The sequence below is a fragment of the Pongo pygmaeus genome, chromosome 16, assembly GCF_028885625.2.
Source record: "Pongo pygmaeus isolate AG05252 chromosome 16, NHGRI_mPonPyg2-v2.0_pri, whole genome shotgun sequence".
Taxonomy (NCBI): Eukaryota; Metazoa; Chordata; class Mammalia; order Primates; family Hominidae; genus Pongo; species Pongo pygmaeus.
This window is the reverse complement of record NC_072389.2, coordinates 94,244,164-94,387,461: the sequence shown is the minus strand read 5'-3', so window position 1 is coordinate 94,387,461 and position 143,298 is coordinate 94,244,164. Positions and strand designations below refer to the sequence as shown.

Here is a 143,298-nt window from a genome sequence, read left to right as displayed (position 1 = left end):
CTTTTGCCTCTTGCCTTCCTCCTTTTCCAAAGATAAACCCTGATACAGAACACACCAAAAACAAAGTCAAAGACAATTGGCACACTGCCGGGAAACGTTTGCAATCTGTATCACAGACAAAGGGTTCACATATAAAGAGCTCTTGGAAACAGAGAAGAAAAAGAGAGCAAAAACCTAAGAAAAAAATGAGTAAAAGACATGAGCAGACATTTCATAGCAAAAAGAAAGGCACGTGGCTCTTCAACACTCAAAACTCTGTTCAGTCCCACAATTAGAGAAATGCATATTAAAACGTCATTGAACTACCATTTCTCATGCACCAAATTGGTAAGAATCCAAAAGCCTGACATTCACTCTGTGTATCTGCTGTCACACACATTACTGGTTTGAATGCAAAATGGAGAATTTGGCAATGTCTAACCAAAAGGCATATACAATTACCCTTGACCCAACTATCTCATTCCAGGAATCTACCCTGAAGATATAACTCCACCAATAAGTGCATGGTTATTCATCGTGGCATTATTTGTAAAAGCAAAAGATGGCAAGCAACTCAAATGCCCCTCAATGGGGGACTGGTTGAATATATTGTGGTTCATTTGCATACTGAGTAGTAGGCAGGCTGATAAAAGAATGAGGAAAGTCTCTATGAACACGTACTTGTACAGTGATCTCTGGGATGCACTGTTAAATGAAAAAGCAAGACGCAAAGCAGGGTGTATATGGTTATCTTTCGTGTAAGAAACAAATACAAATAATAATATTCATATATTTGCTTAGTTTGCAAAATAGAAACTAAGGAAAATAATTGCATATTCAGTGGGGATGGGATTCTGATGAGTAGAGTGGAGAAGATAAAGATGAAGGAAAACTTTTCTGAGTGCACGTTTCATATAATTCTACCTTTTTTTCTTTTTGAGACAGAGTCTTGCTCTATAGCCCATGTTGGAGTGCAGTGGCCCTATCTCAGTTCACTGCAACGTCTCCCTCCTGGGTTTAAGTGATTCCCAGCCTCCAGAATAGCTAGGATTACAGGCGTGGGCCACCATTTCTGGCTAATTTTTCTATTTTTAGTAGAGATGGGGTTTCACCGTGTTGGCCAGGTTGGTCTCAAACTCCTGACCTCAAGTGATCTACCCATCTCCGCCTCCCAAAGTGCTAGGATTATAGGCTAATTCTAACTTCTGAGCTATGTAAATGTTTTAAATATTTGAAAATAAAATTAATATAAGAGGTAAAAAAGCAAACCCTTAAGATGAATACAAACAGAAATAAATGAACTTAACTCTATGTTAAACCAGAAATATTACCCCATGAAGGAAATAATTATTTCAAACAACTTTTTTCTTTTCTTTTCTTTCTATTTTTTTTTTTTTTTTGAGATGGAGTCTTGCTCTGTCGCCTAGGCTGGAGTGCAGTGGCGTGATCTCAGCTCACTGCAACCCCTGCCTCCTGGTTTCAAGCAATTGTCCTGCCTCAGCCTCCTGAGTAGCTGGGACTACAGGCACGCACAACCATGCCTGGCTAATTTTTATATTTTTAGTACAGACGGGGTTTCACCACATTGGCCAGGCTGGTCTTGAACTCCTGACCTCAAGTGATCTGCCCACCTCGGCCTCCCGAAGTGCTAGGATTACAGGCGTGAGCCACTGCGCCCGGCCCCAAACAATTTTAAACATAGTATTCTGACTAAAGAGGAATGTGTTCTAAGGAGAGAAACAACTGCAAAGAAATTTTAAATTCATTTAGTAGGTTTATTGTCAGAAGTAATCTTAGTATTGTAATTTTGAAACTACTTTATTTTTGTAGAATAAAGCAAATAAGTAAACGTATTAATTATATTAGGAACTAAGATTTTCAGTGTAAAAGAAAAGAGATATAAAACTTGAAAACAAAACATGATACTAAATTTGAACTTAAAATTTAATATAAACACATATTTTTTTAAAGTTTATTTCCCATCCATGTCCTCTGAAAAGCATTAGAGGCAGTGACACCTCAGCAGCAATTAGCACATCTAGAGCCCAAATGGTGGTTTCTAAACACTAAGGTCTTTGGAGCAATGGCTGATGCCAGATCTGGAGCAGGAAAAGCACAAGATGAGCCTAAACACCTTTTGTGTCAAGAAACAAGGAGGTGCTCAAAGATGAATGGAAGCCATGTCAAAAGAAGACAGGAGCCAGCTTGAAGGGGCTTCCTCTAAACAAATGTAGTCTAATTGGAGACAAATCACAATGAACAATGATGATATTTAATTGTAATGAGATTAATAAAAGAAGAATCCCTAGACATATCCCCCAAAATAAACAGAGAGAGTGATGGAGAAAGAGAAAAAGACAGAGTGAGACAGAGAAAGAAGGGGGTAAAGGAAAGTTTTTTTCATTGAGAAAGGTCAACTTATATATGTAAAGGGAATAATAGCATGAGAAAAATATTTCACAACCTCCAGTGTAATAATTAATTTAGGAAAAGATCATCGACAGATGCTAAAATCATTAGGTGAAAGATTCCTGGGGAACTGTACCAAGTAACACTCCACAAAATTACTTACTAATTATACCTTTGCCATAGAGAAGCTTGCAGGTCATCACCTTAACCAGAAGATCAAATAGCATCACTCAGAGTGAGGCAACCTAATAGCAGACACCTCCTGGTGTGATGCAATGTGAAAGATGCAAACTCATGTATGAAATATTGTTACCAAAATTGGTTTGCCCTGAATCTACTCAAGCATCTCTACTAGTCTGTTCTCAGGCTGCTATAAGGACATACCCGAGACTGGGTAATTTATAAAGGAAAGAGGTTTAATGGAATCACAGTTCCACATGGCTGGGGAGACCTCACAATCATGGTGGAAGGTGAAGGAGGAGCAAAGGTATGTCTTACATGGTGGCAGGCAAGATGGTGTGTGCCAGGGAACTGCCCTTTATAAAACCATCAGATCTCGTGAGACTTACTCACTAACATGAGAACAGCATGGTGGTAACCACCCCCATGATTCAATTACCTCCCACTGGGTCCCTCCCATGACACATGGGGATTATGGGGACTATAATTCAAGATGAGATTTGGGTGGGGACACAGCCAAAACATATCAGCATCTAAATCTAACTTCTCATTTATAAGACAAATAGGGATTGAGCAACAAGTGACTAAACACAATGTGGAAACAATCAGACAAATTCAGAATGTAGGACATTCCACACTGCCTACACTCTTCTAAGAGCCAATATCACAGCCAGGGCTGGCCACAGATTTTTTTGCAGCCTAGTGAAAAGGAAAAAAGTGAGGTCCCTTGTTCAAAAAGCAAGAAAAAAGTGCTGTTAAAGATACTAAAAGACAAACCTTTCTTCCATGATTATTCTCTCTTGTTTGATCCTGGTGTTTCTTATTTGCTATTTGATGTTATTTGCTATTTGATGTCATTTTAGGTAAAAACAAATTAAAATTTTAAGTTATTAGCATAAAATTTACAGTTATCTTTATATTATACAACACCACTTTTAAACGCAAATGTAAGAGCATTTAACTCATGGTGGAATTGCCAAAATTACAGTTTGTTATTTCATAGTTCATACATGCACACATGTTTTGTTCTTATCAGAGCAGTGAAAATGCTGCACAAAATTAACACAGCTGTTTTTATTTCACTTCTGGGTTTTTTTTTTTTTTTTTTTTTTTTTGAGACGGAGTCGTGCTCTGTCGCCCAGGCTGGAGTGCAATGGCGCGCTCTCGGCTCACTGCAAGCTTCGCCTCCTGGGTTCACACCATTCTCCTGCCTCAGCCTCCCAAGTAGCTGGCACTACAGGCACCCGCCACCACGCCTGGCTAATTTTTTGTATTTTTATTAGAGACGGGGTTTCACCGTGTTAGCCAGGATGTTTTCGATCACCTGACCTCGTGATCCACCCTCCTCGGCCTCCCAAAGTGCTGGGATTACAGGTGTGAACCACCTTGTCCAGCCTATTTCACTTCTATTAATACATGTGTGTGTGTATATATATACACACACACACAAACAAGAGACATAACATGCATTATGGGTTCACTATATATATATTTTTTGAGACAGGGTCTCACTATGTAGTCCAGGCTGGAATGCAGTGGCATAAATATGGCTCACTGCAGCCTTGAGCTCCTAGGCTCAAGTGATCTTCCAACCTCAGCTTCCTGAGTAGCTGGGATCGCAGATGCACACCACCATGCCCAGATAATTTCTTTATTTTTTGTAGAGACAGGATCACACTATGTTGTTTAGGCTGATCATGAACTGGGCTCAAGCAATTCTTCCGCCTTGGCCTCCCAAAGTATTGGGATTACAGATGTAAGCCACTGGGCCTGGCCTATTTCTCTTCTTGATACACATTCTACCTACTCTCTACCTTCACATACTTATAAATAAAGAAGTACTGAAAAGAAAAAAAAATTTTCTATCATTTGCTTTCCTTATATGTCATCATTTTCAGTGTAAGTTAACAGGGAAGCATGTTACAGAGAACATATCACTCACTTTACAGAGAATTAAGAGGTGAGTAAGGAAGGATATGATGGCCAAGTGTGGTGGCTCATGCCTGTAATCCCAGCACTTTGGGAGGCTGAGGTGGGCAGATCATGAGGTCAAGAGTTTGAGACCAGCCTGACCAACATGGTGAAACCCCATCTCTACTAAAAATACAAAAATTAGCCAGGCATAGTGGTGCGCACCTGTAATCCCAGCTACTTAGGAGGCTGAAGAAGGAGAATCACTTGAACCTGGGAGGCGGAGGTTGCAGTGAGCCTAGATGGCACCACTGCACTCCAGCCTGGATGACAGAGCGAGACTCCAACTCAAAAAAAAAAAAAAAAGGATATGATAGGGTTCATTGGTCATTTGTGTTTCTTAGACCACCATTGCCTTCTGTCTGCATTTGAAGCCAGTTCTGGTTTGACAGAAAGCTTCTGGTTTGAATAAAAGTGTCCCACTTACCCAGTCACAGATGTAACATGCATTATGGGTTCACTAGAATTCCATGCTTATGGAATATCAGGAACGCTATCCACAGATGGCGTGGCAAGGAATGGCTGTGGACACAGATATTGGGTGTATCTCCTCTGATCAGGCACACAATCCATTGTCCCATCAGACTTCATTTACAAAACCCAAGTTCAAAGATAAAATTATGAAGAATTTCAGGAGAGTGATGGCAGAACATCAAACCAAGCACTGGGTCCCTCAGAGCACACAGGGCCTTTGCACAGGTCATATGTCCATGAAGCTGGCACTGGTCCTATTGCATGGGGTATGTGCAGAGAGTGTACTAGATCAGAGGTGGGCAAATATGACCCATGGGATGGATCCAGCTCACCCACCACTTTTTTTTTTTTTGTACAGTTGCCAGCTAAGAATGGTTTTTATGTTTTTAAATGATTGTTAATGTAAGTACCTAACTTATTTTGCTTCTTGGCCAGTAAAATCTAAAATATTTACTGTGTATTAGCTGACCCTTTATGGAATAAGTTTGTTGATCCCTGTTCTAGATTAAAAGAGACTAAAGAAGAAAAAAAAAGGGAGAAATTGAGAGACTAAAGAGCAAAACAATGAAATGCAATGAGAGAACTTTGATTGGATTCTTTGAATCTTTGTTTGGGAGAGAAATCCACTATAAAACCATGCTTGGGGCAATTGGGGGAAATATGAATATGTAATTGGTGAAGATACACATGTTCATTGCACTATTCTTCCAACTTTTCTGCACATTTGAATTTTTTCATAATAAAAAATTTGGGAAAATAATTGCAAAACTCAGGCCTAATGAATTTTACAATTATTGTCATACAGGTTAGACTTTTTCTTTTTTGAGACTGAGTCTCACTCTATTGCCCAGGCTGGAGGGCAGTAACGTGATCTCGGCTTACTGCAACATCTGCCTCCTAGGTTCAAGCGATTCTGGTGCCTCAGCCTCCCAAGTAGCTAGGATTACAGGTGTGTGCCCACCACCCCCGGCTACTTTTTGTATTTTGAGTAGAGATAGAGTTTCATCATGTTGGCCAGACTGGTCTTGAACTCCTAACCTCAAGTGATCCACCTGCCTTGGCCTCCCAAAGTGCTGGGATTACAGGTGTGAGCCACTGCGCTTGGCCAGGTTAGATTTTAATTATACCATAAATGATGTTAGTATGCAAGGAGATGCTTTGTGCCTGAGCCCAGCATCAGGACTGTCCGTACTTCTCATGGTGGGGCTCCCGGGGTACCCAGTGTGTTGCTACATGTTTAACAGCTGGATCTCCAGAAATAGCAAAGCCAATGTGTAGCATTTGCCAATCTCCATGGTGTAAATACTCCCATCATGGCTGATTTCAGACTATCTCCGTGATGTCACTCTAGTCGAAGCTGGGCAGACATTTACACAATTGGCTGTCACAGGCTCACTAGAGTTGGCCACAGCAAATGACTGTGATCCAGTGTGACAAAGGGTTAGATCAGACCAAATGAATCCTGATTCCTTAGGAGCCACTGAATTGGGGTTAGGGTGGTGTTTGGAACCTGGACCCCAGGAAACGAGGGGCAAATAAGCTCAGACTTAGGGTTAAGGGAGACTCTTAACATGAGCCCCCCACCTTCACTGCAGAAACCTGGCTCTTATTAGTGCACTCCCAGGGGACTCCACAGTCAGTCTCTGAGCTGAACGCCCCCCACCTCCCAGCAGGCTGCTCACCACTTCCAGACTGCTCACAATACCACTTCCCTAACAGCCCATTCTGGCTTGAGGCTCTAAAGGGTGTCTTCATTTCTCCATTGTACCTGGAATCTGAACTTATCTGCTTGGACTTACTCTTCTTCCTCCTCATTTCCCACGCCAGTCCATGTTCATCCTCCCCTCCAGCCAGGTTGCTCTCCTCACTGCCCACAAATACAGCCAACTTATTCTGCCCCCCAAATTCTCATTATCATTTCCCTAGCTGCAAAGACCTGCTCTTAATCCCCTCTACCTAAACTCTATGAGTTTATCAATTCTGGTTCAAAGCTCAAACATTCCAGAAATCACTCCCTGCCTGCTCTAGCTCACAATTGACTTCTTTTTCTTTACTCACTGCCTCCACTGCAACCACTGCCTTTTTTATCATCACCTTCACCACTACCTCCAGTGCCATCATCTCCTTTATCACCTCCACCATCACTGTTCTTTTTTTGTTTTGGTTTGGTTTTGGTTTTTTGTTTGTTTGTTTGTTTGAGATGGAGTCTTGCTCTGTTGCCCAGGCTACAGTGCAATGGCGTGATTTCAGCTCACTGCAACCTCTGCCTCCCACGTTCAAGTGATTCTCCCACCTCAGCCTCCCAAGTAGCTGGGATTACAGACACCCGCCACCATGCCTGTCTAATTTTTGTATTTTTAGTAGAGATAGGGTTTCACCATGTTGGCCAGGCGGGTCTTGAACTCCTGACCTCAGGTGATCTGCCCACCTTGGCCTCCCAAGGTGCTGGAATGACAGGCATGAGGCACCATGCCCGGCCCCATCACTGTTTCTTTACCTTCATTACGGCCATCACTCCCGCCACCACCACAGTCAGCCCCTCCAGCTTTCCTCCATTCGTTTCATCTCCTACATCACCTCCACCATGACTGGTCCACTACTTCCACCACCACTTGCATCGTTACTTCTTCTTCTTTTTTGTTTTTGAGACAGGATCTCACTCTGTTGCCAAGGCTGGAGTGTGGTGGCCTGATCATAGCTCACTGCAGCCTCCACCTTCTGGGCTCAAGCCATCCTCCTACTTCAGCCTCCCATGTAGCTGGGACTACAGGTGTGTGCCACTATGCCTGGCTAATTTTTATATTTTATGTAGAGATGGGGTTTTGCCATGTTGCCCAGGCTGGTCTCAAACTCCTGAGTTCAAGCTATCTGCCTGTCTTGGCCTTCCAAAGTGCTGGGGTTACAAGCGTGAGCTACCATGCCCAACCGGCCTCGTCACTTCTACCATCACTGCTCCATGACCTTCCTTGTTACTTTCTTAATCACCATCTCCATCACTTCCAATGTTACCTCCACTGATGAGCCCACTCTGTCTCCTTCATCACCTCCACCACTCCACCATGATGTTCCCCACCACATACACCATCACCACCTTCATCCTTGTCACCCTACCCCATCTTTGCTGCCTTTATTTCCCTGGCTTAATCTCAGCTATCAACTCCACCATCATTACCACCACTACTTGTGCCATTATCACTATTGCTCTTTATTTGTCCTCTATCCTTAGCCTCCTCTTTCCCCTCATTATTATCAGATTTTCCTGTCTCCATGTCCCTGACACTGAGCATAGTAACTTTATGTCTAGTCCTTGCCTATAGGTGACATCCATGTAAAAATGAGATAAAGTACCTGAATGAAGAAAGTAACTTCAGATATTGCACAGAGCCCATAGATGAGAGCATTTGCAACCTTTCTCAGGCACCGAAGTGATTGGTACACCTGAGCATGGTGGGTGAAGAGAAGATAGGGCCTGGCTATACGGTGGCTCTACAGGCTGGACAGCTCCCAGCTCTGAGTCCTGCTTCCTCATCATTATCACAACTGGGCTCACCTGGGCTTGAGGCCAGTGCCACAGGAAGCTCTAGTGGTGCCCAGCTGGGCTGGACGAGTGGTCATTCCAGCCCAGCCCTTGGTCTGCCCTGTCTGCGAGCCTTGGTGGGAAAGCACGCTGCTCTACAAGACTCCAACCTCAAATGGTCGGGCACCCGTCCCAAACAGCCCCAGCTTCCCTTAATCATCACTGTGACTCTCCCACCCCCAAAATTATCAAAACGCTCCTTGAGCCTATTTTTGTTTGCCTCCCTGCCATCTCTAGGATGGATTAATTCCAGATGTTTGCAGCTTCCTGGGTAAAGCATTGCTTCCCATTATTTCTCCAAAGGCATCCTTGTTTTTTTTTTTTTGAGATGGAGTCTTGCTCTGTCGCCCAGGCTGGAGTACAGTGGCGAGATCTTGCAAGCTCTGCCTCCCGAGTTCACGCCATTCTCCTGCCTCAGCCTTCTAAGTAGCTGGGACTACAGATGCCTGCCACCACGCCCAGCTAATTTTTTGTATTTTTAGTAGAGACGGGGTTTCACCGTGTTAGCCAGGATGGTCTCGATCTCCTGACCTTGCGATCCGCCCGCCTCGGCCTCCCAAAGTGCTGGGATTACAGGTGTGAGCCACCACGCCTGGCCCCAAAGCACCCTTTTCTAAACTTCTTGGGGGTACTTTGTTTCCACCAAAAGGTTCAACTGCTGAACGTTCTCCATACTCTTCATGCCATCACACTCGGCGCACCTTCTCTCTTCTTTCCCTCTAGAAAATGAATAAGACAAACATTTAAATCTATCATCAGTGTAAATCCCTCTATGCTTTGCTAGGTGTAATTGCTCTTTCCCAAACCTCCCTTTGTGTAGCAATGCCTTTCTCATGGTGAATGGGACATAAGTCATGACAACATGAAAACCATGCCATCAGTTATGCCTTCAGAGTAGAATTCAAAGAAGAGCATGGCATGAAAGTCTCCTTTAGATCTGTCATCTGCCTTCTGCTCTGGCCTCTCTCTTGGCACCCTGCTTCCCTCCTGCATGCCGCCTGCCATCTGCTAAGCCCTCAACTAAGTTTTCAAGGCACCGTTCTCTGTACCTTTGGACACGGGGCTTCCACCACCTGGAATGTCCTTCCTTTTCATCTGGTTCTAGACCCAGCTGAGGTCCCTAGAAACCTTCCCTGATGCTCCCAATGGCCCTGTATCCCCTTAATCAGAGCATTTCACCCACTTGCCTGTCACTGTCCGTTTAGGATTCCTCATCAGGCTATATCATTTCCCTGCTGCCCTCACCCTCCTCTGTGAGCTTCACAATGGAGGGACTGTGGCATCATTGCTGACTTGAAATAGCTTGTATTATTGGTTTGGGATGTCTCGTGTAAAAAGTTCCTGGAATCATGTTTTTTTTACCTATAAATCATATCAAGAAGGGCCATTAAAGAAAAGGCATAACAGTGGGAGAATTCAGTGCTTCTACGAGAGGAACTTCTGTTTCAGAATACACACAGAAGGAAAATGTTGGGAACTTGGATGACCAGGTGGTGGTGGAGGTACACGGGGGTGGCCCTGCCCAGCGATGCTTACAGCAGGGCCAGGCTTAACTCCCTGGCTGGGCTGGAGGCTACCGGATACCTCTCGGCTGGGGCCCCTTGGTTCCTGTGCTTGCTTGGACCCACTTCCCAATTTTGAAAAGATACCTTTTCTTTTACGATGACTTGTAGTTTCATCAGCTGAGCCACACAGGTTCATTTTTTAGCAGTCAATTCTTTGGAGCCATAGCTCACATCTTTCCTGGACTTTCAATATGGGATTTTAAAATAGTCTTGTGGCTTCCTGTGAACTGTTTACTTGTGAAACAGGAACAAATTATATTAATTTCTATTTTTTCCGAACAGTATTTTTCTATAGTTCCTCTTACTAAAAATGACAGATTTTTTTTTTTTTTTTGGTTCTTCCCCTATCACCAGGAGGTAAAGTTTAATGAAGCTGTTGTGTGTTGAGGTGGGAGGTTTGTCCAAATATCTCCTGTGGAAGACCCAGGTCACTACACAGGACCAAGTTTCGTGTGTGTCCCTTCCCGGTGGGTTCTAAACCACAGTGCCTGCACTGGGCCTTGCTTGTTTATCTTCTTGTCAAACAGCCCTTCCATTCTGTGTTTGAATGTGGTTCTTGCTGCTTTCATATTGGGCATGCAGTGTCATGCACGACCAACGTGGGTAGACATGGAGCTGCCTGTCCAGAATCCCATCAGCACAGTCCTTCCCTGGCAGTATTTGTGGGAGGAGAAGAGCTGCAGCATGGTTGAGCAGTGGGCAGCTAAAGATCCAGTTCTCTGGAAGCAGAATTGGCTCCACTGTGGTTCCGGACCAGCGAGCTACAGCCAGTGTGCAAGGGTCTCACTGAATAGTAGGTGCCCACTTGGGACCCTAAAGAGGAAGATGTTCCCCTCAAAGACCTTGCTCTCCCTAGCTTCTCTGGCAGATCCCTTGTCCTTTCCAACAGGGCACATCCACTCTATTTACACATGCAAGAGGTAATTGCAGAGCACCGTTAGTGGACCATTGCTCTCACACTCAAATGTAACTTGAGAAGACTTACTTAGGTAGCTCGGACCAGGACCTCCCTCCTTCACCTCCAGGTTAATCAGATAAGCAGTGCCCTTCCAGGGACCACCTGCTTTTGTTTCACTTTTATCTGTCTCCCTCCTGAACTGAGGCGGGTAGCCCTCTGCGTGGCCCTTTCGGTGCCCTTCTCCTTTCAAATCTATGGCTGAACTCTTCTTAGAAGATTACAGGCTGGGTGCAGTGGCTCACATCTGCAATCACAGCACTTTGGGAGGCCAAGGTGGCGGATCACTTGAGGTCAAGAGTTAGAGACCAGCCTTCCCAGCATGGTGAAACCCTGTCTCTACTAAAAATACAAAAATTAGCTGGGCATGGTGGTGGGTGCCTGTGGTCCCAGCTACTTTGGAAGCTGAGGCGGGAGAATCCTTGAACCCAGGAGGTGGTGGTTGCAGTGAGCCAAGATTGCACCACTGGACTCCAGCCTGGGTGACAGAGACTCTGTCTCAAAAAAAAAAAAAAAAAAAAAAGAAGGTTACATTATTATTTTATCTGGACTAAAGTATGCTGGGTATTATGAATAAAGCTGCTATAGACATATTTGTGCATGTCTCTTTGGTGAATATTTGGACTCCTTTCTGTTGGCTGTGTACCCAGAGGTGGAGTTTCTGGGTCATACAGTGCTGTTTACCTTTAGTAGACCTGATCAAACATTTTTCCAAAGTGCTTGAACCAATTTACTCTCCCACCAACCATAGATGAGAGTTCCAGTTGCTCTGAGCCCTTGTCAGTCTTTGATTTCACTTTTTCTGGTGGGTTTATAGTAATGTCTCATTATGGCTTCAGTTTGTGCTTCACTGATGAATAATGATATATATATGTATTTTTTTCTGAGACAGAGTCTTGCTCTGTCCCCCAGGCTGGAGTGCAGTGGTGCAATCTCTGCTCACTGCAAGCTCTGCCTCCTGGGTTCACGCCATTCTCCTGCCTCAGCCTTACGAGTAGTTGGGACTACAGGCGCCTGCCACCATGCCCGACTAATTTTTGTATTTTTAGTAGAGACAGGGTTTCACCCTGTTAGCCAAGATGGTCTCGATCTCCTGACCTCGTGATCCGCCCACCTCAGCCTCCCAAACTGCTGGGATTACAGGTATGAGCCACCGCGCCTGGCCCGATACTGGATATTTTTTTTTTTTACAAGTTTAATAGACATTTGGATAGCCTTTGTTAAGTTAATATTCAAATCTTTTGCCTGTTTTTTAATTGTTATTTCTTTTTATTGACTTGTGGAGTTTCAAAAATAAATATTTTTAACAGGACTACTTTGTCAGGTATAGATATTACAAACATCTCCCAGTCTTTGGCTTATCCATTTTCTTAGTGATGTCTTTGGATAAAGGACATTAATAAAGTTCTTTTTGTTTTCTTTAGTGATTAATGCGTTTATGTCCTGTTTATAAATTCTTGCTCTCCCCAAGGTCATGAAAATTTTTTTTATGTTTCCTTATGGAAGACTGATTGTTTTACCCTCCCAATTTAGGCCTATAATCCATTTTGAATTAATTTTTGCATGAAGTATAAGTTAGGGGTAAAAGTTAATTTTTTCCAAATAGATATCCAATTGCTCTAATATCATTTATTACAAGACAATTTTTCCTCATGAATAGCAATGGAACGTTTGTTGAAAAACATGGCAGCTTTATTCATAGTAGCCCCAAACTGAAAACAACCCAATGTCCCTGAATGGATAAACAAATTGTGGCACATCCACATAATGGAATACTTCTCAGCAATCAGAAGAATGAATTATTCTTGAATGAAGAATGAATAGGTTATTGATGCACAATACAAAAGAATCTCAAAAACATTATGTTGAGGAAAGGTTGACAGAGATAAAAGAATGCATACTGGTTGGTCCATTTATATGAGGAAAAACTAGTGTGTGGTGATAAAAGTCAGAACAGGCCAGGCAGGTGGTTCATGCCTGTAATCCCATCACTTTGGGAGGCTGAGGAGGGCAGATCACAAAGTCAGGGGTTCGAGACCAGCCTGGCCAATATGGTGAAACCCTGTCTCTACTAAAAATACAAAAAAATTAGCCAGGCACGGTGACACGCACCTGTAATCCCAGCTACTTGGGAGGCTGAGGCAGGAGAATTTCTTGAAACTGGGAGGCAGAGGTTGCAATGAGCCGAGATTTTGCCACTGCACTCCAGTCTAGCGACAGAGAGATTCCGTCTCAAAAAAAAAAAAAAAAAGTCAGAACAGTGGGTCACCACGGGGAGGGGCAGGGAGGATGTTGACTAGATAGGGCATTTTCAAGGCACTGTTCCTGTGCCAGGCGCTATCACCTGGCTGTGAAGGTCAAGAGAGAAGGTGGCATCAGTTTGGAGGCTGTTAAGAATGAAGAGTAATGCTGCCTGTTTACATCTCTGCTGGGTTATTACCATTTCTGCTCTAAGCAGCCTTGGGGGCAATTGGACCTTTCCAGGACTGTGTCACAGCGTTAGTTCCTTTCTGTAGAATGCCAGAATGTGCAAACTTCTAGAGTCCTAATCATTAGCTCTAAAAGCCGTCTTAAGACTTATTGGGCTGAGCCTTCTCATTTTTGTAGATAAGACACCTGGAGCTGACAAGAAAGGGAACATTTCTAGGAGCTAAAAGAATTCCATCATCATCATGATCTTTGTCCTCATGGCTACTAAGATTTTGAAGACTTACAATGACTTACTACATGCCAAGCACTGTGCTAAGGCTTCTGATTAATTCTCCCAACAAGCCTGTGAGGAGTATCAGCGTTAGCTCTCAGTATAGAGGAAGAGTTTGGAGCTTGAAGAGGCCCAGTTCCTAGCTCCCATGGCCATGCCTGCTAGCCTCAGACTGCGTTGAGTCTATGTCACCTGCCTCTCTGGGCCCCTCCAGGGCTTCCATTTCTCAAGCACGTGGTTTCTATAGACTCAATGATTACATGGTTTTGAGTGGTCCTGGCCCTCTGTTTTGGCATGGTCTAGAGCCACTCATGGCACCCTCATGGGTCCTCCCCTGTCCGCTGTAGCCCTGAGGCTGCATTCATAGAGGAGTTTCCTCTGCAAGTGCAGGCATGGTGGGCCTCACTCAGAGCTGGTTCCATTGAGGCGACCTGCATCTTCTCTCTCTTCTTGGCTTTGTCTGCATGGTGTTGGGCCAGTCCCATTTGGGCTCCCCTTATGAACCCAGCCTTGAGGGGTAGTGTGAGGCACCTTTTTGTATGGGCTTGTAGAAGACTCATGAGCAAGTGTGAATGATGGATGATTCTTCTTCACACAAACCCACAGTTCCACTCAACCCCGGAGTCCCAGATTTTCTCAATCTTTCCCTGTTGGGTGGGGACTTTACAGATAGAAGTGACACACAGAGAAGAAACCCTAAACCAACTTGAGATTTCTTTCCCACCTTGTAAACCATAAGGTCATGTATGTACGTGCATGTATGCACGCACACACACCTTCACGGGGGTCAGAGCCATGGGCTTCCAGATTGGGGCTGTCTTTAACTGGAGAGGCAGATCTGTGCAGCAGGATTTAAGGGTGGGTGCTGGACATTTACTTTCTTCTTGACTCATCTGGCCACTACCTAGTGTCCCCTTCCTTTTGTGTAGGTGATGGGACCCTGCTGGGATTCCCTGTCCTCCACTAGATCTGAATCCAGCTGTCTGCAGCTGCACTGAGACCAGGAGAAATAACCCCGGGGGGTGGTCTCAGCCAAGTGCAGTGGGATGTTGTGTCCACTGGGACCTCTGCCATGGGCATGGGAGAACTGGAATGGGCAACTCAGAGATCAGGGACCTTTGCCTCTCTGCTGTCAGGAACCAGAGACAACCCTCAGCAGCCTCCTGGCTACCCCATTTTCCCTGGGGAGAGGAAGGGAAAGTGAGGGACAGAAAAGAGAGGAATAAGAAGGAAAAAAAGGAGGAGGAGCCCCTTTCGCTGTCTCAACCGTGCGCCCATCATGCCCTTTTGGATCCCTTCCCTGAGGAAGATGTCAGGGTGGGGGACCAGCAGGTGTTCGTTCCTAAAGAAGTGACTGTGATTTAGGGGTTGTTTCCAGGCAGGGCCCCAGAGGTGTCTGTTTTTAAATATAATCACAGAGTTGTCTTCAAATGTTTTCAGGCCAGGCATGGTGGCTCACGCCTGTAATCCCAGTACTTTGGGAGGCTGAGGTGGGTGGATCACCTGAGGTCAGGAGTTCGAGACCAGCCTGGCCAACATGGTGAAACCCTGTCTCTACTAAAAATACAAAAAATTAGTCAGGCGTGGTGGTGGGTGCCTGTAGTCCCAGCTACTTTGGAGGCTGAGGCAAGAGAATCGCCTGAACCCGGGAGGCAGATGTTGCGGTGAGCCGAGGTTGTGCCGTTGCACTCCAGTCTGGGCAACAAGAGTGAAACTCCATCCAAAAAAAAAAAAAGAAAGTTTTCAGAGTATACTGGGGCCAAAAGTTGGGTCCTGTACAATCATAAATATGGGACACTGATCTGTGCACTTACTGTTCCAGCCAACAAATCTACAGAGTCCCTACTGTGCTATGTGCTGATACAGTGATGAGAGCACAGTCATGATTCCTGCTCTTTGCTCTTTCATTTGCGGGGGATGGTTTCCAGTGGATCTAGATGAGAACTGAGGATACTCAGGGAGAGGAGAGAGATTAGCCCAGGGAGAAAGAGCCATGGTAGGGAGACAGGCAGAGTTAAGCAATTGTGGCAGACACTGTGTAGCCGCAAAACCTAACCTATTTACTATTTGGCCCTAAAGTGTGCAGACCCTGATCTAGGCTACAGGCTACTTGAGGACAGGATCCCCATCCAATGCATTTTTTGGAGCCCACAAAGTCCATAGCACAGAGCCTGGCATGCGCTGACTACTTGGTAAGTGTTTGCTGTGTGAGCAAATGTGAGGATGAGCTGGACTAACGATGGGGTATGGTGGAGAGGAGCCAGAAGGAAAAAAAGAAGGAAGGGAGAAGATGAGGGACTTAGGGTCAATTCTTCTTTGTGAATTTGCCTCCTTGCTGGGATTTGTTTGTAATCTCCAAATCAACACTTGTGGCCCTGTTACAGTCATTCACAGGTAAGTGCAGAGCAGTGAAAAAGTTGAGTCACCAAATGCACATGCTCCCACTGAGGCTGAACAAGGGTACATTCTGCCTTCTTTCAGTGCTTGTCTATAAACAAGTGTCCTTTTCACGCTCTGTTTAGTGCCGCACTATTTTGCATTTTTGTGCTTTACGGTGGTGGTTTTGCTGTTTAACATGGCCTCCAGGTGTCGTGCTGAAATGCAGCCTGTTGTTCCTGCGTTCAAGGCTGTGATGTGCCTTATGGAGAAAATATGTGTGTTAGATAGGCTTTGTTCAGGCGTGAGTTATAGCGCTGTTGGCTGTGAGTTCAATGTTAATGAGTCAATGACATGTATTAAGTATACTGTCTTTAAACAGAAACATACATAATACAAGGTTATGTATTGGTTGGTTGAGGAAGATGATGTGACCAGCAGCTTTCATGCAACTAACCCTCTATTTCCTCTAGAAACAGGGTTCTGGATTTACTAATTCAGTGTTCAAGGCAACTTTGTAGAACATAACTACTATGAATAAGGATAATTTTTTTTTTCGAGGCAGGATCTGGCTCCGTCACCTGGGCTAGAGTGCAGTGGCACAATCATGGCTCACTGCAGCTTCAATCTCTCGGGCTCAAGAGATCCTCCTACCTCAGCCTCCCCAGTAGCTGGGGCTAAGGTGCATGCCACAATGCCCAGATAATTTTTTAGAAAAATTTTTACAGAGAAGCCATTTCACCATATTGCCCAGGGTGGTCTCCAACTCCTGGGTTCAAGTGATCCTCCTGCTTTGGCCTCCCAAATCTCTGGGATTATAGGTATAAGCCACCTCACCCACCCCAAAGAAAGACAATTGACTGTAGATCAAGTAAGTGGTGTGGAACAGACCAGGTCTGTTAGAATTAACTGAGAAAGGAGTGGGGTAGCATGAAATGATGTGGCTGCTGGAGGGTATGTGGGAAGTGGCCAGGTGCTGGGATTTCTTTGGGCCATGTCAGGGCCAGCAGCTGTGAGTAGGACAGCTGGGATGTCAGTGCTTTCACGCAGAGGCCACAGCACGGAGCAGGGAACCTCACAGCAAAGGACCTGAGCCCCCCGGGCACCCAAGGGGAGGTGAGAAAAGGTGACCCAGCTGGCATGCAGGACAGGTTGGAGGGCTGAGCACACCTGCAAGGGAAGCTCTGTGACCAGAAGAGCATTCCCGGGTACAGTGGGCAACAGAGCCTTGAGGATAGGGGCTGTCTCTTTCCTCCATAGTATGGGAGACAGAGTGGACACGACTTCTCAGCCTGCACTGGGCTTCCTGAGCCTCAGGTTTGGACGCTTGTGAGGGCACAAGCCATCAGTGTGCCCTGAATTGCCCCCAGAGCAGAGAAGCGCTGAGCTGGGCACCAGGCTTGGCTCTCAGGCCAGCTGGCCATGGGTGAGGTCAGGGGCAGGGGGTGCCTTATAGAGCAGGGCATTCATTGGGGATATTTGCCCCATCCCTTATGTTCCTGAGAGGCGCAGTGGACGTGGAACCATAGAGACCCCTCCCCAGGAAAGCACCTCCTCCCTGCCCCTGCCCAAGTAAGACTGGCTGATTTAGAACTGCGTTAATCCTTGCCACCAGTCTGAAAGTCACCAGGGAGGAAACTGCTGCCCACCCCATCCCACCCCAGGCACACCTTGTTATGCCAATGTTATGTTTTCACACAAATAACCTTTTATTGGTGTTGTTTAAGAAAACTATTAAGTCATCGATTTTCAAAGTGGAAAGTACCTAAAGATGTCTAGTTTCTTAGCTAGAAGCAAGTAAAATATTATCATCCCCTTGCTGCAGATGAGGAACAGGGCCCAGGGCCTCCAAGCCGATGCAGCAGAAGGGGAAGATGGGGGCTTGGACGCAGGTCTGTCCTCCCGATAAAGGTTTCCCCTACACTGGTTCTCTTTTCTTCTCCCACCTGGTTTTGGACCTGAATTTCCCTCCTTTGGCCCCTGTTTCCCTCCAGGAAGCCCCAGTGTAAGGATGCCACATGTCAGCTGTGAATCAGTCCATCTCTTCCTGCTCCTGCTTGCTTTGGTCACCCCGTGTCCCTTGTGCCCTCTGTCCCAGACCCTCTCTGTTTGTAACCCTCTGTCCACAGCTGTTCTCTGTGGCTCCAGGAGGGAACCAGCATCCGGGGCGCAGGCAGGGGTGGGCTGCTGGCTGGAGTAGGGTCCTGTGACTCGTCCTAAACAAGCCCTGCTCTGTGTGCTGTGCTGCTGAGGCCAGCTGCCGGGAGAAAGCAAAGGAAAGAAAATCTGTTTTAAAAAAGCCCAGATGAAGGCAGCCAAGACAAATATACCCAGCCAAGGGAGCAGGAAGGCTGGAAGATTCCAGATGCAGAGGCCTCCCTCCATTGCCATTGTCTGATCAAGGGGCTAGGCAGGGCGAGGCAGGGGAGGGAAAGTGCTCAGGGCAGGGGGCTCTTTATGTGCTGCCTTCTGAGCCCAGGCAAGAGATGTTTTCCTGAGGACAGGCCATGCTTGAGGTGGGGGGAGGGGGAGCGGTGGCATGAGGAGGAGATAACACAACTCAAGCTTGGCTGGAAACCCAAGGGCCCACCATGCTCAGCTGGGGCAGGGGCATGTGGACACCACCAGGCTTTGTCCCAGTTGAAGACCAGCTAAGGGACTCTGCCCTCCTGCTCTCTGTCCCACTCCCAGGCCCCCGCCTCACTCACTCTTCTGCCATGCTGCCCTCTGTCAACACTAGCCTGAGTGAGGGGGGCTGGGGGAATGTGTGGTTTCATCCTTTATTGCTGTTCTGGGAATCAAACCTGGGCCTCATGGAAATGTACCCTCCAAAAGGACAGCCATGGTCTCCCAGCACGGGACGTTTACCCAGGGCGGGCCCCAGTGAGTCAGGGGGGCACTTGTCCTGGGAGAGAGTGCCTGCCGGCGGGTCGCAAGCATAAACAGTAAGGGCATTTTGCTGCTGCCTTACTCTTCACCAGCACAGAGAGAGAGAGAGAGAGAGCAGAACTTGCTGCAAAGTTGGCGCGAGAGGGAGGACCACATGGGGCTAGAGCCAGTCCTCGGACCTGGTTGGGCAAATGCCCATGGAGCTGGGTCACTAGGCAGAGGCTTTGGGGTCTGCAAACTGAAACTCCCCTAGAGTGCTGGAATCAGACACATGTTGGCCTAATGCCAGGGTAGACACACAGGGCAGGCCCAGAGCGGGCAGAACAGTGGGACAGGAGCCTCCATGGGCGACGCGCCGTGTATCTGAGGCCTCCTGGCCAAGACCCCGAGTATCTTTCCAAATTTGTGGAAGGCCACCCTCTGAAGAGAGGAATGATGTGGTATATGGCCCCAGCAGGGAGCTGGAACAATGGATCACAGAACCTGGAGACAGAATTAGACTCTAATAAGGGAGAACTTGTTAGGAATTGGGAAGTCTCTCTGAGGACAGATGATGTGTTTTAGAAGCTAATGAGTTAAAATGAGTTATCTGCCATTAAAAGCATTCAAAAAAAAGATATGGTAGCCACTTAGGAGGGGAGTCACAAATCAAATGGATGGCTGCGACACATCCTTAAAGGGCCCGTCCTATCCCGAGAGTCTTTAAGTTCTAGAAATTGTGTAACATGCATGGTGGCAAATGCCCTAATCTCATTGAATATCAGTTTCCCCATCTGAAAAATGGAAATGTTGCTGCTTACCCTTTTCTAGGTCACATCACAGTGAAGCCCACATGAGCTTTGAAACCCTCAAAACTATAGTGACATGTGACGTGTGGCCAGCAGAAGTTCTCAGTAAATATGTGTGGCCATTAAATCATCAAGATCAGTAATTGAAGGTGCCAAAGTCAAGACCCCACTATCTCCTGAAGGCCTACAAGTCTCCACCTCAAGCCATGCCTCATTATTTCCTCTATCAACAGACTCCACACACACACACACATACACACACACACACACACACTTTCTCCCTTCCCTAGTCTTTTCGTTTAGTTGGGCAGCAGGTCTGCCTCCTCCATCTGTAACTTGCACTTTTTCTTTTTAAAGACTGAATTCAAAGATCATCTTTTCTAAGTTCTTTATCCTCTACTCGCTCTATTTGGGCTAGACCAGGTGCCCCTTCTTGCCTGAGCCAGTATTTACCATAGCACTTCCATTACTGCTTGTTTTCTTGCTTATCTTTTCCACCAGGCTGGGGTCCTTGAGGCAGGGATGGCATTTAACGCATTACCATGGCAGGATAGCTTAGCTGTAAAGGGCATGTGCTTTGGAATTGAGCACCCCTGTGTTAGACTCCCAGTCGGCTCTTGGCGAAGTGTAGGAACTTGGTCTCCCAGAGTCTCAGCTTTATCATCTATTTAATGGGAGATCCTAAAGTGGGGCTAAGAACACTCAGAGTTGTTGTGAGGATTAAAGAAATAAACACTGTATGTGGAGTGCTTAGCATGGGGTCAGGGACACAGTAAATGTCCAGTAGATTTAGCCATTGTGACTATGACAGAGCTAGGGCCTAACACACAGCAGGAGCTTAAAGTCTGGGTGACTGGCAGATGGAGAAAAGACTGAACAAATAGATGTTTGCCAGTCCCTGGCTGGCAAAGCTGGACTCATAATGACTTTTTGTGGGCCCCAAGACTGGTCTCCATGTGCTGAAAATGGCACTGCCAGGAGTCAAGAAGAAAGGTGTGGCCCTCAACGTCAGAGAACTGAGAGAAACCAAGGAGCCAGAGCTGTTCTAGGATCCTTCAGCAGAGGCCCAGGAGGGTGGTCACTGGCTCCCCCTTGTTGGGAAGTGTCCCTGGTGCCAAAGGCTGGGCCCCATTCACTCTTACAGCAGCCTCGCTCCAGGCTGACCACTGCTCCTGGAGTTTGTTGAAGGAAAGTGGCGGGAGGTGCACGTGCACTGGAGCTACTCGTTGTCCAGCTAGGGCTGTGCAAGCAGACACACAACAAAGCAGCCCATTGAAGGCTGGTAAACAGCCTGCAAAAGAGACACCGTGTTCCACATTGACAGACACGCACCAGGCTCTATTTAAAGACCCACACGCTGGGATTAGCACAGGTACATTTATTTCTAATTGTCCACGTGGCCCTCTGTGATTCTCTCGGAAGAGTGATCTCACTTCCTTGTTGACCCAAAATAACCTCTCCCCACCATCCCAAGACATTTTTGTCATTCTGGGTCTTGCCATTCAAACAAACAAACAACCTAGTCTATTAGGTCTCTTATTTTTCTCCTTTTCTGAAACGTGGTTCACCCAGGTCCCTCTTAGAGGGCTGAGAGTTGGCCAAACATGGATGTTTGAAATGTAATTATTTTGATGTGACCAAGTAGCAAAGAAACCAGGGTTTTGGCGGGGTGAGAAGCACCAGGTGAAATATGGGGCACCTGCAAACTTGGAGCTCACAACTGTTGCTCTCTGGCTGGCTGAAAATAATTTTTGAGACTGCAAAGAGAGAAAAATGACTCCTGGGTCAAAACTACCCCCTTCCTCTCCAGCCACTCATGGGGAAGGAACCGGCAATGTCAGGGGCAGGTGGTGGGGAGGGTGGGCTTCTTACCTGCCTGTGCCTCAGTTTCCCACCTGCAAAAACCAACTCATAAGGTTGTGGCAAGGATTAAATGAGGTGACACTTGCAAATCAGTCAGAGCAGTGCCTGAGTCACGGTAGATCATCACTTATTATTGTTCCCACTTTAGAGATGAGGAACTGAGGCCTAGAGACTTGCCCAAGGTCACACAGCAAGTCAATGGTGGAAACGGGATTCAGGTCTGGGTCAGCCTCATCCAGAGCTGGTGAGCTCTGGAGCTGAAGGGGCTGAGGGGCACCTTGCCTCCCTTTCCCTCACTTACACAGTGAGGGGGCCCAGAGAAATAATGTGAGTCCTAGAATTCTGGGAGCCCGAGTATGTGGATGGGATTATCACAATAGCTGGCATTTAGTCACACTTCTTCCTGCTAATATTCAATGCTTATACAGCTTTCAGTATGTGCCAGCACTGCTCCAAGAACCTTATGTGCATTCACTCATTTAATTCCTGTAATAATCCCCTGTGAGTTGGCTACCATTGTTATAATCCCCTTTTTACAGAAGAGGAAACTGAGGCACAGAGAGGTTAAATAACTTGCCCAAAGCCACATGGCTAGTGCAGGCTGGGATTCGAACACATGTCTGGCTCTGACATCCATGCTATTTCCATCATATGCACACACACTTCACACTGCAACTTGTGCCTCAGCACCCTTCATTCTTCATTCCCTTCATTCTTCATCACTTTTTCTTTTGTCTACAGAATTTGTCACTCTCCAATTTGCCATATTCATTACTTATTGTGTCTCTTATTGACTCTCTTCTCCTGCCCTTAATGAATGTAAGCACCAGGAGAAATCAGCTTCTTTGGTGCACTGATATGCCCCAGGCACCTAGAATTACATCTGCACACAGTAGGCACTCAATACATGCTGAATGAATGACTCACTAGATGAAGAGGCAGAGCGTTCATAGGGGTTGAGTTGTATTAAGTTTGTTCATTAATTTGTTCAAATGTTCATTTGGTTGAGTGATAGGTCAGGGACTCTAGCTCAAATTTGACTCCAAATGCTCCACTTAATCATGCTTTGCTGAAGCTGAACTTTCCAGGTGCCCTTTTGAGAAACCAAAAAGCAGCAGCAAATGTTTCATAAGAAGGGCTGAGTGGAAATTTTGAAAGTTGCTATGGACCTAAAAGAATATGCCCCCATATGGAAATCAATATGAAAGCCACACTAAACCAGTAAAAGCATAAGGGCGTCCAATAAAATTCTGATTTTTCCCATGATGGGGACTTTGATGCTTTCCTTAGAAATAATCAAAATTCCAACATTTTGGCCAGGTGCAGTGACTTGTGCCTGTAATGCCAACCCTTTAGGAGGCTGAGGCCAAAGGATTGCTTGAGCCCAGGAGTTCCAGACAAGTCTGGGCAACATAGCAAGACCCTATCTCTACAAAAAGTAAAATAAAAATTAACCAGGTTTGGCAGCGCGTGTCTGTAGTTCCAGCTACTTGAGAGGCTGAGGTGGGAGGATTGCTTGAGAACAGGAGGTTCAGGCTGCAGTGAGCCATGATGATGCCAATGCACTTCAATCTGAGCAACAGAGTAAGATGCTGTCTGTATGTAAAACAAAACAAAATAAAATAAAATAACATGTTTTAAAAGACATTTGTGTGTATGGGTCTCTGCTGTACTGATGTGCCAAGCACAAGCTCAGCTGCCTATTGGGTGATCCAGGTTTGTGCACAAGAGGTGAATGTGATTCAAGACTGTTGGAGGGGTCGCTGTGTGTCACAGGCTGAGCTGGGCTCAGAGAAGGCACAGTCCCTGTCCTCCAGGAGCACAGTCCAATAGAAAACACCAGAACTTAGCACCCACCAGACTGGTGAGTGATAGAAAACACCAGAACTCAGCACCCACCAGACTGGTAAGCTCAAGGACAAGGCATGTGGGGAACACAAGGGTTTGGAGTCCACACAATGCTTCAGTGAAGTCACCCAGAAGAGGGAGGGGACATTTGAACAAGGTCCTCCCACTATTCATGGTCCCTGAGGTTTGTCCATTTGGCAACCAGCTTTCAGCAGTCCTGGCAAGGACTGAGGGTTGACGAGGTCTCCTCCTGAGGAAGGCTGTGTCTGGATGAGGGTGGGGATGCTACGAGGGGGCACAGGGCTACTCACCTCTGATGGAGATCCGTAGGATCACATGGTGTGGGATGATGTTGACTGCATGAGAGCCTTCTGGGAAACTGGCGCCACCTCCAGCCAGCCTTCCCTGAATTCCACCACCTTTTCTGCCTTAATGCAGCTGTCCTTCCACTAGGCTCAGTCTCAGTCTCCAGGCCCTACTGGACTGTGCACCCCTTGGGGTAGGCCCTATATTACCCACCCCTGTAGTGCCCCACCTCATCCCAGCACTGTGCTCCACGCACTGCCTTCAGATGAGGATGCTCCCAAGATTTCAGCCGGATAGGCTGAATCCCAGAAGGATTGGTGAATTTCCTAACAGCTAACATTCACTGAGCACTGGACCCATGCCCAAGCTGTGCTAAGCACTTTGCTGCTCTATCTCAATCCTCACATCTCCCTGCGCATGCAGGTGCTGGCATTATTTCCATTTTACAGATGAAGTTGCAGAGGCAGAGAAATTAGCAACTTGCCTGAGTCACACAGATTGCAAGGGACACTAGAACTTGATGGCAGACAGTTGACTCTGGATCAGCCAGGATGGCTACACTCTCTCATATGAGCCCAAGAGGGCCCTGGGGGTGTGAGGATGGGACTTGGGAGGGCCAGACATGAGGACATCCTAGCCATATCTCCACTACTTCAACTTATGTTCACTCTGGAACCAGTGTGTGGGCATGTGCCTGTGGGGTCTTTCTGCTCCCATCCTTGGGTAGGGGTACAGGCAGGCCCCTCGCACCAACCCTGCCCCCTCGCTCCCAGCTCTCCTGGGTCCCTCCATCAAACTGATCTCCATCAGGTTTATCCTTCTAGCCATCTGGCCCATGCTCCAGACCTTTCTTGAACCATCCTCCACCTCTTCCAAACTGCCAGGAATTCTCCGGTTTCCCAAGGTCCTCACACCACAGTAATGCATTCAAGACATCTGTTCTTCTTCTTTAGGTTGGGGCTTACGAAAATGTTGCATTAAGACAGAGATGAGGGCCGGACACGGTGGCTCACGCCTGTAATCCCAACACTCTGGGAAGCTGAGGCGGGCAGATCATTTGAGGTCAGGAGTTTCAGACCAGTCTGGCCAATATGGCAAAAGCCTACCTCTACTAAAAGTGCAAAAATTAGATGAGCATGGTGGCGGGCACCTGTAATAGCTACTTGGGAGGCTGAGGCAGGAGAATTGCTTGAACCCAGGAGGTGGAGGTTGCAGTGAACTGAGATCGTGCCACTGCACTCCAGCATGGGTGATGGAGTGAGACTCCGACTCAAAAAAAAAAAAAAAAAAAAAAGACAGAGATGAGGTTGGGCATGGTGGCTCACACCTGTAATCCCAGCACTTTCAAAGACCAAGGTGGTGGGATGACTGCTTGAGCCCAGGAGTTTGAAACCAGCCTAAGCAACATAGTGAGAACATAGTGAGACCCTGTCATTAAAAAAAAAAAAACACACACAGAGATGAGAATGTTAATGATGAAATTTTTTGGTGGAAGTAAAATTTTAGTGGGGTCTTTTTCCCACCCCACCCTCCTCCCCAAGCCAGCTTAGAGCACCTAAATAGAGCTGTGTCCTCCAGGGCTCTTGATGTTTCTGTGCTGGTCTCCTGGTTCTCTCACCATTTTCCTCCTGGAGCGGCATTGGCTCGGGCTGATGTGGCAGCCACGTTCCAAGGGCTCAGCACCCCCTTCCATGCCTGGCCCTAGGGGAGCTGCCTGATTTAGGAAGATTTCAACGTGGGACCAGCTCCTGTTGCCTCAGAAGCCCCAGGCCTCTAGGGACCCACGGGACCGAGCTTAAGCTCTTTCTTCTCCAAAACTCGAAGATTCTGGCAATCTCAGGAAAGGATTTTATATTTTGTCTCCTGCTTTTCTTAATAGCAAATGATGGAAAATGCTGAAAACCCTGTGCTCAGCAAAACCTCCCTCTGTAGGAAATAGCAGAAAACCACTTTCTGGGATGAACACCAGGCCAGCTTAGGTGTTTCTTGGAGCCTCTGCTTGGTTACATAATGCCTGATGGCCCAGCCCAGGCGAGCTGACACCCTGGAGCTCACAAGCCCCCTTTACTGTACAAGCCCCCTGCTCTAAGCTGGTCAGGCCCCTGGCAAGGCACTGGCTTTCGCTGTGTTTAACATTCATCTAGTTAATACTTACTTCTCCCTGTGCCCCTTCCCCCCTGCCCCTGGGTCCTTTATTCATGGAAAAACAACAATTTCCATGATGAGCTCAGTAGTGAGGCAGAAACGGAACCTGTCTGGGCCTTCGATTCCCCATTGGATGGGTGTGGATTAAGTGACCTGTGGTTTTCACTTGGAGCCAACATTCCGTGATTCTATGGTTGGAGGAGAGCTTCTCCTTGTTGTTGAGGCTGCAGACCATGGCTGAGGGGAAACGTTTCCGGGCAGAGCCATCAGGACCCCTCCTAGTTGGCTGTGACTGACTAATCCTGTCCTCTCCCCAACCCAGCAATGACACACACATACACACGGTATCAAACAAGCATCTGGGTTTCCCTCTTTCTTTCATTCATCTGCCCATCCATTCATCCACCTGTCTATTCATTCACTTATATACTCATTTTTTCCACGAACATTCATTGAGCACCCACTAGGTCCTGTAGACACGGAAGTGGCGGGATCCCCTCCATGCCCTTGAACTCACGGACTAGAATGGGAGCGCAGCCTGTAGATTAAACAGGAGACTGTTGAGTGCTAAGGTCTAGGGCAGCGGTACAGCAGGAGGCCATAAGGACAAGAAGTTTCCACAACATCTGATGCTCCTCAACTGACGCTCACTCACTGTGGACCCAGAGTATAGGCATATCTCTGGGAGGTGCCTTAAGCACTTTAGAGATGATCTGTTCAATCCTGTGCTAAGATAAGTCGGCCAAGATTATGAAGAGCAAGCAAGCGGGGAAACCGGAACCAAACCCAGGGACCTTAAGTGTTACCTAGCTGGTGATTCTTACCTTGACAACAGCACACAAAGTTAGTGAGGCTCAGGACTCTAAAATAAGATGGGGTGAGAAAAGCACTTGGGCCTTATTGTAGAATTCTAGTGCCAACATCATTGTCTATTTCAACCTCCTCTTGGCAGGCAAGGAAACCAAGGCATAGCTTGTTCAAGTCAGTTGCCCAGGGTTCCTCAGCAAGGAAGAGGCTAAGCTAAGAGAGTGCCCAGGTCTCCTGACTCCAGTCTAGTAACTGGGAGGCTCTGGTTCAGGCACAATGGTGTTACTGCATACATCTCCACTTCCTAGAACTTTCCCTGGGAGGTCTTCAGTCAGACTGCCTGGCTGCAGCAAATGCTGCTGTGCTAGCAGACAGGGGTGAGCTCATCCCCTGAGGCGGCGTGGCAGGAACGTGGTGGCAGCCAGGGCTTCAGCTCCTGTCTGAAATCATGGATGAAAATAGCTTGCCTGCGGTCTATTGATACCCAGTACTCTATCATCAGATTGAGGAAGTCAATTAAGTATCTGGTTTTCCCCCAGGGGCCTGAGAATTGCACAAAGGCCAGAGAACAGTGGACAACAGAAACAGGGCTTTGGTTTCCCATTCATAACACCCCCAAAGTCAGAGGCTGCCAGCTGCACTTTCTGGTCTGCAGGCAGCATTAGGTGGCTCCCTGGGACTGGTGACAAGAAGCCAGCTCTCCAGTGTGAAGAACGGGCTCAGACTCAGATTGCAGAAACATCTGGCTCTCCTGGAGAAAGCACAGGAAACAGCTCAGGATGGGAGGGTCCTGGGATTGCCCTGGAACTTCCTGTGGGCAAAGGGGCAGAGGCCAGAGGATCAGGCTGGTATGAGTCGGGAGTGACTGTGGCTGATTCCAAATGAGACCTCAGGGACATTGGTTAATGTTCAGACCAGGGCAGAGGTAGAAGTGCCCAGGGGAATGCAGACTCCGCTCCTGCCACATGTGAAAGGCAAGAATGTGGACCATCTCCTCCCCAGCTCCATGCTGACCCAGGTCAACCAGCAAGAGACAGAACGCCTGGTGCTCCAAGCCTCAAGCCCTACCCTGCCTGCAGTCAAACTGTGCCCCTGTCCATGGAGAGCCTGGCCCTCTGTGGGCTTATGTCTCATGCAGGCCACCTCATTACTCAGCCAGCTCTCCTTCCACCTTTGCCCCCATTGTCCTTTGGGGATCAAATTTTCTGGGCTGGGTGGTGATAACTGTGACAGCTCAGGGATAATATGCTGGGCCAGAAGTTTTCTATCTTGAGAATCCAACAATGGAATCACCCGGGTGGCTTTTAAAATGGCCAACTAACATGAAAAAATGCTCAACATCATGAATCATCAGGGAAATGCAAATTAAAACCACAATGAGATATCATCTTATCCCAGCCAGAATGGTCCATATTAAAAAGTCAGAAGACAATAGATGTTGGCAGGGATGTGGTGAAAAGCGAACATCTATACATTGCAGGTGCGAATTAAATTAGTACAAACCCTTTGAAAAATAGTATGGAGGATTCTTAAAGAAATAAAAGTGGACCTACCATTTGATCCAGCAATCCCACCACTGGGTACCTACCCAAAGGAAAAGAAGTCATATCAAAAAGACACCTGCACACATATGTTTATTGCAGCACAATTCACAATTGCAAATACGTGGAACCAACCTAAGTGCCCATCAACCAATAAGTGGGTAGAGAAAATGGTATTCCGTGGTGTATATACACCACGGAATACCATTCAGCCACAAAAAGGAATGAAATAATGTCTTTTGCAGCAACTCAGATGGAGCTGGAGGCCATTATTCTAAGTGAGATAATTCAGGAACGGAAACTGAACACCATGTGTTTTCACAGGTGGGAGCTAAGCTATGGGTATGCAAAGGCGTACACAATGGTATAATGGACTTTAGAGATTCAGAAGAGGGAGGGTGGTAGGGAACGTGAGATTAAAAAACTACATACTGTCTATTTTGGGTGTGTTGTACAAAATAATTTTTTAAAAAACTACATATTGGGTACAACGTATTTGGGTGAGGGGTGCACTAAAATCTCAGACTTCACCACTGTGAAGTCCATCCATGTAACAAAAACCACATGGACCCCAAATGCTATTGAAATTTTTTTAAATTAAAAAATAAAAATAGGCTGGGTACAGTGGCTCACACCTGTAATCCTAGTGCTTTGGGAGGCTGAGGCGGGCAAATCATCTGAGGTCAGGAGTTTGAGACCAGCCTGGCCAACATGGTGAAACCCTGTCTCTACTAAAAAAAAACAAAATTAGCTGGGCATGGTGGTGCATGCCTGTAATCCCAGCTACTCAGGAGGCTGAGGCAGGAGAATGGTTTGAACCCAAGAGGCGGAGGCTGCAGTGAGCCGAGATCACACCACTGCACTCCAGCCTGGGTGACAAGAGCAAAACTCCATCTAAAAAATAAATAAATATAAGTAAGTAAGTAAGTAAGTAAATAAATAAATAAATAAAAGGGCTCCACCCCCATAGTTTCTGACTTGGTAAGTCTGGCCTGGGGCCTGAGAATCTGAATTTCTACTAAATCCCCGGGAGATGCAGATGCTGCTGGTTCAAGTAACTGCACTCTGAGACCCATGTGTAGGTATGACTGGATGAGGCAGGGACAGCCGCAGCTAACAAAGCCAGAAACGGCCTCCCTGAGGAGGAAACATTCAGCTCGGACCTGAACGACAAGAAGGAGCCAGCCGTGCAAACGTCTAGGAGTTCCTAAACTCTTCTGGGCCTGGGGTGCCAGGGCAGTCTGGTGAAGCCTATGTATCCCTTCCTAGAAGGATGTTTGTAATTGCATTAAATTAATATACATGGGGATACACAGGAAAATCATTATCTTGAAACCCAGCTCAACCCATGGAACACTTGGTTAAAAAAAAAAAAAAAACAAACTGAAAAAAAAACCCCCTGGGAAAAGAGTATTTGAGGAAGACGGAATAGTAAGTGCAAAGTCCCTGGGTTGGGTGAATTCGGCAGGTTGGGGGAAAAGATGCCAGGGACTGAGTTCAATGCGTGGAGGGAGTGAAGCAGAGGCTAGGTCCTGTGGTGCCTGTGCTTTGGGGATGGCTCTAGTCTATATTCCCAGTGTGCTGAACACCAACAGGGCTTTCAAATCTGCTTACAAATCTGCTTACCACGCCATCGGGGCAGGGTGGTGAGCAGATTCCTATTCTAAACCATCACCGTGGCTGCTGGTTGGCGAATGGGATGTTAGGGGGACAAGAAGGGAGGCAGGAGACCCTTGGGAGCTACTGCAGGCCTCCAGGGCATACACATAGGATGCGATCTTCGACACAGGGCAGGGAGAGGAGCCTTCGGGGTCAAGAGGGACCTTGGAGGTATAAACTGAGCGAAGAACCTATGTATTGGACACAGGCAACGGAGGACGGGTATTTGGGGTTAGTGTCTACTGCTGACCCTTACTAATTCACCACGGGTCCTAGGCTCAATCGCTCCCCGTCTCCGGTTCTCAGGCTCTAGTGGGTAAAAGGAAGGCTTGGATTAAGCTCCTACAGTGAGAGTCGAGAGGGTTCAGTGCAGGCCCCGCGAATCCTCTGGCTGGAAGTGCCGTTTGCCCGGGAAGGGTGATGATGCCCACCGCCGCGGGCGCCCGAGTGGCTGCCCAGTCGGGTCTGCAGGCCTCATCGCCAGCGGAGGGGGCGGCGTGGGGACCAGGCGGCCGCATCGAGGCGGCAAGGCGCCTGGGTCCCGCTGCCAGCGGCCGGGGTAAATGAGAGCCCGAGGGAGCCTGGGCGGCGCGCGGCGGGCGGGATTGGCGCCCGATCCGGTCCCTCCCCTCCCCTCTCCTCTCCTCCCCTCCCCTCCCCTCCCCTCCCCTCCCCACCCTTTGCCTCCTCTTCCCTTCCCACCCCTCCCTTCCCTTTGCGTCTCCTCCTCTCCTCTCCTCTCCCTTTTCCTCCCCTCCCCCTTCCTCGTCTCCTGCCTCGCACCCCGCTCCTCTTGGCAGAACTGCTGGAAAAAAGGGCCGGGCAGAAGGGCAGACGGCGGCGGGCCGGCTCCGCGCCGCCAGCCCGGGCAGCGAACACTCAGGAGGAAAAGCTGCGCCCCCGTCGGCCTCCCCGCCCCTGCTCGAGGGGTCCAGGGCCCCGACGCCCGGTGGAGGGGGCTCCCCACACCCACTGGACACCTGTTGGCCCCCTGCAGGGAAAATGCTTTTTCCCTCTTCACTCCCACCGACCCTCAATCCATGCTGACCTCCCTGAAATGGCAGACTAGCGAGGGCCTCTGAGAGGTTTCGTTATTTAATCAAGAAACTTTACTGAAAAACTGCTCCTCTCTGGCCCTATACTGGGTGGGCCCTGGGGACGACACAAATTCGGACCCTGTTCTTGTCCTGGAAGAGCACCCAGTCTAGTGGTGGAGATAAAAATATATAGGGGCATGAAATAAGCACCCACTGTTTGCCAGATCTTTGAAACACATTATCTATAATCCTTATGCTAAAGCCTCAAGTAGTAGTATCTCCACTTCACAGGTGAGGAGACAAAGACTATTCGCCATAGACTAAGATAATAGATGGATGAAATTTATATTCACAATATGTAAAACCCACAAGAGGTGACTATCTTAAAATACACAAGGATTCCTATAAACCCACCAAATGGCTACAGTTTAAAAGACTGAAAATATCAAATATTAATGAGGATGAGGAGCAACTGGAATTTTCATATGCTGCTAGTAGGAGTGTAAATTGCTAAAACCACTTTAGAAAAACGTTCAGTAGTGGAGATTAAAGGCAAACATTCAAAATTCCCGTGATGAACCAATTCCACTACCAACAGAATTGAGTGCTTATAGCCACCAAAAGACATGTTCAAACATGTTCATAGAAACTTTATTCATAATAACGCCAAAGTGGAAACAACCCAAATGTCCATCAACAAGAAAAAGGGTAAATAAATTCCACATAGGCATACAATGGAATATTACACAGCAGTGGAAAAGAATGACCTAGCACACAACCACCTAGATAAATCTGAAAGATGCCAGATATGAAAGAGAACTTACTGCATGATTCTGTTTATATACAGATTTTTAAAAGCGAAACCAGTCTAAGGTGTAGAGGTCAAAATAGTAGTTGCCTTGAAAGGTAAATGGAGGGGACACAAGAGCCTTTGAGGGGCTGAAAAGCTCTAAATCTTAACTTGGGTGGAGGTTACACAGGTGTGTCCATGTGTAGAAATGAATCAAGCTCCACACTTAATATCTTGTGCATCATGTGTAGACTATACCTTAATTCAAACAAAGCAAAACCAAGAGCTTCTTCCAATCAGCAAGGACATGATAGGAAATACAAATGTTTAATGGGCAAAGGACACGCGTTGGCAATTTATAGAAAGAAAAGTCCTATTAGGTAGCAGGTATTTGAAAAGATGCTCAATCTCATTAGTAACTAAGCAAATATATATTGAAACAAGATACTACTTGACACCCATCAGGTTAGTAAAGCAGATGGTGCCATGTGTTGGCCAGGGGATGTGGGAGATGGGGACTGGAGCACAGATGGGTGCTGGAAGCAGTTGGGCTAGCAGCCCTTGGTGATAAAGTGAGTGCACACCTTGGGACTCAGTTCGAACTCTCCGTGTTTTTGCTGGTGAGCAAGGGGACCGGTACAAGGACATGTTCACATGGTATTATTTATGGGAGTGCTGAGTTGAAGACAACCTTGATGTTAATCCGGGGAGGATTCAGTAAAATGTGGTAGGGTCACACTATGGGATACTGCGCAGCAGTCAGAAGCAACAAATTTCTAAAGACATATGCGCATAGATGGATCTCTAAAACAGAGACATGGCTGGACTCAGTGGCTCATGCCTATAATCCCAGCACTCTAGGAGGCCAAGGCAGGAGGATTGCTTGAGCCCAGGAATTGGCGACCAGCCTGGGAAATATGGAGAGACCTCCACCTCTACAAAAAAAAAATGTTTTTTAAAATTAGGTGGGCATGGTGATGTGCCTGTAGTCCCAGCTACTCGGAAGGCTGAGGCAAGAGAATCACTTGAACCTGGGAGGTCAAGGCTGCAGTGAGCTGTGATTGCATCACTGCACTACAGCCTGCGTGACAGCATGAGACACTGTTACACACACACACACCATCACCACCACCACCACCAACATAGAAACGTGGAACAAGTAAGTAACAGAACTAAATTGACAGCATAGTACCATGTATGTAAGTTACGCCCATCACATACACACACCAGCTCTGTACATTTTTTAATGATATGTGTATATGCAAAGGCATACATTAAATATCTGAGTGTGTGCTTAAGAGAGAGAGATAGGAGATGAAGGAGAAAAAGTAAAACAAAATATGATCCCATCATTCTACTTCAAGAGAGACATGAAAATATATATCTATACCTAGATTTGTATTTGGATGTTCAAAGCAGTTTTATTTTTAATGGCTAAAAACTGGAAACTACTCAAACGTCCCTCAACAGATAAATGGATGAACGAATTATAGTAAAACCATACCACAGAGTGCCACTCAGTAATGAAAAGGAAAAACTACTGATACATGCAACAATATAGATAACTTTCCAAGTGATTACTGTTGAATGAAGAATCTAGACTGTATGATTTCATTTATAGAAACCTGCAGGAAATGCAAACTAATCTGTAATGACGGAAAGCAGATGAGTAGTTACCTCTGGAGTAGGGAGGGGCAGAAGGGAGGAATTATCAAGGAACAGGAGGAAACCTTTATATGAATGACACATTCATCATCTTGAGTATGGTGATGGTTTCTCAGGTGTAAAACTCATCAAACTGCAGACTTTAAATATGTGCAGTTTATTTATTTTATGTTAGGTAAAGCCATCAAAAAAGAAAATAAGAGGAGGGCTTTGCATTAACTAATGATTATAACATACCTGAACTGAAGGGTATAATGAACCCTTTCTAAGGATAGGATATAATTATATCAAAAGGATATAATTAACTTTCTGTACCTGAAAATTAATAACTAACCAAAAACAAAACAAAACAAAAGCCCAAGCAAATAAAGCAAAAAACAAGGCTTAGATGGTAAAGTGACTTGCCCAGGCTTCACAGCTGAGATACTGGCTTCTAGAGTGTGGCTCTAGGAGCCTCTGCAAGACTCAGGGCTTGCATTAGTTTAAGGTGCCCTACAGGCAACAACATGAGAGAAATTACCTGTACTTAGTGGGGGCAGAGATGACCACATTCACCCAATCCTTAGGGGCTGTCTCTGGAAAAGGCACCAGCGACTCAGAGACCGAGGGGGAGGGGGCAATGTCTCTCTAGGCCCTCTGCATTCAGTCTTGAAGAGAGACACCTGGACAGATAGTCACAAGGCTGGGTGAAATCAGGGAAGGCTTCCTGTAAGAAGTGATGCACGACTTCACACAAGTGTTTGGCCCAGAGCAAGCCCTCCCTAAATTTTATCTATTTATTATAACTGTGCCCCCACAATATTAGAGAGGGAAGAGTGGAAAGGAACCAGGTGTTCCCGCCAGAGGGAGCTGTACCATCAAAGGCAAGGGGCCATGGTGGAGAGCCACAGATGCCTTTGGCTTGGCTGTGATGGGAGTGGGGCAAAGTACAGGGTAAGTCCTGTCAGGGATGGTTGACATTCTCCTGAAACTTCCCAGATGACACGCGGGCATAGGACATTTTAGGACAGGGGTGATAGAGGAGTCAGAGAGCACTGAGAAGCTTCCCCAACTATGCAGTTGACCTAGAGTCTTAGCCTTGCCAAGTCTAATCTGCAGATGGCTTTAATCCATTAAGGTTTGTCCTCAATGGTCTCTTGGCTTGCCTGACACATAGTAGGAGGCTGATATTAGATTTATCTCTTGCCTCCACCTTTCCCAGGACACTTACAGGCTATGCCCAATACCCACCCACAGGGCCACTGTCCATACCGAGCCATGACCAGAAACTGGGTAGGCAGGGCTGGACTGGGTCAAGTGGACCCTGAGTCCCAGGAAGGAGCCAGCCAGGGAAAGGCACCCCTGGGCCAGGTGGAGGGAGGGGGCTGCTCCTGATGCCCACTCATGAAAAAGCCACATTGTAGGGTCTTTGGGGGAGAATATATTTATTTTGTTTCCTGAGCTGTGTGAACAGTGTGTGGTGCCGCTTGGATTCAGTGGGCTCCACGTGGCTGGGGAGGGATTACATCCCCTCCCAGGTGGTGTGATATAAAAAGGCCCCATTCAGCACTGGCCTGGAAGCCCACAGGCAGCCCTAGGCTCCTGTACCATCCCTGAGAGCAGCCTGGCTCCCCCCATCTCCCTGAGGCACAGGGCCTGGGGCTGTGTGTGGGGGACTATACCTATACTTGCCTATAGCTCGTGGGGTCGGGGGTGCAGGGACAGCTGTTTGAGACCTATTCTCTGAGGGTCCCTGCTCACCTTCAGGTAGGATCCCTCAGGCTGCACACTCAGGAGAGGAACCAGCCAAGGGGGTGGGCATGGGACACAAGAGAGCCACTTTGTCCCAGCCTCTCATTCTCAAAGGGCCTCACATTTAAACTGTGATGTTACCTCTGAGGGAGGTTTCACATCCAGCCACAGAGACTGGCTGAAGGAAACCTTCATCAGACAACTTTAAATTCATGTTCATTGCTAGGCCACATTGCCTACGGGACCTCTGAATTAATATTTATACAATCCCTATAATTATTTTGTGAATAGCACAGTTATGTTTCCTTAGGTTTTGTGTGAGTGAGTGTGAGCGTGTGCATTTGTGTGTGTGCAGAGTATTAAAATATTTCATGGGAAGTATTTTAAAGGCACCCTGATTTTTGTAACCCTGTCTTGACTTTTCTTTATTTGTCAGTGCTCTGGGATTTTCTGGACCTCCAAGGGCCCTTGGCAAAGGATGCCTACATCCTGAGCATCTCTGGGCCCAAGAGGTGTAGGCAAGCAGGCAGGGTGGCTGTGCCCCTGGTAGCCACGGGCAGGGGAGGGCTGCATCCTGGCCAGGCATCCGTGGAGTCGGCAGAGAGGCTGGGAAGGGGTCCTTCTTCGAAACTGGCTGGCTTCCCAGATGATCAGGTCCCTGGTAGGGAACATGAAGTTCAAGTTCTTGCTGGGCTATTCCTTGCCTCTCCTGTGTGTCAGGCCCCCGGGGCCAAGCATGGGCTGCCCCTCACTGGATTTGCCGCACTCCCTCAGCCCTTCCTTCCTCACCTCCAGAGCAGAGCTTCCCTGACCCCAATTTGGAGGGGCTGGGAAGCCCCAGAAAACCTGGCTGCCATGGGGTCTTGATCTCAGTGGGAGTGAGCTCACTGCAGCTATCCCAGCCCTCGGCTGGCCCTCTGCCTTCTGGTTCAGCTCTGCCTCTGCCTCCCTGAGTCACCTTGAGAAATCACTGAACCTCGGCTCTCCCATCTGCACAACGGTGGATTACATTGGTTGGTTTTTGAGGGTCTTCTCAGTTCAGACTTTCTGGAAAATCCAGGAACCTGGATGCAGATATTCATATAACTGGGTTCAGACTGACAAACTTGACACAGGCACCTGATTATGCTGGGATGCTGGTCGCTCCATGTGCCCCCATGCTGTCTAAAAAGAGTTTTCTCCTGAGCATTTGCATCCATCCTCCTGGGGAGGTGAACGATGTTGGGCTGATCTATAGCCCCCTCATCCCTTCCCCTCTTTGAAAACAACCATAGAGGAGGTCTTGGTGCCGACATTTGGGGTAGAGGTGGAGGGTGGGGAGGTGAGGCTAAGGAGGAAGGGGTTGGGAATGGACTGCATGGGCAGGGGCTGGAGGGTGCTCAGCTCTGGAGAACGCTGAGTTCCCAGCAGTCCATTGTAAAACTGGATCTGATTTCATCTTATGGCTCAATGTGTCACAGGAGAGAGAGGACCCATCTGGAGGAGAAAGAGTGCCATTGGTTCCCCAGCAAGGGGAGAGCTCTTTGTGTGCCAGCATGGCCCAGCACTTGCTGTTGGTCATGATCTCGTACTCACTGGTGAAAGAAGGGTGGGCAAGGGGTGGGGGATGGTCTGTGAGAGGCCGGGAACACCCAGGCTGGGCACAGCTGCCTGTGCCAGCAAGCTTAGCTGAGATAAGATCTTGTTCTGGGCCTAAGAACAGGGCTCTGGCTTCCCTGGAACATGACCTACTCATCCCAGAGTAAAGTGGAGTGTTCTGGAAAGGATGGAAGGATGGATGGAGGGATAAAATTAAACTGATCTGAGGGAAGAATCCCTAGTGACATTTTCTAGATGACTAACTTTTATATAAACAAGAGAGAAAAACTAAGTTTTATGTCCATGTTTTGAGCCTGATGAACTAAGAGAACGAGCCTGAAAGGGATGGCTGCCGGCTGCGGGTTGGGGAAGGAGATGGAGGGGAGTGCAGATCAGGCAACGATGACTTGGTTTGAGACCTGTTGAGTTTGAAGCCAGGGAAGGAGAGCTGGGGGAAACATCTGGCTTGCCACTAGAGCTTGGGAGAGGGACCCTTGTCTAGATGTGCATATAGATTTGGAAATTTCAATACATGGAGATGATAGTGAAGGTTCTATGAATGTGTCAGTCCTCAAAGGAGAGATATTAAAGCAAAAGAAGGGGAATGAGGGCAGGTAGATCCTTGTGGGTGTCACGGTTTAGGAGCTGATAAGGGACATGAGGGCAGTGGCAAGGGAAGCATGAAGCCTCCGGAGAACCCGTGGAGAAGGGCATTACCCTCAAATCTTGTGGCACTCAAAGGGAAGGAAAATGGAAAAAAACAAACTGGATTTGCTGTTTGGTGAATCCCAGGAGAGAATTTTGGTAAACTGTTGACAAGGGGAAGTCATGATTGAAGGTACTAAGGAAGGATTGTCTATGTTCCCTCTAGATTGTTGAGGCATCTTGCTTTGCACAGGTGAAACACTGATTCTATCCAGCCATCACATTTGCCACTTACAGTCATATAGCCTGAAATGTCTAAATAGGATTCCCTCAGGACAGGGTCCCCGGAAATAGAGCACGGGCTCTGTCATGCACCATGTATCACTTGCTAGTGATAGTAAGAAAGAATTCTGTGCTATATGTTAGAAGATCTAGTTTCTGGTTCTTGCTCTGGTGCTAACCAGCCAGATCACTCAACCAGAGCTCTTTATCCAACATTAGTGAGTTACTTACCACTCCTTATCTTGTACTGCTGTTTCCACTAGACTCTCCCTAACTCAACATTATCTTATACATAGTAGCTGCTCAATAAATACATTTGCTGAGAGGATGGACAGATGAATGGCTAAGCGGATGAATGACAGGTTCTGGAGTTCAGTTGCCCATCTATAAACCAAGGGATATGTAGTCAAGCTTCCATACGTTTCCTCGCACCTCAAATCATCTGTGGCTATGCTGTTTTGATCTAAGCAGAGTTCTTCCAAAGTTGCTTAGAACCTGCACACCTGGGCCAATCAGGCTTTTGTAGATTATTCAATGTAATATCCTTCTGAGCCATTGTCACGTCTCCACGGCCTTTCCTTTATGATCAGTGAGAGGATCTTAGAAGATTAATACTAAGTATTTGTTGAATGAAAAAGAAATCATTTCCAATTATAAACTGACACATTTAAGGATCTATGGCATGTGGGTCTCATGGTAGACAACACGCCACAGTGTTTGCCAGCTGTTTGAAGATTATCCTCCACAACGGGGCAGGATGTACTCCCATAGCCAGTTTCTGGTGTGACATCTGAATGTGGCTTTGCAGCTTTGGGCTTGGGCGTGTCCTTACATCCATGAGGCCATCAACACAGCACTCGGAAGCATCATGTCTGGGCCCCTGCCACAGTGTAAGAGAGAAGCTGACAATTTGGAACATGCCCAGAGGCAAGTGGCCAGGATGGTGAAGGGTCTGGAAATGTCACAGGGGAGGAATGGGAAAAGAACCGAGGGAATTCGCCAGAAGAGAGAGACACATGATAGCTGCCTGCAAAGACTTGAAGGGTTGTAACAAAGGGTGTGTCCAAGCTAACCTGGACTAGGGTTTGGCTTTTTCCCTGCATGGGCCTCCTGAGAACAGACCTGCCAGTGGCGGATATAAGTTACAGAGAGGCCAATTTCAGCTCAGTCTAAGAACTTAAGAAGATTTTTTTCAACTGAGTTATAACAACATAGAATTGAAGGAGAGAATGGATGAGCATTGCCAGGACTGAAGGAAAGGAGATCTCATCAAATGGGTAGTTGGTCTAGGTGAATTTTCAGAGCTCTTGCAATGTGGAGCCTCCAGAATTCTAAATCATTTAGCACATTAGTATAAAGAGAAAGCTCCTTGCTTTGTCAATTTAGAAATCGTCTGCTGGTCTTCACTGCAGTTCATCTAATTCCTGGCTGGTCTCCTCTAAACACATTCCTCTCTTCAGTGGTTTTGGCCTCCCAGTTGAAATGACTATAAGCCTCTCTCCTCTATGTGTTTAACAAAAAATATATTTTTAATTCTTTTTTTCCAAATAAAGAGCTTAGGAGGTCTCAGGAAGACTGTCCCCAAATGGAGAAATTCCATAAGAAACAAACAAACAAACAAGCCTCCAAGCCAAAATTATACGGCCGTAAAAGTCAAACCCTCAAGATTCAGTTTGCCTGGCTGTCCAGAAAATAGAGCTTTGTCTGCCTCCAAGATCTCTTCAGGGATGATGCATTTGCCTCACCCATGACTGGAGCCATTAAATTTAAATCTGGGGGCAGGGTAGGTGGGAAGCCCCCTGAAGCTCACACCTCCTGAAGGTGGATGGAGAGGGAGAAACATCATCTCCACAGCAACCAGGGTCCCCCACCATGACAACCTCCCTTATACCTGGAGCCAAGTCTTCTCATAGCGACTGGGCCTGAGGGTTGCATGGCTGTGGCCTCCTATCTGGTGGTTGGTGATGTCAGTGGAGCCTCTGATGCAGTGATTTTCTTGGAATTATGCAGAAAGTATGGCCCATAAAATAGAAATTAATCTATCAGCTGCAAGGCTTAAAATAAAAACTGATTCACAACCGCTTTATTTGTGACCACACCACTGCCAACCAGAAGTAGCCCTCGACTCCCACACCCGGGGCTCTGTCGGTTTTTCTTTTCACAGTGGCATAAACCGTCAGAGCCAGAATGGCTCTCTGGGATCGTCCAACCCCCTCATTTTACAGATGAGGTTTCGTTTGAAGCTCAGTTCCAAGCAGGCTTGGCGTCCAACAGGAAAGCGTTAACATTTTCCAGAAGCAGGCCTCGCCTCTCAGCTGAAGGCTGCTTTAACATGAAAGTCCACGTCTTGTTTGAATTAGCGCGGGTGCTCTGGGCATGATTACTGGAAAGGGGGTGAGCCAGGGGCGGTGGGGGTGGGGAGTGATGTCACTGGAGACCCCAGGTAAAAGCTGTGGGACATGACGACAGTCACTGGCAGAGCCCTCTCTTGCTTAGCCAGATGTTGGAGGGAGTACTGGGGCAGCTTCTTCTGGAGCCGCTGGTTCTAGGTGGCAGCCACAGCCATCAGGGGCTACTCCAAAGAGGCACTTTGGTGATGGGGCTCAGGTAGACATAGGAGCGTGTCTCCACCATGTTGGGTGACAGACATGTTGGCCCTGGAGGCCAAGGGTGCTCTCTGGATCCAATGTGGGCAAAGAACTATGTCTAGCAGAATTTGGGGAGCCACTTTTCCAGGGGCTTGAGCCCTTTGAAGAGGAACCTCTTCTCCAGCCACATCCCCAACTCCAACAACACTGGCTCCACCACCGGCTGCATCTTGTAGGGAAACTGGAACCTACCACACGGAATAGGTGTCAAGAGGAAGGGCTCAAATTCCCTGGGATCCTGGGCTCTCTATAAACCCACAGAAGACCTTACCTGCTCAGGTTTCTTTTCCACGTGTGTGTGTGTGTGTGTGTGTGTGTGTGCGCGTGCGCGTGCGCGCACGTGGTGTTAGAGGAATGGTGGGGGTGGGGAATGAAGGAAATTGTGCTGACAATTGCAAGTCTGTTCTGGAGCCCAGAGGAAAAAGTTAGTACAGACCTAAGTAAGAGAAAGAAAATTTCAGGGTTTCCAAGAATACTTAAATAATTGCTGCTACTCTGGCCCTCAGATTGGCGGTTTGTTTGAGTAATAGCTCTGGCATGAACCCTTTATACCACACTTCGTCCTGGAGGCCAGGCTGGCTCTGTCATGTCTGCAAGGAATACCCCAGGGTGCACCATATTCTGGGGGCATCTACAGTGGGGCAAAGGAACAAAACATTGGGCCATAAGGCAAGGCGGTGAAGAGGGCATGTCACTGTCAAGGGACAGGCTCACGGACTTACAGAGATATAGAGGCTTTCCATGGGGTCTCCTCTGAGGCGTGGATTCTCTACCATACAAATGCCTGACCTATCTTATTACCCCATCAGATCTCAGTGCATAGAAAGAGGCTACATATGTCATTATTTGGGAGCACTCTCACCTTGCATTAAATTTCCCAGGGCTGAGCTGGATGCTGGTTGCTTACAGGATCCCTGCGTATTTATTCTGCCCATTGTATCTTGACTGTACACTGTCAACTGTGATTTGCTCAGGCACCTCTCCCCTACCCTAGCAGAGGGAAAGATCTTTTCCAGAGTTGTCAGAGGTGCAAAAGTAGGAGAAGTTGGCTGGGTTCTGGAGGTCAGGTTCTGGTCCGGGCTTTGCTTGGCTGTATGCTCTTGAGCAAGTCACCTAATCCCGCCATTGAGTTTTAGAGTAATTTGTTACACTGCAATAGATATCTCATCCACTGCCCGTAACATCCACCCTGGTGCCGCCATTTTGAGAAACACAGACTATATTGACCCCCTCTCCTTCTTCACATGCCGTCTTGGAATGTTTTCTTTTTCAGTTTCTCATGTGTCCCTCAAGGATACTGGATGGTTTCTAGGATCTCCACCTTCTCTGGAAAATGTGAGCGTGTTAACATTCTTCTTAGTGGGGCACCAGACCGGTACGAGTAGTGGCGGCACTGTCACCCCACTCTGGCTTCACTATTCCTGTTTGAAGATTCCTCCTTCACTCACCAGCTATGTGACTTTTTGTAAGTTATTAAACTTATCTGGGCTTCCATTTCCGCATCTGTAAAATGAGGATAAGATAGTCCCTCTCTCACAGGGCTATTGTGAGTGAGGATTAAAGAGATAATGTATGCTGAGTGCTTAAAACAGTGCCCAGCATGTAGTGGGTGCTTAATAAATGTAGCTGTCACATCGTTGGTTAGCATTTAGCCCATCTGTTCTGTCCAAACTACTACAACAAATGTGCAAAGACAGTTGGGGTCACAGAAGACGAAAACGGCACTCCCTGTTTGCTGGTCCTTGTTCTGCAGAAAACTCCACGTTTCTCACCCATCTATAGGGGCCATTTCTCCACCTCACACAAGGATTGTGGCCCCTCATCTCTTCTGCCTCACGGTCATTGTGAAGTTAAAATGGGCAACTCATTTCTTAGATTGGACCTACTGACAACAGACATATGACCTGGTTACAGTAGAAGTGTGTTTGCTACCACAGTGAGTGACTAGAGATAAAAAATTATAAAAAGAAAAAAAAAAGAGTATTGGAGCTCAAGGTCCCCCTCTCACTTTCTGGAACACTCCTGATTGGAATCTGCCACTTTCCAATACTGGGAGAAACTCTTGTTACTTTCCTGATTACAACTCAACAATGGCTTCCCACTAAGTCCCAGAAGCTTACTGCAGTGTGCCGGGCCGGGATGCCCTGTGCCTGCCAGATTCTGTGCCTTGATAGCTCCTGCTCTCTGTCTACACAGACAAGACTCACTTCTCCCTGCCCCTTGCTGCTTGTTGTGGCAAGTTACCCCCCACCATCCAGCAGGCCCTGGGTCAGGAAGGAACCTCTCACTTCTTCAGGGTGCACACCCCAGACCACTGTCAACTCTCTGGAAAGGGTTTTAATCTGCATATTGGAGAATAAAATAGCAATCCACCTTCCCAAAGGTTTCAATAGTCACTTTCCATGTGCGTCATACAATGGGGTTCCCAAACTACTTGAGTCATATAAACAAAAGGGGACCATGATGATGAATGTTGGGTGTCATGTTAGGACTCAGATGCATCAGCCATGCCCCAGGGGGATCCTCTTGCCTATTTGGAAGCCTCTGGCACTGGGGCAGTACTGCAAATGTGAGCCCTGAGAGTGAGATAAGTTTACTCACCTGTTTACCTACACCTAAGATATATGTTTTGCAGATAATTTTCTCCAGTCTCTGGCTTGCTTATTCATCTTCTTAGAAGTGTCTTTTGCCTGGGTGCTGTGGCTCATGCCTATAATCCCAGCACTTTGGGAGGCCGAGGCGGGCGGATCACTTGAGGTCAGGAGTTCAAGACCAGCCTGACCAGCATGGCAAAACCCTGTCTCTACTAAAAATACAAAAATTATCTGGGCGTGGTGGCATGCACCTGTAATCCCAGCTACTCAAGAGGCTGAGGTAGGAGGATCGCTTGAGCCAGGAGGCGGAGGTTGCAGTGATCTTAGATCACACCACTGTACTCTAGCCTGGGCAATAGAGTGAGACTCTGTTTTAATTTTAAAAAAGTGTCTTTTTATGAGCAGAAGCTTTTAATTTTAATGAAATATAATGTATCTTTTTTTCTGTTAGGGTTATTGCTCTCTGTGTCCTCTGCCTACTCTCAAATAATGAATATATTCTTGTGTATTTCTTCTGGAAATTTTATAATTTTAACATTTACATTTAGGACTGTAATCCATCTTGAACTAATTTGTGTGCATGGTATGTGGTATGGGTCAAGGTTTATTTTTTCGCCTTATGGATATTCAGTTCTACTAACATTTATTGAAAAGACTCGTCTTTCCTCACTGGATTGCATGGACAACTTTGTTGAAAATCAATTGACCACATAAGTGTGAGTCCTATCCAATACTGTTTCATTGTGATTGCAGAATGACAGAAAGATATGACTTTAATAGCAATTATCTTTTTTTTTATTACTATACTTTAAGTTTTAGGGTACATGTGCACAATGTGCAGGTTAGTTACGTATGTATACATGTGCCATGCTGGTGTGCTGCACCCATTAACTCATCATTTAGCATTAGGTATATCTCCTAATGCCATCCCTCCCCCCTCCCCCCACCCCACAACAGTCCCCAGAGTGTGATGTTCCCCTTCCTGTGTCCATGTGTTCTCATTGTTCAATTCCCACCTATGAGTGAGAATATGCGGTGTTTGGTTTTTTGTTCTTGCGATAGTTTACTGAGAATGATGATTTCCAATTTCATCCATGTCCCTACAAAGGATATGAACTCATCATTTTTTATGGCTGCATAGTATTCCATGGTATATATGTGCCATATTTTCTTAATCCAGTCTATCATTGTTGGACATTTGGGTTGGTTCCAAGTCTTTGCTATTGTGAATAGAGCTGCAATAAACATACGTGTTCATGTGTCTTTATAGCAGCATGATTTATAGTCCTTTGGATATATACCCAGTAATGGGATGGCTGGGTCAAATGGTATTTCTAGTTCTAGATCCCTGAGGAATCGCCACACTGACTTCCACAATGGTTGAACTAGTTTACAGTCCCACCAGCAGTGTAAAAGTGTTCCTATTTCTCCACATCCTCTCCAGTACCTGTTATTTCCTGACTTTTTAATGATTGCCATTCTAACTGGTGTGAGATGGTATCTCATTGTGGTTTTGATTTGCATTCCTCTGATGGCCAGTGATGGTGAGCATTTTTTCATGTGTCTTTGGCTGCATAAATGTCTTCTTTTGAGAAGTGTCTGTTCATGTCCTTCGCCCACTTTTTGATGGGGTTGTTTGTTTTTTTCTTGTAAATTTGTTTGAGTTCATTGTAGATTCTGGATATTAGCCCTTTGTCAGATGAGTAGGTTGTGAAAATTTCCTCCCATTTTGTAGGTTGCCTGTTCACTCTGATGGTAGTTTCTTTTGCTGTGCAGAAGCTCTTGAGTTTAATTAGATCCCATTTGTCAATTTTGGCTTTTGTTGCCATTGCTTTTGGTGTTTTAGACATGAAGTCCTTGCCCATGCCTATGTCCTGAATGGTAATGCCTAGGTTTTCTTCTAGGGTTTTTATGGTTTTAGGTCTAATGTTTAAGTCTTTAATCCATCTTGAATTAATTTTTGTATAAGGTATAAGGAAGGGATCCAGTTTCAGCTTTCTACATATGGCTAGCCAGTTTTCCCAGCACCATTTATTAAATAGGGAATCCTTTCCCCATTGCTTATTTTTCTCAGGTTTGTCAAAGATCAGATAGTTGTAGATATGTGGCGTTATTTCTGAAGGCTCTGTTCTGTTCCATTGATCTATGTCTCTGTTTTGGTACCAGTACCATGCTGTTCTGGTTACTGTAGCCTTGTAGTATAGTTTGAAGTCAGGTAGTGTGATGCCTCCAGCTTTGTTCTTTTGGCTTGGGATTGACTTGGCGATGCGGGCTCTTTTTTGGTTCCATATGAACTTTAAAGTAGTTTTTTCCAATTCTGTGAATAAAGTAATTGGTAGCTTGATGGGGATGGCATTGAATCTATAAATTACCTTGGGCAGTATGGCCATTTTCATGATATTGATTCTTCCTACCCATGAGCATGGAATGTTCTTCCATTTGTTTGTATCCTCTTTTATTTCCTTGAGCAGTGGTTTGTAGTTCTCCTTGAAGAGGTCCTTCACGTCCCTTGTAAGTTGGATTCCTAGGTATTTTATTCTCTTTCAAGCAATTGTGAATGGGAGTTCACTCATGATTTGGCTCTCTGTTTGTCTGTTATTGGTGTATAAGAATGCTTGTGATTTTTGTACATTGATTTTTTATCCTGAGACTTTGCTGAAGTTGCTTATCAGCTTGAGGAGATTTTGGGCTGAGAAAATGGGGTTTTCTAGATATACAATGATGTCATCTGCAAACAGGGACAATTTGACTTCCTCTTTTCCTAATTGAATACCATTTATTTCCTTCTCCTGCCTAATTGCCCTGGCCAGAACTTCCAACACTATGTTGAATAGGAGTGGTGAGAGAGGGCATCCCTGTCTTGTGCCAGTTTTCAAAGGGAATGCTTCCAGTTTTTGCCCATTCAGTATGATATTGGCTGTGGGTTTGTCATAGATAGCTCTTATTATTTTGAGATACATCCCATCAATACCTAATTTATTGAGAGTTTTTAGCATGAAGCATTGTTGAATTTTGTCAAAGGCCTTTTCTGCATCTATTGAGATCATCATGTGATTTTTGTTTTTGGTTCTGTTTATATGCTGGATTACATTTATTGATTTGTGCATATTGAACCAGCTGTCTAAACACACACTTTCAATGGACAACATGTACAGTTTTGTAATTATTTCCTTTGTTCGTGTTATTTTTGTTCTGGTTTTATTTATTGAAATGTAATTTTTTTTGAGACAGATTCTTACTCTGTCACCCAGCTGGAGTGCAGTGGCATGATCATAGCTCACTGTAGCCTCAACCTCCCAGGCTCAGGGATCCTCCCACTTCACCCTCCCTAGTAGCTGGGACTACAGGTGGGTGCCACCACACCTGGCTAATTTTTGTACTTTTTGTAGAAACAGGGTTTCACCATGTGGCCCAGGCTGGTCTCAAATTCCTGGGCCCAAGGAATCTGCCCTCCTCAGCCTCCCAAAGTGTTGGGATATCAGGCGTGAGCCACCGTACCCAGCCAGAAATGTATTTCTTATGTTCATTACATCTAATAAAAATCTGGATTAGTATTTCATGTCTTTATTTTTTCTAGTAATTCATTTTTGTGTTATTTTAAGAAAGTATAGGTTTATGACAGATGAAAAACAAGCAAAACCCTAATCCTTCACCACAGACAGTTTGAGAAGCTCTGCTCTGTATCCTACAAGGCCTGCAGGATATTTAGATATTAATAAGCATTAGGTATAAAGGAATTCCAGAGAAAAATACTTCTGAGAAACATTGGGCTAAAAAGTTAAGCAGGTTTTTATATTACAGGACTCCCTGGGATCTCAAATGCATTATCAAATTACCGAAAGGAGAATATAGCAGGATGTGTTTCTCAAACTTATATGATCAGGGAACTCTTTCTTCATGGAGCCTCTTGAGAGACCAGTGTTCCATGCAACAACCTTTGAGAACCATCAGTCCACAACATCCCTCATGGGTAGTCACCAGCATTGGCTTGGAAGCCTCCAACAACATTACCTTGCATGGCAGCCCATCTCGTTTTCAGGCAACTTTTATCCCTGGGGGTGCTCCTCCTCTCTGGAGTGGCACAAAAGCAAACCCAATCTGTTTTATACTGGAGAGTCTTCTGCAGAGCTTGGGTCTCCTCCTATCACATTCTCTAGACTAAGTGTCTCTGCATTAAGCTAGGTGCTCCCTTTAAGAGCAGGAGCTGGGCTTGGCTTGTTGAGTCTCTAATGCTTGGCACACAGTAAGCACTTGGTAAATGGTTGTTTAATCAATGAATAAATAAAGCCTCCCTCGGTTCATACCTCAAATTTGCCTCCATCTCCAGACCTTTCGCTGTCTTGGTTGCCTATCACTGGGGAGCCATGGAGCCACACGTATTGGGCTCACTCACTTCCTGTCGCATTTGATCGCCGATGCTTATTGTTTCGTTGGACACACTTAGCTCTCCGAATCCCACAGCTCTCTTCCGCATGGCCAGCTTGTTCCCTCCTCAAAGCTTTTGCACAACTGTTCCCTCTGCTTGGGAAATGGCTACCTCTTTCTTGCCCTTCTGTTCTCAGCTGAAATGTCACCTCTACAGAGGGCCCTTCCCAAAGTAACATCCTCCCACCACTCTCCATCCCAAGACCCTGTTTTGTTTCCCTTGTAGTGCTTATCACCACCCACAGTTACCTTGTTATGGTGCTTGTTGATGTATTTGTCATCTGGCACCTGGTTTCTACTCTCACCACTGGGTCTCTAGGACTAGAACAGTCCCTGGCAGAACATGGACACAACAGAGTTGGTTGAATGTATAACTTAAATCAGTAATCATGGAAGGGAGAGTCTGTCACTCAAGACAACACAGATTCCCCTGCCACGTGTCATCATATATGCTGCTGCCTCTGTTCAATCAGACGCCCTGGGGCAGAGCAAAGCTTCAAGCGACTGACCTTCTAACATAGGCTGATTCATGGAGAGCTCCCTCCAGCCGCCCAGCCTGCTCAGTGCAGCTGGGGCCCATGAAAGAAGCCCTTGTCACCTTTCACTGTGTGGTCATTCACCGGGGTTGGCTCGCCTGTCAGAGAATTTTAATTTTTTGAAAAAATTCAAACCATCTTGAAACATACAAGCCAAGCACCCAGGCACAGGTAGGAGAAGGATGAATACATTTATTCGAGGAGGCCCCTCCAGGAGACCACAGAGGCAGGAGCCAAGTCCTCCTCTCTGAAGCCTCAGCTTGTGTAGCCTTTCTTAGACTTCCTACCCAAAACACTCAGTGTATTGGTGCTCTGAGGGTGCTGGGAGCACCCAGGAGGGGCCCTGAGGACGGTTAAGGGAGCAGGAGAGAGAAGTAAGGCTGCGGTTGCTCTTGGGAGGTTCAAATGTCTGGCATTCTTGGCCCCTCCACACCATCAAGACTTTTGGATGTTTGCTCCCTGAGTATTTCACAAATCTGCCCCCACCCTCCATCCCTGAGCTGCCATTGCTCAAGGCCCACCATCACACACCTGGACTGTAAAATTGCCCCCAAACTGGCCACCCAGCTTCTTGGCTGTTTTCCTTTTTTCCAGCAGGCAGAATAACAGTTCAAAAGTGGACATCTGATGGAATGACCCTCCACATCCCAATCTTAAATAACTTCAATGAAGGCGCATCACCGACAGCAAAAATTTGACTTCTTCCCTGGCTTTCAGGCCCTCCAAGCTGGCCCTATCTGCCGCTCCTTCATTACCTCCCTTTCTCTTTGCCTCACTGTTATTCTTGGGAAGATCGAGGAGCTTGTGGTGTCCTGGCCACACCATGCCACTCCACAGCAGGGTGAAGGATCAGAAGTGTGAGTCTGGAAGCAATGGGAGATGGAGCTGGTGGAATCTGGGAAGGCTTCCTGAAGGAGGTGATATTGGAGTTATCACCTTAAAGGAAAAGTTAGAATTAACAAAGCAAAAAAGAGGAGAAGTAGCTTTTGGATTAAATGATTTACTCAAGGATCCCATAGATCATAAATGGCAGAGTTGATGTTACTGATGCTTGGGTAAGAGGTAGAAGGCAGAACTGAGCCTGGCATTCTAGAGGTGAGGTCTTTATGCTCACATGGGTCAGGAAATGAAGCTTCAGGATGGCATGAGGCAAGAAGCTGGACCAGAGACACTTCTGTAAAGCCAGGACCACAGGAGTCTGCAGCCTCACAGCAAAGCTAGATGAGGAAAAATCAGGTCTGTCAGCAACAGGAGACGACAGGGCTGCATATTCATTCTCATATGCTCTTTGGATTAAAAAAAAAAAAATCTCCACAGGAGAAATCAAAATCCTAGGACTGCTCTTTCAAGATGTACATAAAATCTAAGGTCCAACAACCCCCAGCCTGATGTGGAGGATTGGATAGAGTGGTAGAAGATGCTATAGGGAAAGGAGCAGGCCTTCTGAAAGGTTGGAAGGTTCTGCAAAGTTTCAGGGGAGAATAAGATGAAGGCAGCTGTTCTCTTACCCTGAGGCAGAGGGCGAGGAGTAGGTACAAGGGAGTGGGGGAATTTATCTAAATAGGCTTGTTTACTCATGTTGTCCAGAAACCCACTTTTGACCATCTGTGTGCGACTGCTCCGTGTAAGGGGGAGCAATAATGTTAATTATCCACAGACTGTGTTGGCTCCAGGCTTTCGGCATTATGTCTATACTGAATAAAAGCAAGCAGCTCCAGCTTATCAGGACTGCTCACTCTTTGGCCGTCCCCTAGCCACTCTTACACTGCATACCTGTGTCTGAGTACTCCTTTCATCTGTTGCTCGGCCAGGATCTGCGAGATGGACCCGGCAACTAACAAAATGAGTACCCAACAGGCGATTGGACCGGAGTGCCCTGTAATAGAAGGAGATGCAAACGTACTCTGGATGGTTGCTCCAAAAACCCAGGCAGCAAGCAATTCTCATGGGAAAGAGGAGTCCTGCTAAAACTGAATGACACTACCCATGAGGAAGTGGTCCACTGATTGAGGGTCAGAGGACGAGAGCTAAAGACCTCCAATGAACAGAATGCCAATCTCTGAGAGATAGCAAAACCAAAGCCAAAAAAAAACTTAATATGATTAAACATACTAGAATAAGACACCACGAAAAAAAAAAACAGATTTGAAAGGGGAAACTATAGTCAGTTGAATAGTGTGCCCCCAAAATTCACGTCTACTGAGAAACTCAGAATGTGGCCTTATTAACGTCTTTGCAGATGTCATAAGTTAAGGATCTCAAGATGAAGTCATCCTGGATTTAAGGTCCATCCTAAATTCAAGAACCAGTGTTTTTGCAAAAGAAAAGAGAGAGCGATTGAGATATTTGGACACACAGAGATGAAGAAAAGAAGGCCACATGAAGAACGAGGCAGAGACTAGAATTACACAGCCACAGGACCAAGAGCTTCTAGAAGCTAAAAGAGGCAAGAAAGAATTCTCCCCTAGACCCTGAGAGAGAGAGAGCATGGTCCTGCCAACACCTTGATTTCAGACTTCTGGCCTCCAGAATTATGAGAGAACAAATTTCTGTTTTGTTTTTAGACAAACAGTCTTGCTTTGTCACCCAGGCTGGAGTGCAGTGGTGCAATCTCGGCTCACTGCAACCTCTGCCTCCCAGGTTCAAGTGATTCTTCTGCCTCAGCCTCCCAGGTAGCTAGAATTAGAGGCACGTGCCACCACGCCTGGCTAATTTTTCTGTTGTTTTTTTTTTTCTTTTTTTACTAGAGATGGGGATTTCACTATGTTGGCCAGGCTGGTCTCAAACTCCTGACCTCAAGTGATCCACCCACCTCGGCCTCCCAAAGTGCAGAGATTACAGGCATGAGCCACTGTGCCTGGCCATAAATTTCTGTTGCAGCATCCCTAGGAAATCAAGATGAATTTCTAGAAGTGAAAAATTTTGTCTTTTTATTTTTTATTTTGAGACAGGGTCTTCCTCTGTCACCCAGGCTGGAGTGCAGTGGCGAAATCGTAGCTCACTGTAGCCTTGACCTCCCAGACTCAAGTGATCTTCCTGTCTCAGCCTCCTGAGTTGCCTGGGGTCACCCAGCTAGTAAGCGATGGAGCTGGATCAAACTCAGAGCTGCCTCCCTTCAAAGCTTTCCTCCATGCCCCTGGCTTCCTTGTAACACTGAGCTTTCCACCTCACCTCCTCCTTCTCTGCCCATCTTGTACCTCTTCCCTCCTTTCTTTTCCCCTCCTTTATCGTTCGGCTCGTGTATCCTGAGTCCAACATGCATAGTTGCTGGGTGGGCAGGACTCATCCACATCTGGGATGTACTTTAATGGGAGTATAACTTATATGCTCACAGATTAGAATGGAAAAGGGACTATTAGGGAAGCCCAGGGAACCCTCCTGCTTTGCAGTTTGGAAATACAGGTGCAGAGGCTGGGAGTGGTGGCTCATGCCTGTAATCCCAGCACTTTCAGAGGCTGAGACGGGCAGATCACTTGAGGTCAGGAGTTCAAGACCAGTCTGATCAACATGGTGAAACCTTGTCTCTACTATTAATAAAAATACAAAAGTTAGCTGGGTGTGGTGGTGTATGCCTGTAATCCCAGCTACTCGGGAGGCTGAGGCATGAGAATCGCTTGAACCTAGGTGGCGGAGGTTGCAGTGAGCCAATATTGTACCACTGCATTCCAGCCTGGACAACACAGCAAGACTGTCAAAAAAAAAAAAAAAAAGAAGTGGAGGCCCAGAGAGTGTACCTGCCTTGCCCAGAATCACACAGCTGAAATTCCCATGCCTCTCCTTCTCCAGATCCCCTCTCTGTGTCATTAAGTGGATCCCAAGTTGTCTTTTAGCTTTATCTGGAAATCACAAGGTGAGGTCAGGGAAGTTGTAGGGAACAAACTGGGAGATGGACAGTGTGACACCCCCAAACCTCTGTCATAACCAGTGCCCTGCACCCCATGCCCTGGCAGTGGCCACTGGGAGGCCAGGCAGCTCCAGGGCTGCACCCGCAATGGGAAGCTGATGGAGCCTTACGAGTTCCTGGCCTTGGGGCTTGCCGTGTGTTTCTCTTTCCAGCCACACGTCTCCTCAAGGTTATTATTAGCAAAAGGGACAAAGCCCTTAATGACTGGAGGCTGGCCCAGGCTCAGGAAGCTGGCCCTTAAGCCCTGTGGGCACCTCTCCACAAACAGTTCCTTTGAACAGGGCAGATCTACCTGAGGAGGGAGCAGGCTAGGGGAGGTGCTGTTGTCCTCTACCCCCAATTTTGGGACCCCTTGGGGAGGTCTGATCCTAACTGTACCCCTCAATGATTAACTGTCTTGGGTAAGGGACCTGGGATATTCTGTGAGTTTCCAAAGGAATGGTCTCTGTGAGTCTGTTGTGATGTCCTCTGCTATGACTTCGAAACCCCTTCAGGACCCTGGTATTCCTCTCTCTGTTACATTCCAGGCCCTCCTCACAGCATGGCTACACCCCCACATCCCTCCTGGATCACAAGATGCTGGTGGGCTGCCTTGAGGCCTCTCTGACTGATTCCCCCCCGGCCATCTCCACTCTGCTGCCCCGACCCCACCCCCGTCCTGGGCACATCCTCAGGGTTGCTGCTTCCGAGAGGTCCTGCTATAGGTACCCTCCTCTTTCATTTCCTGCCCTTAAAATGGGGCCCATCATCCTCATCCCTCCATGCCCCCTCCCTTGGAATGCAAAGATAGTTTCCCACATCAGCATCCAGCCACAGCTCTGTTGTTCATTTCCAACTTCCTTTACCTCCCCAGCCCGGAAGCTACTAACCACTCACCCTGCCCAGAAAATCCCCACCCAGGTAGCAGCACCGCTGCTAGATCTTTCCAGACTTGCACTAAGATGACAGCTTTGAAACTTAAAAGCCAAACTTTATCCTGATTTTATTCTGTGGACCGTCCATGATGCTATACCTTGGAGCAATGCTGGGTCTGTGTCTCCCTTCTCAAATGAAGTAGGGTCCTGTGTTAAGGCCAAATTGGGGTTCGTGGAGGTGGCTGCTCCCTCTCTCCCTGCCCAAGAGGGATTAAGGGTTATTTGTCATAAATCCAAGACCCAGGTCCAGTCCCCTCACTTTGGAGCTCAAAAGAAAGTTTGAAAGCCTCACTGAGTCCGACCGTCTCACCATGGAGAAGGTGAATCTGGACGCCAGGAAGGTGGCATGCCTTGTCCAGAGTCACCCTGTGTGCAGCAGAGTCAAAGACAGGACCCAGGTTTCCTGGCTCCCAGGCTGGCTGTGCTTCCACTGCGGACCCTGCTTATTACGAGGTTGGAATCAGCATCCTTGGGGCTGAGACTACACCATATCCATCCTGAATCTACTGCAAACCTGCCTCGTTACCCCGAGGAGGTCGCTTTACCACTGATGAGTCAGATTCCTCATCTACGAGTTGGGGATAGGTGGTGGCAGAGACCCCTAGTTCCCCCAAACCCCATCTATTCCTTGTGTCCCTGGACTGTGCCAGTCTTGGAGATTCTGTCTTTCAGATGTAAATTGGCCCCGCTTCTCCTCTCTGCTTGTTTACCTCTTGGCCTGCTGGGATCCTGTTTATTGGTTAAATCCTTCCGAATTAGACAGTCTCCCTCTCTGCCTCAGCCTTTGCCTGGCGGAAAACATATTTCTCTTTCATAAAATGTATTTCCGAAGTAAGTTAGTCACTTACCACTCCCCAGTGATTCTTTTATTTGTTTTTTAATTTTTTTATTGGTACATAATAGGTGTGTATATGTTCAGGGTCTCCAGCGATTCTTTTCAAAAACACAGATTGCTTACACGTGTCTCCAAAGTCTGAGGTCTCCCGGACATTATTATTCCTACACACTCTTGACTTTCCATTTCTTAAGAGTCCAGCTCAGCAGCAGCAGCCCTCATTGTCTCATCCAGTTTGGGTAGCTCATCTTTCCTTTTGCAAACTCAAAGCCCTTTCTTTTGGGAGTGTGAAGCCACTGACCCCAAGCAGTGGAAGAGGAAATGAAAGCACAGAGTGGGAGAGAGGCAGATCCAGGATCTTCAGCTGGGTGCATGGCTGGATGTACACTTAAATCTGTGTCTGGGGGCCAGGCACAGTAGCTCACACTTGTAATCTTAGCACTTTGGGAGGCCGACGAGGGTGTATCACCTGAGGTGAGGAGTTCGAGACCAGCCTGGCCAACATGGTGAAACCCTGTCTCTACTAAAAATACAAAAATTAGCTGGGCATGGTGGCACGTGCCTGTAATCCCAGCTACTCAGGAGGCTGAGGCAAGAGAATGGCTTGAATCTAGGAGGCGGAGGTTGCAGTGAGCCAAGATTATGCCATTGCACTCCAGCCTAGGCGACAAGAGCAAAACTCTGTCTCAAAAATAAATAGATAAATAAATAAATAAATAAATAAATAAATAAATAAATCTGTGGCTGGGTATGGCTGGGTCTATGGCTGGGTTGACTTCTGGGTCCACAACTGGGTCTATGGGTGAGTCTATGGCTAGGTTCATGGCTAGACCTATGGATGTCTATGACTCAAGAGCTATAGGTGTCTATGGCTTATGTGGCTGGGTCCACAGCTGGATTCATGGATAGGTCTACAAGTGAGTATATGGCTAGATCCATGGCTGGGTCTATGGCTCAGTCCATGCCTAGGTCTATGGATGGGTCCACAGCTGAGTCCGTGGCTGGGTCTATGGCTGGGAGTGTGGCTGGGTCTATGAGTGAGTCTATAGCTGGGCCTATAGCTGGGTCCATGGCTGGATCTATGAGTGAGTGTATGGCTGGGTCTATAACTGGGTATATGGCTGGGTCCATGGGTGAGTCTATGGCTGAGTCTGTGGCTAGGTCCATGGCTGGGTCCACAGAAAGACCTGCCTTTGACTCTAGTCAACTGGCCCCAGAGCCGTGGCCTGGGACTCCTGAGGATGAAATATGTACAGTGTGGTGAGTAGAGCCCAGGTGATCTTGTTTGTAGCTCCAGTTCTGCTGCAGGCTAACCTTGTGGCCTCAGATCAGTCTTGTTCCTGTTCTGAGTCTTGGTTTGCCATTTATACAATGAGCCAATGAGGATAAGATCATAGATTTTACTGTGTTTCTTGGAGGCCTACGGTTCTGATGAGGTTCTTCCAAGACCTGGCAGGGATGGTGGAGGTTGCAAGTTGGAGGTTGGCTTCACCCATCATCTCCTCTAACCAGAACAGCTTGGCGTCAGTCAAGCTCCCTCACAAGACTTCATTTAAAAATAAGATTGGAAATTAAAAATAAGATTGGAAAGACTGGAAACCAACCATGTGTTCATCTCTAAAATCTGGCTAGTAAATTATCATACAGCCACAAAATAAAATACAATACAGTTGGGAAAATGAAGGTGCTCTGAAAATGATTTAAAAAAAATGTCTCCAGGATATAGCAAATTTAAAAAGCAAGATATGGAAGGATGTCTAGTGTGCTAAATTTTTTTTGTTTTTGTTTTTGGTTTTTTTGTTTGTTTGTTTGTTTTTGAGACAGAGTTTCACTCTTGTTGCCCAGGATGGAGTGCAATGGCATGATTTCGGCTCACTGCAACCTCTGCCTCCCAGGTTGAAGCGATTCTCCTGCCTCAACCTCCTGAGTAGCTGGGATTACAGGAATGCACCATCATGCCCAGCTAATTTTGTATTTTTAGTAGAGACAGGGTTTCTCCATGTTGGTCAGGCTGGTCTTGAACTCCCGACCTCAGGTGATCTGCCCACTTCGGCCTCCCAAATTGCTTGGATTATAGGCATGAGCCATCGCACCAGGCCTAGTATGCTAATTTTTATATAATTAAAGGGGACAATTAAAAATAAATATCTGTATGTTTGATTTGCATACAGAAGCCCTGGAAGGACACATACGAAACTAATGTGTACCTTCCTGTGGTATCAGGTGGGATGGGGGTGGCCAGGGGGAGAGTAGATGAAGCTGCAGGTGGAAATGAAATTTCTCAATGTATACCTTCTTATAGCACTTTGATATTTGAATCATGCACATATATTACCTTTTCAAAAAACTAAAACTTAAATTTAAAAATTATACCAAGTGAAAAATAGGGACAGGGGAAAATAAGCTGGCCAGATGATCTCTAAATTCCCTTGTTGCTTGGATGATCAGGCTGGTGGGGGAGGTAAGGAATGCCCACACATGCCTGTCACCAAAGGCAGATGGGGAAGGGAGAGGCCTTGGGTCCAGGAACTGGGGAGGAGAAGCTGTGCCCCCAGGTCCATGTGCGGGGTCTCTGGGGCTTCTGCCAGTCCTGCTGCATAAACAGCCGATGCAGATGGCCCCTGGTGCCCAAGCCTCAGGACCTGTGCTCCCTCCCCTGACTGGCCTGGGCTCCCTCTCTCCCAGGAGTGGAGGCCAACGGCTGCCCCTCATCAGCCTGCCAGCTGGGAGTGGCCCCACCACTGGCCAGTGGGACAGAGCCTCCTCCACGCAGGGCTGTCTCCAGCTGACGCCAGCCCCAGACTGTGGCCTGAGTCTCGTCCAGGACAGACCCCAGGGCACAGATGTTCCCATTCTCTGGCTCTGGATGAGCTTCTTGGAAAAATCGTGGAGCCAGCCTTCCTCAATCCACCTTTGAGTGGAGAGAAGAGGGGCCCTTCTCTCCTGCAGCCACTGGCACCTGGCTGCCCGCCCTCGGGGGCCGGCCACAGGCTGCTGATCCATGCGGCCCTTGTCTGTGTGGCTGGCTCCTGTCCGAAGGTCACTGAAGAGAGGCAGGCCGGCTGGAGAGAGAGAGGGCAGCAGAGGCTCCCATCAGCCCTGTCTAAAGTTCTTCATGCTCTCTCTGGCTTTTTCTGGGTGGCGCACCAACAGGAAGTGGTCTGGCTAAGATGAAGGGCAGCTGCTGCGGGACCCCTGAGTGGGACATTGCAGCCAGACCAGGACTAACATGAGTCCAGGAGGAGGGAGAAGGGGCTCTGTGTTTATTGCAGTACTGTTATGTTGCCAAGCTTTGCAGTGAGACAGACTTGCATTCAAATCCAGGTTCTGCCACACAGTAACTGTGACTTTAAGCAAGTTAAGTAGTGTACTCTCTGAGCCTCAGTTTCATCATCTATAAAATGGGGGAAGGTAAAATGAAATAGGGGTAATAAACCACCTAATCAGACAGTTGTTGCTGAAAAAATATTGCCTATTCTTCCCCTCTGGGGTATAAGATACAAGGTCAATGCCAGACAGGGTTTAAGACCCTGAAGCCAACTGCCGGGATCCTAGCTCTGCCTAGGGCACCTAATTCACAAGACTGCTGGGAGGAACAAAGGAATTGAGAGTGGTGCTTGGGATGCAGTGAGTGTTTTATGTTACTTCTTTTTATCATTGTTATGGCAACAACTGCCCACTTTAACCCATATCCTTGTAGGTCCTTGTGTGAGCTGGAATCCCAGGGCCTTTTCTGTCGCCAGGCTGGTCTGCTGAGGGTTCGTTCACCAGCTGGCTTTTTCTGGGTCGGCTTCTGAACAGGGGTTGAGAAGGGGGTGGGGAAAGCTCAGTTCAACCCCATCCCCTCAGGGTGGAGACCACAATTCCCCTCACCCGCACTTCAACCAGCATCTGTTTTTCATAAACCCCTTCAGTCTTATGCCTGGGAAGGAGAGTGAATTTCCTTAGGCAACAAAGCCCTCCAAAACCACCCATCGTGGGATGGGTGGATCCCGTTGGGCCTCCTTCCCACTCTGCATCTGGACCTGCAAACCCTAGGGCCATCGCCACCTCTCAGCACCTCTGCCAAGAGAGGTTGCTTCCCTTGTCCAGGCCACAGCCTGCCCGCCCCTCCGGCTCCTGGCTGGCCAGTGCTGCCAGCCGCATGCCATCTCCTAGGCTGCCTGATGACTGTGGCCCTCAAGTCCATGCTGAGCTCAGAGCCAGTGGCCCCCCAACCCAGAACTGCTGCCACCCAATGGCACTCTCAGTGCCAGCCTGGGACCGCTCTTTAAGAGAACCCCTTAAAAGAAAGAGCATATGAGCCTTCCTAGTGCCTCAGGCAGAAGGACGGACTTCCAGAGTATTCTGCTCCTGGCCCCTGACAGAGGCTGGCAGGGCCCCATCTTCCCATTATCCTGCCCTTTCCCATGAGCTTTCTCTTCGTTCCTTCCATAAATTCAGTTCAAGCTTTGTTTTCAGTGTCAATGAAAACTTGCTCAAATATAGGTACATAAAAAAATAGTTTTTCATTTCTTCAAACAAATGAGGCAAGGCAACCACCAGCTCACTGTGTCTCCACCATTTTGGTAGGAAGCCATTACTTTTGTATTAAAACAAGACCTCATATGTTATGAGTATATTGTTATGGTCCCATTAGGGAAGAAAATGCAATCATCTGCATGCATTTCCAAGCAAAACATGAGACTCCAAAGATAAACGATAGAATAGAAATCCACCACAGTAGGGGTTATGTCTGTTTTGCTGACTGATGTATTCCCAGTGCTGAGAAGAAGACTTGCCCCATGGCAGGAGCTTCATAAATGTTTGTCAAATAAATGTAACACAAGCTTGCAGCCTGAGGCTGCGGGCTGGACATCCAGATGAGGATACATTATATTTCTCTGCCTTTAGGCGAAATGTCTGAGAATCACTCGGCCATACATCATCTCATTTAATCCTCCTACCAAACCAACAGTGCTGTGTGAGGGACATCTTCATGGAGGGTTACTATTGAGCACCTGAACTCACCCCTACCCCTTGATATTGAGAACGTCCCCATCATGTGAGTCTTGGTGAGAGACTGGGCCTCACTTTCAGTACAGAAGCTTAAAAGACCAGACAATTTTTTTTTTTTAAGACAGAGTCTCGCTCTCGCTCTGTCACCCAGGCTGGAGTGCAGTGGTATGATCTCAGCTCACTGCAACCTCTGCCTCCCCGGGTCAAGCGATTCTCCTGCCTCAGCTTCCCAAGTAGCTGGGACTACAGGCACCTGCCACCACACCTGGCTAATTTTTGTATTTTTAGTAGAGACAGGGTTTCACTATGTTGGTCGGGCTGGTCTTGAACTCCTGACCTTAGGTGATCCACCCAGCTTGGCCTCCCAAAGTGCTGGGATTACACCATGCCCGACCTGCAAGACCAGATAAATATATGGCCTGCTCCCTGCAAGCAGGGCCTAAACACACACCAAGGAGCAAGTGACACACAGATACAAGCTTGGGTCAGAGTTCATTCTGCTGGGACCCACAGTGACATCCAATGTGCACTGCCAGTGGCGTGGTGCCTGAACCGGGCTGCTCAGTGCCTCTCCTTCCTGCCTGTATTCTGAGCCTGGCTGCTGCCTGACAGATAATTCTCCAAGCCAACCAGCATTCTTCCAGTAGAGCTGCTTTCTGCTTAGGTTGGTAGAGATGTTTTCTGTAGGTCATAAGGAAGAACCTTGATGTCTAAAAGTAGATACTATTATTCTATTTTCTAGATGAAGAAACTGAGGCTTAGGGTGGCACTTATTGAGCACCTACTGTTTGCCAGGCTGTGGAGGGTTAGACACGTGAAGAGGCAGTTTCAGTACAACATGACAGAGGGGTGTACAAGAGGCCATGGAAGCTGGAGGGCCTGCGGGTGGCAGGGGAGGCTTCATGGAGAAAGTGGCACAAGTTGAGACTTTAAGGAGTAGAAGACCAGGTGCAGTGGCCCACGCCTATAATCCCAGCATTTTGGGAGGCCAAGGTAGGTGGATCACTTGAGGTCAAGCGTTCAAGACCAGCCTGGCCAACATGGCAAACCCTGTCTCTACTAAAAATACAAAAAGTAGCCAGACCTGGTGGCGCATGCCTGTAATCCCAGCTACTCGGGAGGCTGAGGCAGGAGAATCGCTTGAACCCAGGAGGCGGAGGTTGCAGTGAGCCAAGATTGTGCCATTGCACTCCAGCCAGCCTGGGTGACAGAGTGAGACCTTATCAAAAAAAAAGAAAAAAAAAAAAAAAAAAAAAGAAAGAGGAGGAAAGTAGAGAATTTTCTTTTCTTTTCTTTTCTTTTCTTTTGAGATGGAGTCTTGCTCTGTCTCAGTGGCATGATCTCGGCTTGGCGTGATCTTGGCTCACTGCAACCTCTGCCTCCCAGGTTCAATCGATTCTCCTGCCTCAGCCTCCCGAGAAGCTGGGGTTATAGGCGCCCACCACCATGCCCAGCTAATTTTTATATTGTTAGTAGAGACGGAGTTTCACCATTTTGGCCAGGCTGGTCTCGAACTCCTGACCTCGTGATGCGCCCAGCTCAGCCTCCCAAAGTGCTGGGATTATAGGCATGAGCCACCATGCCCAGCTGAGAATCTTCTTAACATGGTATATTAGGGGTATAGCATGTTATTCTAGAGGCTGGAGTGAATGGTGCAGGGGGCCCATGACCACAGATGATGCTGGAGGAGAGGGTGGAGAGGCCAGTTACTGAGGTGCTTTGCCTACCTTATGAATGGATGTACATTTTGCAACCAGGCTTCCTAGTTGTAAGCAACAAAAATAGATTTTGGCTAATATCATCAGAAAAGGCTTCTATCTGAAGAGTATCTGGGAACTCACAGAACTGAAAAAAAAAAAAAAAAAAAAAAAAAGGCTAATAAATTGGGCTTAGAAAAGAACAGGAACCAGGAAAGCAACAATCGTTTAGGGAATGAGAACTGCTGGTTTGTCAATGTGCTGCTGCTGCAATAAGAGCAATATTTTTGCATCCTTGACTCAACCTACACAAGACTCAAAGTCTTTGGAGACAGAGACCAGTTGGTCTAGTGTAAGAAGGCCAGAGCTCTTGATTTATGATTCCATCATGTCTGCACACTATAGAGAAGGAACAGATCTCAAAGATATATTGAAGTGTTATTTCCAAAGAGAGAGAAATTAATACTGTGCAACAAATAGCCAACAGACTTTATCATGAAAGATATGTTTAACAAGGGAATGACAATTTTTTGACTTCTAAGAAAGCAGTTTAAAATAAACAATGAGGGAAGGCAAGATTGTGGGTAGAGGGCCAGTAGAAGAAAACTTCAATAATCCAGGAGAGCAATGATGAGGTCATGAGCTAAGGCAATGAAGATGAGAGTAGAAGTGAATGCAGGAGATATCCGGGAAATGGAAGCTTTAGGATTTGGAGGATAATTAGATGTGGGAGGTGAAAGAGATAAGAGCCAAAGAAAGCTCTGGTTTCTGGCTTGAATGACTTGGGTGGATGAGGAAGTCCTGAAGTCAAGATAGTAATACATGAGAAAGGTAAAATGGGAATGGTGAGGCTGCGTAAGAGTATGGGACATGTTGAGTTTGAAATGCCTGCAGATTGTCCAGTTGAAAAGATTAGAACTTAAGAAAGAGACTGGTGGATCATCAGCTAAAGGAGTAATTGAAGTTATAGACTTAAGTAAAATTTCCCAGTGAGACAAGGCAGAGTGAGAAACAGAGATGACTAAGAAGGAAGTGCTAAGAAAACGCTGACATTTAAGTGGCAGGCAGAAGAGGGATCTACAAAAGGGTAGAGAGTGAGCTGGAAAGAAGGAGGAGAGGCTGGTTATACAAAAAATAATAATAATAAAAGAGAGTTCCAGGAGTTTGTGGTTGACATTAATATATGCTGCGGAGAAATCACACAGGATAAGCACTGGAAAGTGTCCATTGGATTTGAGCATTGGAAGGTCATTGAGAATGCAGGTTAGAGCAGTTTCAGTGAAGTCTTGAGGACAGACACCAGGACATTCAGAAGGAGAAGAAAAGACAATACAGTAAATACAGGCTGCCGTGGGGTAAAGCTTGACTGTGAGGGGAAGGGGAGATATGGCAGTAGCTGGAGAGGAGCTGGAGTGATGGGAACATATGAAAGTGAAGAGTGTGCTGAGAGTGAAACTTACTGTTTCTTGATCTCAATCCAATGGAACGTCCAAATATTGACTCAGGGTCCTAAAGGGGAAAAATATTTTTAAATCCCTAAAACATGACAAAACGTGAGTCATGATGACAGTGAATGAAATCAGTTGTGTCTGGCCGGGCATGGTGGCTCACACCTGTTAATCCTAGCATTTTGGGAGGCCAAGGTGGGTGGATCACCTGAGGTCAGGAGTTCAAGACCAGCCTGGCCAACATGGTGAGACCCCATCTATACTAAAAATACAGAAATTAGCCGGGCATGGTGGCACAAGTATGTAATTCCAGCTACCCAGCTACTTGGGAGGCTGAGGCAGGAGAATTGCTTGAACCTGAGAGGCGGAGGTTGCAGTGAGCCAAGACTGTACCACCACACTGCAGCCTGGGCGAGAGAGCAAGACTGTCTCAAAAAAAAAAAAAAAAGGAATATGTCTATTTGTTATTAAACTATAAACAGTGCAAATTTGGGGGTGAAAATAGGAAATAAAAACAAAGACGATAAAGGTTATTATTGTGGAGGAATCTGTCAATACTAACTCAGAGTTATCTTCCTGGTTTGCTTAGTCTGTTCACTTCTGAGAGGAGTATATTACTATCTTCAACTATTATTGTTGCTTTATTTAGTTCCATTCATGATTCTTCCAGCTGTTGTTTCATCAAGACTGTCCAGTGTAGTATGTAGTAGACACATGTGGCTATTTACATTTTAATTGGCAGGGCACAGTGGCTCATGCCTGTATTCCCAGCACTTTGGGAGTCCAACATAGGAGAATCACTTGATCCCAGGAGTTTGAGACCAGCCTGGGTAACATAGTGAAACCTCCAAACAATTTAAAACAAATTAGTCAAGCGTGATGATGCACGCCTATAGTCCCAACTACTTGAGAGGCTGAGGCAGGAGAATTGCTTGAGTCCAGGAGGTGGAGGCTACAGTGAGCCATGATCATGCCACTGGGCAATAGAGGAAGACCCTGCCTCAAAAAATAAATAAATAAGTTTTAATTAATTAAAATTAAATCTTCAATTCCTGAGTCACAGTAGCCACATTTCAAGTGTTCAGCAGCCACATGTTGTTAGTGGTTACTGTATTGAACAATGCAGATATAGAACATTTCCGTCATTGCGGAAAGTTCTTTTGGACTGCCTGGCATTATATAATCCTGGGCTATATTGCTAGATGCATATATGTTTATGTTTATGTCTCCTTGGTCTGTGTTCCTTTTATTAATCCATAAAATGCCTCTTTGTCCCTTATGATGTTTGTTACTTGAAATTCTATTTGTCAGAATTTAAATTTGCAACCCAAGCTTTAATTGGTTTATATTTATTCAACACTTTTTCTCCATATCTCTTTTTACCTGCCACACCTAAAATCTACAAATTTGTTAATAAAATGTTTCTGTTTTCTTGCTGATCAAAGTGATAAAGGAATCACAGAAAATAAAAAGACATTTGATACAAAATTGATACAAAATCACAGAAAATAAAAAGACATTTGAGCTTGTTGAAAAAAATTCACATTAAAAAAATTCATGTTGGTTGATTCAGATCTATCTCATTGTTATTCAGCAACCATTTTTCTGCTTTTATTGACTTCTTACTGAATTTCTCCTGGGAAGCAATAAAAAATAATTTGTTTCCTTAAATCCAATCACTTTCTGTGGTAAGCTGAAAAATGGTCCACCAAAAGATATCCACATCAAATCCCTGGAACCTATGAATGTTACCTTATTTGGAAGAAGGAACTTTGTCAATATTATTAAATTAAGGACCTTGAAATGAAGAGCTAATCCTGGATTATCTGGGTGGGTCCTGAATGCTATAGCAAGTGTCCTCATGAAAGAGAGGCAGAAGAAGATTATACGTCACCACATGCAGAAAGGGCTATGTGAAGATGGAGGCAGGCGTTGGAATGATGCCGCTATAAGCCAAAGAACACCATGGAATGCCAGCAGCCACCAGAAGCTAGAAGAGGCAAGGAATGGGTTCGCCCCAGAGCCTGCAGAGGGGGGCTGACCTAGCCAACACCTTGATTTTAGATCTGGCCTCCAGAACTGTGAGAGAATATATTTCTGTTGTTTTAAGCCCTCAAGGTTGTGATATTTGTTACAACAGCCCTAGGGAAAAAATACACTCCCATAACTTCCCTATCTTCAGCCAGAACTCCAACTCTATTTTCCACCAACAAGAAGTTGAGAAATTTCTCAACTTGTAATTTCTCAACTTCTTCCAACTACAATTCAAAATATCTCTCTAGCCACCTTTTCTAACCCCTCTCCCATTGGTATGGTTAGAACTATTCTTCCTTCCTTTTCCCCAGGCTAACGTCCACATTCAGGCTCTGTCCCATCTTTTATATTCTATGACCCTGGGCCTTCAGTCCCCTCCCTGAATAGCACTGCTTTGTTGTTGCTGTTTAAAAATAATTACATATTGGATATGTGAGATGCATGTAAATAATATACCAAACACCTGTATACCTATCACCTAAGAAATAAACCATTATTAATATAGTTGAAGCCCTCAATACCATTCACCCCTCTCCCCCATTGCATTTTGTTTGATTTTATTTTTCTATAAAAATAATACCTAAACAATTTTTCTAAAAATTAAATATCACAAGGATTATAATAAAAAACAGTGGCCTCCTGGCCAAATGCTCCACATCACACATAACTGCTACCCAAAGGTAAGCATTTTCAAACCATTTAGCTTTTTCTTCCTGTAGTTAGTTCTCATTTCTAAACAGTACCCGTATGTTGATATTTCTTTGCCATCCTATTTGGAATATTACGTACTGACTTCTTCCTATGAAATATGAAGATATGGCTGGGCGAGGTGGCTCACACCTGTAATCCTAGCACTTTGGCAGACTGAGGTGGGTGGATCTTCTGAGGTCAGGAGTTCAAGACCAGCCCGGCTAACATGGTGAAATCCTGTCTCTATTAAAAATACAAAAATTAGCCGGGCATGGTGGTGTGTGCCTGTAGTCCCAGCTACTCAGGAGGCTGAGGCAGGAGAATCACTTGAACCTGGTGGGGGAGGTTGCAGTGAGCCAAGATCACACCAGTTCACTCCAGCCTGGGCCAAAAAGCAAAACTCAGTCTCAAAAAAAAAAAAAAACAAAAACACCTGACGTCAGGAGTTTGAGACCAGCCTGGCTAACCTGGTGAAATCCCATCTGTACTAAAAATATATAAATTAGCTGGGTGCGGTGGGTGGTGGGCGCCTGTAATCTCAGCTACTCGGGAGGCTGAGGCAGGAGAATTGCTTGAACTGGGGAGGCGGAGGTTGCAATGAGCCAAGATAGCACCATTGTACTCCAGCCTGGGCAACAGGAGTGAAACTCCACCTCAAAAAAAAAAAAAAAAAAAAAGAACAAGAAGAAGAAGATATAACACACATCTCTCCTGACCCTTCCAAAATAGTTACCTCATCATTTGGGGAATTAAATAAATATTCAATGTTTCTATTGTTATTATTATGTAAATTATGACAAAAGGGCAACATACCTACTACTTTTGTACATTTTCTCATTCTTGGTACTAGTAATTGTCTCTCTTTTTAACTTAGTTTTCTATGTGCCTACTATTACTTCATCTCAAACTAATAGAACCTCCTTTTGGTATGATTCCCCTTTGTTATTGACAGATATTCAGGACCCCTCTCTGTACTCTAGGTTGGCTTTTCTCTGGGCTCAATACACCACTGTCATCTGGAGACATCCTATCCTCATCTTCCCGGGAATATCTTATACCTTTCTCTTCTACTGGAGTTCCTCTTTTTCAGTTTCCTCCTCCATTTGGGTGGAGCATATCTTCCAATAGCTTCTTTAAAAAGAGATGTGGAAGATAAATACTTGAAGGTGTAGATTTCTTAAAGTATCACTTTATTTTGTTTTCATATTTGATCTGTAGTTTGCTTGGGTATAGAATTTTAGGTTACAAGTCATGTTCCTCACTTGGTGCTTTTTGATGATGTAAAAATAATTTTGTTTAAAAAAAGAAATAACTTTCCCTCGGAAGTTTGAGGCATTACATCACTGTCTTCGGTCTTCTAAAGAAGTCTGGTGGCTTTCTTACTCCTGGACCTTAGTGCATGCCCCGTTACTCTTCTCTGGAGGCTTCTAGGGTCTTCCTCTTATCCTCAGTGACTTAATTTCCACAGTGATGTCCCTTGGTGTGGGTCTTCCTTTAGTCATCTTGTTGATCCTCTAGGGAGCCCTTTGTCTTAGATGATCCATATACTTCAGTTCTGATAAATTTTCCTCCTCCCTGTTTTCTCTCTTCTCTTTCTAGAATTCCTATTCATCAGATATTAAATTTCTAAGTGAAGCCTCTAGTTTTCTTATCTGTCTGTCCCATTTTCTTTTTTCTTTTTAATTTCTGTGGGTACATAGTAGGCATATATGTTTATGGGGTACATGGGATATTTTGATACAGGCATACAATGCATGTCAGGGTAATGGGGTATCTGCCACCTCAAGCATTTATCCTTTGTGTTACAAACAATCCAGTTATACTCTTTTACTTATTTTTAAATGTACAATAAATTATTGTTGACTGTAGTCACTCTGTTGTACTATCAAATACTATTCATTCTATCTAACTATATTTTTATACCCATCAACCATCTCTCCTTCCTCCCCACTCCCCACAACCCTTCCCAGACTCTGGTAACCAACCTTCTACTCTCTGTCTCTCATGAGTTTAGTTGTTTTAATTTTTAACTCCCACAAATAAGTGAGGACATGCAAATAAGTGGAATTTGGCTTTCCATACCTCACTTATTTCACTTAACATAATGACCTCCAGTTCCATCCATGTTGTTGCAAATGACAGGATCTCATTCTTTTGATGACTGAATAGTACTCCATTGTGTATATGTACCACATTTTCTTTTTCCATTTGTCTGTTGATGGACACTTAGATTGCTTCCAAATCTTGGCTATTGTGAATAGTGCTGCAATAAACGTGGAAGTGTGACTATCTCTTCAATATATTGCTTTCTTTTCTTTTGGGTATATACCTAGCAGTGAGATTGCTGGATCATCTGATAGTTCTATTTTTAGTTTTTTAAAAGAATCTCCAAACAGTTCTACACAGTGGTTGTACTAATTTACATTCCAACAACAGCGTACAAAGGTTCCCCTTTCTCCACATCCTTGCCAGCATTTGTTATTACCTGTCTTTTAAATAAAAGCCATTTTAACTGTGGTGGAATGATATCTCATTGTAGTTTTGATTTGCATTTCTCTGATGGTCAATGATAATGAGCACCTTTTCATATACCTGTTTGCCATTTGGATGTCTTCTTTTAAGAGATGCCTATTCAGCTCTTTTGCCCATTTTAAAATCAGATTATTAGATTGTTTCCTATAGAGTTGTTTGATTCCTTATATATTCTGGTTAATAATACCTTGTCAGATGGATAGTTTGCAAGTATTTTTTCTCATTCTGTGGGTTGTCTCTTCACTTTGTTGATTACTTCCTTTGCTGTGCAGATGCTTTTTAACTTGATATGATCCCATTTCTCCATTTTTGCTTTGGTTGCCTGTGTGTGTTGGTATTACTTGGGAAATCTTTGCCTAATACAATGTTCTAGAGAGTTTCCCCAATGTTTTCTTTTAGTAGTTTCATAGTGTGAGGTCTTAGATTTAAATCTTTAATCCATTTTGAATTTATTTTTATATATGGCAAGAGATAGTCTAGTTTAATTTTTCTGCATATTAATATTCAGTTTTGCTAGCACCATTAATTGAAGAGACTCTCCTTTCTCCAATGTATGTTCTTAGAACATTTGTTGAAAATGAGCTTATTGTAACAAAAAATAAATAAAATAAAAAAGAAAGAAAATGAGTTTATTGTAGATGTATGGATTGGTTTCTGGGTTCTCTAGTCTGTTCCATTGGTCTACATGTCTGTTTTTATGCCAGTACCATGATGTTTTGGTTACTGTAGCTTTGTAGTATAATTTGAAATCAGGTAATGTGATTCCATTAGTTTTGATCTTTTTCTCAGGATAACTTTGGCTATTCTGGGTCTTTAGTGGTTCCATATAAGTTTTAGGATTATTTTTTCTATTTCTATACAGACTGTCATTGGTATTTTGTTAAGGATTGTTTTGAATATGTAGATTCATTGGGTAGTATGGACATTTTGACAATATTGATTCTTCCAATTCATGAACATGGAATATCTTTCCATATTTTGGTGTCCTCTTCAATTTCTTTCATCAATGTTTCATAATTTTCATTGTAAAGATATTTTACTTCTTCTGTTAATTCCTAGATATTTTATTTGTAGCTATTGTAAATGGGATTACTTTCTTGGTTTCTTTTTTAGAGTATTCACTGTTGGCATATAGAAATGCTATTGATTTTTGTATGTTGATTTTGTGTCCTGCAACTTTACTGAACTTATCAGTTCTAATAATTTTTCGGTGGAGTTTTTAGGTTTTTCCAAATATAAGATCATATCATCTACAAACAAGGATAATTTGAGTTCTTCCTTTTCAATTTGGATGCACTTTATTTCTTTCTCTTGTCTGATTGCTCTAGCTAGTACTTCCAGTACTATGTTGAATAACAGTGGTGAAAGTGGGCATCCTTGTTGTTCTAGATGTTAGAAGAAAGGCTTCCAGTTTTCCTCCATTTAATGTAATATTAGCTATGGGTCTGTCAAATATGGCTTTTATTGTATTGAGATATGTTCCTGGTATATCCCGTTTTTTAACACTTTTTATCATGAAGGGATGTTGAATTTTATCAAATGCTTTTTCAGCATCAATTGAAATGATCTTTTTTTGTCCTTATTCTGTTGATATGATGTATCACATTGATTGATTTGCATATGTTGAATTATCCTTGCATCCCTGGGATAAATCCCACTTGGTCATGATGAATGATCTTTTTAATGCTGAATTCAGTTTGTAGAAGATTTTCGCATAAATGTTCATCAGGGATATTGGCTTGTAGTTTTCTTTCTTTTCTTTTTTTTTAATGTGTCTTTGTATTAGAGTAATACTGACCTTGTAAAATGAGTTTGGAAGTATTCCCTCCTCCTCTATTTTTTGGAATACTTTGAGTAAGCTTGGTATTTGTTCTTCTTCAAATGTTTGGTAAAATTCAGCAGTGAAGCCATTTGGTCCCAGGCTTTTCTTTGCTGGAAGTCTTGTTATTACAGCTTCAATCTCCTTACTTGTTGTTGGTCTATTCTGGTTTTGGATTTCTTCATGGTTCAATCTTGGTAGGTTGTATGTGCCTAGTAATGTATTAATGTCTTCTAGGTTTTCCAATTTATTGGCATATTGCTTATAGCGGCCTTTAATGATCCTTTGAATTTCTGTGGTACCAGTTGTAATAGCTCCTTTTTCATCTCTGATTTTATTTATTTTGGTCTTGTTTTCTTTTCTTAGTCTGGGTAAAGGTTTGTTGATTTTGTTTATCTTTTCAAAAAACTAACTTTTCATTGATCTTTTGTATTTTTCTTCACTTCCATTTCATATATTTCTGATCTGATCTTTATTATTTCCTTTCTTCTACTAGTTTTGGGTTTCGTTTGCTCTTGCTTTTCTAGTTCTTTAAGATGCATCAGCTGGGTGCAGTGACTCACACCTGAAGTCCCAGATACTTGGGAGGCTGAGGTGGGAGGATCACTTGAGCCCAAGAGGCGGAGGTTGCAGTGAGGTAAGATGCCACTGTACTCCAGCCTGGGAGACAGAGTGAGAGTCAGTCTCTCTCTCTCTCTCACACACACACACACACACACACAAACATACACAGATGCATCATTAGGTTGTTTACTTAAAATTTTTCTACCTTTCTACTTTTTTTTTTTTTGAGACAGAGTCTCACTCTGTCACCCAGGCTGGAGTGGTGACATCCATCTCAGCTTACTGCAACCTCTGCCTCCCAGGTTCAAGCGATTCTCATGCCTCAGCCTGCCAAGTAGCTGAGACTACAGGCATGCACCAACCACAGCTGGCTAATTTTGGGCATTTTTAGTAGAGATGGGGTTCATCATGTTGGCCAGGCTGGTCTTGAACTCCTGGCTCAAGTGATCTGCCCACCTTGGCCTTCCAAAGTGCTGGGATTATAGGTGTGAGCCACTACACCTGGCCTGAAATTGTTCTACTTTTTTGATGTAGGTGCTTACAGCTGTAAACATTCCTCTTAGTATTTCTTTCACTGTAGCCAATAGGTTTTGGTGTGTTGTGTTTCCAATATCATTTGTTTCAAGATTTTTTTCTTAGACAAGGCAGCATGAACAAAAAATAAAATAAAATAAAGGAATTTAAAATTTTCCTTCCTAATTTCTCATTGACCCACTGGTCATTCAGGAGCATATTGTTTGATTTCCATGTGTTTGTATAGTTTCCAAAATATCTCTTGTTATTGATTTCTAGTTTTATTCCATTGTGATCAGAGAAGATAGTTGATACCATATCAATTTTTTTGAATTTTTTAAGACTTGTTTTGTCTTAACATATGGTCTTTCCTTGAGAATGTTCCATGTGCTGAGAAGAAAGTGTATTCTGCAGCCATTGGATAAAAGGTTTTGTAAATATCTATTAGGTCCATTTGGTCTGTAGTGCAGATTAAGTCCAGTGTTTCTTTGTTGATTTTCTGTCTGGATGATCTGTCCAATGCTGAAAGCAAAGTGTTGAAGTCTCCTGTTATTATTGTATTGGGGTGTATCTCTCTCTTTAGCTGTAATAATGTTCGCTTTATATATCTGGGTGTTCCAATGTTGGGTGCATATATATTTACAATTGTTATATCGTCTTAGTGAATTAAGTCTTTTATCATTATATAATGACTTTTGGTTTTTGTCTTGGAATTTATTTTGTCTGATGTGAGTATAGCTACTCCTGCTCTTTTTTGGTTTCCATTTGCATGGAATATATTTTTCCATCCTTTTATTTCTAGTCTATGTGTGTCTTTATAGGTAAAGTGTGTTTCTTATAGGCAACAGATAATTGGGTTTTGTTTTTGTTTTGTTTTTAAATCTATTCAGCCACTCTCTGTCTCTTGATTGGGGAGTTTAGTCCATTTACATTCAATGTTGTTTGTTGCCATTGTTGTTGTTGTTGTTGTTGTTGTTGTTGTTATTGAGACAGGGTCTTGCTCTGTTACCCAGGCTGGGATGCAGTGGCACGGTCATGCTTCACTGAAGTCTTGACCTCCTGGACTTTAGCGCTCCTCCTACCTCAGCCTCCTGAGTAGCTAGGACCACAGGTGTGTACCACCATGCCCAGCTAATTAAAAGAATTTTTTGGCTGGGTGCGGTGGCTCATCCTTTTAATGGCAACACTTTGGGAGGCCAAGGCAGGTGGATCACCTGAGATCAGGAGTTCAAGACCAGCCTGGCCAACATGGTGAAACCCCATCTCTACTAAAAAAATAAAAAGTAGCTGGGCTTGGTGGCAGGCACCTGTAATCCCAGCTACTCAGGAGGCTGAGGCATGAGAATCACTTGAACCCGGGAGGTGAAGGCTGCAATGAGCCAAGACTGTGTCATTGCACTCCAGCCTGGGAGACAAGAGTGAAACTCCATCTCAAAAAAAAAAAAGAAAAACTGTAGAACAGCAACATAAGACAGGTGAGAAATAAAAATAAAAAAATATATATATATATAAATAAATTTATTTTTTTTATAGAGACTGGGACTTACTATGTTGTCTGGGTTGGTGTCAAACTCCTGGGCTCAAGCAATCCTCTCACCTTGGCCTCCCAACGTGCTGGAATTATGGGTGTGAGTCACTGTGCCCAGCCCAATGTTATTATCAATAAGTAAGTACTTACTCTTGCCATTTTGTTATTTATTTTCTGGTTGTTTCATGGTCTTCTCTTGTTTATTTTCTTCCTTGCTTTCTTCCTTTTAGAGAAGGTGATTTTCTCTGGTGGTATGTTTTAATTTCTTGCTTTTTATTTTCTGTGTGTCTGTTGTAGGTTTTTTGTTTGTTTGTTTTGCTTTTCTGTTTTGAGACAGGTTCTCACTCTGTCACCCAGACTGGAGTGCAGTGGAACAATCATAACTCACTGAAGCCTCTACTTCCTGGGTTCAGGCAATCCTCCCACCTCAGCCTCTCAAGTAGCAGGGACTACAGGCATGCACCATCATACTTGGCTAATTTTTTTCTATTTTTTTGTAGAGGTGGGGTCTCACTGTGTTGACTAGGCTGATCTTGAGCTCCTGGGCTCAAGCAGCCCTCCCATCCTGGCCTCCCAAAGTGTTGGGATTACAGGCATGAGCCACCATGCCAGGCCTGTTGTAGATTTTTTGATTTGAGATTACCATGAGGCTTGCAAATAATATCTCACAACTCATTATTTTAAACTGATGACAACTTAACACTGATTGTATAAACAAACTAACAAACAAAGAGGAAACTAATAAAAACACTACACTTCAACTTTCTTTGTTTCTGCTTCATTTTTGAAGGGTATTTTCGATGCATATACTTTTCTAGGATAAAAGTTTTTTTCCTTCATCACTGTAAATATGTCATGCCACTCTCTCCTGGCCTATAAAGTTTTCACTGAAAAGTCTGCTGCCAGATGTGTTGGAGCTCCGTTGTACGTTATTTGTTTCTTTTCTCTTGCTTTTAGGATCCTTCCTTTATCCTTGACCTTTGAGAGTTTGATTATTAAATGTCTCAAGGTAGTCTTATTTGGGTTAAATCTGTTTGGTATGCTAGAACTTTCTTGTACTTAAATATTGATATCTCTTCCCCTAGGTTTGGGAAGTTGTCAGTTATCATTCCTTTGAATAAACTTTGAATAAACTTTCTATCCCTATCTCTCTCTCTTTACATCCTCTTTAAGGCCAATAACTCTTAGATTTGTCTTTTTGAGGCTATTTTCTAGATCCCGTAGACACGTTTCATTGTTTTTTATTCTTTATTCTTTTGTCTCCTCTGACTGTGTATTTTCAAATAGCCTGTCTTCGGGCTCACTAATTCTTTCTTCTGCTTGATCAGTTCTGATGGTGAGAGTCTCTGGTGCATTCTTCAGTATGCCAATTGTATTTTCCTACTCCAGAATGTCTGCTGGAGTCCTTTTAATTACTTTAGTGTCTTTGTTAAATTTATCTGATAGGATTCTGAATTCCTTCTCTGTGTTTTCTTGAATTTCAGTGAGTTTCCTCAAAGCAGTTATTTTGAATGATCTGTCTGAAAGGTCACATACCTCTGTCTCTCCAGACTGGTCACTGGTGACTTATTTAGTTCGTTTGGTGAGGTCATGTTTTCTGGGATGGTCTTGATGCTTGTAGATGCTCATTGGCATACGGGCATTGAAGAGTTAAGTATTTATTGTAGTTTTTGCAGTCTGAGCTTGTTTATACCCATCTTTCTTGGGAAGGTTTCCCAGGCATTTGAAGGGACTTGAGTGTTGTGATCTAAGTTTTTGGTCACTGCATCCATATATGCATTAGGGGGCACCCCAAACCCAGTAATGCTGTGGCTCATACAGACTCACAGAGGTACTGCCTTGGCAGTCTTGAATAAGATCTGGAAGAGTTCTCTGGATTACCAGGCAGAGGCTCTTGTTCTCTTCTCTTACTTTCTCCCAAACAAATAGAGCCTCTTTGTCTGTGCCATGCTGCCTGGAGCTGGGGGAGGTGTGACACAGCACCTGTGTAGCTACTACCACTGAGACTGCCCTGGGACAGATTTGAAGCCAGCACAGCACTGGGTCTTGCCTAAGGCCTGTGGTAATCACTGCCTATGTTTGCCCAAGGCCCTAGTGCTCTACAATCAGCAGATGGTAAAGCCAGCTAGGCTTGTGTCCTTCCCTTTCAGGATGGTGAGCTCCTCTTGGCTCTGGGCAAGTCTAGAGATGTTCTCTGGGAGCCAGGGCCTGGAGTTGAAAACCTTAGGAATCTACCTGGTGCTCTATTCCACTGCAGCTGAGCTAGCATCCAAGCCACAAGACAAAGTCCTTCCCACCCTTCCCTTCCCATTCCACAAGTAGAGGAGTAACCCTCCGTGGCCGCCATCATCCCAGGCCTGTGGTGAGTACAACTTGGCTACCACTGATATTCACTTAAGGCCTGAGAGCTCTTCAGTCAGCTTGTGGTGAATGATACTAAGCCTGAGATTTTCCCTTCAGGGCAGTGGGCTATCCTCTGGCCCAGGGCAGGTCCAGAAATGTCAAGACCCATAGCGAGTATTGCCTGGGTACCACTGTGGATTATTCAGGCCCCGAGGGCTCTTTAGTAAGCAGGTGATGGATCCTGACAGGACTGGGTCCTTCCCTTCAAAGCAGCAGGTTCCCTTCTGGCCCAAGTTGTGTCTAGAAATGTTGTCTGGGAGCTAGGGCCTAGAATGGAGGCCTCAGGACTCTGCCTGGTGCCCTATCCTACTTTGGCTAAGCTAGTACCCAAGTTGCAACACAAAGTCCTCTTTACTCTTCCTCCTCTTCTCCTTAAGTGGAGGAAAAGAATCTCTCCCAGAGCTGCTTGCTGCACTGCCTGGGGCTGGGGCGGGTGGGGGAGTGGTGCAAGCACTTTCTTGGCTTCCCTGGCTGGTGTCTGACTAGGTCATTTGCCCGGCAAATCCACTGGCTCCAAGCCCAGCACAGTACCAAGACTTGCCCAGGAATTGCAGTCCTTGTGGCCTAGGTTGTCTCTCAAGTTTATTTAGAACCCTAGAGCACTTTAGCCCATGATGGCGGGACTTGCTGGAACTCAAGTTCCAACTGCTGGGATGGGCGATTCCCCTCTGGCGAGGGCTGGTCTACATGCTCCCTCCATGGGTGCCAGCCGAGTTCTGCCTGGTGTTGCTTTCCACTGTGACCAGGCAGCATTGAGTTCCAACGCAAAGTCCCACAATCACTGTTTCTCTCCCACCCACAAGTGCAGATTATCTGTCTGCACCCCAGGCTGCTGCCTGGGAAACGAGGAGGGGATGGCACCAGCAACTCAGGACTATCTTTCCTACCCTCTTCAGTGCCTATTTCAGTGATATGAAGTTAAAACCAGGTACTGTGATCACTCACCTGATTTTTGGTTTTTATGAAGGTGCTTTTTTGTTCACTTTGGTTTTCTTATGGGGAGGATGATCAGTGAAGGCTTCTACTCAGCCATCTTGCCCCACCTCCATCTGTCTTATTTTCTCTTTAACTTTTTGGTCTATTTTCTGGAAGTTTTACACAACTTGATATTTTAATATTTTATTGCATTTAAAATCTATGCTGTACTATTTTTACTTGTGAAGAACATTTTTTATTCTTTAAATATTCCCTTTTTAAGTAGTGATATTTACTTTTTGGATGTAATATATTTGATTCATTTTCTGATAATACTAATTATGGTTTTTTTTCCTCTTTCTTTCTTTAAAGTGTCCTCCCTGCTTTGTATCTATTCCTTCTCAGTTTTCACCTACTCTTTGTTTGGGTAACTTTCAGGTAGAAACCTTCCTCAAAAGGCTGGTGATCCTTTGCTGGCTATTCATATTGAAGAGTGAGGCACTAAAAGCCTGATTAGGGGATCTGTCTTTGTGTGGAAAGGGCTCGTTGACTGTGGGCCTTACTGTAGGGTGATGGAGCAGAAGTCCAGCTGGTTCACTGGGAACCCCAGATAGCAATATCTATAGGTTTTTGCCATTGGCTTGGTCAGTTTCCTCAGACAGAAATTCTTTTGTCTCATGCCAGGAGGTTAGAGATTAACAGAAGCATTTTGGGGGCAGAGTGTGGGAAGCTGTACAGATGTGAGAGATCTCACTATTCAGAATGCCATACCTGCCACCACAATCTCCTCTTCCCACCTGTAACTCCTGGGAACTATGAAACTGTTCTCCATTTTTATAATGTTGTCACTTACGGAAGTTTTTTTAAGTGGAATCATGCAGTATACACCTTTTGGGATTGACTTTTACACTCAACATAATTCTCTGGAGATTGATCTAAGTTGTTAAGTGTATAAATAGTTTCCCTTTATTCTAGTAGAATTACATGGTATGAACACACCACAGTTTAACCACTCACCCACTGAAGGACATCTGGGTTGTCTCCAGTTTTTTACTATTATGAGTAAAGCAGCTATAAACATCCATGTACAGATTTTTGTGTGAACATATGTTTTTGTTTCTCTTGGATAAATGCTCAGGAATGCAATTTTTGGGTTGTATGGTAGTTTCATGTTTAGTTTTTTATGAAACTCCCATTTGCCAGTATGACTGTTTCTGCGTTTTAAATAAAAACTTAGTTAAAAATGGAAGTGTAGGTTCAAAGTTCTTTTCCCTCTACTCTTTGAAGACGTCATTCCATTTCCCTGCATTCAATGTTGCTGTTGAGAAGTTAGATATCAGTCTCACTCTTATTTCTTTGTAGGTGATCTTTTCCTCTCTGGAAGCTTACAGAACTTTATTTAAAAATTTTTTTCCAGCCTCTACATTAAGGACAAAAGAATTTCATTTTTGACTTTCAGACTTTTAAGATTCCACTGAAATGTATCTAGATGTGAATTTATACTTACAGACTTAGTTGGGAATGCAATGGATTCTTTCCATATTAACATGCATTCTTTTGTATTATGGGAAATTCTTGGTTATTATTTTTTCAAATATTTTCTCTACTCTGTTTAGTCTTTTGGGGTTTCTAGTATATAGATCTATTGTTGCATTAAAAACTACCCTAAAACTTAATGGCTTAAAACAGTATTAAGCCTTTATTATCTTGTGCAATTTCTTGAGGTCAGGAATCTGGGGTGACTTAGCTGGGTGATTCTGGCTCAGAGTCTCTCAAAGTTGGAGTCAAGATGTTGGTCAAGGCTGAAATCATCTGAAGACTTGGCTGGTGTTAGAGAATCTGATTCCAGGATGGCTCATTCACATGACTGGCAAGTTGATGTTGGCAGTGGCCCTCAGTTCCTGCAAATGTGGACCTCTTTGTAGGATTGATTGAGTATCCTCCCAACATGGCAGTTGGCATCCCCCTGAGCAAGGGATTTCAGAGAGACTAAGAAGAAAGCCACATTGACATTTATGGTCTGGACTTGGAAACTACAATCTGTTAGTTCCTTAATATTCTACCAGTTACACAGGTCTGACCTAGTCAATGTTGTGAGGAGGTGGGTTGACTTCTATACAAGGAAGTAAATACCAGGAGATGGAGATCACTGAGGGCTGTCTTTGAAGCTGGCTACCATAGATCAGAACATTTCTTCTTTTCTATCTCCTGACTTGTGTTTCATTCTCATTTCTTTATCCCTTCCTGATGTCTTTTGGATGAGGTTCTCAACAAAGTCATTTAGCTCAGTAATTTCTCATTTAGCTGTATTCTCTCTGCTATTTAGCCTATCCCACTGGAGTGCAGTAATGCAATCATAGCTCACTGCAGCACTGAACTCCGGGCTCAAGTGATCCTCCATTCTCAGCCTCCCAAGTGTCTAGAACCACAGGCATGCACCACCATGTCTGGCTCATTTTTTTATTTTTTGTAGAGACAGGGTCTATGTTGCCCAGGTTGGTCTCGAACTCCTGGCCTTAAGTGATCCTCCCACCTTGGTCTCCCAAACTCTGGGATTACAGGTACGAGCCACTGCACCTGGCCATCCCAAGTTATTTCAAAAACTAGGTTTTTTTTAAAACATAAGTGTTGTATTATTTGTGCCTTATGCCCTGCAGGTGTATGCACATGAACATGTTTAAGGGGATGGAGGGGGGGCAGGTAGCAGCTTGTGGGCAATAGCCAGCTCTTCCTCTACCTTCATTCCCAGGTCCTAGTACAGCCCCCAGCACACAGGAGATGCTGAGTAAATATGCATTGAGAGGAGAACAACATTAATAACAACACAGTGGTTATTGTCTTTTAAGCACTTGTTGTGTGTCCTTATAAACCTACAAGCACCCTCTGAGGTGGGCACTGACATTTCCATTCTGGAGGGACCTCAAGGCTGGAGAGGGGCTCTGGCAGAACTAAGTTCAGGTCTTCCTGCTCTGTTCTAGCCCTAAAATTGGGAGAATGGAGTAGGAGAATGAGGAGTGCAGGACATCCAGCCCTGAAAGAGGGGACCCGGTCAGTGCCCTAAAACCAAGGGCTCCAAGCAGTGTTCCCCGGGCCTCCCCATGTGCCTGGGAGCAGAGGCCTGCAGCTTCTGCCACAAGACAAACATTGCTGGAAATCAGGGTGCTGGGGCTAGGCCAGCGTTTGCCTTTTCTTCCACGTCTCGGCAAAGCTACTCGAAAGTCTCTCATCCCCCAGCAGGAAAAGCATATGTTCTTTCCATATAGAGGAGAAATTGTTCCACCAGTGAGTAAGCCTCTTGGCTGCAGAGCCTGGCCCAGCCCGCAGAACACTGGACAGGAAGCTGGGCTGCGCTTGTTACCACTCCTGGAACTGGGACAGGGCTGGCTGACACCCTTGGAGACAGCAATGGGCCTTCGGATGGGGCTGGGGGACAGTGGGGAAGCAGGGGCTAGGATGTGCCTGGAGACATTCAGTGGTTCAGGGTAGGAGGAACATGAGTACACCCCTGAATAGAAGCACTTTTCTCCATTCTGGCTGAGATGGGCTGGAAGAGGGGAGGGAAAAGGGGACTGAGAGGGGCGGGGCAGCCTTTCCAATCCCCTCACTGGGTCAGCCCAGGAGTCTGGGTCTGAGTCAGAGGTGACTCAGGTGTGCTCAGAAAGGTGGGGCCGTTTTTTAGACTGTTATTTCCAGCTACCCAAAAAGTCTCTTTGATGCCTGCACGGTTAGGTGGCAGGCGGTGACTCTTGTCCCTGACACCTTAGTTCATCCTGCCAGTGCCGCAGGTCTTTCCACCAGCCTCGGCTGGATGGTGGATGCTGCTCTTTCCCTCAGCTCACCTGGGTCCTGCTTCTCTCTCCACCTTTTCCCCGTTTGTTAAGGACCCACTGAGAGTGGGGCTTGGGGAGTGTGGGGAGAGAAGGGACAAGGAAGCCAGGTTGTAGGAATGGGTAGGGGGGCAGCTGGTGGGGGGGTAGAGGAGAAATCGGGAGGGGCTTCACATAAAAGGAAAACATTGAGAAATTGAGTTCATTTAACCTGGAAAGTCAAAGACTCAAGGGAGAGGATGGTGACATGAAAACCATTTGAAGATGTGTCACAGGTCACCCATTAAAGTGAGATTGTATTTCTTGTGGGTGTGAGCTTGAGGGGGACAAACCTTGCTATGCATAAATCCAGGTCCCTCACCCTCTGAGAAGTGCTTTTGAGAAGTTGATTTTCTGTCCTTGGACACATCCAGGCCAAGGGTAGATGCCTCCCAGTCAGAAAGAGTCAGGTGTCAGCTGGGAGGTGGACTGGAGTTTAGGTCTCAAACGGGTGGCCTATGGGCCAGAGACAGCCCTGACAATGTGCACAATGGCCAGCACTTGTGCATGGCCGCAGCAAGCTGGGGCTGAGTGGCAACTGCCTGCTCCAGCAGAGCATACACTCCCTGTTCCCCACAGCACAGCTGGTCTGGTTCAGTCATTTATTTTTCAGGACTGGCCCTTGAGGCATTTTCATCTGTGACCCTTGGAATAGAGGCTTGGAATATACCCACCTTTCTCTCTCTCTAGGTGTACTCTGTAGGCTCAGCTGGGGCAGCTGCAGGAGGAGGAAGTAGTACCTGCTAAGACGCAGGCTCTCCCATGGGCTCAGGGGACACCAGATAGCCTGAGCTGCCTGCCGTGACTGGGACCCCAGATAGGGCTCCCCGCGGGCTAGATATATTACCACCTCAATAAACATCACCTTCCCTTCTCCCATCCTCAAACCTCATCGGAATAAACCCCGCATTTGCAGGCATCGACTCCAATTGTGTTGAGGAGTCTAGAGGGGCAGCCCCAAGGCAGCTCTTGATTTTTATATCAGTAGTGATGGATGCTGTTTATCGGCCCCTGCCCCTCCTGCCCCGGCCCCCCGCTCGGTGCTGGGCACCCTGCATACAGACTCTCCATCTTCTTTTCAGCCCTGTGTGGCAGGAAAGCCCGTATGGTGGCTGCGGATACTGAGTGTCACAGAAGTAAGACACTCGTCTGCCATGACTCAAGCCAGATCCTCAGCCCAGGTCAGCTGACTCTAAAGCTGGTGCTCTTTCTAGAGCTCCCATTGCCTGTGTTTTATGTGACTGCAGCACCTGCTGCTCTCTGGGGTCCTGCCTGCCTGGGAGTGGGGGTGGTGGGCACCTCCCCGGTTTTCTGTCCCCTCAGGGCATCTAAGCAAGTCGGGCTGGAGATTCCCTTTGAACTGCTCTGACTTCGGGAAACCTGGTTTGTCTCTCCTTTCAAGGAAGCCTGAAGCCATGGACAGAACCTTGGGCTGGGAGTCAGAAAGCCTGGGCTCACCTCCCAGGCCAGGCTGCATCATGCTCCAAGCCCTCTCTGAGCCTTAGCATCTGTGGCTGAGTGAAGACTGCCTAGAGCATCCCTGGAGCAGCCCCCTAGGCATTTTTGAAGACACTGTCCCTCACACCTCATCCCAAAATGTTCATTATGCAGGTTCTGCCCTCGAAGCTTTCAGGAGGACAGACGGCCCACGGCCACCACCTGGTGGCCAGTCATAGCCAGACAAGGCCGACACACCCAGCAGCCTTGAAGGCACGTAAGAAATCATAAAACTGCGGGGGGCTAGGTCATCACCTTGAAACTCTGTGGACAGGGCGGGAGAGAACCCTGTGAGAGCAGATTGCGTCTCCCCCCCTTCCAGACACGGGAGGGGGCCCTCCAGCTTTCCAGAGGTCAGTGGCTCAGATGGGAGGCATTGCCATCCTAGGACAGCTGAGGGGAAAAAAAACTCTTGAGTTTGGGGATCGGGCAGGTCTGGATTGAAATCTCTTGGGTGCTTAACCTTGCTCGAGTCCCTCATCTGTGCAGTGGGCCATTTGGGACCTATCTTGCCGGGCTGTGGACCTCTCTGCATGAACAGGCAGCCAAGGGAGGCAGCATGGGGAGAGGCTGGACCTGTGACTGAGTGCACCTTGGTGGCGCCCAGCCCTGGGGCCAGCTCTCAACTGTGGCTGCACATCCTAACACCGGATGCTTGGGCAGTGCTTCTCTCATAGCATGGTCCCCGGGCCAGCAGCAGCGGGGAACTTGTTAGAATGGGGAACTTGCATGTTGTTGAGCTCCACCGCAACCTACTGGATCTGAAACTCTGGGGGTGGACCCAGCACCTGCCAGGTGATGCAGATGCTCACTGTAGTGTGAGAGCACCATGTTCAGGTGCTGGAATGGTTGAGAAAGCACCGCAGGTGACTCAAATACCCTAGGACCAGAATCACCTGTGGAGGTTAAAAAAAGGAACGGCTTGGCCAGGTGCGGTGGCTCACGCCTGTAATCCCAGCACTTTGGGAGGCCGAGGTGGGGTGGATCACTTGAGGTCAGTTGAGACCAGCCTGGCCAACATGGCGAAACCCCATCTTTACTGAAAATACAAAAATTAGCCGGGTGTGATGGCACATGCCTGTAATCCCAGCTACTTGAGAGGCTGAGGCAGGAGAATCGCTTGGACCCGGGAGGTGGAGGTTGCAGCGAGCCGAGATCCAGTCACTGCACTCTAGCCTGGGTGACAGAGTGAGACTCCATCTCAAAAAAAAAAAAAAAAAAAAAAATTGCTTGGACACCATTCCAATGATTTTTATTTAGTGGAAGCACTAAATTATTAGTTATTATTAAAATAACAAGAATTCTGCAGTTGATTCTAGTGATCAGGGACAGCTCTGGTCCAGACCCTCCTCCCCATACATTATGCCCTTCCCTCAGAGAGCCAAGCCCCGAAACAGAGTGCGGTGACTCTTCCTGGGGTGCCCTAGATCTGCAGGCAGTCCAGGGAAGAACAATTACTTATCGACACCTGGTGGGTGCTTAAGCTAGGACAGACATGGTGCTGGGGGCTTTGCATGCAACATCTCACAAATACCCTAGGAGTTGTTAGAATTCTCATTTTACAGATGGAGAAACTGAGAAGTTCAGTAACTCACCTTAGGTCAAACAGCCACTAAATGACAAAGAGAGGATTCCAACCTACTTCTCTCTGACTCCACAGTTGGTTACCTTTCCTTCCTCGTTTTACAAATAACAGGAGGGGTGACTTGCTCAAGGTTGCCGGAGTGGCACCCTTGACATTTCCTGTACCTTTGCTTCAAAGCCCACAAATGCTGTGGCACCAACTCAAGAGGAGCTGAATGCCACCCCGGGAAATAATGCCACCTCTCTGGGCATAAACGCACCAGGAATAGGGCTGGGATGCAACAGCAAAGGGTGGGATTAGTAATTAAGCCACATGCTACTTAGATTCCCAAGCTGCATTTTGGACCTACAGGATTCGAGATATTAAGGAAATTGATACTTGCCCATCTCCCCAGCATAAGACTTCATTCCCTCCTAACATCACACAGAAATGGATCCTGTCTACTGTTAACCCAGCTCGGAGAGAGGAATAAGAAGAGGACCCAGTGATGGCGTAGAGAAAATATAGAGCCACTTTACTATTAAAAACGTATTTTCCAAAAGCAAGGTAGTTGCTGTCCCAAAAAGCCGAAAGCCTCTAGTCCCTGGGGAACGGGCTGGACGGGGCTTCAGTCTGACACAGCCAGGCGGGGCAGCCCTCGGCGGGCTCGGATTCTCTGGGAGATTTGGTAGAGCTCCATCGTTGCCCTCGCATCTTCCACCGAGCTGTGTCCAAGCAGGCTGTTCTGCAGACACAAGTATAGAGTGGGGACTTGGGATGAGGCTGAATTCAGAGGCCCCGTGACAGGGTCTTCCCTGGTCACACCCCGATTTTCAGAGTCCCCAGGTGGGTCAGTGGGTGAGAGTCTCTTGAGGTCTCTGACACTCTGGACTTAGGAGACTCAGCAGGTGGCTGGAGCTGGCCTGCCTTCAGCCCTGGGGCCAGTGGCACAAAAGCCAGCCTCCTGGGAACCAGGCTGTGCCTTCAAGTCACCTGCAGTCCCGCAAGGGAAGCAGAGGCTGCAGACTTGCTGTCAGACACACGCAGTGGCTCCAGCAGCTCTAACAAGAAGCTTCAGGACACTGAGGAGGGAGTGAGGAACTCCAGCTAGGGACACAGGGAAGGGCTGCTCAGAGAGAACACAAGGATGTCAATAAATGGAAAGGAAAGGCTGCAAGCATTTAGGAGGCAGGGAGAGCATGTGCAGCTAAAATAAGGGACTTGTGAGGGTGGGGGCAGGGGGTGTGTGAAAGATGGTGTGGGGACGGATGGTGGGCCTGGATTTATCACTGAAGGCCTTGGATGCCGAAGTCGGGAGCCTAGACTTTATGGGGTAATGCTATGGGAGTCAGGGGGCCCTCGGTCCATTCAAGGGAGAAGCGATGACCATTTACCAAGTCTTCCGTGCACTAGGCTGAATTTAAACCTCTGAGCTGGATATGATTACTCCCCCATTTTACTGATGATAAAACTGAGGCTCACACACAAGCCAGCCAATTGTGGAGCTGAGATATGGATCTTGCAGAGGCAAGTAAGCAGGGCAAATCCTCACTGCAGTCACCTTTCATCTCCCTTTGCATGCCCCGCTCAGCCCTGGTGTCCTGGCCAGTACCCAGCATGGGAGCCAGTGGGCTGTTGGACCTGGCTGCATTTTCTTGGTGTCCCTCTGTGGAGAGAGGCCTTCTTGTTCTCACAGGGGCTCCTTTTCCAGGCACTCCAGACAGGGTGTTGGGGACACCTGGTTAGGTGGCCCAGCTCAAAAAGGCTTTTTCTCGTTGCCGTTATTACGCTGTATTGTTTTATTTTTTAATGTTTAGTTTTATTCTTTGGCTTGGACACCCTATCGTTAATCAGCAAGCAGGTAGCATGGTGGTGTCGTCCGTGCTGTGCCTCTGCATACCTGCCCCTGTCACCATCCTTGCTTGACAGATGAGGAAACTGAGGCACGGGGAGGTTATGTGTTCTACCGCTCTGCTCTATGGAGAAGGAAGCCAAGAACAGAAGCAGAATGCAGCACCAGCATCCTTTATTACCAAGTGGGGAGGTAAAGAGCCCCGGATTTGGAATCAGACAAACCCCAGGCTGCAATTCCCAGCTCCCCTGCTTATGAGCTCTGTGACCGTGGGCAAGCCACTTTTCCTCTCTGGGCCTCTGTTTCCTCTTCTGTGAAATGGGCCTGATTATACCTGCCTTAGAGGATGGAATGAGAGAATACCAAGTGCCCAGCACCCTCCACAGGGCTTGATAAATGGCAGGGTCTTTCCTTTCCTATGCAGCCCTGTCTACCATGCACACAGCTTGGCAGGGAGCCACAGTCCTGCTATTTCACTCCCTCGAGGGGCAGTAACATCACTGCCCAACTGGGACAGCTCTACCATGTTAGCTCGTTGTGTCCTGTGGGTCAGTTCTGGTCACAGTGATCAGTAGCACCACTGTCCACGTGAGGGGAGCTGGAGGGCTGGTTTCTAGGGGCATCAGTGCAGGCAGGAGCTGCCTGGTGGGGTATGAGCTTCTGGAACAACCAGGCTTAATGAGCCCAGGGACAGAGCCTGGGAGAAGGGCCTAGGTCAGGCTTAAGGCCCCAGACTGAGAGTCACAGAGTGGCAAGGGCTCTAGGAAAAGCCCAGCCTGGCCCTTTATGTGCCTTATGTGCCTTGAGGCTAACAGGCCCAGACTCAGCCCTGTTCCCTGCTCCGGACATGATTCCTACAGTTCCTGCCAGCAGGCTAGGGGTGGGCTCCATGCTCCCCAGCCCCTCCCCGAGCCTCAGGCTTTGGCTCACCCGGCCCCACTCTGTATGCCTTCTTCTGCCCTCCTTACTAAGACCCTCCAGGCTCTGTTCAGATCTGGTCTCCTGCCCTGCCAGCCCCATCCTTCATCCTGCTCCCAGGGCACTGCCCTTCCCTCCATCAGACACTCCTTACCATGTGTGCTGATGATCTGGTTAAGGGCCACCTCCCAACCAACCAAGAGCTCAGGGACAGAGACGGGTCTTGCTCACCCTGCGTCTCTAGGATCTGGCCTAGAGCAGGGAGCAGGTGTTTAATAAAGAGCTGTTGACCTGAAGGGTCCCTGTGTGCAGCCCTGGCTCTTAGTGTCTGGCCCCTCTCCCTCTGCCCTTCCCACAGGGTGAACTCACAAACCCCATATCCATATGCCTTTTCCTGCCTGCTTTGCCCACCAGCCAGAAGTGCTGCGGAATCAGTGCCCAGGAGCAGCAGCAGCTGGTGGCTGATGGGAACTGGTGTACAAATATCCCAGTTCCCTGGCCCCTGCTATGAGACACGTCTGAGATGAGGTGTGTGCTTTACATCATTGCCCAGAGTTCTATGGTGGGAGCAAGCTTCACTTCCCACAGGGTAACTGGCCTGATTTCAACAACAAAAGCAAACCTTTGTTGGGTGTTTTCCCTTCCCTACCCTCATCCTCACTCTACCAGCCAGGGACCAGGCACAGCAGGACCTACCATCAATCCTTCAGGCAGGCTGCCCTGAGGTGTGCCAGGGTGTGAGGGAGGAGGAGGAAAGGGAGGGGACAGGGGAGGAGGAAGGGGAAGAAGGAGAGAAGAGCAAGGAGGTGGGGGAGGGGGAGGGGGAGGAGGAAGGGGAGGAGGGCAAAGGGGGAGGGGGAGGAGGAAGGAGAGGAGGGCAAAGGGGGAGGGGGAGGAGGGCAAGGAGGAGGGGGAGGAGGGGGAGGAAATGGAGATGGGTGAGGAGGAGGGGGAGGAAGGGGAGGAGGGGGAGGTGGGGGGAGGAGGGGGAGGTGGGGGGAGGAGGAGGAGAAGGACGAGGAGGTTCTCACCTGGATGCTCTTGTGCAGGAGGCGCTCACTCAGCACCCGCAGGGAGACACGCCTGCAGTGGTCCAGCTTGGCCTCACGCCACAACAGCATGTCGGTGGACGTGTCATAGATTGTGTAGCCGCTCATGTCCTCTTTCAGTGCCTGGAAGTCGTGCTTCAGGTCATGACCCACCACCAGCTTGCCTTTCAGGAGCTGCAGGATCTGGCCAGGAAGACATGTGCCCACCCCTACATGACACAGCATCTTCTGGGCGGGTCTGGGGCTGGCAAGGGAGCAACCCCTCCTTGACTGGCTGTGTGACCTTGGGCATATTATCATCCCTCCCTGGCTTCAAATATATCATCTTTGAAAAGAAGAGAGATTGGACTAGGTCCCTCCTCACACTTGATAGTTTCATTCTGTGCCAAAAGCCCACCTGGACTCCTTCAGGAGCTGAACTGTGTAGGAGCAATGGTTAGTACATCCTGAGTATTTCCCAGGTGCCAAGCGTGCCTCAACTTACGTTATGTATATTATGCTGTTTAATCTTCCCAACAATTCTATTATAGCAGGCAGAACAATGACCTCCCAAAGATGTCCACACCCTAGTCCCCAGGATCTGTGAATACATTACCTGGCAAAGAGGAATTAAAGTTCCGGGCAGAATTTAGATTGCTAATCAGTCAACCTTCAAACGGGGAGATCGCCTGGCCTACCCATGTGGGCCCAATATAATCACAAGGCTCCTTACATGTGGAGGTCAGAGTGAATCCACGTGAGGAAAACAGGCTGTTGCTGGCTTTGAAGATGGAGGGAGGGGCCGTGAGTCAAGATATTCAGGCAGCCTCTAGAAGCCAGAAAGGGCAAGGAAATGGATTCTTCCCCAGAGCATCCAGAAGGAACCTAGCGCCACTGACACTTTGATTTTAGACCAGTGAGACCCACGCTGAACTTCGAAACTACAGAACTGTAAGAGAATACATCTGTGTTGCTGTGAATCACTAAGTTGATGGCTTCCTTACGGCAGCCACAGAAAACTAACAGTGAGGAGGGAGCGCTGCATTTAACCGAGTTTTACAAAGGAAATATCTGAAATGCAGAGGAGTAACATGCCCAGGCTTACTCTGATGATTTTAAAACAAGTTTGCAAATTCCTTGACACTCTTCTTAAAAAAGATGGAATCAAACTCCCCTCCCATTGCATATGGGCTGGGCTGTATGACTTCTGACTTCTGTCTGGGACCGCAATTCTATAAGAAGTCCGGCCACCAGCCAGGCACGGTGTCTCACGTCTGTAATCCCAGCACTTTGGGAGGCTGAGGCAGGTGGATCACCTGAGGCCAGGAGTTTGAGGCCAGCCTGGCCAACATGGTGAGACCCCGTCTCTACTAAAAATGCAAAAATTACCCATGTGCTGTGGCTAGTCCCAGTCACTCAGGAGGCTGAGGCAGGAGAATTGCTTGAGCCTGGGAGGGAGACTGCAGTGAGCTGAGATCGTGCCACTGCACTCCAGCTTGGGTGACAGAGCGTGACTCCATCTCAATAAATAAATAAATAAATAAATAAAAGTCTGGCCACCCCAAAGCCACCATGCTGGAGAGAGCACGGGGAAGAGCCACCGAGATACTGATGTGGCCAAGGCAGGCCAGCACCAGCCACCAGACAGGTGGGTGAGCAAACCTTCCAATGGTTCTGGCCTCCAGCCTTCAAGGTGCCTTAACTGACAGCCTGTCCTGCTGCAGAGCACCTGCCCAAATTGCAGGTGGCCGAGCGAAATAAGTATTGACATTGTTTGAACTGGTAAGTTTTGGTGTAATTTGCCAAGCACCATTTGATAATTGGGACAGTCACACGGCTAGTTAGTGGCAGAGCCAGGCCTTGAAGCCAGTGGGCCGAATCCAGAGCCCGCCTGCTACTGCCACACTGAGCCAGAAGAGCAGCCCAGGCGCCCAGCTGTGAGTGCCCCAGCCCCACGTTCCTTGCCTCGCCTCCCACACGGACAGCCTGCCCTGCTCTGGTCACACAGGCCAGTCAGCTTGCTTTCACTCAGCTGCCTTTGGAGAGGATGGGAAGGGGACCTGAAAATAGAACAGATGTGAGCTCTATTAGGGAAAGGGGCGGCTCGTGGCTAGTTCAGGCCCACTTTGGACAGCTCTAGGACAGCCTTCGTCTCCTTCTCTGCATGTAGCCCATGAGCTTAGCCTGTACCCCAGGAAAGAGCCTTCTGGTGCCTAACACCTTCCCCGTAGCCTGCTTCTCCTTCTAGATGGCCAGCAGCCTCCTGGAACATCATGTGGTCCCTTTTACATGTTCTCCCCTGGCAACCACAGGAGACTGAGGCTCAGAGAAGAGATGTGACTTGCCCAGGGTCACGATGCGGGAAGCAGAGTCTGTCCATCCACTGTCAACAGGCAGTGTCACCAGCCTGCCCCGCGGTCCACATGGTCTGGTCGGAGGCCTTCTCTGGACAGAGCTCACGCTCGACTTAGAGGACTGGGGAGAGTGTGCTAGAGAATGAAGGGGTGCTGCTCCTGAACCACAGCAGCGCTTCTCAAACTTGAGTGTGCTAGAGGTCACCTGGGAAATGGCGATAAAACTGAGGCTTTAAAAGATGACAACAGGCACACAACCTCAGAGCAGAAGCTGAAGGGAAACTCTGTGCAGAGGAAACCACCCAGCACACAGTGGCGGGCAGAAATGGCACGGGGCGTGGAGAGATGTGGGTGTGTGGGCAGCCATGGGTCACGTGTCTTTTCTTGCTAACATCCTTTGTGCTCCTGAATAATGTGGCCTGTTTTCCCCGTCTAGGGGCTTGGCTCAGGCCCAGTTCACACGAAGCCCTGAAGGAACTCATCCACCATCCCAGAGGCAGCCACAGCTGGGCCCAGACATAGAAGGTACGAGTCATCATGATGTGGATTCCCAGGAAACTCATCACTTCCCGAGCCTGAGAGTCTGGAGAGGGGACTTGGGGGTCTACATGAGGCACTATGGGACTCACCATGAGACAAATAGAATAAGAGGGAGAGGACAAGCCAAGGAAAGAAGAGGAAGAAGGGAAAGAACAGAACCATCTATTTAGCAGAGAGACACCACTCTTTGGGACAAAGATTCTAGGAAGGAAGAGATGCTGGAACTTGCTGTGTGACCTCAGGGATGTCAAAGACCCTCTCTGGGCTTCAGTTTTCCCATTTGTAGGGTGAGGGCCCAGACTGGTGAGGCTTGAGTGGCCCTTTAGCAGCCAGGGCTCCACAGACTGAGGCAGGTCTGAAAAGGGAAGGAGTCGGGCACCCGCTGGAGCCCAAGAGTCGGAGAAAGGCACTGGCAGGCCGGCCTCGGGGCTGTGTGACCTGCTGGCCACAGGAACTGCCCTGAGTCAGTGTCATGAGGCAAGTGTGCCAGACTTTGCCACTTTCAAACACAGGGGGAGGAGTCTCTCAAATTCCTGGAAAGAACTGGGGTGGGGCTGGGGGATGGGACATTTATTGATCTCTTAGCAGCCTGGCACTGTGCCAGGTACTTTCCCTACCTCATCGTGAGGCTCCTCAATGAGATTATTCTTAATTCCACTTTACAGAGGAGGGAGCCCAAGATCAGAGAGATTAAGGGGCTTGCCCAAGTCACACAGCTAGTCAGCTGAAAGCTGCAGTGCCGTGTCTGGATCCACCTGACCCCGTCATTGTTACTGTAGTTGTTATTATTAGCACAAGGACCAAGGGACACGGCACTACCAGGCAAACAATGATAACTGTACAAGGCGGTGACTTTCATACCATCTGACCCGCCAGCAAAGTGGGGCGCAGGGCAGTGTTCACCGAGGTCACAAGCAGCAGAGTGCCAGGCCAGGTGTGGCTGTCTGCCTGCACACACCTTCCACTGTGTTTCCACTCTACTCCAAGTATTTCCCAGATGTGCCTGATCCAAAAATCCAGGAGGGCCAGGCCCTACACAGACCTACTGAATTGAAATATCCAGGGAGGGGTGTCAGCAACTGTTTCAGGGGATTCTTCCCATCTAACAAGTCTGCACATCTCTGCACTGAATCCCGCTGAGCAGTCCAGAGCCTACTGCCTCTACCATGCATTCATTCATCCATTATACATTAGTTCATGTACCCATTCATTCATTCTTGGCTGCCAGGAGAGGAGGCTATGAGTAAGGGGCCCTGAAGAATGTTGTTCTTACAGAGGACCAGGTCCCTTACTATCACCTTCTGGAGTGGCTCCAGCCCCATTCTTTGCTCTTGTCCCCTGCCAAGCTCCCCTGGTGTCCCTGCCCCCCGGCTAGTGCCTGGTTCCCACAAGGCCGCTTACCCTGGGGCAAATCTGGATATTGAAGCCTTCCTCCTTCATCTGGCTGAGCCCCAGAGAGACCTGCCAGGTGGCAGGGCCCCAACAGGACACTCCCACCTGTGCAAGGGCTACCGGGCTGGCTGCAGCTGAAATCTCTCCCTATTCACAAGCTACTATGACTTCCCTTTTGTCTGCATCTGTGTCTGCAATCACGGTGCTTCTCAGGGTGGATGCCCCTTCTTATGCTGGGTTGACATTAAAAGAGCATTCACTCACAAAAGTGATTTACAAGTAACTAAAAATTACTGTTAGATTTTTTAAAAAGGAAGAAGAAAAACATTAACTCACCAGGTGGGACCCCTGAATCTGAGCAGTGATTTGTATCACAGCTTCCTGTATGTCCTTAGGCAAATCACTGCCCCTCTCTGGATGCCAGTCTCCAGTGCATGGATTCCCTCCTGTGCTGACAGTCTGATTTGTGGGGCTGTCTTATAGACCAGGGTTTCTTAGCCTTAGCACTGTTTCCACATGGGGCCAGATACTTCTTTGTTATGTGTGTGTGGCAGGGGAGGGAGCTGCCCTGGGCATTGTGAGATGTTTGAGAGCTCTCTGGTCTCTACCTACTAGATGCTGGCCACTGTGACAACCAGAAATGTCTCCCAACATTGCTAAATATCCCCTCTATATAATGGTCAGACACAGAGATGTCAGAAGATCATAAGCACTTACATTATAAAAGTAATGTCGCCACATTACAATAAATAAAAAGGGATGGAGTGGGGGGGTCCCACTCATATCAGTGGCCTAAAGCACTCCTGGGTGGACCTGGGACTCCCCGGAGCCTCCTGGCCACCATAGGCTACTTTATTGCTGGCTGGGCACACTCACCACTCCTTACTGGGAGGAGACAGAGAGGTGAGGGGCCTTTGACAAATGGCTGAATAGCCAGGTGCAGTGGCTCATGCCTATAATCCCAACACTATGGGAGGCCAAGGCAGGAGGATTGCTTGAGGCCAGGAGTTCAAGACCAGCATGGCCAACATGACGAAACCCCATCTCTACTAAAAATACAAAAATTAGCTGGGCTTGGTGGCACATGCCTGTAATCCCAGCTACTCAGGAGGCTGAGACACGAGAACTGCTTGAGCCTGGGAGGCGGAGGTTGCAGTGAGCCAAGATTGTGCCGCTGCACTCCAGCCTGGGTGACAGAGCAAGACTCTGTCTCAAAAAAGAAAGAAAAAATGCCTGCATGAAACCAAGGGCTGGCCAACCCCAGACTCACCTGAGAGGTGTCACTTGGCCTTGTGGGGTCTCATAAAAGGGCTGTTAGGCTTCTGCCCTTTGGGGGCCCTCAGCACATTTGGGGGCCCGTGAGCCTGATCTGTCTTTGGGATTAAAACATTATGGATGATAAATGGGATCAAACTGCCTCCAGAGCCTCCAACAAATTGACACTCAGTGTCCTCATTCACAGAGACAAATAATGACCATTACTGGGCCACATTTCCACTCATGTGCTATGCAGGACAGCGCCCCTTACATACATTGGACACTTAGCATTTATAGAGTGCATTCACACACACTGAGCATGGGATCTGAACACCACAGCTCCAGCTCTGGAGCCAGAATCTGAGTCTCTGCTCTACTCTTTCCTTGGACAGCTTACGCAGTGTCATACCTCAGTTTCCTCACCTGTAAAATGGGAGTGATGGTACTAGTTCAGGGTTGTGGTGGGGAGTATGAAACGTGCTCAGAATAGTGCCTGGGCCACAGGGCTGGATACACCCGTACTATTTAATCATCTCTGTGTTACAGAGGATCCTACTCAGGGGAGCACAGAGAGGTTGAGCAACAAGCTAGAGGACACAGAGCAATCCAGAGGCAAAGTTGGGAATGGATCCACATGCAGCCCAATCTAAAGACAGTGTGCTTGCTCCCCGCCCGTCAGGGCTGTGCATCACCGCATCTCAACAGCAAAGGTCAACACAGGGCAGAGACAATTTTACTCCATGCAACTGCCAGAACTCTTTTGTATTTAGGAAAATCAGTTCAACTTCAATCCCCCAAACATTCTCAAGTCACCTGTGTGCAAAACACAGGTTCCAGTCTGGGGGCAGATGAAGTGTATAGTAAGAGCTGTGGAAATAGGCAGATGGTGTGGGTGAATGGACAAGCTATGATGTGCATCAGCAACAGCAAGGAGGGCCAGAGACCAGGGACCAGTGGGGCAGGGATGGTGGGCAGGAGTGGGTAAGTGCATCATAAAGGTCTCTTCTGGCCTGGGGCTGCCAGAATGATGGTATTTCTGGGGAGAGGGATGGGGGATAGGAGAGACTAGGAGTTGGCTGAAATGCATGGCAGGCAATGGCTGAGCTATGAGAGAAAGCAAGAAAGGCAGGTAGATAGGGGTTTGGAGAGCCTGACTGCTGGGTGCTGAGCTGGGGGAACCTTAGGCAATAGGGAGCCATGGGAGATATTTTAATAGGGGAGGCGATGATGATCTAAGCCAGGTTTAGGGAAGTTCTCTGGCAGCAGAGTGGGAGAGAGCAGCATGCACACCAGGTACAGCCAGCAGAAAACGACGGTCAACATCTAAGACCGCAGTTCCCAAGAGAAGTTGGAGAGGGGACTGGGTTTCTGCCCTTCTCTCTTCATGGGTGCAATTAGCAAACATCAGCTGTGAACCAGGCACCGTGCTTAGGGCCACAGTCCATGTCACTACATCTGACCCGCATGAGACCAGGGAGGAGGCACTAGGAGTTCTCTTTTATGATTAGGAAATGGAGCCTCAGAAAGGTTCAATAACTTGCTGACAATTGTACAAACCTATAGGTGATGGAGCAGGAACTGAGAAACCCGGATGTGGTTCCAAAGACCCGCCTGGTCTTCGAACCCCTGCCTCGTCGTTCAGTGGCTATCAAGTGCCCAGTCTGAGCAGGGTTCCGTGTCACACGCTTAAAGCGTGGACTTGGCATAGCCTCTAACTGAGAAACAAAAGCATTCCTGCACCAAATCTGGATGAAGACTGAGGCGTCCAGGCCCCTAGGCCAAAGCTCAAGGGTGCCCAGGGAATTGCGGTTTTCCAGGTCTGGATGTACAGGGACTGGGAGAGGCACTGCTCTACTGCCTCCTTTTCCCCTGCTCTGGGCTTCTCTGCCCCTTTCTGTCTGTCTGATGGGGAGGGAAATTGGGGACAAGGAGGAAGGAGAGGGACATACTGCCCACCCTGAGTGCTCAGTGGGAATCTGAGGGTGGGGAGCTCCTTGTGGTGTCCCTGGGCCTCCCATCAGCACCTGAACAGGCTCCTACCTCTTCTTCATGTTGCCCTCCCCTTTTTGGTGACTCTCCAAACGTTTTCTTCCTAACATTTTCTTCACTCCAATTCTCTGTCTGCCAAAGATGATGCAGGCCCTTGTAACTGCTCCCTAGGGCCTCTGACTCTTTTTTTTTTTTTCTTTTTTTTTTTTTTCGGAGACCAAGTCTCACTTTGTCACCCAGGCTAGAGGGCAGTGGCACGATCCTGGCTCACTGCAACCTCCGCCTCCCGGGTTCAAGCAATTCTCCTGCCTCAGCCTCCCAAGTAGCTAGATTACAGACACATGCCACCATGACCAGCTAATTTTGTATATTTAGTAGAGACGGGGTTTCACCATGTTAGCCAGGCTGATCTCGAACTCCCGACCTCTGGTGATCTGCCCACCTCGGCCTCCCAAAGTGCTGGGATTACAGGTGTGAGCCACCGTGCCCAGCCTTTGACTCTTACCATCATCTCTTTTCTCACTTCCATCTATCCTGCATGGTGTTCCCATTCTAGTTTTCTTGAAACTGGTTTTTAGCCTCCCATGCATTGTTCAAGAATCTTCAGTGGCTCCCTGTGGCCCACTTAATTCCCTACATAGACTCTCCTCCACCCCTTTCAAATACCACCAGCTTCACGGAGTCTTTCCAGAACCATGATGATGGACTGTGACCATCCCCAGGGTTCCCACACTATACTGTTGATACAGGTAGAGCATCCCAAATACGAATGCTCCAGAATCCTAAACTTTCTGATGCCAACATGACGCTCAAAGGAAATGCTCATTGGAACATTTCAAATTTCAGATTTTCCAATTTGGGATGCTCAACCAGTAAGTATAATGCAAATATTCCAAAATCCAAAAAAATCCCAAATCCAAAATCCAAAACCCTTCTGGTCCCCAGCATTTCAGATAAGGGCCACTCAATCTGCACTTCTAGAACAGTGTTGTCCAATAGAAATATAATGCAAGCCATAGATGTAATTTTTTTTTTTTTTTGAGACAGAGTCTTGCTCTGTCGCCCAGGCTGGAGTGGCAGTGGCACGATCTTGGCTCACTGCAACTTCCGCCTCCTGGGTTTAAGCGATTCTCCTGCCTCAGCCTCCCGAGTAGCTTGGATTACAGGCACCCACCACCACGCCCGGCCAATTTTTGCATTTTCAGTAGAGATGGGGTTTCACCATGTTGGCCAGGCTGGTCTTGAACTCCTGACCCCAAGTGATCTGCCCACCTCGGCCTCCCAAAGTGCTGAGATTACAGGTGTGAACCACTGCACCCAGCCCACAAATGTAATTTTAAATCACTCAACAGCCATATTTCAAAAGGTAAAAAGTAAACAGGTGAAATTAATTTTAATGTTTTATTTAACCTAACATATCCAAAATACTATCATTTCAATAGGTAATCAATATAAAAGTTATTGAGACATTTTATGGCTTTTTAATATTTTAATTATTATTATTTTTTAATAGAGACAGGGTCTCTGTTACCCAGGCTACAGTGCAGTGGCATGATCATAGCTCAGTACAACCTCAAACTCCTGGGCTCAAGCAATCCTTCACCTCAGCCTCCTCGAGGAGCTGGGACTACAGGTATGCACCACCATGCCTGGCTAATTTTTATTTTATTTATTTATTATTTTTTTTGTAGAGGAGGTCTCACCATCTTGCCCAGGCTGGTCTCAAACTCCTGGGCTCAAGCCATCCTTCTGCACTGGCCTCCCAAAGTGTTGGGATTACAGCCATGAACCACTGCATTTGGCCTGTCTCTTTTTTAAATACAAGGCTTCAGCCAGATGCAGTGGCTCATGGCTTTAATCCCAGCACTTTGGGAGGCTGAGGTGGGTGGATCACTTGAGGTAAGGAGTTCGAGACCAGCCTGGCAACATGGTGAAACCCCGTCTCTACTGAAAATACAAAAATTAGCCAGGCGTGGTGGTGCACAGCTACTTGGGAGGCTACTTGGGAGGTCAAGGCGGGAGAATCCCTTGAACCTGGGAGATGGAGGTTGTAGTGAGCCGAGATCGCGCCACCACACTCCAGCCTGGGGGATAGAGCGAGACTTCATCTCAAAACAACAACAACAAATCCAGTGTGGACTTTACACTTCCAGCACATCTCAGTTCAAACCACCTAACTCCAGGTCTGAATTCAGCCAACTAGCAGCATATGGCTGCTGGGGACCCCACTGGACAGCACAGTTCTAGAGACGGTAAGCCTGAGTTTGGATTCCTGAGCAGTTGTCTGATATTCCATCTATCTTAACAGCGCAAGTTACTGAGTTTATGGGTTGAAGTGTGTCCCGCTCTCTCAAATTCATATGTTAAAGTTCTAACCCCCAATACCTCAGAACGTGATTTATTTAGAAATAAGGTCGTTGCAGATAGAATTAGTTAAGGTAGGATGACATCACACTGGAGTAGTAGGGTGGGCTCATAATCCAATATGATTGGTGTCCTTTGAAAAAGAGGAAGTTGGCTGGGCACAGTGATTCACACCTGTAATCCCAGCAATTTGGGAGGCCAAGGAGGGCAGATCACCTGAGGTCGGGAGTTCAAGTCCAGCCTGGGCAACAGGGCAAAATCCCGTCTCTACTAAAAATAAAAAATTAGCCAGGCGTGGTGGCAGATGCCTATACTACAACTTGGGAGGCTGAGGCAGGAAAATCGCTTGAACCCAAGAGGTGGAGATTGCAGTGAGCCGAGATCATGCCACTGCAGTCCAGCCTAGACAACAGAGTGACTCTGTCTTCAAAAAAAAAAAGGGGAAGCTAACCAGGTGCAGTGGCTCATGCCTGTCATCCCAGCACTTTGGGAGGCCAAGGCAGGCGGACCGCTGGCCAACATGGTAAAACCCCATCTCTACTAAAAATACAAAAATTAGCTGGGTGTGGTGGCTCCTGCCTGTAGTCCCAGCTACTCAGGAGGCTGAGGCAGGAGAATCACTTGAGCCTGGGAGGCAGAGGTTGCAGTGAGCCGAGATCCTGCCACTGCACTCCGGCCTCGGTGACAGAGCAAGACTCCGTCTCAAAAATAAAAAATAAAAAAAGGAAGTTTGGACACACACAGAGAGAATGCCATGTGAACATGAAGGCAGAGATCTGGGTGAGGCATCTATAAGCCAAGGTACCCCAAAGCTTTGACAACAACCCCTAGAATCTGGGAGAGGGGCAGGGAACGGATTCCTACTCACAACCCTCAAAAGGAACTAACCTGGACGACACCTAGATCTCAGACTGCAGCCTCCAGAACCCAGAGACAGGACATTCCTGTTGTTTAAGCCACCAGTGTGTGGTGCTTTGTTATGGCAGCCCTAACAAACTAATAATCAAGTGAGCCCCAGTTTCCTCATCTGTAATATGGGGATAATAAGGTAAACCACCATGGCCAGACGCGGTGGCTCATGCCTGGGACTTTGGGGGGCCAAGGCGGGTGGATCACCTGAGGTCAGGAGTTTGAGCGAGACTAGCCTAGCCAACATGGTGAAGCCCCATCTCTACCAAAAATACAAAAAAAATTAGTCGGGCATGGTGGCGGGTGCCTGTAGTCCCAGCTACTTGGGAGGCTGAGGCCAGAGAACCACTTGAATCCTGGAGGCAGAGGTTGCAGAGAGCCAAGATCACGTCACTGCACTCCAGCCTGGGTGACAGAGTGAGACTCCAGTTAAAAAAAAATAATAATAAAACAGACAAACAAAAAAACAATCATAATAGTTAACTTTTTTTTTTTTTCCTGGCTCTGTTGCCCAGGCTGGAGTGCAGTGGTGCCATCTTGGCTCACTGCAGCCTTGACCTTCTGAGCGCAAGCGATCCCAGCTGCTGGAGTAGCTGTGACCATGGGCATGTGCCACCATGCCCAGCTAATTTCTGTACTTTTTTTTGTAGAGATGGGGTTTCTCCATGTTGCCCAGGATGGTCTTGAACTCCTGAGCTCAAGCCACCCGTCTGCCTCCGCCTCCTACCGTGCTGGGATTATAGATGTGAGCCACTGCACCCAGCCAATAGCTAACATTTTTTTGAGTACCTATTTAGGCACTCTATCTAGACCCTTTCTCAATCCTTGCAATAACCCAACAAAGTTGCTACTACTACTATCCTTCTTTTCTTTTACTGGGTACAAAGAGGTTGAGTAACTTGTCCAAGGTACCTTAGCTGTTAAGTAATGGGAACTGAGATTGAAACTGACCCTCTTAACTCTGCATTAACAGTTCCTGAGAACCTGCCTGGCAGGGCTGTTTGTGAGGAGTGAATGAGCTCAGGAATGGCCAGTGCTTAGGGGAGCGGCCAGTGCATAGTGAGTGCTCAGTCAATAGTAGCTATTGTTGTCATTCCATCCCCAGCACCTGGAGCCTGGCACGGATTGGGTGTGTGCTGCTGAGAGGGACCTGTGTTCTTCTTGGACTTCCTCAAACCTTACCACGGTGTCTAGAAACTGACGAGCTCGCCTGCCCTTCTGAGATTTCCCAGGGGTGGCTAACTCTGTCGACACCTTTAAGTTTTGCTTTCCACTTAGTAATTCAGAGAAACAGAAAGTGAGACGTGGAGATGACCTCACAATCAGCTAAGAGCAAGAGTGTAGGAAATCCCTGGACCACGAACTCAGGATTCAAACTGAGCAGACAGCCTACTCTGGGTCAGAATGCTAGCCTGAGAGCAAGGTCCTCAGCCCAAGAGGCTCAGCCTGTTCTCCTGGACTGGGAGGGCCAAAACCTCGTGCCGGGGCCTCAGCCAAGAATCCTCTCATTTCCCCACAGGTCTCACCAGTGGCAGCCTGGGGTAGAGGGAAGAATGGGGAATGTAGACCCCAAGTCACTGTGTGTGGGAACTCAGTTTCCCCATTTTAAGACTGGCAAGTTGGACCAGATCCAGATAGATGCCCCAAAGGCGGCTTCCAGATGTGAGTCTATGGTTCTCTGAAGACAGGAAGCCTTCTCCAGGATGTGATGGAGACATCACTGGCTTTCTCCCAACAGCAGTGTGGGAAATCTTACAAGTGGGGTCACGGGTCACAGACGGGCACCAGGGGAAAGGGGCAAGGGAAGTGGGAGAGGGGTTATTTCCAAAGCCCCTGCTGGCCTGGCCTTCACTCACCTCTAGCCTGGCCACCGCAAATGGTGTGGCCCCCACCATGTGCTGAGGGGTGACCCCGCTGACCCGGGTTCTGTAATCGGTGATCTCTCCCTCAGGCCGGATGAACTTGTCGTACAGCACAGCACCATGGACGTTCACGAGGCTGCAACGAGCCAGGCCACTCTCCCGGTGGGGCCCCAGCCCCACCATCTCGCAGTCCATGGCCACCACCTCACAGCTCCCAGCCATGTTCCTTGGGGACCCTCAGAGATGCTGGAGAGAGGGGTATGGGGCGCGGTCTCACGCTTGGGCAAACCAAGCCTCCAGGTATCCTCAGCCAACCCCAGCTGGCCTCACCCTCTGCCCTGCCCTTTGTTTCCAACACCACCTGGCCACAGTGGAAGCTGGCCTCTTGCCTCCCCCCTCCCCTGCCTTACCCTGCCCGTGGGTCCCAGGGCCTCTGGCCTGCCCCACAGCCTGGGGACCGGGAAGGCCCCTCCCGCTGCCTCCCCAGCTGCTGCTCCAGCTCCCGCTCTCACCTGCCTGCCTCTGCGCCCTCAGCTCACGTCTGCCTCTCTGCTGCCACTGCTCAGCTACTGCAGCTGCTCTCAGCAGTGACTCCTCTCTAACTCCAAGTCGGCATCCCGACCCTGTTTCAGTTTCTGGTTTGTTATCAAGTGAAGTCAGGGGCGGAAGGCCGGGCACGTGGGCTGGGCTGCTCCATCTCCTGGGCTACCGGCAGGTGGGGAGCTCAGCTCCGGGCCGAGTCAGGGCTGACGGAGCTGGCAGGCTCCATGTCAGGGTGCCCCTCCTTTGCCCCGGCCCTCCCCCTCCTCAGATGACGCATTTGACGTTCGTGGAGTGGATTGCAACATCTTTGTTTCCTTTCTCACCCTCCGCCCAGAGAATAAACATCCCCAGGACTGGAGCTCAGGGAATGTCCCACAACTAACTTCTGGGGCCTGCTACCAGTCTGATACTCAGTGGTCTCTTATGGGGGCAGGGAAGCTGGCTCTTGGGACATACAGGCTTTTATTGGAATGGGCAGGAGAAAGTTGTTGTGGGAGTGGCTAGCCCCCCCCCACTTCCAACCCAGGGAAGGCAAGGAGCAGCGAGGGAGCTCTTACAGGCCTCCGTGGGTTCCAGATGCCTCAATGAGCTCTGCCTCCAGTGGGGCTGACGCTGTGAGGGTGAAGGAGAAGCAGGCCTTCGGGGAGGCCCCACCAGCCTGGCCACACTTCCTTGGGTCCACACTCTCCCAGGCTAGGACTTTGAGCTCTTAGAACAGTGCCTGCCAGATAGGGAGGGCTCGGTATTGACAAATACAATGACAAATGAGTTACAACTGGGGCAAAAAGAAAATCAACTTTCAATGAGGAAAGTGCTTGTCTTTCACTGTGGTGAGATCCAACAATAAGCTGAGCATTCCCCACGCTTGCCTCCTACCCTAGATCTGTGCAGAATCCACACTGATCCCTCCAATCTGACTGCCTCCCAGTGTCATGAAGATTTGTGGTTTGAAAAGTAACTTCCCCAGGTCTGTGGTATTTTCACCAAGTGGGATTTGGATGCCCAACTTTAACAGACCTCAAAAATAAAACCAAAGACTGAAATACGTCTTCATGAGAAAGCACTACTCCTGCTTACTGTTCACTGGATGCAAATTTGAGGTGTGAGAGTTTTTGGTTCCCATCCTGAATAAGCAACTTTTGCTTTAATTCAGACTGTGTGGGGACTTTTTGCTTTTCAAATGCATAAAGGTTACCCTGATTTAGGAGGAAATGAAGTAACATTCCTGTTACTTTATGGAAACACGCACTTAAAAAGTAACCCCCTAAAGATCCAATCATAGGTTTGATTCTACAATCCCCATAGGACCCGCAAGTGCCCCGTGGTGCTCCTCAGACAGGAACATCTTTGCTGCAACCCCTCACCTTCACCTCCGCTCACCTCCTCAGGTCTTAGTCAGAGCACATCTCACTCCTCCAATATTTTCCCCATGGTTCTGTGCCTGCTCTGTCTGACCTGAGCTGCCTCTAATTCTTACCATTTCCCCTTTCCTGTGGAAGCCCTACCCTAGTCCTCACCTGCCTGGCCTGTGTGGCTGCAGAAGTCGCTCCCGGGTCCCCTACCTCCATCTTCATGCCCTGCTCAAAAGGGTCCTTTCAGTCCTACCATGTTACATTTCCCAAAACTAGTCTCTTGTACTGTTCATCACCGAGGCACTTCTCTGCTCAAGAAATTTAGTGATTTCCTGTTGTCCAAAAAAAAAAAAAAAAAAATCAAACCTCAACTCCAGGCAGTTTCCAGACCCTCTTCCATCAGCCCACCAGCCTTTCCAACCTCATCTTGCATCACTATCCAATTTAAGGCCTTTCTTTTAGGTTTAAACCGACATCCAGGGCTTTGGTTTATGCACATGTTGACTTTTGCCAAACCATCAGCAGGCTGTTCTGAAACCCCCTGCATCTCCCAAGGACTAGGTCTGATGGCCAGAGGGACCAGTAAGATCAGGTCTCTGCTTCAGGTGGAAGAGACAGGCAGTGCTACAAAGGTAAGCCCCTCTCCCATGCCCTTACCATTCCTGCCTCCCCCACTTCCAACCACACTGGCTCTGTCTTCCTCCAACATTCTGGTCGTGCTCCTGTCTCAAGGCCCAGGCATTTGCTGTCCCCTTACTCTTGAAAGGTCTTCCAGTGTGGCCTGGGGGGTGACATTGCTCCCATTCCATGACGTCTTTCCATGAAGCTGTCCCCGACCTCTCTATTTAAAACCGCACTTCCTGCCAGCGCGATGGCTAGTGTCTATAATACCAGTTACTCTAGGCTGAGGCGGATTTGCTTGAGGCCAGGAATACGAGACCAGCCTGAGCAACACAGGGAGATCTCATCTCTAAAATTAAAAAATAATCCATTGTGGTGAATCACACCTGTAGTCCTAGCTTCTCCAGAGACTAAGCTGGGAGGATCAATTGCACCCAGGAGTTTGAGGCTATGACAGTGCCAATACACTCCAGCCTGGACAGCATAGGGAGACTTTGTCTTTAAAAACTAAAAGTTTACTTCCTATCCCCTTCTCTGGCCTTTTCCCATAGGAATCAGCACCCTCTGAAATACTGTATTTTACTTGTTCATTTACTGTTCCCCCTACCATCTGTTTAGTTCAAAGCTGGGGCCCCAGCACCTAGAACCCTGCCTGGGTCCAGCTGAACTGTTTTTCAAGTGTATTGTGTGCTCTGATGTTGGACGCCAGGCACCGGTGGCTCAGCACCCAGAGAGAAGCCCGATCCCAGCCAGAGTTTCCCGGTGCCAGTGCTCTACCTTTAAGTGGCGTCACCCATCGGCAGGCTACGCCCACAAATCTTGTTGGATCAGGTGACAGGTGAGTCACTCAGGGCAAACTTGTCAGCCTTTCAAGACACACATCCAGCTACAGCTGACCGCCTGTAATGACCACAACAGGTACAAGTCGGCCACTCTGTGGCCCTCTCTGGATCCACAGCACTGGCCTCAGGCTGAGACAACTCATACTGGAGGGCGAGAGGCACCTCTCCCCGCAAGGGACACACTCTCCCAGCCCAGCCATCGCCAGTCCTGCTGGGCATGTACCCCTAAAATGTGTATGTGTATTCCTAAATTGTGGTTGGCCCTTGAACAACATGGGCTTGAACTGCACGGGTCCACTTACATGCAGATTTTTTTTCAATAAATATATTGGAAATTTTGGGAGATTTTTCAACAATTTGAAAAAACTCAGATGAATTGCATAGCCTAGAAATATCGAAGAAATTAAGAAGCTAGTTATGTCATGAATATATAAAACACATGTAAATACTAGTCTATTTTATCACTTACTACCATAAAATACGCACGTCTATTATTAAAAGATAAAACTTAACAAAACTTACCTACTTACAGACCACACATGGCACCATTCTCAGTCAAGAGAAATGTAAACAAAGTAAAGATGCAGTCTGAAACCGTAACTGCATAAAATTAACTATAGTACATAGTGTGCTGTTAATGTAGCCACTTCCTGTTGTTACTGTAGTGAGCTCAAGTGTTGCAAGTATCTGCTTAAAACGTGTGTGACACTAATCATCCCCGCTTCAGCAGTTCATATCCAGTACATCTGGTATCCCAGTGAGATGGAAAAAGTGATTTCTTGCAGTTTTTATGGTATTCTTCGTCATGCTTCGTGCAATACTGTAAACCTTGAATCCCACCATGGGACCCATATGAAGTGCCACTACTGATGCTGGAAGTGCTCCCAGGAAGCAGAAAACAAGTCGTGACATTACAAGAAAAAGCTGCATTGCTTGATATGTACCATAGATTGAAGTCTACAGCTGTGGTTGCTGCCATTTCAGACAGACGGTTCATCTCATAAGTAAATAAAGTAAAAAACTTACAATATCGATAAATACAGTAAATATATTTATCTTATCATTTCTCTCACTTGATTATAAGAATACAGTATATAATACATATAACATATAAAATATGTGTTATTTGGCTACCTGTTATCAGTAAGGCTTCCAATCTAAAGTAGGCTATTAGTTGAATTTTTGGGGAATCAAGTTATATGCACATTTTTGACAGTATGGGGAGTCAACACCCAATCCCTATGTTGTTCAAGGGTCAACTGTATATACTAAAGGTTGAACCATAAGAAACAGTGGGGCTGGGCACGGTGGCTCACGCCTGTAATCCCAGCACTTTGGGAGGCCGAGGTGGGCAGATCCCATGAGCTCAAGGGTTCAAGACCAGCCTGGGCAACATAGAAGACCTCGTGTCTACTAAAAATATAAAAAATCAGCCAGGTGTGGTGACATGCACCTGTAGTCCCAGCTATTATACTTGGGAGGCTTAGGCTGGAGGATCACTTGAGCCTGGGAGGTTGAGGTTGCAGTGAGCCAAGACTGTACCACTGTACTCCAGCTTGGGTGACAAGTGAAACCCTGTCTCAAAAACAAAAAACAAAAAGCAAAAAACTAGAATATTAGCAATTTCATGTGGTTTAATACATGTAAAACTATGCTAATAGATACATATTATAAAACACGTTAAGAAAATTAGTTAAAAAGGAACTGTACACCAAAAAGCATGTAAGAAGATGCTCAATATTACTGATTAGGGAAATGCAAATCCAAACCACATCATCTCATACCCATTAGGATGGCTGCTATGGAAAAACAGAAAAAAATGTTGGCAAGGACGTGGAGAAACTGAAACCCTTGTTCACTGTTGGTGGGAATGTAAAATGGTACAGCTACTACAGAAAACAGTACATCAGTTCCTCAAAAAACACTAACTATAGGCCAGGCGCGGTGGCTCATGCCTGTAATCCCAGCACTTCGGAAGGCTGAGGCGGGTGGATCACCTGAGGTCAGGAGTTCGAGACCAGCCTGGCCAACGTGGCGAAACCCTGTCCCTAGTAAAAGTACAAAGATTAGCTGGGCATGGTGGCATGCGCCTGTAATCCCATCTACTTGGAAGGCTGAGACAGGAGAATAGCTTGAACCCGGGAGGCAGATGTTCCAGTGAGCCAAGATCGCGCCATTGCACTCCAGCCTGGATGACAAGAGTGAGACTCTGTCTCAAAAAAAACAAAAAAAAAAATTACCATATAATCCAGCAATTCCCCTGCTGAGTATATATTCAAATGAATTGAAAGGAGGGTCTTGGAGAGGTATTTGTACACTTGGGAGCACTTCCAGCATGCTCATAGCTGCATTATTCACAACAGCCAAGGGGGGAAGTAACCTAAGTATTGTTGACTGACAGATGAATGGATAAACAAAGCATGGTATACACACACAAAGGATCATTCAGCCTTAAAAAGAAAATTCTGGCCAGGTGCAGTGGCTCACTCCTGTAATCCCAGCATGCTGGGAGGCCAAAGCAGGAGGATCACTTGAGGCCAGGAATTCAAGACCAGCCCGGGCAACATAATGAGACCCTGTCCCTAAAAAAAAAAAAATAAAAAATAGTTGCCAGGCATGGGGGCACATGCCTGTGGTCCCAGCTACTTAGGAGGCCGAGACAAGAGGATAACTTGAGCCCAGGAGTTTGAGTCCAGCCTGGGCAACAGTCTCTTAAAAAATAAAATTCTGACACATGCCACAACATGGATGAAGACATTGTGCTAAGTGAAATAAGCTAGTCATAAAGTGACAAATACTGTTATGATTCCACTTGTATGAGCTATCTAGTCAAATTCATAGAAGTAGAAAGTAGAATGGTAGTTGCCAGGGGTTGAAAAAAGGGGGAAATTGCTGGGCGCGGTGGCTCACACCTGTAATCCCAGCACTCTGGGAGGCTGAGGCAGGGGGATCACCTGAGGTCGGGAGTTCGAGACCAGCCTGACCAACATGGAGAAACCCTGTCTCTACTAAAAATACAAAATTAGCCGGCCGTGGTGGCGCATGCCTGTAATCCCAGCTACTCGAGAGGCTGAGGCAGGAGAATTGCTTGAACCCGGGAAGTGGAGGTTGCGGTAAGCCAAGGTCACGCCATTGCACTCCAGCCTGGGCAACAAGAGTGAAACTGTCTCAAGAAAAAAAAGAAAGAAAAGAAAAAAGGGGGAAATGGAAAGTTTCAGTTTTGCAAGATGAAAAAGTTCGAGATCTGTTGCACAACAATGTGGATACAGACATAACACTATTGAACTGTACACTAAAAGTAGTTAACATAGTAAATTTGTTATGTGTATTCTACTACAGTTAAAAACATTTTTTTAAGTGAGTACATAGCTTCAGGGAGAAACAAAAAAGTTAAAACAAATATGGCCAGGTGCAATGGCTCCTGTTTGTAATCCCAGCACTTTGGGAGACCGAGGTGAGTGGATTCCTTGAGTCCAGGAGTTTGAGACCAGCCTGGCTAACATGGTGAAACCCCGTCTCTACTAAAAATACCAAAAAAATTAGCTGGGCGGGGTGGCGCATGCCTGTCATCCCAGCTACTTGGGAGGCCAACGTGGGAGGATCTCCTGAGCCCGGGAAGTCGAGGCTGCAGTGAGCCATGATTGCACCCTGCACTCTAGCCCGGGCAACGGGAGTAAGACTCTGTCTCAAACAAAAAACAAAACACAAAAGTTGTGCTCTGTAATAGGGCAATAAGAAATAAATTATCTAAATTCTGTAGCTCTGCTAGTTTCTTGCTGGAGCCTGCTGCATCCTCTTGAAAACTGCCTTCTCGAAGGCCAAAGCACCCAGCAAGGCTTAGTGCCCCAGTCCCCCTCCCAAACCCCCAATGAGTCACCCTCCAATCCCAGCTTGAGAATTCACAGGAAGGGCCACTTCATCCACTTTTCCAATTGAGTTTTATTCTAGAACAAATGGTTTTACAACAAAGCTGATCTTAAATAGTACATTTCCCCGCTGATAACAGCGCCGTCTTCCTTCAACCCCCAGACCAAGGGATCAAAGCTACTGCTCAACTGAGTTTGACATCAGCTACGGACTTTTAAGGAATCTAGAACAAAGTTCTGGAGCCAGGCCAGAAGTGGTAAAAGATTCAGTCAGCCCCTTCCTCTGTGCTGTGCTGACAGGGAGGGAGCCAGTCACTGGACAATCTATGACCCCAAGTTTGTGGAACGTGGGGCTTCAGCTGAGGGTGGGGTAGTGTGATTTCAGCAGTGTCTTTACCTCCGTGACCCCTGTGCTGCTTTGCTCTGTTGTCACCTCCCGCACAGTGTCGGGACACTGACCGGAAGCCAAACCTGTGCCTGGTGGCCACAGACAAGACACACGGATATCCGTAAACCTTGCTGCTGTGCCCTCACCGAGGCCAGCGCCCCACCTGCTGGAACAGCCAAGCCAGAGCAGTTCTGTCTGGGCCACAGCTGCTCAGCCTGGGGACTCAGGTGTTATCCTGAAGAAGTTACAACAAATCCTCAAAGAATAAACAATGTTGTGGCCCCTTTTTGGGCGTAAAAAAAAAAAAGGGATAAACAGAAACTCACAGTAGCTGTGGCTCACCATGTGCCAGGCACTGTGCCAAACACTTCACATTTAGTGCTCATTACAACCCTATGAGGTAGGCCGTACCACTATCCCCAACACTTCACATTTAGTGCTCATTACAACCCTATGAGGTAGGCCGTACCACTATCCCCAACACTTCACATTTAGTGCTCATTACAACCCTATGAGGTAGGCCGTACCACTATCCCCAACACTTCACATTTAGTGCTCATTACAACCCTATGAGGTAGGCCGTACCACTATCCCCAACACTTCACATTTAGTGCTCATTACAACCCTATGAGGTAGGCCGTACCACTATCCCCAACACTTCACATTTAGTGCTCATTACAACCCTATGAGGTAGGCCGTACCACTATCCCCAACACTTCACATTTAGTGCTCATTACAACCCTATGAGGTAGGCCGTACCACTATCCCCATTTTACAGATGAGGACAAAACAGGCTCAAGAGTAAAGTCCCTCGCTTGCTTAGTATCTCAAAGCTAAGCTGCAAGCAAAGATGGGGCTCCAAGATCTGTGTGACCTGAGCTCTTGGTTACCCAATACTTCAAAACTGTCACTTAGGAAAGAGAATATTTTTAGAAATAGGAGAAAACCCAACAGCCACAGTGATTGTCAAAGAGCTGAGGGGGCACCAGACCAGGTACAGGGCCACTGCATAACTGCCAATGCCCTGCCCCAGCCCCAGGAGACACGCGGACTCCACTCCCCTAGACAAGTGGCCCTGCTCTTAATAAATAAATAAAGGTCAGGCACAATTCTACACAAAGGCCCCAGAATTCAAACCACTGTCTTGTTTCTCAGACTTTTGCTTAAGAGCCCAGTACTGGGTGGACTGGGGAAATCCCTGATTTGGGTCAAAATCAATATGCCAGTTCTTGTCCAAAGCTTACCTGCCTTCCCTCCTCCCTAGCTGTGCCTGGGGCTTTCTGTTGCCAAGCATGTTAAGGAGCCAACTCCCCACGAGAAGCCTGTGGGCTCTGCTATTCCACTGTAGCCTAGCAGGGAGCTGACAGGCCAGACGGAGCGCGGAGTTCCTACAACGGCTGCAGCCAGAGTTCCAGGTCAGGGAGGTGGGGAAGAAATGCCTCCTTCAGGACTTAACTCCTCTTTAACTTCAGGGCATGTTTATTCTGAACCCAAATGAGTGGAGGAAGAGGTAGGCAATAAAAGGAAGAGAACTTTACCGCAAGTCATTGAGTTGGGGTAAGGGAGCTCCAGGATATTGACACCCCCACCCACCATCCCCAGAGAGGATATGATCCCTTTCGTTAGCACAGCATGATGACTCAGGAGATCTGGGGGGTGGGGAAGGCCACGACAACCTGGGCAGTCTGTTGGCACATTCCCTACTCCTGCTGGGCCCTAGAAGATGGTCCACCTGACATCTCCATGGAGTCTGTCTGTAAAGTGCCATTAGCAAAACCACAGGAGTCAGGAGAAAGAACCAACAGCCCTGGAGAGAGAGAGGGCTATGCTGTGAGCAGAGGGTGTCAATTTAACAGATGACCCCAACTCCTCTGACCCTGGGGCTGGCTCGCTGCATCCTGCCCCACCCTGCCCAGGAAGGAGTGCCCGCTGCTCTCCTGGCCCCCACTTCCTACCGGCCACACCGGAAGCCCAGCCAGGGAGCCCCGCCCCCTTCTCAATTCCTTCTGTCCTGTGCCTCCCGGGCTCCTCCTCTGCTGCCGTGGGCCAGGTCATCGGGCCAGTACTGGTCCTCCATGTACTGTTCCATGTCTGTGCTGCTGTCAGGTTCTCTGTCCTCGGGGCAGGTCCAGAGGCTGCGGGCCTCCTGCTGTTCCCACTGTACCTCCACCAGCCGGTAGAGCTCCATGGCTGTCGTGGCATCTTCTACTGATGAGTGCCCATGCTGGCCCACCTACTGACGAGAACCAATACATCAATGCCTGGTGAGAGGCCTGTTACCCCAAGAAGCAAGGCCAGTTTCCCAGGGCTCTTTGTGCAGGCCCAAGAATACGTAGGCTCAGAATGGAGGTTCACAGAAAAGGGATGGAACCTCAACTGTACACCATAAGCTGTGCAGCTTCTCCAAGCCTGTTTTCCTCAAATATAAGGCATGCTAAAAATCTCTTGCTTCAAAGGCTTGCAGACCAGATGAATAATAAATGTGAAGCCCAACAGGAGCAAGAGGTACTGGCTCCTCCTGATCTAAGGCTCTATGTCTGGTAGTAGGGGATGGGAGACCACCCTTCAGGGATGCAAGAACCAAGAGTTAGGCAGGGGACAGATCTGGAAGAGATCGGCCTAGGAGAATGTGTTCTGGGAGAATTGCAGTACACACTGGGGAAGAAGGATCATGGAGAGAAACACCTGGAGCTGCGTGTACAGGAGGGAGACCCATTTATGCAAGGTCCCTGGACCTGGACTAGGGAAGAGAGAATGACAAGGAGGCTGGAGACACAGCCCAAAGCCTTGTCTGTGGCTCAGGTGGCACAGAGGCCAGGCGGGCCTCCCTCCCTTCCAGCCACTCTCCCACCACGCACCTGGATCTTCTTGTGCAGCAGCTGCAGGGCCAGGTCCTTTAGAGAGACCCGGGCCCGGATGTGGAGGCTGGGCTCGCTGAGGAAGTTTGGGACATAGGTGGTATCCCGGGTCTGGCTCCGAGGGTGGACATACTTGAGCGCCTGGAAGTCGTTGTGCAGCGCATGCCCCACCACCACCTTGCCCTTCAGGAGCTTAAGGATCTGTGAGCAGAAAGAGGAGTCAGGGAGGTCCCCCCACACCCCATCAGGTTGGCAGAAGACATGCCCCGAGAACCCCTGGCCAATAGGTGCATGGATCCCTGTGGAGGGAGGCAGCACCGAGTGGGGAGATCACGAGCTCCACAGTCAAGCATGCTGCCCCAAGTCTGAACCCAGGCCCTTCTACTGTCTATACCCAGGGGTATACCTATGTCTTCCGCACCTGTCAAAGGGGAACACTGCCAGCAGCATTCTTGGCTCTCCTCTCAGCCTGGAAGACATCACCAGGCCTCCCACTCCACCCAACTCTCCCCCACCCCACTGTAAGGTCTGTTGAGTGCAGGGACCATGTTGGACTTCTTAGTGATGCTCCAAGGAAAGCGTCACATTTATTCTTTTTTTTTAATGCCTATCTTTTTCCTGTAGTAGAAAGCATTACATTTACTGATTATTTACTTATCACAGGATGTGATCAATAAAGGCCAGCTGGGTGAAGTCAACAGAACCGTGCCTGTCACTGGTAGACACACCATAGCAGCAGCTCTTATGAGCATTAAGGGCCATAATCCCTGTCGTCAGGACTCTGCCCCCTTGCCCTGCTGTGTACCAACTCCTCCTCACCCTCTTAACCTGCTCTCTTGCTCAGCTCTGGCCGCCTGCACAATGTGTACCTCCCTTCCCTGCTGGCTGGCCCTCCTCACACACCAGGGAGGCCACGCCCAGGGCCATGGGCCAGCAACCCCCTCCAGCCCTCTTAGCTGGGCTTGGGCTCTCCTTATCACCAGCTGCGGGCCTCCACAGCCTACCTCTGCTGGCAACATATGGTTTATCCCTAAACCCAGCTTTCATGGCAGATGGATAAGATGCATTGAGACTTTATAGTAGGGACATGCCACCATGCTGGTCACTCACCACACTGCCCCTCCCCCCAGTCAGCCATGAAGTGGAAAGAGGTGAAGGACACCCCACAGTGGCGCTCAGAGTCTGGGCAGACAAAAAGTGGTCCTGCTCTTGGGACCACCACCCACCAGGTCAATGGAAGGGACCAAGGAGCTGGAGGGTTCCCCACACACCTCCCCTCTTGCTACTCTTACTGATTGGCCTGCTTGATACATAAAATAACCTCCAATCATTTCAAAGGAATGCTCGGGCCACAATGTCATGTGAAAAAGTAGGACACGAGATAGTGTACACCAGTATTTCCCAATCTTGCCTAATCCCAAGAATAACCCAGAAGTGTTAAAAAGTGGTCCTGTTATAAGGCTTGTTTAGAAAATGCAGATTTGTCTCAATGCAATTGATGTACGACACATTTTGAAAACAATGCAAATTTCACCTTTGCTTATGCATAATTTCATCCTTGAGAAACACTGAGTAAACGCAGAAAACTACATCCAGCTGAACTGAACCCAGAGGTCATACACAATACGCACACAGCCCAAATATCTCCCAGCAACCCTGGTTCACCTGTGTGATAAGCCACACCCATCCACAGCTGGTGTCACACTTCCTGTCTGACTTCAAAGAACTCTCCTTCGACCACTTCACAGAAACTCAAGCTGCAACCTTTCTGACTCCTGTTTCCACAGGCAAGTTTCAGGTCTTTTTCAAGGTAAAATGCCATACTTATTGGTGTACTGTGCATTTCTTAACCATTTAAGATGTGTGGAATAAGAAAAAAAAAAAAAAAGAAGAAACAAGATGTGTAAAACTGGACTACCCTTTTTATTAGTTTCTATCTTATTTTTGGGGTGTCACTGATGGCCTTTTTAATACTGTTCCCTTCCTCTATTTCCCCTTAAGCCCTGTGGCTTTATGGTGCAAGTCTGCACAGTGTGATGATTTTTTGGAACACAGATCAGAGCCCTCCCCAAGCCTAATGGATCAGGAACTCTATGGAGGGAACTGGGGACAAGGATCCTAGATTGTTGAAAAGGCCTTAGGTGTTTCTAAGGTCAAGCATGTTTGGGAATTCCTGGTGCATCAGTGTGGTCCCAACCACTAATTTTTTCTAAGCACTAAGAAACTAACATAAGGAAATATGCCAAAACATCCATACCTGAATGTGATGCCGCTGTGGGCTTTACAAATTTTATATCAATGCGTACAACTTTTATAACAGAAAGCAAACTCTAAAATGTGAGCTGTTTATCACCTTACAGTTGGCGTAGCCTTTCTACACTGTCCTGTGCAACAGGCCAGCAATCCTTATCTGGAGGCAGGGTCGGGATTTTATTTTTATTTCCCCTATTCTATGGAGAAGGAACCTACTGTTTGGAGCAGTTAGGTGACTTTCCCAAGGTTTCTTGCCCCCAGTGAAGCAAAGTGGTGATTCAAACCCAGGGTGGCTCTTTCCAGCCCACCACACCTCCCAAACAAGTCCCCAACCCTGCCCTTACCTCTTTCTGGGCCACCTGGAAGGGGATAGCCTTGCACATGTGCTGCCGAGTGATGCCGCTCCAGCGAGTACGGTAGTCAACGATGGGCATCTCGGGCCTGATGTACTTGTCATAGAGGACATCGCCATGGTAGCTCACAATGGAACAGCGGGCCAGCTCGCTCACCCGCCCTCGGGGTCCCGTGCCCACCATCTCACAGTCGATAGCCACACACTTGCTGGGCAAGGGCCCTGAGGCTTTCCCGGGAGCAGGCCTTCTGCTGCATGGAGCACCGCCAGATCCAGCCCTCGGACACTGCTTCCCACTGCTGGCAGCTTCAGTTGCTGTCGCTGCCCCGAAAGGGGTGGGCAGTGGGGAGGACCCTGGTTCTGGAGGCATGCTCAGCAGCCCCTGCTCCTGCAGCAACGCCTTGCGGGCCATGAACCGCTGGTGCTGTCGGCTCCTTCTCTTGTGCCTCTTCCGAAGCACATCCTTGGCATTTGGGATGGTGAGGGAAGGGCACAGGCACTGAGCAGACTCAGGGGCCTCCCGGGGTACCATTCCAGTCAGCTCACTGCTTGGGGCAAGGGAAGCCTGGGGAGTAATCTTCCAATGGGGCAGCAGCCTGAAGAGAGAACACACAGGCAGAGGGGCTGGGTGAGAGTGTGCCAGGCAGCCCACCCACCCTCCCTCCCTGCAGTGCTCCATGGTGGGGATGCCCGAGAGCCCTGCACTGTAGCTCGTGGCTCCCAGATTGAGCTGAGGACCCATTTCACTAATAAAAGCATTCATACTGTAAACACAGGCAAATCTCTGTTGTAAATACTACATGGAATCACTCAATCTGCTCAATGACCTGAACAAAGTATTACCATCTTCATTTTACAGGTAAGAAACTGAGGCACAGAGGTGAAGAAACTTGCCCCATTAGTAAAAGCCAAAGGCTGGTAGGAACCCAGAATCCACACCCTCAACCTCAAACCATGGCTGAGTCCAATATTGTTAGCAGTGGACTTTTTTCCTGCTGTGATTTTTAGCTAAGAAGCATCAGACTTTGACAGACGTATGGTTATAGGAAAATAAAGGTTATAGAAACTGTACAGCCCTTTTTAAGAGATATTTTTTTGAAATATGAAGGCACAGATCCTCAGCAGAACCTGGAGAAAAAATTTCATAGGAAGCCCGCAGTAACTGAATAGTTGTATTTTTTTGTAATATGTTAACCAACTGTAATTTATCTATTTATTTGTTTATTTATTTATTTATTTATTTTGAGATAAGGTCTCGCTCTGTCACCCAGGCTGAAGTGCAGTGGCGTGATCACAGCTCACTGCAGGGCTTAAGTGATCCTCCCACCTCAGCCTCCTGGGTAGCTGGGACTACAGGTGCACACCACCACACCTAGCTAATTTTTTTGTATTTTTAGTAGAGATGGGGTTTCATCATGTTGCCCTGCTGGTCTTAAACTGGGCTCAAGTGATCCACCCACTTTGGCCTCCCAAAGTACTGGGATTGTAAGTATGAGTCACCGTGTCCAGTAATTCATTAGTAAATGAATTACTAATGACTTTGTAATTCATTAATCACCACAGCATCTAGAAACATTTAAAAGTCCTGATCGGAAGTGCTTGCAGATTTCTGTGGTGGGCTCCCACCCAGCAGACTTTAAGCCCTTGTCACTGAATGCTAGGATAAGAGGCGCTCTCGCTCACTGCTGCTACAGGAAATGTCTGATGTTCATGTGAGTTTGCAAAACCCAGCATCTTCCCAACAGCTGAGGCCATAGCTTGGAAAGCCTATCTCATTTGTTATGCCAAGTCAGTCAGTATGTTTTTAATAGATCAAACAAACTAGGGCTTTGAAGTCAGGCAGAGTAGGGTTTAACTGGGTATTTTTTTTTTTTTTTTTTTTGAGGCGGAGTTTCGTTCTTGTTACCCAGGCTAGAGTGCAGCGGCGTGATCTCAGCTCACTGCAACCTCTGCCTCCCGGCTTCAAGCGATTCTCCTGCCTCAGCCTCCTGTGTAGCTGGGTTACAGGCATGCACCACCACGCCTGGCTAATTTTTGTATTTTTAATAGAGGTGGCGTTTTGCCATGTTGGACAGGCTGATCTCAAACTCCTGACCTCAGGTGATCCGCCTGCCTTGGCCTCCCAAAGTGCTGGGATTACAGGCGTGGGCCACTGTACTCCGCCTATCTCAGCTCTTTGTAAATTACCTAAACTGCTAAATTTCAGTTTTCGGGCATGTAAAATGATGCTACCACCCCCTCTACTGTGTGAAGAGGAAATGACACAATGTATGCTGGGGTCTTCCTGTATTCTAAACAGTAGGGGCTCAATAACCACTGCTCCTTCTCCCAGAGAGGTTAGACTCTAGCCCGTGGTTGGTAACCGGCTCTTCTCAGGCCAGAGCAGCCTCCGCCTGGACTCACTGCCCCTTCCCAAGCCACAGCCTCCCTTCCCACTCATAGCCCTCCTGCTCTTTCAGACTCAGCTACTGTTCTGCCACCACCCAGAAGCCCTTCTGGAAGAACCTCTGTCCCACTGGGTTGCACAGGCCAATGCCACATTGAGGCTCTCTCGGGTCTCCACTGTGCCAGATGCTGGGCAGCTGCAAAGGTGGATCCTGGACTCCAAGAAGCTTAGTTTCATGGTAGAGACAGAAACCAAGCATAAAGTGTGTTAAGGGCTGAAGCAGAGGTGCTAGGGAGGCAAAACAGGCTGGAGGACAATTCTCTGGAGGCTTCCTGGAAGAGGCTACAACTGTGTGCATTTAAAACAGTAATCTTCCAGGTAGAAGTGAGAAAAATCAGTGGCCATGTTAGGGGCAAAGGCCTGAAAAAGGAGTAACCCAGGGTGGAGGAAGAGGGCCCACCAGCAGCCTGAAGTCACTGGTGTGTAGAGCATAAGGCGGGTCATGCTGGAGGCACTGCTCCTTGCTCCTCTCTCCTTTGCACCATTTCATCTTCTGTTTCCTACTCTGGTGGCCCTTCCACAAGCCACCCCCACCCCAATCTGGTGTCCCCTGAATTGATCTCTACGGGCCAAGTGAGTGGGGGAGCCCCAGAGGCAACTATGGAAGTCACTGAAATATCCCACAGTAGCCCTGACTCAGGACACTAAGTCTAGCTAGGGAGCAAAGAAATTCATCCCTCTGTGCTGAGCTCTTATAGCACAATTTGAGAATTATTACACCCTTCAAAGTCCATTGGTACACACAGTCTACCTCAGAGCTGTAAGAAGACAGGTTAGAGCCTTGATTGTCTCTGTCCCTTCCCCAACAGCCAGCCTAGAAGCTAGCATGTGGCAGGTCCTCTTCAGAAGGGTGTAGAAAGAGATCTGGAGAAGATGAAAACCTGAGCAGTAGCAGCAGAGATTAAGAGAAATGGGAAGGGGGTGGGAGATGAGGTGAAATGCCAGGTTTGATGATGCCAGCATTGGCATAAAGACTCCCCACACTCTAGGGCAGGGCACCGCATCCTGAATTGACTCACCCAGACCTGACCCATCCTGACTCATCCACCCTGCTTGCTCATCCCATCCTTTCCAGGAGAAAAGGTCTCTCTTTTAAAAAGGTCTTAACTGTAACCAACTTCCTCATATTGAGGAAGTCAATCTTAGAACTGACAAAACTTAGAACTGACAAATTCTAAGAACTGACACATCTTAGAACTGACAAATTCAGAACCTTAATCTGCCTCAGCCCAGTAATGGGAAAAAAAAGCCTAAGAAGCCCAATGCCCACCCTGCTAATAATTAATTTGGGAAAGGGGGGTGGCAGATATCCCCTCCTTTCTCTGTGAGGGGCTGAGGCTAGGAGTAGGGTAGGTGGCTTTCCTGATCCTACTGGCAAGGTTTTAAAGAAGCCAGAAATTAAGTTATCTGAGAAAAGGTCTCTGTAGCCTCCTATTTCAAGAGAGGAAAGCAGTCCTTTTCCAAACACCCTGACCTTGCTTGAGAGAAGACACAAAGAGACTTCCCCCTCATATTGTTCTATATTATTTTATACTCAGTACCTGTTTTAAGAAGAAACAAGGAAGCAAAACCAAAGGCAGGCAGCCCGGCGCCAGGTACCAGACCCAAAACCAGGTCTGGGCCTGCCTGACCTTAGCCTGATAGTTAAAATTCAACTCATGACCTAGCAACCGATGTTATCCATAGATTTCAGACATTGTATGGAAGGACACTGTGAAATTTCTTGTTCTGTTCTGTTTCACTCTGACTACCGGTGCATGCAGCCCCTGTCACATACCCCCTAGATTGCTCAATCAATCATGGCCCTTTCATGTAAAATCTTTAGTGTTGTGAGCCCTTAAAAGGGACAGAAATTGTGCACTCAACAAGCTCGGATTTTGAGACGCTAGTCTGCCGATGCTTCCAGCTGATTAAAAGCCAATTCCTTCACTACCTCGGTGTCTGCGGGGTTTTGTCTGCGGCTCCTCCTGCTACAACCAACAGTCATCAAGGACACACCTCTTTGGGGGCCCAAATGTAGCTCAGTGAAGCTGGAGAGAAGTTCCGCTCAGATAAAACAACCCTTTCAACAAGGACAAACACAAGCCTCTCTCTAGCCTGGACCCAGCGCTCTGGGGGTCAGACACCGGGTCTTCAGGCAGGGAGGGGGTTCTGGCCTAAAGAAAGGGTCCCAGCTGCAGAGTCAATGGAGCAAAGGCCCCAAAGGAACCACGAAGTCAGAATCCTCGGTGGCATGAGAGCCACCAACCTGCTGGCTGATCAGGAGGGCGGAGGGCAGTTCTAGACCCTCCTCTGGCACTAAGTAGCTAGATGATCTGGGGCAAGTCACGTCTCTTCACCATCAACCGAGGGCTGTGAATTAGATAAGGGCTTCCCAAATGTAGTTAATTACCAGATGACATCTGATAAAAGGCTGATTTTCAGGCCCACTCCCACACCGTCCTAATTGCTATTTTGGGGAAAGGGGCCTGAGAGTCTAGATTTTTAAAAAGGGCGCGCACGACCCCTCCCCTCAAGCCACAATTCTGATAATCGCCCAAATCTGAGAAAACCTGGCTCGATAAGGTCCCCTGTGCTGCTAAAAAGTCCACGGAACAACGACAACAACTAAAGTCTGCTATCCCGGCACGACCTCCCCGCCGGCTGGCGTTCTCCCAGGCGTGACGCGTGGGAGGCCTGATCTCACCGGGAAGGACTCGGGCGTTGGTCACTTGCTGGCCGCGGCGGCTGGGCCGAGTCCCAACGACCAGCGCCGCCCCCTCTGGCCCTGGACCCCCGAGCAGAGAGAGGGCTGGAGACAGGCGGCGTCCGGCCTGCTTTTCTGCGGGCCGGCAGGGCATGGTCAGCCCAGCTCAGGCGTCCCCGCCGCAGGCCGGGGCGGACACAACGCGCGGGGACCTGCAACCCGGGACACGCGGCCTCAGCCCGCCCGACACCGCCACCCCGGCGCAGGGTCCTGGATCTCACCTGAAGCCCCGCGCGTCTCTTCCGGTCCGCACGTGGCGTCCGGAAAGCCGGCAGCTCCCACATGCCCGGGCAAGCCCGGCTCCGACTGCCCGCCTATTGGCTCGCTGGACGGCAGCGCCCGCCCAAGACCTCTTCTGATTGGTCGAGCCTGCCTGGCAGCGGGGAGGTGGGCGAGAGCAGAAGGGGAGGGACTCCAGAAGAGGGCGTAACTCGTGCTGCGAGCCGACCATACTGGCGGGAAATTTTAAAGAGAAAGGAGGGGAGACTGACCGCCTCTCGTCCCTGCCCGGCCCCGTCAGTGTTCCCCGGCTCCAATCCACTCCTCTCCCTGGGTCGGGATGTGGGCTCCTGTAAGCCTGGTACCACCAAAGGCCGAATGACTTACTGAGTACACCCACATCTGCAGATTGGAAACATCGGGCCCCTACCTCCTCGGGTGTTCTGGGATTCAAGGAAATAATATACACAGTAGGCACTAAAGAAAGACTTTGAAAGTGAGGTTTCCTCCGTCAGCGCTGCTTTTTCATTTATTCTTTTGCAACACTTGACTCCTAAGTATTGAGTTCCTACGTGGGCTTGGCAGCGGGATGCACAGAGTAAACACATAAGCATCCTGAGTTGTTTATCTAACAGCAGGGAAACAGCAAGGTTAACAGAAAATTCAGTGCAACATGAGGCCGGGGCGCGGTGGCTCACGCCTGTAATCCCAGCGCTTTGGGAGGCCAAGGCGGGTGGTCACCTGAGGTCAGGAGTTTGAGACTAGCCTGACCAACATGATGAAACCCCATCTCTGCCAAAAATACAAAAATTAGCCGGGCGTTGACGGGCACCTGTAATCCCAACTACTCGGGAGGCTGAGGCAGGAGAATCGCTTGAGCCCAGAAGGCGGAGGTTGCAGTGAGCCAAGATCGCGCCATTGCACTCCAGCCTGGGCAACAAGAGCAAAACCCCGTCTCAAAAAAGAAAGAAACAAAGAAAATTCAGTGTAACATGAGTAATAACAAGAACAATAATAAAGAGTTCACAGGTATTATGTAAGCACGAATGATGTGCCAGGCAAAATATTCAGTTAATTTGTACAATGACCTTACTATTATTTCAGTTTTACAGTTAAGGAAATTGACACTTAAATTAGGAGAAACACCTAGAGTCCAAAGATCCTTACCTAAGCAGTCTGACTTCTCTTAGTTCCCATTTTGCAAGCAGAAGTGGTACTGGAAAGGTACCTGTGATGAGAAATAGGCTAGGAGCTGTTTCTGATGGGAGTACAAATTTGAGGGAAGCAGGACAAGGGATGAGGTCGCAAGAGAGATCAATCCTTTTACCAAGGCCGCTGAAGGCTTTGGGGAGGCAGAGGGATTTAAGCCATAGATAGTTCACCAATGAATCTGCATTTGAGAAAACTTGTTCTGGCTGCAGCATGGAGAGGAATGGATGAGGACTGGAGAAAGAGGAGTGGGGGAGTGGTTGTGGAAATTTGGAAGATCATTACGTCCAGAGTGGTGTGGAGGATAAAGAGCTCCCCACCTAAGCAGCATTTGAAATGACAGATTCAAATGCTACTTAGGAGGCAGCGTTGATCAGAGAGCACAGGGGAAGGGGTTATAGGACAGTGGTCTTCAGACATGGGGACTGTGGGAGATAAATCTGGGGCAAGGAGAGTTTTTTTGTTTTTGTTTTTGTTTTTTTGAGATGGAGTCTCACTCTGTCACCCAGGCTGGAATGCAGTGGCACAATCTCGGCTCACTGCAACATCTGCCTCCTGGGTTCAAGTGATTTTCCTGCCTCAGCCTCCGGAGCAGCTAGGATTACAGGCACGCGCCACCATGCCCAGCTAATTTTTGTATTTTTAGTAGAGATGGGGTTTCACCATGTTGGTCAGGCTGGTCTCGGACTCCTGACCTCGTGATCCACCCACCTTGGCCTCCCAAAGTGCTGGGATTACAGGCGTGAGCCACTGCACACAGCCGAGGAGAGTTTTAAGACAGTCAATATCCAGATCCTCAACTTTCATGGTGCTGGGCCTCAGAATATGCCCGGGGTCTTTGGGGTTCAGCTTCCCTCTCCTCCTGTGTAACCAGCTGTCTCCCACTTTTCAAAGGCAATTCACACTGCACCTGTTCTAAATCTTGCTCTGCTGCATTACCTTGGGAAATAAAAGTCTCCAGGAGAAACAATAGGGCAATGCTAAATAATGTATTAATTATTGTTGAGGACGGGGCAAGAAATCCTTCTACAAATCAGGTGGTTTCTCATTCTTTGCTTTCACCAAGATCCAAGGAGGATCTAATCATGTTGCTAGGTCATTAAAAACATTTTCTTGAGACCGAGGCTGGAGGACTGCTTGAGGCCAGGAGTTTGAGACCAGCCTAGGCAACATAGCAAGATCCTGTCTCTACAAAAATAAATAAATGTGGAGGTGTGTGCCTACAGTCCCAACTACTGGGGAGGCTGAAATGGGAGGATCCCTTGAGTCCAGGAGTTAGAGGTTACAGTGAGCTATGATTGAGCCACTGCACTCCAGCCTGGGTGACAGAGCCAGACAGACTCTGTCTCCAATAAATAAATAAATAATAAATATTTGAGTATAGATAATTATCAGGAATTTAAAAGAAGTGAGAGAATTGCCAGACTAAAACCCTTCCCACTTCTCTACGGTTTTAATGTAAACAATGTTTATCAGGCTTACAACTTTAAAATCAAAACAACAGACTCACCTCTGTCTCATTCTTACAAAAAGTGATATTCATCTCTGGACTCACAAATTTATGGAAAAATAACTGGCTCAATCCATCTCCTTCAAAGATATATTTTCCATGACATTTTAATGAAGATTAATTTTTATGTTTAAAGATTCTCTCATATAATGAAATGCTGTGTATTTATTTTAATCATATATACTACTAATAATTACAACAACATTTCAATCTAGAAGGAAAAAAATTAACCCTTAGAACCTTATGGTCACAGAAAATTTTTTAGAGTTAACAAGTTCAAATTTATCTACATAATTATGTGACAGAAATGTACAATAGGGTGCTTCATAAAATATTACCAAGCATGAAAATATATTATCCTTGGATAAAACTCTGTAGCAGAAGCTGAATGGGAAGAAAAAAAGAATGTTGCATATTATGTCAAATAAAAAAAAGATCCAGATTTCATAAAGAGAGATTTTATTTAAAAGGATGATTTTGGGGTGGTGTGAGGGTTGTAAGACTCTCTAAACAGGGAGAACACTCATGCCATAAATCTACAAACTCTCAAGGGGTAGGCAAAAGGGGATTTTCTTTTATAGGGAGGAGTAAACCAGTCTAGAAAGAACCTGGTGTAGGCAAGTGGGATGAATGAGAGTGACAGGTTGGGGCAGTAGATCAGAGATTGCTTTATCCTGAGGCCAGCCTGTTTTCAAGGGGGCTGTTACAGAGGGATTTCATGCTGGTTTAGGCTGAGGGTGGGCCAAAGTTCAGAGGCCTTGGGGAAGGACAAAAGCTTAACCAAAGTTTTATTAATGAGCATTTTTTTCCAGCTGATCAATGGGCTAAGCAGTCCAGCTAATCACTTATGAGGCAAATGGGAATTGGGGCTGTCTGTATCCGGTCTAGTAACAGGGTATAGTGGGGAATCTCCATAGAGGGGAATCCATGAGTTTTATCTCAGTCATATGCAGAAGGGTGTTTCTTTGCAGTGAGCCATTTCCAGAACCCAAGAGGATGGGGTTGGGGTGGGGTTTGGGGGTAAGGGGTTAATCATTGCTGTTCTCTAGGAGCACAGTGCTTAGGTAAAACTCAACATTGTCACAAATAGTTTTTTCATGTACTTTAAAAATGAAGGCCGACGCTGTGGCTCACGCCTGTAATTCCAACACTTTGGGAGGCCAAGGCGGGTGAACCACCTGAGGTCTCAAGTTTGAGACCAGCCTGGCCAACATGGTGAAATCCTGTCTCTACTAAAAACACAAAAATTACCTAGGTATGGTGGTGGGCACCTATAATCCCAGCTACTCAGGAGGCTGAGGCATGAGAATCTCCTGCACCCTGGAGATAGATAGAGGTTGCAGTGAGCCAAGATCTCACCACTGCCCTCCAGCCTGGGCAACAGTGCAAGACTCTGTCTCAGTAAATAAATAAATAAATAAATAAATAAATAAATAAATAACGAAGCTAGGTAAAGTGGCACATGCCTGTAGTCCCAGCTACTTTGGAGGCTGAGGTGGGAGGATCACTTGAGAAGGGCAGGAGTTGGAGGCCACAGTGTGCTATGATTGTGCTACCCTCCAGCCTGGGCAACATAGTGAGACCCCACCTCTACAAAAAAAATAAATAAATGAAAATGAATGTTTGTGTCAAATCATTATGATATTTAGACTCCATTGCATTCATTTAATAACATATTTTTAAGATGTCCATATTTACAGATGCTCTGTGACTTAACAATAAGGCCATGTCCGGATAAACAAACCCACTATAATTCACAAGTTGAAAATGCACTTAATACAGCTAACCTACCAAACATCTATAGCTTAGCCTGACATACCTTAGATGTACTTACAACATTTACATTGGCCTACAGTTGGGCAAAATCATCTAACACAAATGTTATAATAAAGTACTGAATATGTCACCTAATTTATTCACGACTGTACTGAAAATAAAAAACAATGATTGTATGGACACTTGAAGTAAGGTTTCTACTAAATGTGTATTGCTTTTGCACTACTGTAAAGTCGAAAAATGTTAAATTGAGCCATTGTAGGTCAGGGACCATCTATACTTAAATTTATCATTAAAAATTGCTAAGTAAAAAAACCTGATGTCCCAGGTATTCAGTAAGGGTGGTCTCACACTGGCATCTTGACTGTGGATGGTAGTACCCATACCCCTTCTTTCTTAGGGAAACCACTAAACTCACCCTCCAACTTCTGCTAGCTGTGTGACTTTTGGCAAGGCTCTTGACCTCGCTGAACCAAGTCAGCTCTTCCCTTCTACCCAGAGGCTGCCTCTGGATTGAGTAAAAATATCTCCTCCTAGGCTGGGTGTGGTGGCTCATGCCTGTAATCTCAACACTTTGGGAAGCAGAGGCAGGCGGATCACAAAGTCAGGAGTTCAAGACCACCCTGCCAACATGGTGAAACTCCATCTCTACTAAAAATACAAAAATTAGACGGGCATGGTGACACGTGCCTGCAATCCTAGCTACTCGGAAGGCTGAGGCAGGAGAATCATCTGAACCCGGGAGGCAGAGGTTGCAGTGAGCCGAGATGGCGCCACTGCACTTCAGCCTGGGTGACAGAGCAAGACTCCATCTTGAAGAAAAAAAAACAAAAAACTCCTCCTTCCACAAAGACGAGGGCTCCTTTATAACAGAGCTTGTTTAGGCTGGGGCCTGGTGGGGAAAAACCCATGATCCAAGCTCTGACCTCAAGGACCCCATCATTTCCCCCTCCGCATTTTCAATCTGAAAACACTTGAGACAGGACTTGACCTGTTTTGCATTTACAAATCATTATGCTACAGTCAGAGTGCCATTCTGCCTGCCCTGTATACTCATTTTGAGGACTTTTTGGGGTACTGTGGGAATCCCCATGGTGCTGGGCCAGGTGCAGACTTGAAAGAGAGTATTGATCTTCTCAATTTTTAGAGCAATTGTTCTCCACGTGTCGTCCTAGCCCAGCAGCATGGGCATTTACCTGGGAGTTTGTTGGACCTACTGAATCAGAAAATCAGGGTATGGGACCCAGAAAGTCAGGGGATGAGGCCCAGAAAGTCAAGGGGTAGGGTTAAGAAAATTAGGGGGTGGGGCCCAGCATTTTAACAAGCTGATGAAATAGCTAATCCTGAGGCATGCTGAAGTTTAGGATCCATTGTGTTGGAGAGTATGAAGCTGACAACACTCCCAGTGCTAAATGTGAATAATGTACTTGTTTTATTCCTGCAGCTCCCCACCTCTTAGCTCTCTTGATCCAGCAGCGGCTGGACTTTGGACCTACCAGGACACAGCCTGGCACCAAGACAATTAAGGCACCTTTGTACTCTCCCCCAACTCCTGAGAATGTCCGGGATTCTCAGGCCCAGGCTAAGTCTCACACGGCTAATTTTTTAATGGAAGACTGGAGGGATTTGATCCAGGGGGGTTTTCTTCTCTGCTGTTGCTTGCTCCATTCTAGACTAGAGTTCCCTCACATATAAAATTAATCCTTCATTCAGTGGTCCCCAGTCTTGACTCAACATGCAGAACTTTAAAAAACACAGACGAGGCCGGGCGCGGTGGCTCACGCCTGTAATCCCAGCACTTTGGGAGGCCGAGGCGGGCGGATCACGAGGTCAGGAGATCGAGACCATCTGGCTAGCACAGTGAAACCCTTTGTCTACTAAAAATACAAAAAAATTTAGCGGGGCATGGTGGCGGGCGCTTGTAAAACCAGCTGAGGGAAGCTGAGGCTGTAGAATGGCGTGAACCCGGGAGACGGAGATTGCAGTGAGCCTAGATCCTGCCACTGCACTCCAGCCTGGGCGACAGAGCGAGACTCCATCTCAAAAAAAAAAAACAAAAGAAAACCATAGACGCTTGGGTCACACCCCACCCCAAGATTCTGATTTAACTGGTCTGGGGTGGGGCCTGAACAGGAAGGTTTTTAAATCTCCCCAGGTGTTAGTAGTTTGTCGCTGAGACTGACAATTGCCGCTAAAGTGGAGTTACCTAAAGCTTCCAGCAGAGGACGCTGCCTCTCTGCTCATCCAGGGAAACATGAGCAGGGAAACCTGACAGCTGCAGTTGCGATGGGTGGGGCTGGAAATCAGGCTGTTTCGTAAACCTGGTTGATGCAGTTAAGGCGAGGGGCCAGATGCCCTGACCCTTGGATCGCCGAGGTTTTTGTGTTGACACTCCAAGAAAGTTACCTTAAAAAGTGGTAAGTTAGCAACTGGTTTTGGAAATTTCCCTGATGTCAGTACCACCTGGATATGGACCTTTGCTACCTGTATTAATACCAGTGGCCTCATTTTGCTGTATCATTACAATTTGGCTTCTTATATTAATGTTTGAAAAGGATTAAAGCTGGTATTCTAGAACATGCCCTTCACTGGTTGTGTAAATAAAACTGTAGAATGACACTTCAGATGAAGTTAGTGTGATTTTAATTGTGCACTACAACCGAGCTGTAACCAGTCACTAATTTTAGAATGTAATCCCAGGACAATATTAAGCAAATAGCCTGCAGTGCTTCCTGTGAAACAGTGAAGGAGGAGGGCATTTCTGTATTCCAGGACTTCTTGGGGTTTCAGAATGGGTTTATATGATTTTTTTTTTTGGTAGTTTTATTTATTCTATCAGTCTTTTTAACAAATGTCTATTGCTGCATTTTTTTTTTCCCGGTGTATCGTTGTTTTACTGCCCTTGTAGTACTGGAATTTAGTTGGAAGAATAAAACATTTACTTCTAAAAAAAAAAACAAAAAAAAGTAGTAGGTTAGGGCCGGGCGCTGTGACTTAACGCTGTAATTTCAGCATTTGGGACAGCCAAGGTGGTAGCATCACCTGAGCCCAGGAGTTTAAGACCAGCCTGAGCAACACAGGGAGACTCCGTCTCTACAAAAAATACTATAATTAGCCAGGTGTGGTGGTAGGTGTCTGTAGTCTCAGCTGATCGGGAGGCTGAGGGAGGAGGATTGCTTGAGCCCGGGAGGTTGGGGCTGCATTGAGCTGAGATCATACCACTGCACTCCAGCCTGGGTGACAAAGCCAGATCCCATTTCAATAAATAAATAAATAAAAACAGTAGTAAATTGTCTATTTTGCTGAGTGACCAAGAGATAAGTCACAACTTCTGCAAGCCCTGATTTCAGCATTTTTAAAGTGGGGAGGGACTTGGTCTATATTCATTCTTTCAATATATATTGAGCCCCCTGAAATGGGCAAGATACTGATCTGGAAGGGGAAGCATACATATTTAAATAGGATTAAATTTCTACATGATAGGGGAGACTAATAGAAAGATGGTGGCTTTCATTTTTTCCTACTTCAGGATCTCAGACTTGTGGGTGCACAAGGCTGGTGAAGAGGACAACCACGAAAACTATGAAAGAAAAGGCAGAAGAGACCAATATTGGGTATATACCTATGCTATTTTGTATTATGACACTTCACTTGCCTACTTATCATAATAACCTAGTAAGGTAGATGTGATCAATTCTGTTTTACAGTTGAGGAATCTGAGACTCAGAGATGTTAAGTGACTGACTCAAAGTCACACAGCTCTTAAGCAGTGGAGCCAGGATTGAAACTGGGATGTGTTTGACTTCAGAGCCAGGACTCCCCCCACCACTTAACAAAGGCTGTCATATCCATCCCTCAAATCAGGAATGCACCTCACTTCCCTCCCCAGATGCTTGTTTCACTGAGGCACAATCTCTCCCCGTTCCATCTCCAGACCAGCCCCAGAGGCTGAGGGCTGCCCAGGAGAGACTCAACTCCCCTCCTCTCCTGTTCTCCAGCTCTGCCCTTCCTGCCCAGTCTGGGCTTCTCTCCCGCTGTGAAGGACAGACACCTGCTGAGTGACACCAATTTGCAGACTTCTGAAGTGTAAATGAGATTTCTAATAGGACTGGCTTCCCACTGGCTTCAGGCAGGGTTAGGAGTAAAGAGAAATTTAAAAGACTGGAAATGCAGAAGAGAGCCAGTTTGTAGGAGAGGGAGCAGCAGAAGCAGAGGCAGCCACAGTCTCTGGGTAGAAGTGAAGGGCTGACTTGGTTCAGAGAGGTCAAGTGCCAAGCCAAAGGTCACACAGCTAGCAAATGAAAGAGGTAGAATGAGCTCAGCTAATGGTTGCATTTTTAGCATTCCCTAAATGAGTACAATCCCCAACCCCCAACTTTAGTTTGTAATATGCTTTAGTGTCCTCTGCTGTATGGATGGAGGAGGGTGGGAATATACTTAGGAATAGGGAGGGCATTTGGATTTGTTGCTTGAAAATTAATCTCCACTGAAGGTGTCATCACTGTAACTTGGTGCTCACCTTAGGGCAAGGTACCCCCCAGGCAGAGGGATCAAGAAAGGCTGGGAGGCCAGGCGAGGTGGCTGATGCCTATAATCCCAGCACTTTGGGAGGCCAAGGTGGGCAGATCACCTGAGGTCGCGAGTTCAAGACCAGCCTGGCCAACATGGCAAACCCCTCTCTCTACAAAAAATTAGCTGGGTTGGTGGCAGTCACCTGTAATCCCAGCTAGTCGGGAGGCTGAGGCACAAGAATCACTTGAACCCGGGAGGTGGAGGTTGCAGTGAGTCAGGACTGCACCACTGCACTCCAGCCTGGGACAGAGTGAGACTCTGTCTCAAAAAAACCAAAAACAAAAACAAACAAAAAAACAAAAACAAAAACAAAAAGGCTGGGAAATGCTTTTTCTGATCACTAATTCTAATTGTATTCCTGCCACAGTGGGGGGATGGCCCCCAAGCACTGGGCTTTTTTCCCTTGACCACACCTCTGGATGTAGCAGCACAGAGGCAGGTACTAGGACCAAGAAATTCCATACACACAAGTCCACTCCCTCAGCTGCGGAGCAGGCACCAGGCAAGCTCTGAACTCAGGTGTGTCCCCCTTGCTGCCAGGTGCACTGAACATCCGGAAACCTCGGTCTCCAGCGCATACCTCTTGGTGCCTGCGTACAGTGTGGCTGTCGGGCCACAGACAACGAGGTCCTGAGCCCCGGGGTGTGGGGTCACAAGGTGCCTCCATTATAGGTGCCCCAAAGTGATTGTTGGGGGAATTAGTAATTAAGGAGGGTTTTTCTCCCCCTGCCCTTCAGGCAGTGGTATGGAAGCAGTCCACTGCTCCCTGAAAACAGAGACCCTGCCCCACTTCCCTGCTCACACCATAGTTTGTCCATGTTTCTGGAAGAGTCTGCCGATGGGTGTTCAGGGTGGTAACCTGAGATGTTTTCTAGGAAACACAAAAGATACAAAAAAGAACATGTGGAGGGATAGACAAAAAGGGGGGGCTCCCCCCATTTCCTGCACCCTGCTGTGATGGCTGGCACCATTAGGCAGACTGGGATTTGTTGTTGAGCGCAGTAAGACAACAACAAAATCACTAGTCTTCCAGACGGGGCCAGCCGGTCCACTCTGTATCCAGGCGAGTTCTGCAAGGGGTTCGAGGACCACCCCTCTCCCCTCGCCACCAGGTCAGCGGTCTGGATGCTCCTTCAGGCTAGGCGTTTTCTCTGCTCCTATTACCAAGTTCATCTCCTCTGAACACCTCTCCTCACCTCAGAATTCCCTGGAGAAATGTTTTTTTTCTTACTTTTCCCTTTTTTCTGGAGTGTTCTACTTTCTATAACGGACATAATTGTTTTGTTTTGTTTTGTTGAGACAGGATCTTGCTCTGTCACCCAGGCTGTAGTGCAGTGGTGCAGTCACAGCTCACTCCAGCTTCGACCTTCCAGACTCGAGTGTTCAAGTGATTCTTCCACCTCAGCCTCCCTAGTAGCTGGGACTATAGCTAATTTTTTTTTTTTTTTTTTTTTTTTTAAGTAAAGACAAGGTCTCACTATATTGCCCAGGCTGGTCTTGAACTCCCGGGCTCAAGCGATCCTCCTGCCTCAGCCTCTCAAAGTGCTGGGATTATAGACGTGAGCCACTGCACCCAATTTGAGCTTACTTCCTTTACAAACAGGGGAATTGTTTTTAAAGGGAAGCCGGCAAGTGGCTCATTTCCCTCTTTTCTTTACTAATCATAAAGCACTGAAGCACCATGGACAAGGGAAACTAGAGCTTGGAAATGGTGACCCCTGTCTACTGGTGCCTCCCCCTTCTGGAAGTCCATGGGCATGGCCCATGGTGAAAATTCTTCCAGTGGTTACTGAGCCCCGGAAGCACTGGAAGCACAGCTTCAGAATGAAGTCAGAGTGGTGGTTCTGGGTTAAGCAGAGCAGGAAGAGAGGAAAAGGGGAAATGGTTGTGGACAGGAGGCTGGTGGAATCCTGGCCCAGTCATCCCCTCCCTGCAGGCACAACGCTGGGCTTCCTGGTTAATTTCCCTTGCAGTGTGGCACTGGTGGAGGAGAGGCAAAGCCCCTGCTGCCTGGTCCAGCCTCTAATTGCGCTGGCAGGGCACATCCGCTCCTTAATTAGCAAAAGCCACAATATCCTGGTGGCTCAGAGAGCACAGCCCTAATTGTATTTCTGCAGCAACTGAAGGATAATTACCCTTCCCTATTGGTGCTGCTTTTAATTCTTTCTCTTTTTAATTGTGAGTGCTTCCTCTTTAGCCTACCCTTCCATCCTGGGGTTTATTCTCTCTATCCAGCATGGGGGTGGGGGCTTGCCTGGTAATGGAGACGCTCAGGAGCAGGGGGAGTGGGGGGAGACACGGAGAAGACTGGCAGTACCCAGCTCTGAGTCCCAGCCCCTTCCAGCTGTCAGCCTGAGACAGGGCACAGCTCTGCCATGGGTCTGAGAAAAACCAAGAAGTTCTTTTGTGGAAGATGTAAGGGAGAGGTATCCCTCCCCGAGAGGCTGTTTATGACCCTCTTCAGTCCACGACCCAGTGAGGTGCTGGCTGTGAAATTCCCAGCTGCAGAAAACTGAGACCTCCTTTCCCTATCCTTTAATCTATGAAGAAATAGAGATGGATGTGTGGTCTTTAATTTCTTTTACAATTAAAAAAAAATAGCCCCGTGCCTCTTTGCCACTGTCGAGAGAGGGTTAGTCCTTCATCCTTGGATTGTTTTAGAGACAAGGACCTGAGTGTACCATTAGAGAACAATGCTAACTAAGGTAACCCCTTGGTTAATAGGAGAGCTTAGCACCCCTAGGTATTTCTAGGAAAAACAGGCCTTTCTTAGGGAGCTGGCAAATAAACTTCAAGAAGTAACAGACAAGCTAAAATGCACCACAAAGAGAGTTTGGAGAGAACCACAGCATCTCTCTGGATGTCACCTTGCAGGACTGACTGATCTAGCTTACATGAGCAACCCTGGCTCTAAAGCCACCACCCAAACCACTGCCCTGCTAGAAGCTCACTATGAGAGCAGGGACTCTCACTCATTATTCTTCCCAGTGCCTCGCACGCAGCCTAGCCCGTGATAAATGAAACTGGTTGGCAAAGAAGCAGAGTTCAGAGACACAGTAGGATTGTGAGGTGTGAACAGGGTAAATCCATTTTCATTGGCTTTTTCCTTACAGATCCAATGAAGATGAATTTGAACTGATTGTGGCCCTAGTTTTCAAAATTCTTTAATTCTGGGCTCTATCTGAATTGGGAGAAGATGCAAGCAATAAAAGAGGCTGCTATAGTCTCAAAGAAATATATTTTGAAAAAATGACCTGCCCTTGAGCCCACCAACTTCCACTCCCCACTTCTAATTTCTTTCCTCTGAATTTAGAGCTGTTCTCTTAGCAACGCTTGTTTCCATGGTTTCCTCCATGACAATGATCCCAAACCCCTCCTCTCTTTTACCTCATGACAGTAATGGATGATGGGGATCCTCAATGTGGCCACTCCATGTTACCATGGTAACAATTAACTGAGCCTTAATTTATCTTTTGTGAAGAGGGCTAGGGAATATGAAGCTTTTGATTTGGAGGGGGAGGGTCCAGGTCTAGAGCTACCATTCTCATAAAGAAGAAGATAAGCTATTTGTCTTAATACTAGCCAGTAGGATTTAGTTCAAACATTTGTTCAGCCGTACTTTAAGCACAACTGAGTTCGAGGGAATCAGAGGGGTACAAGACATAGCTCCTAATATTGAAGGGCTTATAGTCTAGCACTAGGGCTCATGGTACCACTGAACTCTGGCACAGATGGGGCCAATAAAGAATATGGCTCTTGATAGCACCATGATGATCAGGCATCTATCCACTCCCAGTATCCCCTCCTGCCAAGAACCAAAAAAAGACTGACTGAAGTGGTCTGTACTCACATTAAGGCTTCTTCCAGGCTGTTATCACAGAGTTTCTGTCCTGAAAGGGAAAGAACTTTGACTTCCCCTCTTTTTAGCAAAGTGGGGACCAATGCCAGCATCCCTGAGTAGGACTATTTGGTGCAGGAAAAAAGAGAAAAATAAACAGACCTGCCCATTGCCAGTGCAACAAAGGACTGGGATAATCTCCAGTTCCAGGATCACCATCACCTACCTGCAACAAGTCTTCCTGGGAAGCGATGAGTCAGCTCTTACACTGAATTAGAGAGTCATTGTCTCCATCCATTCAGCTTTTCTATTTCACTGAAAATTCAGGCTGAAAGCGCAGCTCTGAAGAATGAAAGTGGAAAAACAGACAGATAAAAATCAAAGTGAAGAGGACACCAAACACCAAACACAAAACACCAAAGCTGAGAGCTGAGCAGAGTGAATCCAAAAGCTGAGATATCCATTCTGCGTCACATGCAATGCAGCTCTTTCAACTTCTAGCTTTCCATCTTCATCTCCAAAAGTTTTCACCAAACCTCTAATAATGAGGACCAATTATCTATTTTTAGGGGAAATCACAAAATTCTCTGGACCCTCAGTGTGCTGGTAACAATAACCTGCACTGACTTGGAAAGGCGATCACAGTATCTCCTAAAATGAAGGGGGAAAAAAGCCATAGGGCAATGTATAAGGCAGGTATGTTGAAGTAAGCTACGAATAGATAGGTAAAAAAGGTCATCCTTACAAGTCAGTGCAATCTGGATTAGCCAAAGTCAATTCCAGATCCTGAGTCCAGGACTCTGAGTTCTGTCCTTTGCTACTGGATGGAACTAAGGCAGATTCAATCCTTCTGTGTACCCTGCTCACTCAGCTAGTCAGAAAAGGATAAATGGCATCCTCTTATTGGTTGACAAGGCAATACACACCAGCCAATGAAAGAATGCTTCTTCCTTTCCAGCCAATAAGAGCTCAGTTATCTTCTTGAAAGTAGACCCTTTGTCCATAAAGAAAATAAGCAGAAAGTGAATAATAATTAAAAAAAAGACAACTGTTGCTATGGGACATTATTGATGTGATCCACGATAGCTTCCCCAGAGAATTCATAAAGGAAAGCACTTCTTTGGGAAGAAAAGTACAAAAAGCAGACCAGCTGTCTGGTCTGGTCTAAAGGGAAGTTTCTATAGTAACATGTGAGAGAAAAGCATTTTAAAAGCATTTTAATGTAAATACCCCCAAAACTATCAAGTCAGTTCACTAAGCGAATTTTTGACCTTTTAAACTTATGCTGAAATTATAATGATTAAAAATTTTTATATTAATAATAAATGAAGGAAATGGAGAGAAGAGAACAGGAGGAGAAAAGAAAAGACATGTGTGTTTACTGGTTCAGGGCATCACAGATAAAGATATCATAGTTCCTGCCTGAAACGGAAATGTTCTCCATCCCCGTGTTGTCAAGTAATATCTCAGTTTAAAACAAACTTCTTTTGTTGCTGTTGTTGTTGTTGTTTTTTGGGAAAGAGAACGTTCATGGCTCTTAGACATATTTGAGATGAAACAGTGCACAGAGCACAGGCTGTTCTGGTAACTTGCTAGCAATTTCCTCTCAAATCATTCTGAGAATGTTACAGCTGCCTTTGGAAAATTATGAGTAAAATAATTTCCTACCCAGATGTTTCTAATGAACATAGGCAGGGCAAGGACGACAGGTGAAAGTGGAGTCAATGTTTGTCAATCAAGGGAAACAGAAAAACTCAGAGGGTTAGAAGCTTTAGGTGCTGTATTTGCTAATTATGAAGGCAATGCTGGGGAGGAAGAAGAGAATCTTGAGGAATCAAATAAGAGGGATGCTAGTGTTCATTTGCTAAGGGAGACACGTTTCCCTCTACCTGTGCTTTCTACGTGATCTATGGGGCAAGGTGAGAAGTGGGGGTAATCCAGAATACAGCCCCCTCTCCCCTGATGGGAGTAACCGGTTTAGTGGGGCAGGGATGACTATCAAACCAGGGAGAAAGTTTCTCTCTACAGTAGACCCCCTTGGACAATTTCCTTGTCTCCTTCCTCTTCATCCACGAAGAGCAAATGTTTTTTTTTCTTATTTTAAGGGGGAAAAAGAGAGGGTGGGGATAGGAACTCAGCTCCTTCAGTATAAAGGACTAAATGAAAAATATAAAAGCCCAAATTGTAAATCCTGGAGAAATGAAGCCAGTGGGGTGGAGGGGGGAGGGGATGACTGTAGTGGTGGAAAGGTAAGTTGCTTTGCTATGCGCCTTGACTTAAAATAAAAGCAAACAAACAAAAAACAAACATCTTCCAGGATTTCCCCAGACAGGGCCTTACGCGGGATCGATGTGCCTCTCACCTAGCCCAGACAAGGCAGGGGCTCCCCAGGAGATATTTTAAATAATCAAGGTGCTCACGGATTATCAGTGGCCAAAGCCCCTCCACCCACCGTAACCAAGGCAACAGGAGGCAGGTGCTGCGACTGGTTGCCTGGTAACCATGCTAGTGCCCAAGTCCTGTCCTCCGTTAGCCCTTTTGTGATAGCGTCTCTCCCTCCGCTATCTTTCCCCTTCTTGGCTAAACAATAATCTTTGCTCCTCTTACAAAAGTCACTTTGGGCTCCTTTGGGTAAAAAAACGCGTACCTTGATGTTCTTTTTGAACAGATTTCATTCACGCTTGAGTGTTGAGACCTAGATAAAATGTGCTTCTTACCTTGGCTTAAATATCTTTTCCCTCCACCCCACTCTTTCCCTTTCACTCACTCCTATTAAGGCATACAGCGAGCGCGGGGAGGAAGGAAGGAAGGGAAAAAGGAAGGGGGAGAGAGCGAGAAGGAGCGCGGGGGAGCGCAGGATTTAAATGTGGCGATTTTTCATGGAACACCAGAGCCTGGGGCTCGCAGTAGATCCTCTGTCCCGCTTGCCCCTTTGCTCACCGCCTGCAGTCGTGCCTCTGTTCCCTGCACCATTGCCTGCATTTGGCGCCAAGTTTTTCCACTGGTCATGGCCAGGGCGAGAGAGAATGCTCTCCTAGAATCCCACACCTAAATCCCTGGAGAAATGAGGAAGATGAGTCCCGCTTTCTTCCGCGAACCTGTGTCACCTCCTGACCTCCTCCGCGTGGGGTTTGAGGGGCCGCGAGCGCAAGTGGCGTGGGCTGGGAGGCCGAGCCTTGCCCAGGCACCGACCATGGGCACCCTAGGGCCGGGGCGCTGTCCAGCCTGTAGTGCTGAAGCTGCAGGCTCGGATTCGCTGGGGGAGGGGCTCCAGGGACCTTTAGCAGCCTGATTCTGAGCCGACTCCAAGCGGGTAGCGACTAGAAGGAGGGGCGCTTGGTCCGCCGAGTGGAAAGGCTACACTGGGAAGTAACGGCATTAGGCGCTCTCTTTCAGCAGTTAGGGCTCCCCCAGGGCGCAATCCCCGGCGCCTCTGATTCCCCTCCCTGGAGTTATTTGCTGCAATTGCGGTGGGTAGGAAGAAAGGCCCTTTGCACTGGGGCGATTACCCAGTGGTCTCCTGGTACTTTTCACATTTTTTCCTGCGGCTCTGGGCTCTCTGGGTGCTGGCCAGCCTGGCGCTCAGATCTGGTGGCAGGCAAAGGAAAGAGGAGAGGCTTGGAACGCGGAACCCAGCTGCTCTTCTGCATGCAACAAGTCAGCTGCATCTAGAATCAGGGGCGAGAAGCGCGGGAGGAGCGGCGGCGGCCGGCTTGGGGGGGCTGGGTTGCGAGAGCCGGCTCCCGCGAGGCTGTGGGGCCGTCTTTCTCCTACTGGGCGCGGGACCCAGCGAAACAAACTGCAAGCCGGGTTTCCGCGTGGCCCGGGGCGGGTACTGGAACCAGACGCCCCCATACCTCTAGCCCGCCCAGCGTCCCGTAGGAGCGCTCACCTGCTGGGCTCCGGAGTCGCGTTCCTTCCTCTTCATTTTGGCAAGGCACATTTGGCGGGTGCCAAGCCTGGCCGCTCGCTTCCCCGGCCCTTCAGAGCAGCCTCAGGCTTAGCTTCCCTAATATCAGCTCCAGTCGGCTGCTTCCCCAGTCCCGAGCCCTTGACCTGGAGGAGGGGACTGGACGGGGGACCTCGGCTGGGATTTTTACCTGGCATGGGTCGCCGCGGCTAGGGAGGAAGACCACTTGCTCTCCGTTTCTTTCTGGAAGAAAGCCCCTCACCACCCAGCTGCCGGCACTTTGCTTCCCTCCAGGAGCTGCAGTGCAAGCAGCAGCGCAGTGCGGGGGAGGGGGTGGGGTTTGAGGAAGCTGTTTGTGAAGTGCCCCTTGAATACTTGCCTCTCTGAGGCCGTCAGTCCTGTCCGGGTCCGTAGTCCTGGCATGGTCCGCCGGGTGCAAACACAGTCGCCGCGGCTGCAGGGCCAGAGGAGAACAGCTGCTTTAAAGCCGAGACCAACCCACGGGTGGCCTGTCAGGGCCACGGATGTTCATGACGTCATCCTGAAGGCGAGCGGAGAAAGCGAGTGGAGAGAGGGGAGCCGCGCTTCACATCAAATGTCACCTGTGGTCATGGCAACAGCTTTGGGGGAGGGGGTGCCGGTCCGCGGGCCAGCAGCGGGCAGCCTGCTACTCCTGCCGGGGTCCCGCGCTCCGCTGGGGCAGGGTCTGGCATTAGTGCTGAATCCAGTTGTGCCCGGACCAGAAGAGACACCAGAGCCAGTCCCGTCCCCTGCCCGGGCTGGTCATAGCGGGTGGGTGGCTGCCTGGTCCCAGAGAAGAGGCTGGGGGAGACTGCAGGCGTCTGGAGAGCAATTAGCAGAAATTTTCTTTTTCACAGGGCCATTTCCTATTCTTCCGCCACTCTACCTGGGCAGGTCAGATCCGGTTCACCTGACCGCTCACAGACGTGTTCTCACTCAGTCTCGACCGACGCATGCTGGAGCAGAGCACACCCAGGCAGCGCCCACCCAGGACCCACCAACCTGCCCGGGTCCTCGCCTGCATACAGGACAAACTGAGGCTTCAAAGCAGCCGTGAGATCTTCAGAAAATGACAAACCCACTACCGATCCAGTGCGCATCTAGGGGGCGCAAACTGGTGACCAACGAATCAGACGGGACACAAAAATGTTTGTGAGGCTCCCACAGTATTTTAAAAATTTGAAGTACTTGTCAAAAAGATTGGAAGAGTTCACAGAGAAATCTGGGTTTTCCATCTCTCTCTCCCTCTCTCTAAAACAATATCCTTGTCATGGCCTTTCCATGTCTCTTGAATAGGGGCTGGCATTCTGCATGCAGGGAGAAGCCCTGACCAGTGTACATAGGGCTGGGGTCCAGGCAAAAGTAGCCGCTCTTCCCCTTTTTGTCAATATCACCAAGCCCATTTATCATCAATCTTATCCTTTTACGTTTTTTTCCTATAGTAAAGAGGAAAGTGTGGCCAAGAACAGTGGCTCACGCCTGTAATCCGGGCACTTTGAGAGGTGGAGGTGGGAAGATCACTTGAGCCCAGGAGTTCAAGACCAGCCTAGGCAACACAGTGAGACCCCCGTCTCAAAAAAAAAAAAAAAAAGAAGAAAGTAAAATTGTTTTTTGTCTCCAGCTGGTTCCCTGCAGGCCCAACCCTGGACGGACACACAAATATCTGTGCTGCCCACATCCAGCCAACACAGGCAGCAGGATATTTCCTCCTAGTCAGACTGGTGAGTTTTTGTTTTTTTGTTTTTTGTTTTTCATTTTCACATTTCAAAATATGCAGGTATTTGAGAAACATTTTTAAAAATCATATTTTTCATTTATCACTCAGATATTTGATCACATGGAACTTTCTTTACATTTTTAAATGTAAGGAATAATATCTTATTCATAAATATGTGGAAAAATAAAAGAAGAAAACATTTTAATTACTCTCAGACTCACCCATTATTATGTAAACATAACACTGTTTTGCATTTTCTGGTTGGCAGTCTGAATACAGCTGTAAAATACATTCTTGTGAATGCAACGAGCCAACCAACATACAAGTAAAAAGCACCACCAACAGGGACATATAGTTGTGTCTTATGCATACTCTCTCACACAGTCACATTTACCAGTTCATTCATTAAATGTGCATTTTGAATATTGTACATGCAACAATATGGAAGGGGGGTTATCTTTTTTTTTTTTTTTTTTTGAGACAGAGTCTCGCTCTGTCGCCCAGGCTAGAGTGCAGTGGTGTAATCTCGGCTCACTGCAAGCTCCGCCTTCCGGGTTCACCTGATTCTCCTGCCTCAGCCTCCCGGGTAGCTGGGACTACAGGCGCCCGCCACCACGCCCGGCTAATTTTTTGTATTTTTAGTATAGATAGGGTTTCACTGTGTTAGCCAGGATGGTCTCGATCTCCTGACTTCGTGATCCGCCCGCCTCGGCCTCCCAAAAGTGCTGGGATTGCAGGCATGAGCCACTGCGCACAGCCAGAAGTGGGGTATCTTCTTTTTCCATTAGCAGTAGACTTCCCCCTAAGGAAAAACAGGTTCTTATTTATATGCACTTGCTCTCTTAGCCAAGTGTCTGAAAAATTTTGGTTGAAAGCCAAGGTAACTTTGTACTAGATCAACTCCAAATCTTGGCCAACATGGATTGTTTTTAGCCTATTCAGAAAAATTAGGGCAGAGAAAAGATTCTGCATTTATATCTTGGTGAAAATCTGTTTGGTCTTTGGCCTGATTGGCTCCTTAACACAGGATATTTTTCTTGCAACCGTTCCATTTGTGAATCTTAGAGCTCTAGGCCCTAGAGGGAGTGTAAGTAATACTATTAATGCTCTATTCATTATCTTTATAAAGCACTTTTAATTTTTCACTGAGTATTTTACATGATGTATCTCGCTTGATTCTGGAAGCTGACCATTTTATAGATAAAGAAGCAGAGCTCAGACTGTTTAATTCACCTTGAGTTCCTAGTGCTCCTTCTGCTGGAAAGACCCACCGTCTCCCTTATATGAGTCATCAAAATTATTTGGTAAATAGTTAAGAGAGTTAGCTGGGTATGGTGGTATGCACCTGTAGTCCCAGCTACTCAGAAGGCTGAGGTGGGAGGATAACTTGGGCCAAGGAGTTCAAGGCTGTAGTGAGCTATGATTGTGCCACTGCACTCCAGCCTGGGCAACAAAGAACTTATCTCTACACACACACACACACACACACACACACACACACACAAACCGAAAACAAAAAATAAATGAACAGTTAAACAGAAAATTTATAAAAGTGAAAAACCAACATACACGAACATTTGGAATTTTTCTGCTTTATTTAAAATAGAAATGTAAATTATAAAATGTGGAGTACCATTTTCCACATACTGAATTAACAAAAAATTTAAAAACCTACTTACCAGTGTTGGAGAGGGTATGATGAAATAAGTGCTCATACCTGTGGAGGTTGCAATTGGTTAAATTCACTGGAAAGCAATTTTGCAAGTTGTATCAAGGGTCATAGTGACCAGCCTGGGCAATATAGCAGGACCCTGTCTCTACCAAAAAAAAAAAAAAAAAAAAAGTCATAAACACAAACACGTTCACACCCTTTGGACCAGTTTTTCTTTGGGATATCTTAATAAAGTAATCTTGGGCTGGTACAGTGGCTCATGCCTGTAATCCCAGCTCTTTGGAAGGCTGAGACAGGTGGATCACCTGAGGTCGGGAGTTCAAGACCAGCCTGACCAACATGGAGAAACCCCATTTCTACTAAAAGCACAAAATTAGTAGGGCATGGTGGTGCATGTCTGTAATCCCAGCTACTTGGGAGGCTAAGGCAGGAGAATTACTTGAACCCAAGAGGCAGAGGTTGCAGTGAGCCGAGATGGCGCCATTGTACTCCAGCCTGGGCAACAAGAGGGAAACTCTGTCTCAAATAAATAAATAAAATAATATTCAATACAGAAAATGCTAGATACATAAAGGTGTCCATTGTCACATTGTTTAATATTTTTTAAAATGGAAGCAACATAATATCCAACAACAGGAGACTGGCACATCATCTGTTGAATGGATAGAATATTCTACCAACTCTAAAATTAATGTTTATGCTGAAACATGAGCCAAGAAAATACTCATAATGTTAAGGAAGGAAATTAGCAGAACATAGAACTGTCTTTACAGATATCATTAAAGTAAGGGCTTTGGAAAGCATACATATAGAAAAAATAGAACAGAAGTACATCAAAGTATGATAAAGTTTCTGTTAAAGAGATCACAGGTGGCTTTTAAATGTTTTCTTTTTATCATGTTTTCCAAATTTTCTGAAACATGATTAGGTAGTTTCTATAATTAAAATATAGTATGATACAAATATGGGAGTAGATGGTATTTATTAGGCATCTATTCCTTATCTGGCACTGTTCTAGATGGGCATAATCAGAGCAGGTGTGGAGCCTGGGTCTCAGACCTGTGCAGGTTGCTGCAGATCTTGCCTGGGGTATTAGGTGACCATGAGAGAGTTTGACCTTATCTGTAAAGACCTGATAAATGGCATTTGGTTTTTACTCAACTCAGATACATCATCAGCCCAGCTGCCCTTGTCCTCCTCCTCAATAAGCTTGCTTCTGTTCCTGGTGTCTACTTTCTGGCCACTTCCTTCCACACCTCAAATAATAATGAAAACAATAATAATATTTCTTTTACATTTTAAATAGTACTTCACATTTTTCAGTGCTCTCCAACACAATGTTTCACATAACTTTATAGCAACTACTACCAAAAAAACCCACTTAAATTTAATTATCACAACTCTGTGAGATAGGTGTTATTTTCTCCAGGTTTGTTTATTCTTTAGGTGCTGTGCCAGAAGCCACACAGCTGATAAGTGGTGGATCCATCTTGAATTTGACTTCTAGACACTCCCTTTTCATAGGACAGTGGGAGTTTAATCATGGATAACAATTCTTCTTTGGATTAGAACTTAATTGGAGGACAGATTGGCAGCTCAGCTGACCTTACTGCCATCGCCATTAGCCAAATAAAGATAAACCTGGACACTGCCAGTTTCCTCGATATTCTCATGCATTCATTTCTTGGAGTTGACAAACCATGGACCAGAGGTCAAGAGATTCTGGGAGGGTCAGGCATCTTGGAGACATTACTGAGTTTCTAGATGGGTTGACATTTTAGAATGAAGCTTTTCTGGAAAGGAGATTGGATTACAGGTGCTAAAAGACTTGCTTGCTATGGATGGCTAAGGAGGCGCCTGTCTTGTGCCAACAACCACACACCTCAAATGTGGAATTAGAGAACAGTGTAGTGAATGAAGTCATCACACTCACTTCCCACATGTCAGGCATTCTAAGAAACTTTGGATCTGTCGCCTGTCATCCCAATTGTGTAGCAAATATTTCTAAACCTTTGCCAGATTACCAAGAGAGCTTTAAAATTTAATTTCAAGGACTAACCAAGCACCTGATGGATTTTGTCATATCTGAAGACCAGAGAAGGCTGTTCTTTAAAAAGAAAACGTAATTTTGGCAATAGTGAATATATAGTGACACCGGTTTAGAAAGAAGTTCTTTTAGAATTTTGACTCTACTTACCTCTAGGAAATTAAAATCCAATAATAGAGAATTATAAATATCTTTGGTTCTTGGTTCCTGGGATACTTTTAATGGCCAAAGTAACCTGGGCAATTCTAAAAGTGACACAGAGCTATTCTTTTTTCTTTTTTTTTTTTTTTTTTGAGACGGAGTCTCACTCTGTCCCCCAGGCTGGAGTGCAGTGGTGCGATCTCGGCTCACTGCCAGCTCCACCTCCCGGGTTCATGCCATTCTCCTGCCTCAGCCTCCCAAACAGCTGGGACTACAGGCGCCTGCCACCACGCCCGGCTAATTTTTTTTGTATTTTTAGTAGAGACGGGGTTTCACCGTGTTAGGCAGGATGGTCTTGATCTCCTGACCTTGTGATCCGCTTGCCTGGGCCTCCCAAAGTGCTGGGATTACAGGCGTGAGCCACAGCCTCTGGCCGAGCTATTCTTAAATAATATAATCATCTTAAGAAATGATAAATTCATAATTTGCTCCAACTGAAAAACTGTGCACATTAGGTGATCAGGAGATATTTTAAAGTCTCTCTTAAAATTTTCCATTGAAAGTAGAGACTTCCCCTTCTAAGTGATCAGGAGATTTTTTTTTCTGGGGTGGGATGGGGGGAGGGTCTTGCTACATTGCCCAGGCTGGAGTGCAGTGGCTATTCACAGGTGTGATCATAGTGTACTACAGTCCAGAACTCCTGGGCTCAAGTGATCCTTGTGCCTGAGCCTCCCAAGTAGCTGGGATTACAGGCACACACCACTGTGCTTGGCACCTGATAAGGAGATTCTTTTTTTTTTTTTTTTTTTTTTTTTTTTTTTTTTTTGCTGACACAGGGTCTCACTTTGTCACCCAGGCTGGAATGCAGTGGAACAATCATTGCCCACTGCAGTTTCAACCTCCAGGGCTCAAGTTATTCTCCCACCTCAGCCTCCAGCGTAGCTGGGACCACAGGCGTGTGCCTCTATGCCTGGCTCATTTTTAATTTTTTTGCAGAGAGGAAGGGGCAGTCTCCCTGTGTTGCCTAGGCTGGTCTTAAACTCTTGGGCTCAAGCGACCCTCCTGTCTCAACCTCCCAAAGTGCTTGAATTACAGGTGGTGAGCCGCTGTACCCAGCCTAGGGGATTTTTTGTGTGTGCGTGAGATGGAGGAGTATTGCCCTGTCGCCCAGGCTAGAGTACAGTGGCGAGATCTCGGCTCGCTGCAATCTCCGCCTCCTGGGTTCAAGAGATTCTCCTGCCTCAGCCTCCGGAGTAGCTGGGACTACAGGCGCGTGCCACCACGCCCAGCTAATTTTTTGTGTTTTTAGTAGAGATGGGGTTTCACCATGTTATCCAGGATGGTCTTGGTCTCCTGACCTTGTGATCCCCCCACCTCGGCCTCCCACAGTGCCGGGATTACAGGCGTGAGCCACAGCGCCCGGCCGCCTAGGGCATTTTTTAAAGTTAAAAAGGTGGTGATTATATGTTTGTAGACCCGTGTTTATATACCACCATTCACAATAGCCAAAAGATGAAGGCCAGGCATGACAGCTCACACCTCTAATCCCAGCACTTTGGGAGGCCGAGGCAGGCAGATTGCTTGAGCCCAGGAGTTTGAGACCAGCCTGGGCAACATGGAGAAACCCTGCCTCTACCAAAAAAATACAAAAATTAGCTGGGCATGGTGGGATGTGCCTGTAGTCCCAGCTACTTAGGAGGCTGAGGTGGGAGGGTCACTTGAATCTAGGAGGCAGAGGTTGCAGTGAGCCAAGATCATGTCACTGTGCTCCAGCCTGGGCAACAGAGTGAGACCCTGCCAAAATATAAATAAATAAATAAATAGAAAGAAAGAAAGAAGGGAGGAAAGAAAGAAAGAAAGAGAGAGAGAGAAAGAAAGAGAAAGAAAAAAGAGGGCAGCAGCTCAAGGGTCTACTGATGGATGAATGAATAAGCAAAATGTGGTATGCATATATAATGGAATATTATTCAGCCTTATAAAGGAAGGAAATTCTGACATAGACAAAAATAAGAATGAACATTGTGGACATTATGCTAAGTGAAATAAGCCAGTCACAAAAAGACAAATGCTATATGATTTCAGTCTTATGAGATATTGAGTATCTCATTTAATATTTCCTAATAAGAAACAATAGATGAATTGTTATTGTTTTTCACTAGCTAAAATTAAGATCAAGATGACATCTTCAAAATGCTGCTGTGAAATGTCAACACAGAACTCTGTACCTAATTAAACTACTATTCAGAGTGAATTTGAAATATAGACTATTTTAAATGACCTAAAACTATAGAAAGTTCAACATTCTTTTTCATTGTAAGACACAAAAGAATGGGCTTTGATAGCAATGAAATTGAACTCAAAAGGAAATAATGAGATGAAAGGAGCAACAGTGAGAATAGAAATGGGAAAATATGTTGATAAATCCAAAGAGCACCGGCTATAAAATACAATAATACTGATGTCTAATTTGGAAGGTGGAGTCAAAAATGAGACAATAAACATCAATACATTTTGGTGAACCAATATTATATAGACCACATTAAAAATAGCTTGTAGAGCTTCAGTTCTAAATTTTGTTTTATTCCAGTATGTTTTACAAATATTAACTTTATATTGTGCTTAATCAGGTGTACATGTTAATATGCTAAGAAAACAGCTAAAATGATAAAAATTATGAGTTTAACTTCCAAATTAGTAGAGAAAAAGAATGAAGAAAATGAGATTAATCAAGCAGAAGTTTGGAAAGGAAAAAGAAAAGAAGAAGAAAAAGCCCAAGGTAAATAGAAAACAATAAATGCAATGGCAGAAATAATTTTAATATTACTAATCATAATAAATTTAAGTGTACTATGTTTCAGTCAAAAGACAGAGATTTTTAGACATTTAAAAATTCAGCTATACCCCAATTGTGAAAGATATACATAATCAAATGGACACAGACCTTGAACGTCAAGAGTTAAGAAAAAATATTCTAGACAATACTACCCTAAACCAACCTTGTATAATAGCTAATGTAGAATTTAAAGTGAAAAGCATTAAATAAGAACATGTTATAATGATATTAATGATAAAGGGAGTAATTGGCCAGGAAGGTATAACAATTCTGAGCCTGAATACATCGAACAACACAGCATCAAAATATAAAAAACAAGGCTGGGTGCAATGCCTTGTACCTGTAATTCCTACACTTTGGAAGGGTGAGGTGGGAGGATTGCTTGAGACCAGGAGTTCAAAACCAGCCTGGGCAACATAGTGAGACCCCATCTATACCAAAAAAAAAAAAAAAAAAAGAAAGAAAGAAAGAAAAGGAAAAAAAAAAGGCAGGTTTGTATAGAGAAATAAACCAAAACTACCTACAATTAATTATATTGAGATATTTTAGTACACCTGTATCAGAAACTGACGGATGAAGCATTAAGATATTTTGAGTATCTGTATGAATACAGACAATTTTAACCATGCAATCAGTAAATTGATTCCCCATCCCTCTATTTGTGTGTGTATGTGTGTGCATCTGAACTCAACAAATAAAGAATGCATATCCTTTTCAGTCACACATGGAATATTTATAAAAATTGTTAAATACTACTTCATAAAGAAAATCTCAAAAAATACCGAAGAATCAATATCATTTAGATAAAATCAGAAATCAATATTAAAAGCAGAACTCAAGACTGAAAATATAAGCAAAGGTACAACAGTGTTGTGTGGGAAACAAACAACAAAAAAAATTAAAAATATAACCAAAGGAACACATACATTTGAAAGCTAAAATACAAACCACAAACAAAACGAAGAAATGACTAAGGAAAAACTAACAGACAAAATAAAACCCCACCTTTCCAAATACTTCAGAATAAAACAAAATTCAAAATTGAAATGTAAAAATAGTTCAAACTAAAAAACAATGAAAACGCTATTTACCCAAACTTGTAGAATACAGCAAAAACAGTACTTTGAGATAAATTTGTAGTGTTAAACGTATATATTAGAAAAGAAGAAAGACTTTAAGTATGAAGCTAATCTCTAAAAAGACAACATAAACTCCAAGAAAGTAGAAAAGAAGATAAAATAATGTTAGCAATAAAGATTAACAAAATAGAAAACTAAGAGCCAACAAAGGCTATAGGCACAGTGGCTCACACCTGTAATCCTAGCACTTTCGGAGGCCTAGAAGGGAGGACTGCTTGAGGCCAGGAGTTCAAGACCAGCCTGGGGAACATAGTGAGAACCACCCCCCAACCCAATT

At 46.8% G+C, this 143,298-nt stretch overlaps 2 protein-coding genes across 7 annotated transcripts; both read right to left on the bottom strand.

Annotated features, from left to right (window-relative positions):
• Positions 1–82,194: 82,194 nt before the first annotated feature.
• Positions 82,195–101,561, bottom strand: ISG20 (interferon stimulated exonuclease gene 20). 4 transcript variants are annotated; one of them, XM_054451183.1, is made up of 5 exons: positions 101,444–101,561; positions 98,663–99,414; positions 98,145–98,396; positions 85,487–85,687; positions 82,195–82,430 (listed from the first exon to the last, which is right to left on the bottom strand). In XM_054451183.1, the coding sequence occupies exons 3-5, from the start codon at positions 98,370–98,372 to the stop codon at positions 82,314–82,316; spliced, it is 546 nt and encodes a 181-aa protein (XP_054307158.1). In that variant the 5' UTR covers positions 98,373–98,396; positions 98,663–99,414; positions 101,444–101,561; the 3' UTR covers positions 82,195–82,313. The 4 variants fall into 4 exon arrangements, with proteins under 4 accessions (XP_054307158.1, XP_054307157.1, XP_054307160.1 ...); XM_054451182.1 differs by lacking the exon at positions 101,444–101,561 and adding an exon at positions 100,211–100,372; XM_054451185.2 differs by lacking the exon at positions 101,444–101,561 and having other exon boundaries at positions 99,251–99,366.
• Positions 101,562–105,429: 3,868 nt separating this feature from the next.
• AEN (apoptosis enhancing nuclease) lies at positions 105,430–130,358 on the bottom strand. Of its 3 annotated transcripts, XM_054451180.2 has the most exons (5): positions 130,287–130,358; positions 129,768–129,883; positions 111,218–111,821; positions 108,621–108,821; positions 105,430–107,995 (listed from the first exon to the last, which is right to left on the bottom strand). In XM_054451180.2, exons 3-5 carry the CDS (start codon positions 111,755–111,757, stop codon positions 107,759–107,761), a joined length of 978 nt encoding a protein of 325 aa, XP_054307155.1. In that variant the 5' UTR covers positions 111,758–111,821; positions 129,768–129,883; positions 130,287–130,358; the 3' UTR covers positions 105,430–107,758. The 3 variants fall into 3 exon arrangements, with proteins under 3 accessions (XP_054307155.1, XP_054307153.1, XP_054307150.1); XM_054451178.2 differs by lacking the exons at positions 129,768–129,883; positions 130,287–130,358 and adding an exon at positions 116,639–116,730; XM_054451175.1 differs by lacking the exons at positions 129,768–129,883; positions 130,287–130,358 and adding an exon at positions 116,358–116,653.
• Between the last annotated feature and the right edge of the window lie 12,940 nt (positions 130,359–143,298).

Bases quoted from the DNA above. Each gene is read 5' to 3' on its own strand.
- AEN (XM_054451180.2), bottom strand. From the start codon at position 111,757: ATGGTACCCCGGGAGGCCCCTGAGTCTGCTCAGTGCCTGTGCCCTTCC. The intron at 108,822-111,217 runs GTAAGGGCAGGG...TTCTGCTCACAG, and splicing joins TCCAGGTGGCCCAGAAAGAG to ATCCTTAAGCTCCTGAAGGG. The intron at 107,996-108,620 runs GTGCGTGGTGGG...TCTCGTCAGTAG, and splicing joins TGCTGCACAAGAAGATCCAG to GTGGGCCAGCATGGGCACTC.
- ISG20 (XM_054451183.1), bottom strand. From the start codon at position 98,372: ATGGCTGGGAGCTGTGAGGTGGTGGCCATGGACTGCGAGATGGTGGGG. The intron at 85,688-98,144 runs GTGAGTGAAGGC...CTTCCTGGCCAG, and splicing joins TTGCGGTGGCCAGGCTAGAG to ATCCTGCAGCTCCTGAAAGG. The intron at 82,431-85,486 runs GTGAGAACCTCC...TTGTGTCTGCAG, and splicing joins TCCTGCACAAGAGCATCCAG to AACAGCCTGCTTGGACACAG.